Raw genomic sequence first — 144,179 nt, 5'->3', positions numbered from 1 at the left:
GGCCTCTGAAGAACTGCAGGACATGTTGAGGAGCTAATTTAGCCATTTAAATCAGCTGTGTTGGTTCAAGGACACATCTAAAACCTGCAGGACACCAGCCCTCGATGCCTGGAGCTGCCCACCCCTGGCGTACTGATTAGCTATTAAATCATTACCTCTAGCATCACATTTAAACTCTGTTTGGCAATTTCAAATAAAATCTTGAAATTGTAAGTGTTCTTGTCATGTTTTTACAACACATGATGGCGCTGTTTACTCACAGAAGAAAGATTTGTTGTTATCGTGATGGAGACTGTGTCATAAATAAGCAGTAGTTTTGTGCAGTATTTGTCACTATTATTTATTAGAGATGGGAATCACCATACAACTCACGATACGATATTATCACAATACTTAACGCACGATACGATATTATTGCAATTTTTTAAAATATTTTGCGATATTCAGATTCTGTACATAAAGGTAAACTTTATTAATATTTATTTTCTCTAATATCAAAGTCTCACACTCAGTCTTTCTCTCATTTCAGTTTTATTGTTGACAAACTGAACGGTTTGTATTACAGTCTAGTCCAACTTAACTGAATCAACCATCTGGTACAATTATAGCTATTCTGAACTATGCAGTTTATGAAAACTATGCAGCCCCTTCAGCAACTGAAGAATTTGACAGTAAATTAAAACAAAATATAATTTTACATTAAATAAAAAAAGTTTTAAACTTAATTAAAATAAAACATGTCTTAAATTAAAATAAGTCAACTGTCATGTTTATTGCTGGCAAAATAAAGTTAAACACATTTGGACAGTGAAGAAATGTCAGGATTCTTGCTCAGAAAAAGGATCAACATGCTCTGAAGTCAGAGCACAAAAACCTTTTTGTAACAAAATATCGATTTCTGCTGTCCCTGTATCGATACATTATTAGCAAACAAAATATCACCATGCTACACAGTATCCATTTTTTCCCCCACCCCTATTATTTACATACAACAGTTATCTTTTCTTTACAAGAGGTTAAGAAAATATTAAACAGTAACAAATCAACACACAGTGTAAAGATATCTGACTTTCAGTGTTTGAAACAGTCCAGTCTCAAACATCAATTTCAAAAGACCAAAAAGTGTAATGTTTCATTTTGTTAACACTTACAAGGTTACTGTTCATTTATTCTTAAATGAAGCTTTCTGAGATTCATTCTCTGATATTTTATAATCACTTAGTGGGAAAATTTCCTGATTCATTTTTTTGCTTCTGTTTGCTTCAAATTCCACGAGAATCGAATGAAAGCATAAATCAGAGTCCACAATATTCAGATTCTATAGAAAACATGGAAACTGTAGAGTATTTACACTAAACGTGTTCATTGGTTCCCTTCAACAAAAATCAATCAGTTCATCAAATAAAATCTGTTGATTGACTTGATTTGATTGACAGGACAGTTGATTAGAGGTGCAGAGTTTTCACCACCATCACTGAGACAGGGACTGAAGTATGGGTGGAGTTTCTGAATGAAGGAGCAGCCAGTAAAGGAGTAGATAAGAGCTGCAGTATCCACATCATAAAAAGAGACCAGACCCTCGTCATAATCCACAAACACCCCCACCTTCTCAGGACCAGACTGAAGACAGAGACGGACTGACGGGCTAGCAAAAGCTCTGTACTCATTTCTATTTCTCAAGCCTAAACTCCAGAAACCATCCTGAGGAGTCAGCGTGATTTTTCCCTTCCTGTTGACCAACTCGCTGGCCACTCCTAAATCCCAGGCAGTCTTTCCTTTAACCTGAACCTCGAAATAAAATCTGCCTGAAGATAAACTCTGCTTTCCTAAAACATTAGGACATGGAGAGAATCTCTGCGGGATGTCTGGAAGATTCTTCCTCACATCACCACAATGCACCTGTTTTCCATCATCAGATAGGATGAGTCTCGAATTTGCTGTATCAGGATCAAGAGTCACATCCACTGCATGCTGCTGGACCCTCTCCAGCTCGGCCTCAAGCAGCTTCTTCTTCATGCATTTCCTGAGTTTCTCCTCCAGCTGAGCCACAGCTCTAACCACAGTTCCCTCATATGAAGGTGGATGAACTCGGATCTCTGTCCAGTCCTTTGCGGGTAGAACAGTTTTCAGGGATGAGAAGCTTTGGATGACGTGTAGGTGGTCTTCAGAGTGTGAGAGCTGCTCCATCTGAGAGCTTGTCTTCTTCAGCTCAGAGATTTCTTGTTCCAGATCCTTGATGAAGCCTTCAGCCTGTTTCTCTGTTGTCTTCTGTTTGCCTTCGATCTCCTTCATGAGCTTCTTCATCCCTCTCTCAGCAGACTCCTGCAGAGCAGTGAACACCTGAAAACCTTCTGCTTTCTCTCTGTCTGCAGAATCTTTACTCATCTTCACTGACTTTTTGATCTCCTGAATCTTCAGTTGTCTCTTCTGGATCATCAGCTGAATTTCAGCCTCTGTCTTCCACAGCTCTGCCTTCTTTCCCTCATATTCTTCTCTCAGAGGAACAAACTCATGAGTCTTGTGTTTGAAAACAGAACAGAGCGTGCAGATACATGTCTGGTTAGTCTTACAGAACAGCTCCAGAGGTTTATCGTGCTTCATACACATCCTGCCTTCCAGGTTCTCCAAGGGCTCTACCAGATGATGTCTTCTCAGACGTGAAGCTGTCTGATGAGGTTCCAGGTGCGCCTCACAATAGGAGGTCAGACACTCCATGCAGGACTTCAGGGCCTTCAGTTTGCTTCCCGTGCAGACGTCACAGGGAACCTCTCCTGCTACGGCAGCTTGTTGCTCTGAGCTGGCAGACAAACTCTGCAGCAGATCATTCCTGCAGATCCTTTCTAAAACCTTCCTGGTCACCTCCACAGCTCCAGGAAGAGTATAGGTGTGCACCATCAGGTCCACAGTGTCCCGTCTTTTTGCCGTCTGCAGTCGGCTCTTTTTGATGGTTGGTCGACTGGCAAGGACTTCTCCCTGCTGCAGGCGCCACTTAAAGCCTTCAAACTCATCGTCTGTTAAATCTTCCAGGGTGTTTAGGAGCTCCTCTGGTCTCATCGTGGCTTTCTGATGAAGTCAGAAGAATATTTTAGCAAATATACATTTGGGAATATCTCCTGTACACATTAACAACAAATATACTTTTTTCCTTTTTTCTGTGGGTCTTTTATGAATGAATTAAATTGTGTAATTTAAACTTTTTACTCAAAATGTGTTCGATGAAAAGAAAGGCAAGAAATGAAACTGGCAGGGACACAATGGTTGATGATTCAAATCCTGTGTTTTCATGACCTCACTGAGATCAACACATGCAAATAGCTGCATATCCCCTGATGATGCTTGTAGATATACTTGAGTTTTGACTTGTTCTGTCCTTGTGTCACGGTCCCGGGTTTTGGATCCACAGTTTTCAATTACAAACTTTAAATTCTTGTCTTTATTTAACATTCTGGTTTCAGTCTCGTTGTTCATTATTCTTTGAGTATTTGTTTCAGTGTTTGGCTGCTTTCAGCAGGTTCGACTTTTATTTTGTAGTGTCTTGTTGTTTCCTTATTCTTCTGTGTGTCAGTTTTGTATCTTTGACTCTTTTGTCTCCAATAGTTACTTCCTGTTTTATTTTGATAGTCTTTTGTCACTGTGCTTTATTTTGTGTTCTACTTCTCTTGTCTCATCATCCCTGATTTGTTCCTGCTCCACCTGTTTCCTCTTACCTCATTACCTTTTGTGTTTATTGTCTCAGTTTCCCATCATTCCTTGTTGGGCATGTGTTTCCTGGTGTTTACTCCCTAAGTTCCAGTAGTATTATTCCTTAAAGCTCCTGGTTTTGTGTTTTGTTTCTTGTGTTTTTTGGACTGTTTTTTTTCTTGAACTAAACAGTAGTCAGCCCTGCGACAGACTGGCGACCTGTCCAGGGTAGCGCTGTACCTTGCACTATTTTATCAACTGATTCACACTATACCCAGGGTTTGCCTCTTATCTGTATTTGAATTTTATTACAGTACAGTACTCAGTTTTTGGTAATCATTGTCCTTCATGTAAATATGTAAAAATTGTGACTGATTGTTTGTATATGTGTCTTTCTTGCTGCTGTTACACCCAAATTTCCCCTTGTGGGACAATTAAAGGATTATTCTATTCAATCCTACCCTGCTTCTCGCCCTGAGACAGCTGGGATAGGCTCCAGCCCCCCCCTCCCCCCCTGAAAAGGATAAGCCGAAGCAAATGGATGGATGGACTAAACAGTATTAAAGACTCGCTTCATGTTCACCTCCATCTCTTGTGTTCTGTATTTGCATCAGCAGACTACAAACTTCATTCAACAAACCTGATCGTGACAACTTTATGTACTTATTGCCATATTTGGCAGATTTTACAGACTCAGCTAGCGGAAAGAAAATTACTTTATATAAAAACTGTGGTTTGTGACACTGACTTTTGCTACAAATAACAATAAAATGAATAAGCATAAATGAATGGCACTTCCTGTTTGATGAAAGCTGGAAATATTCAGTTAAAACACAATAAATATCAGGTGTACTCACCAATAATCAGATTCAGGTCAGATGCTGGGAAATAAAACATGAACTCAGTTGTGTTTTCTTCAGAGAGAAGCACAGAGATGCGTCTCGACTGCAGCTCTGTCATCCACAAACTTTAAGGTGAATCTCGTCTGTCTCGTCTCGCTCCGCCTCTTACTGCACCTCTGTTTTCAGGTTTGTTTCCTTCTGCAGGTTCAGACACGATCACAGATGCATACATGTGAAACAAGCAGAGTTTAAAATGTTCTCATTTGATTTGAATCTTTTTCGCAGCATAAAAGAGCCAGTGTTGGTGAAAGCGCTTTGGAAGCATGAACCTGTTAAACTGCAAAACTCCTGAGGTAAGAAAATGTAACAAAAAAGAAACATTTCAGATTTTTCTCCAAGTACATTTTTATATTTGTGTTCTATATGATCACTTGGGGAGTAACTTTACAGCAACACTGCAGAAATGACTGACCCGAGAAAAAAAGCCTGAACAGTCTAACTCTGCATGTTTTTTGATCTTCAGTTTTTCACTTTGAACACTTAGTGACTGTTAATAAAGTGACTGCCCATGATTGCCAGATTTTCTATCATTAAAATGAACTGAAATCCCCGACTTGAGGGTTGAAATAAAAGGAAATAAGTCACAATGAAACACTGGAAGTGAGGTGACTGATTAAAGGACTGTTTCATTTATTGTAAAGAGACGTAAAATTCTCAGTTTTCCCTCTCTGATCAATAACATTGTGAGACCTACACTGATGTTGAAATAGTGCTGAACACTGAGACGACAGCTAACCTGTCATAATCTAAATTGTGTTTAAGTAGCAGAAGTAGTAGCAGTACGACACATTTAACAACAGGAGGCGTCATCGTGACAACAACCTGAGACAACAGCAATAATGGAAAAGACAAATTCTTGGAGAAGTCAGAGAGTTAATTTTCTGCTAATTTCTCGTGTAATTGTAAGTAAGATTTGACAAAACAAGTGTTTAAGATTACTAAAATTAAAATGCATTGTGGTAATATGAAGAACAAAATTAGATCAAGGTTGTCCAAATATTTATGGAACTAACTGTAGTTCCAGCTTTATGTAAATATTTCCACCTGCAAATAACTCCACTCGCAAAACTTCAATGATTATGTGTTTTTAAAATTGTGTTCTTTAAATTAGTCTTAATGTTGGCCAACAAAATGGACAAACAGTGAATTTGTTTTTAAATTGAGACTGTTTATTGATTCTGTCTTCAGAGTAAAATCTTTGTCTCACTGAAAATAGAAAATGTAGAACTTAAAAAAGGTTTATATTTGTTACATTTTCGTAAAGGTTTTAAACTGTCTCTTAGCTTTTTTTGTGCTCCCTGTTTTTGTTTTTCTTTTGCGTTCATGGTCCTGAGGGTCACTTAGAAAAATGACTTGTCCACACCTGGTTCAGTGCGGTTCTTCTTTATGATTTGGTCATTTTTTGTTCATATTTTGGATGATATTTCAGTGCTGACAAGATTTGAATGAATGTGGGCAAAAAGTATCCTGGGAGGAATGGTATATTTATCACATACATGTCTATAATAAATGGACGCCTCCATCCTCAGCAGATGGAGGCGTCTTAACTGAAAGCTCCTCAGCAGGTACTGGCTGTATCTCAGGGTGAGATTGTTTCATCAAATGTTTAGATTATTTCAAATAAGACTTCTTGTTTTCTTTGAGTTGTATTGAGTTTAATTTCAAATATGTTAATGAAAGTCTTTTTTGCTTACCTGATTGTTCATATTTAACAAATCATAGATCATATTGATATCATCTAGTATGAAACTGAGGTCAAAGGTCAGGATACACTTTGAAATAAATGTTCCACTTTGCTACCTCTTGACTTTCTCTAAAAACAAAAATAAAAAAGGGGGGAACAGACTTTTCTTTTAATGTATGTGTTCATTTATGATTGTGTGTGTGTGTGTGTGTGTGTGTCCTCAGTGAACTGTATCAGTCTCTGCAGTATCTTCCAGCTGCAGCAGTCACTTCAGTTTCTGTTCAGTCTGACTGAGGGAGGTTTTTGTACGACTGTTTTTCACTGTGTGAACACAGCTTGACTGCTGATCTCATGATAACTCTGACAGTAATAAACTGCTGCATCTTCAGCCTGGACTCCACTGATGGTCAGAGTGAAGTCAGAGTTTGATCCACTGCCTGTAAAACGATCTGGAATCCCTGATTCTCGTCTGCTAGCACCGTAAATGAGCTGTTTAGGAACTCCTCCATCTTTCTGTTGGTACCAGGCTAACAAGCTAGAGCCATAAACATCCTGACTGGTCCTACACTTGATGGTGACTGTGTCTCCCACAGCAGAGCTCACTGCTCCAGGCTGAGTCACTGTGATCTGTCCTCTGGACTCTGAGGACACAGAGACAAAAACATAAAGCAGCTTCATGGTTTTGTGGGCTTCATTTCAGAGGGACAGATGTTGATAGAGGAGAGGAGTTTGATTCTCTGGACTTTACCTGTGAAGCAGCAGCAGAGGAGAGTCCAGATGAGGACGCAGATCAAAGTCATGTTTTTGATGAGGAGGATTTCTGTGGCTTCTGTTGTGATGAAGGACAGCTGTCAGTCATCCAGTGTTCAACTCTCAGGACTATAAACTCTCCCAGAGCACTGGAGCATGGTGCTGCTGATGCAAAGTGCCTCTCTATGGAAATCATCTGACTCACACCAGCACAGACTTGGATCAATCTGATGATGCTTTTCATCAGTGAATCATTCAGTTCATCAAAGTATTGAGCAGAAGCATTTTAAAATAAATTTAGGAAAGATTTAAGTTTGTTCTTCAGAATATATCTCATTTCAAATGATCTTGAGGCGACATTTGTTGTGATTTGGCGCTATATAAATAAAATTGAATTGAAATTGAATTGAATCTTCTGTTATTTGAATGTTTTGTTTTATGGTCCATTGATGGATTCACAAGTTGATCATAATATTTAGTAAGGATATATCTGGATTAATTTTTTAACAGTCTTTAAATATATGAATTAATGTGATCACAACTGTAATGAGTTTCTGCTGTAGAGTAGCTGACCTTAGTCTCATAGAGAGTGAGGAGCTCAGACATGTGGAGGTACAGTAACTGCTCCTTTGCTTCAAAGGAGTTCTTGTAAAACACAAACAGATACAGTCACTATTTTTAAATGACCTGTTATCACTGACAACACTACCTATAAAACCTCTTTCTGTAGCTATATGATCATAATCATGTGACATGTAACAGTGGGGCAGTTCACTGCTGTTGATGTGAAGTTGAGGATGGTTAGTGCATGCGTGTGTGCGTGCGCGAACATTTTTCTGTAAAACAAAGGGGGGCCCAGTGAAAAAAGTTTGGGAACCACTGCCTTAACATATGCATATGTTTCATAATCAGAGTTCATTGTATTTACTAGTTCCCTAAGGAAAGTTTCCCATTGAATGGCTCCATTTAGGTTAAAGCGGAGTGTATTTATGTTAGAAACGTCCCCAAAAGTCATAAGTATATGGTATACTAATGACTATAGTTGGATATGCGTTGTATTTTTAAAAATAGTATCATGTCCCTTTTTCAGTATAAATCTATCCATGAAGTCTGTAAACAATTTATCAATGATCCCCACACTCAAGCAAGGGTTATGTTTAAATTCATTATTTAAGCACAGAATTCTTTATTTCGATGTGCGTGGCTCTTGTGGTCTTCCATAATAAAGAGTAATATGAGCATATTTAGAACTTACCAGAAGGAAAATGTCTGGAGCACACCAACAGATATTTGGAGATGGAAGAGAACTGGATATCAGCTCGTCTCACAGCTGCTATCCAAAATAGACGACTTCTTTTGGTAACATCCGAGACATAAGTTGCCTCATGTTGCTTCCAGGTGGGGAAAGAATGTCATGTCAACAAACGTCTAGAAATTAACTCTAGTGATGTTGGATTCGTGAACGAATCGTTCAATACTCGTGAACGAATCGTTCAATACTCGAGAATCACTTTACTGACTCGTGAATCGTGATTCGCAAGCCCAACTGACTCACTGACTCATCCCTGTTTCTGTTAGCAAACTAATTCGCTTAGTAGAAATATATCTAGCTTATAATTAAAATTGGGGGGGGGGGGGGGGGGGGGACACACAACAGCCAGTTTCTTAACAAAAGCATTTCTGCTCTGAACTGGAAGAAAAAACCCTGAGTAGAAGCTCACATCAAGAAAATAGCTCCTCGGTTCACAGTAGCATCGCTCTGCTAACATGCTAACAGCACATTTGAGCTACTCACCCCCTCCCTTCCTGTGCTGAATTATAGAGCGAACGAATTACTCACTCACTCACTCACTCACTAACCCCCTCCCTCCTGTGCTGAATCATAGAGCGAACGAACGAATCACTCACTCACCCCCTCCCTCCTGGCTCAAAGCTTCTTCTTCTTCTTGGTTGGCAACCAATGTTAAGGTGCATTACCGCCCCCTGGCTCACAGCTCAGTGGACATTTAGATGAGAAAATATATATTTAACACATTTAAGGAAAATACAAATAAAATACAAATAAATACAATAAATGTTTATTAAGCAATTTTGATAGGAAATTGCTTAATTTTAGAAATGTTTTTGCTCTTTTTTGCTCTATAAAATAGTTGTTGTTTTTTTAGAATCATTCATCTTAGCAGTGGGATTTACATGAAAAGAGAAACAAATTAAGTTTGAGTGAAAATGTAAATTTTTTGCACTCTCTGGTCAACTGACTCAGTGAATCAAATGACTCAAAAAACTCGATTCACTTTGGTGAGTGACTCATTAAAACTCGATTCAGTAAAAAGAATCAAATTTACCATCACTAACTAACTCCTCACAGCGCTTCGTTACATTTATTGCCCTGACGGTGCTCGCTGCACTACATAGATAAATGGAAAATGTTTTGCCTTTTTTGTGGCGTTAGCTTCAGTCTCTTTACTCCTTTTTGTGCATCAGGCGTTTAGCTGTTGCTTCTTCTTCTGCCGCTAATTTAAATTTAAAGGTGCTTTGACGCCACCTGCTGGAGTGGAGTGTGGGCCATGACGGTTTTAAGGCCTGGATATTTTCTTGAGAAAATCCCTGTGACATTTAAAAATCTGAATGTCATTATCTCACCCATACTCTTTTGTAAAATCTCTTCAAACATTAACTGAACAATACTTCTCTGAAAAGTCTTCGTTTAGCTGACTACAAATCACTTTTTCTGTACTACAAATGTGGAGTAAGCCTAATTGTTGAGTCACTTCCGGTATTTCAGACAATCCCTTTCCGTCAAGAGCCACTTGTTAATTTGTAGCAGACTTGTTAAAGTGTTTTCTTAAAGGTTATTTTGTTGACATTTTTTTTTTTTTTTTTAATGTAAAAGTGTTTTCGGAAATGTTATTTTGTTGTTGATGTTGTAAATGTGATTTGCACTTCCCAGCCACGGTACTAAAGGCTTCACTTTCAAATATTTGTTGTCTGACCATAAAGACGAGAAAAAACAGAAAAAAAATTCAGGAATGAAATAATTAATTTTTCCATTAAAATTGAATTTATTTATTTAACAGGACACCTGGAGAATCACGCTGACACTGAACTGACTGAGAGCAGTGTTTGCTTTCTTAATTTTAATCATTAAAACTAATCAATCTTTAGAAATTGTTGAGCCTCAGGGTGACTGAGTGTTGAGATCTGTTTCTTTTATTTAATGACAGTGTGTTCTGTGATCCATTATGAAGCTGAGGTCAAAGGTCAAAGTTCCTGAGTTTTGAGTGGGTAGAAAGCAGTTTCCACCATAATAATCATTTAACAGTGAACTTTTGATTTTTTGAGTGATACGATGACAAATTCAGTCCCTTCAAGAAATTGTGTTTGTGCTTATTGAACTGTGTCAGTCTCTGCTGCAGCTGGAAGTTACTGCAGTTTCTGTTCAGTCTGACTGAGGGAGGTTTTTGTACGACTGTTTTTCACTGTGTGAAGAGCTCCCAAGTGCTAGCAAGGAATTCTCCTTTACAGTAATAAACTGCTGCATCTTCAGCCTGGACTCCACTGATGGTCAGAGTGAAGTCAGAGTTTGATCCACTGCCTGTAAAACGATCTGGAATCCCTGATTCTCGAGTGCTAGCACGATAAATGAGCAGTTTAGGAACTCCTCCATCTTTCTGTTGGTACCAGGCTAACCAGTGTTTGTTGTTAGAAACATAAACATCCTGACTGGTCGTACACTTGATGTTCACAGTTCCTCCCACAGCAGAGCTCACTGCTCCAGTCTGAGTCACTGGGACCTGAGGTTTAGACTCTGAGGACACAGAGACAACAACATAAAGCAGCTTCATGGTTTTGTGGGCTTCATTTCAGAGGGACAGATGTTGATAGAGGAGAGGAGTTTGATTCTCTGGACTTTACCTGTGAAGCAGCAGCAGAGGAGAGTCCAGATGAGGACGCAGATCAAAGTCATGTTTTTGATGAGGAGGATTTCTGTGGCTTCTGTTGTGATGAAGGACAGCTGTCAGTCATCCAGTGTTCAACTCTCAGGACTATAAACTCTCCCAGAGCACTGGAGCATGGTGCTGCTGATGCAAAGTGCCTCTCTATGGAAATCATCTGACCAAGTTTAAAGGCACAATGTGAAAAAGTAAAGGTCTGGACATCTCCATTTGTTTTTAAAACATTCTGTACCCCATGTAGATCCTGATGGGTTTGAAGAACTACTAATTGATTATATTTAAAATAAGTTCATTTAACAGTTCCTCTTTGCCAGGATGTAGAGATGTTAGGAATTCACGTTTTTTTCTGAATTCCTTCGTTCATGTTTGTAGCATTAAATATTTCATGGAAAGCATTTAGTCAGTGACTTTAAGATGGTGTACATTGTTGGGTCACACTTACATTTATACAGTTACATTGATTCAAGTAACGTTTTTGAGTAAATTCTACTTGCTGGTGAAGATCATGTGACAGAACTGAAAGCTTCACAGTGGGAATACAATAGACTTTGTGGAGAAACTGTTTTCTAAACCACTTGTGCCACTGTGTTGGTATTTGGAAAGAATGTAATACCACATATTATTTGTATGGATGCAGTTATACTCACTGTATCTATAGTACTATTGAGTGATGTAGCCCATCTGCTTCAAGGTCACATGTTGTGCTTGCAGACATGCTCTTCCTGTTTGTATCAAGTGGTTGATTGAGTTACTGTTGCTTTCCTATAAACTCAAAACTTTCAGGCCATTCTCCTCTGGCCTTTGACATCAACGAGGTATTTTCACCTAGAAAACTACAGCTCACTGGATATTTTCTCTTTCTCAGACCGTTCCCCGTCAACCCTACAAATGGCTGTGTAAAGAAATCCCAGCAGATCAGCCTGTCTGGCATCAACAACCATGACACTTTTAATTATCTTTCTTAATGATGCTTGAATTAACCCTCAGCAGGCTGTGTCCAACATGTCTACCTGTGTAAATGCTATGAGCTGCTGTCATGTGATTGGCTGATATTGATATGATAAACGGACCAAACTTCAGAACAACTGAGATAATCCATCCACAATACGAGGTTAGTCCTTAATATACTGCAACATCATGGGAATAGAGCAGCTGCGAGAGAATTCAGCATTAATGAGTCAATGGTACGGATGTGTAGGAAGCAAGAAGAATGAGGTGAGTAAAGTTTAACTTATCTGACTGTTTTGTTTCGCTTAATGCGCCTTATGGTCCGAAAAATAGGGTAATTCAATATCTAATTTAAGACCAATTTCTTTTTTATGTACTGATACATGAAAATTTGCAACTACAAGACATAATACTTTTTTTGTTGTGACTGTCTGTGCATGAAGTGTGTTGGACAAACAGTGAATTATTTTGTTGAGTTTGTTTGTTTCAGAGTCAGAGAGCCGTGTCTCTCTACAGTCAGAGGTTTTTGTACGGCGCCTCAATGAGTTTGTATCACTGTGGTGGACTTTTGGTGGAGGAACCAGACTGGATGTTGGAAGTAAGTTAATTAAACTGCTTTTATTATGAAATTTGATAAAGGTGGATCTTAAAATTAGTCTTAGAGAGCTTGAAAGATTAATTTTTTACGACAATTTTAATATTTGTTATTCTGCTGTTATATGATGGAAGGTGACTCAGAGCAAATGTTTTTTTGTCTACATTTCTGTCACACAGAAAGGAAATTTTTATCTGGAACCAATATTAAACTTCATTATCCATCGATTAGTTTCTAAACTTTCCAAATAATAACTCTTATTTGAAAAGGGGATTAGAAAATGTGTAAAATCCAAAGTGTTATTGTGTCAGATGGACCTTTGAATCGAAAATGCTTAATGATTGATATCTAATCGTCTATGATTCAGACTTTACATGGTTTTAAAGAAAAACTGGTTTGCACATCTGCTTTTATTTCCAGTGTAGTTTGAAAACATTTCAGGTCAAACTGTGTGATGATTCTCTCTGTGCTGATATGCATGAGAGGTTTCTTAAAGGGAAGTGAAACAATGTGTGAGTGAGTGACTGGTGGAGCAGAAAAAACACCTGACAGAAACTTCTTAAAGGAGACAAACAACTTGTGGTTCCTGTCCTCTAATCTAATTGGTGTTTCCTAGATGACACCCGTCCCACCCTGACAGTGCTGCCCCCCTCCGTTAAGGAGCTGGAGCAGGGGAAGGCCACGCTCACATGTCTGGCCAACAAGGGCTTCCCCTCAGACTGGAGTCTGTCCTGGAAGGTGGATGGAAGAAGCAGCAGTGACGGGGAGGAGAGCAGGAGCCCTGGTGTGCTGCAGAATGACGGCCTGTATAGTTGGAGCAGCACCCTGAAGCTCTCTACATACCAGTGGATGAAGGTGGGCTCTGTGACCTGTGAGGCCACCCAGGGCTCCCAGACTCTGGTCTCAGAGATACTGAGCAGAGATCAGTGTTCACATTTGTGACCTGACTCACTGAGACTCTGCTGCTGCCCTCAGTCTGTTCTCTCTCTGTCTCTGTTTCACTCTGATTTTAAATCTCATGTTTTACTGCTTGTAGTATTGCTAATGATTAAAAAAAAATTAACAATAAAGAAATATTCAAAAGGTGATTTTCATGTGTTTCAATTTAACTGTTGTTCTGTCTGAAAACCATCCTGAGGTTTCAGTAAGGACGTTTCCACAGATCAGCACATCTGTCTCTGACACACATTTATGACACTCACATGTGCTGTTTCACTTCACATCACATTCTTGTTAATTCGGTTATTTATAAAAAGTGACAAATAACAGAGAACAATGAATTGCATCCACCAGCTTCACCCAGGTATGAGTAGTTTCTTTGTTGTAGTTTCCATCATGTATGACTGTGACGGCTTCCTCTGTTGGGTTTAACAGAAACAGTAAAAGATCAGAATGAGTTTCTGTAACCTGTATTTGACTAGTGATGACACACTTCCTCGCTTTCTTCAGTCAAATAAAGACTTTGGAAAAGATGAAACTAAACAGGAGATATAAACAGACTCTCACTAACTCACAGAGTCACCAGTGAGTCACCAGTGAGTGGCTCTGAAAGGCCTGGACAGCCACTGATCAACACTGGCCTCTTAACAGCTGTGAGCAGAGAGGCAGGACACATATGCAAACACACAGAGTCAGTCAGCTGCAGCTGTTTACAGCTCAGTGCTGAGAACATCACAATATTTACATTATTTACAACTTGATATTTTGATTAGATTAACCAATGAGCTCAAGGATTAAGATGAGAGATAAAGATAAAGTCGACTAATTCATCTAATTGTATTTTTATGTGATTGACCTTTGACCTTTGAATTTGTGCATTTATTTTAAACAATGTCAAACGTGAAGTCAGTGTTTGTGTTTTCATCTTTAGTACTGAAACCTTCTGTTGCCATGGTTCAGCAGTGATGCCTGTCTGTTGCCATAGTTACTGAGCTCAGAGTGGGAAATGAAAGATCAGCAGAGTTGAAACTTCTTCTACTGAAATCCACAGCTGGCAGTCCTTCTCTGAGCAGTGGTTGGAGCTGCAGCAGGTGAAGGTCATGCTCGTGTCTGACCAACAAGGTCTTCTCCTCAGACTGGAGTCTGTCCTGGAAGATAGTCGTAGCATCAATGCTAACTTCTAAAGTGTTTCTGTTTGAGTGCAGCTGTTGGTCAGAGTGAAGTCAGTCTCACACTGATTCCCACTGAAATGATCAGAAACTCCAGACTGTTGGTTTGATACATGAAGAGATTAATATATTAATAATAATAAAAAACTACTTCCACTGTAACCCTGTGTGGTCTAAGTCGTCACTGAAGAGTAAAGCTAACCCTAACTCTTCACAGAACAGATGTTAGCAGTTTAATTTAAACCTTGTGTGTGTGTGTGTGTGTGTGTGTGTGTGTGTGTGTGTGTGTGCGTGTGTGTGTGTGTGTGTCCTCAGTGAACTGTATCAGTCTCTGCAGTATCTTCCAGCTGCAGCAGTCACTTCAGTTTCTGTTCAGTCTGACTGAGGGAGGTTTTTGTACGACTGTTTTTCACTGTGTGAACACATACTGACTGTTGATGTAGTGATGACTCTGACAGTAATAAACTGCTGCATCTTCAGCCTGGACTCCACTGATGGTCAGAGTGAAGTCAGAGTTTGATCCACTGCCTGTAAAACGAGCTGGAATCCCTGATTGTCGACTGCTAGCACGATAAATGAGCAGTTTAGGAACTCCTCCATCTTTCTGTTGGTACCAGGCTAAATAGTGAAGTGGCCTGCTATAATAAACATCATGACTGGTCCTACACTTGATGCTCACAGCTGCTCCCACAGCAGAGCTCACTGCTCCAGGCTGAGTCACTGTGATCTGTCCTCTGGACTCTGAGGACACAGAGACAAAAACATAAAGCAGCTTCATGGTTTTGTGGGCTTCATTTCAGAGGGACAGATGTTGATAGAGGAGAGGAGTTTGATTCTCTGGACTTTACCTGTGAAGCAGCAGCAGAGGAGAGTCCAGATGAGGACGCAGATCAAAGTCATGTTTTTGATGAGGAGGATTTCTGTGGCTTCTGTTGTGATGAAGGACAGCTGTCAGTCATCCAGTGTTCAACTTTTTTTTTCCAGTTTTATAAACTACATTGTTTAAATTTTGAGTTATGATAAAATTCGGAAAATTTATTTTTCTGATAGTTTTAATTTTAATTGTAAAACTTAGAAATTGTTCACAGATTACAGACGAGAACATCAGAAGTCAAAGAAACACTTTAATATTTTTATCTTTGGTACTGAAACTCGTCTGTTGCCATGGTTCAGCAGTGAAGCCTGTCTGTTACCATGGTCACCAAGCTCAGAGAGGGAAGTGAAAAAGCTGGAGATCAGTTTCACCCAAACTCCCAGTTTCTCTAACATCTCTCTCTCTGCAGTGGGTCGAGTCCCCCCCTCCCTGAGCGTGCTGGCGCCCTCTAGTGAGGAGCTGCAGCAGGGGAAGGCTACAGTCATGTGTGTGGCCAACAAGGGCTTCCCCTCAGACTGGAGGCTGTCCTGGAAGGTGGATGGCAGTGGCAGCATCAGCTGGGAGGAGAGCAGGAGCCCCGTGGTGCTGCAGAATGACGGCCACTACAGCTGGAGCAGCACCCTGAGGCTCCCTGCAGACCAGTGGGAGAAGGTGGGCTCTGTGACCTGTGAGGCCACCCAGGGCTCCCACACTCCACTCTCAGAGACTCTGATGACAGACCAGTGTTCCCAGTCCTGAGCTGACTCACTGGGACTCTGATACTGGCTTTAGTCTGCAGCTTCTCTCAGTCTGCTCCCTCTGTGTCTGTATTGCTTTGATAGTTTTCATGTTTTCATGCTTGTGGCACTGTTGATGGTTTTAATACTTCAAATAAAAACTGAGGTCTTCAAATAGTGGTTTTTAATGTGTTTCCATTCAGCTGCTCTTCTGTCTGATAATCATCCTTCAGGTTCAGCAGTGATGCTTCCATACACTGAAAATTTAATTTTCACTGTATCACTACACATCAAACTCTAAATGAAAAAATTAAAAGAACTAAAGAAAAAGAAAAGAAGAAAACAATAATAAAAAAACAGACTCACAGCCAGCAGCTGCTCCCTGTTATAAGTAGTTTCAAAGTATTTTGTAGCTACATTGTTTTTCAACATGTGGGATTTTTTTTAATGTTTTCCTATTGGGTGTAGCAGAGGCAGCAAAATATAGTAACAGATTACTGTAACCTGCATGTTCACTGCAGGTTAAAAAGTGTAAAATTCAGAATAATATGTTTTGTGTATATCACTAGCTAGTCAGGATGGATTTCCGCGGATATCAGAGAAATAATGGTGAAATTTATCTGAAGACTGTGTGTGTGTGTGTGTGTGTGTGTGTGTGTGTGTGTTTGTGTGTGTGTGTGTGTGTGTGTGTGTGTGTGTGTGTGTGTGTGTGTGTGTGTCCTCAGTGAACTGTATCAGTCTCTGCAGTATCTTCCAGCTGCAGCAGTCACTTCAGTTTCTGTTCAGTCTGACTGAGGGAGGTTTTTGTACGACTGTTTTTCACTGTGTGAACACCCACTGACTGGTATAGTGAGCACTCTGACAGTAATAAACTCCTGCATCTTCAGTTTGAACTCCACTGATGGTCAAAGTGAAGTCAGTCTGAACTGCTGTTGCCCGAAAACGATCTGGAACTCCAGACTGACGATTTGTAGTATCCTCAATCAGGAGTTTAGGAGCTTTTCCAGATTTCTGAAGGTACCAGTTAATGTCATCACCTATAGATGTACTGGATTTACATCTGATAGAGACAGTCTGTCCTGGAACAACAGACTGAGATTTAGGAGTCTGAGTCAGGACGATTTCTGCTGATGAACCTGAAAACATGAAAAGAAGAGAAGTTCAGAGAAAGATGATCAACATCTAAACATTCGAGGATCATTTCTCTAACATGGAGAACAGATGGAAGAAGGTCAGTGCTGCTTGTTTCAGAGTTTCTCCATCATAGCAGAACATCATTGTGGTGAACCTGGCTGCATGCTGAAGCAAAGACAGAGAGTCTCACCCTGAACAAGGAGCCCCAGGGTGGCCAGCAGTAGAGTCAGTGACATCATCATTGTGCTGCTGGTGTGTGAGTGGCTCTGAAAGGCCTGGACAGCCACTGATCAACACTGGCCTCTTAACAGCTGTGAGCAGAGAGGCAGGACACATATGCAAACTCAGCTGCAGCTGTCCTGAGCTTACAAAGCTTCCCTCAGTGAGACTGAATAATGAAAGAATTCATGACATCTAGTGGAGAGAAATAGTTTTGATTTCTTCTCCTGAGAAAAGCTGATAATTATTCAGAAACATAACGAACAACAGAACAGAAGACACAGTTCTAACATCAATGTATTTGTAACACTTAATATTGAAAAGCATTAGTAAGATATTAGTAAGTGCTAAATTCAGCATTTATAAAACATTACTGAGTATGTAATTTATAAAAATAGATATAAATACAAGAAAAAACAGACTGTGGAAGAGAGACAGAGATTAATAATAACTAATGATTAACTACAGAGAGGTGTTTAAACACATAGTGAGTCAAAGGGGAGCAAAGGTGGGAATCCCCCAGCAGCCTGGTCCAGCCCTAACTATATGCTTTAGCAAAAAGGAAAGTTTGAAGCCTAATCTTAAAAGTAGAGATAGTGTCTGTCTCCTGAATCCAAACTGGAAGCTGATTCCACAGAAGAGGGGCCTGAAAACTGAAGGCTCTGCCTCCCATTCTACTTTTAAATACTGTAGGAACAACAAGTAGGCCTGCAGAGCGGGAGCGAAGTGCTCTGATAGGGTGATATGATGCTATGGGTTCATTCAGATAAGATGGGGCCTGATTATTCCAGACGAATGTGAGGGGAAGGATTTACAGACGTAATTAAACAACCCCAATCCTTTCTAGTTCCTAATCTGCCTCTAATCTAGTTTTCTACCCTCCAACCAGCTCAGACGCACACTTATTGTTTCCCCAATAAGTAATATGAATACATGGTGTGTTTTTAACATCCCATCAATGTCACGGACTGCGATGGCAGACGTGGAGTTGTGGAACAGGAGGACCCAAATGCAGGACTCGGGTGCAGGTGAACAGTGAGCTTTATTTACAGTGAGTGAAAAACCATAATAATGTCCAGAATTCAGCACTGTGGCTCTCGTGTGATTCTCGCTGAATCGCCACACAGTGCAAGTGTCCATAAATGGTGAAAGGTGACAACTCCAAAAAAACCCAATTCCAATCTGGGACTCCGCTCCCGATTCCTGGTGGCGCACAGACAACACAGCTCAGCCGGGAATCCACAGTAGCGAGGTCATTCACACTAGCTTGTCTACAGTTGTACTCGACAGGTTGTTAAGAACCCCACACCGACTGGATCCACACTCTTAAATATCGCACTCCCGACGAGCGTAATCTGCTGCAGCCGGCTGCCGGTAACGAGCGGCAGGTGTGGCTGCCTCCAGCGCGGGAACACTTCTGGGGTCGCGATCCTTCTGGTGACAGAAAACATCCGGGAGTGCAAACAAACATAAACACACAGGAAGACGGAGAAAGAAAGGAGAAAGAGCACAACCAACACTACCAACAGAACATATTACTTTATCAAGACTCCTCAGACCCAGGCTGTGACAATTAAGAAGACTGGATAACACGATGCATTAAAATCTATGATCATATCAAATAACCTTGAAGAATTACTGAACTGATCACCCCAAATTGTTTCAATCTTATAAGAGATGGTCCTTTTTCTTCCTCCGTTGGTGACCTGCTGGAACTGAGGACAGACACTTTTATCTTCTGAAAATTCATTTTTCTGACTTTTCACATCTTTCCATTCATCATTCCTTTCATTGATCCTTGTTTTTTTATTAATAAAAAAGGTTCATTTCTGCATCCATCACTTGTACCTCCAATAATCATGTGTAGTAATACTGAGATCAATGATTCAACTGATAGTTTGGACTAAATAACTTGTGAATGTGACCCACTGCAGAATTAAACTACCAACAGGCCGAGGTTACAGAAAGAACAACCTGTTTTCTAAATATCAAGATCATTTCTTTTAGTGTGAACAGACATTTAATAATTAACATAATTACAATATTAAAGAAATCTCTTATACAAGAATCAGAATTTACAAGTATTTAAGAAACAAATGAATCTGCTGTATTTTGTAACCTCTTGTGGATCCTCAGCCTTCAGTCACACAGGCCTAGTGTCCCCCCCTCAACCTCCAGTCACGAGGGGAAAATAAGTTTCCGTTGACCAGTTGGTGTTGCTGGAGTTTGTGGCTCCTACTGGTTGTAGTCAGAGCCAACAAACTCTTACTGCTGGCTCAAATCGGTTGCAATGAGGGCGGTTTGGTTTCTAGCAGATCACTGCAGTCGCTGACTTGTCTGCAAACACTCGTTAATTCACCATGCAGGGGTAGTGAAACTAGTGCAACGCAAACAGGAAATAGAGAATGGATGACTGCAGCTGAGTAATCTACAAACACGTGCAGGTACTACAGGTTAGTAACATTTACTAAACTTCCCAGTTTTAACATTTTCGGGTGAGATTTTCTGTTAATTTCTTTATCACAGGCCTGACTCACAGTGTGCAGCCTGACAGTGTGAAAGAAGGACAGACTGACACTATGAACATGTGAAACATCCTGCATGGACGTGGACAAGACGTGAACCACCAGTTTCCATCCACTGGAGGATTTTGGGAATGATATTTGTTCTGCTGAAGGACAGAAATGAGGACAAATTGATATTTCTGGATGTTCAGTGAGACATTATGAAACCAAACTGTATCTGTAAAGTTGTTGGTGACTGTAAGTGTTAGTGGTTTTCATTTGTAGTTTGACTGAAGGTAATTTTCCTTGAAGCAAAGTAATTATTAAAAACAACTAAAACAAAGTAAATATGTGGTTTCATGCATTTTTCTGAATCCTGAAGAAAGTTTAAACTCAAAGGTAGAATTGTGTGAACTTGGAAGTCTAAAGAAAACATGACATGAGACTCATTCTGACGTCAACAGAGTGACAGGAATCCTTGTTGATGGGTGCTGCTTGGCTTGAAATGCTACTGATTTAGCATCAGTGTGTGAGCTAATGATAGTGAAGCTGTTTATGAAATGTGTGCCTGAGTTCTTCTGTGGCTGATCTAAATGAACAGAAGGTGTCCTCTTTGCAGAAGGCAGATGAGTTCACACTAATGCACTAAGTGACTTTATTCATCCTGAACTCTGCTCTGATTGGCTGAAAGCTGCTAATGTGCAGGATAAAGGCCTCACTTTCAAATGTTTGTTGTCTGAACATGAAGACGAGAAAAAACTGAAAAACTCTGGTCTCATGAGAGCTGAATGTAAAACTGGATATATTTGACTTTAAACTGATTCAATATAATCTTCAGAAATCGCTGAGCTTCAGGGTGACTGAGTGTTGAGATTTGTTTCTTTTATTTAAAGACAGTGTGTCTGTGATCCATTATGAAGCTGAGGTCAAAGTTCATGATGAAGCATCTTCTAACTTCTCAAAGATTCACAGTAACAACTGTGACAGTTTGAGATTTCCTGAGTTTTGAGTGGGTAGAAAGAAGTTTCCACCATAATGATCATTTAATAGTGAACTTTAAATTTCTGAGTGATATGATGACAAATTCAGTCCCTTCATGAAAATGTGTTTGTGCTCATTGAACTGTGTCAGTCTCTGCTGCAGCTGGAAGTTACTGCAGTTTCTGTTCAGTCTGACTGAGGGAGGTTTTTGTACGACTGTTTTTCACTGTGTGAAGAGCTCCCAAGAGTTGACATCAAATTCTCCTTTACAGTAATAAACTGCTGCATCTTCAGCTTGAATCTGACTGATGGTCAGAGTGAAATCTTTGTTTGATCCACTGCCTGTAAAACGATCTGGAATCCCTGATGCTCGAGTGCTAGACTGATAAATGAGCAGTTTGGGAACTCCTCCATCTTTCTGTTGGTACCAGGATAAACGGTTGGAGCTCCAAACATTCTGTCCAGTTGTACATTTAATGTTCACAGTTCCTCCCACAGCAGAGCTCACTGCTCCAGTCTGAGTCACTGGGACCTGAGGTTTAGACTCTGAGGACACAGAGACAAAAACATAAAGCAGCTTCATGGTTTTGTGGGCTTCATTTCAGAGGGACAGATGTTGATAGAGGAGAGGAGTTTGATTCTCTGGACTTTACCTGTGAAGCAGCAGCAGAGGAGAGTCCAGATGAGGACGCAGATCAAAGTCATGTTTTTGATGAGGAGGATTTCTGTGGCTTCTGTTGTGATGAAGGACAGCTGTCAGTCATCCAGTGTTCAACTCTCAGGACTATAAACTCTCCCAGAGCACTGGAGCATGGTGCTGCTGATGCAAAGTGCCTCTCTATGGAAATCATCTGACCAAGTTTAAAGGCACAATGTGAAAAAGTAAAGGTCTGGACATCTCCATTTGTTTTTAAAACATTCTGTACCCCATGTAGATCCTGATGGGTTTGAAGAACTACTAACTGATTATATTTAAAATAAGTTCATTTAACAGTTGCTCTTTGCCAGGATGTAGAGAAGTAAGAAATTCATATTTTTTCTGAATTCCTTCGTTCATGTTTGTAGCATTAAATATTTCATGGAAAGCATTTAGTCAGTGACTTTATGATGATGTACATTGTTGGGTCACACTTACATTTATACAGTTACATTGATTCAAGTAACGTTTTTGAGTAAATTCTACTTGCTGGTGAAGATCATGTGACAGAACTGAAAGCTTCACAGTGGGAATACAATAGACTTTGTGGAGAAACTGTTTTCTAAACCACTTGTGCCACTGTGTTGGTATTTGGAAAGAATGTAATACCACATATTATTTGTATGGATGCAGTTATACTCACTGTATCTATAGTACTATTAAGTGATGTAGCCCATCTGCTTCAAGGTCACATGTTGTGCTTGCAGACATGCTCTTCCTGTTTGTATCAAGTGGTTGATTGAGTTACTGTTGCCTTCCTATAAACTCAGAACTTTCAGGCCCTTCTCCTCTGGCCTTTGACATCAACGAGGTATTTTCACCTAGAAAACTACAGCTCACTGGATATTTTCTCTTTCTCAGACCGTTCCCCGTCAACCCTACAAATGCTGTGTAAAGAAATCCCAGCAGATCAGCCTGTCTGGCATCAACAACCATGACACTTTTAATTATCTTTCTTAATGATGCTTGAATTAATCCTCAGCGGGCTGTGTCCAACATGTCTACATGTGTAAATGCTATGAGCTGCTGACATGTGATTGGCTGATATTGATATGATAAACGGACCAAACTTCAGAACAACTGAGATAATCCACAATACGAGGTTAGTCCTTAATATACTGCAACATCATGGGAATAGAGCAGCTGCGAGAGAATTCAGCATTAATGAGTCAATGGTACGGATGTGTAGGAAGCAAGAAGAATGAGGTGAGTAAAGTTTAACTTATCTGACTGTTTTGTTTCGCTTAATGCGCCTTATGGTCCGAAAAATAGGGTAATTCAATATCTAATTTAAGACCAATTTATTTTTTATGTACTGATACATGAAAATTTGCAACTACAAGACATAATACTTTTTTTTGTTGTGACTGTCTGTGCATGAAGTGTGTTGGACAAACAGTGAATGATTTTGTTGAGTTTGTTTGTTTCAGAGTCAGAGAGCCGTGTCTCTCTACAGTCAGAGGTTTTTGTACGGCGCCTCAATGAGTTTGTATCACTGTGGTACACGTTCGGTGGAGGAACCAGACTGGATGTTGGAAGTAAGTTTAAAATAAAGCTGATTTATTCACTTTTTCTTTTCATTTTTATTCCTTAATTGAAAATGTTGAATGTTAATGTTTAGCTTTCTTATTAATATTTTTGCTCCAAAAGTCATATTTGGAAATGTATATGTGAAAGGTTATTACAGTGAATAATTGAGAGTGGGGTTGTTCACAGTATCAATTATTATTTCTAGTTTCCATGTAAAGTTTTATTTTGAGGGCTTGTAGGTTTAGTTCAGTCTAACAGAGTCAGAGAGCCGTGTCTCTCTACAGTCAGAGGTTTTTGTACGGCGCCTCAATGAGTTTGTGTCACTGTGGTTCACGTTCGGTGGAGGAACCAGACTGCAAGTTGGAAGTAAGTTAATTAAACTGCTTTTATTATGAAATTTGATAAAGGTGGATCTTAAAATTATTCTTAGAGAGCTTGAAAGATTAATTTTTTACGACAATTTTAATATTTGTTATTCTGCTGTTATATGATGGAAGGTGACTCAGAGCAAATGTTTTTTTGTCTACATTTCTGTCACAGAGAAAGGAAATTTTTATCTGGAACCAATATTAAACTTCATTATCCATCGATTAGTTTCTAAACTTTCCAAATAATAACTCTTATTTGAAAAGGGGATTAGAAAATGTGTAAAATCCAAAGTGTTATTGTGTCAGATGGACCTTTGAATCGAAAATGCTTAATGATTGATATCTAATCGTCTATGATTCAGACTTTATATGGTTTTAAAGAAAAACTTGTTTGCACATCTGCTTTTATTTCCAGTGTAGTTTGAACATATTTCAGCTCAAACTGTGTGATGATTCTCTCTGTGCTGATATGCATGAGAGGTTTCTTAAAGGGAAGTGAAACAATGTGTGAGTGAGTGACTGGTGGAGCAGAAAAAACACCTGACAGAAACTTCTTAAAGGAGACAAACAACTTGTGGTTCCTGTCCTCTAATCTAATTGGTGTTTCCTAGATGACACCCGTCCCACCCTGACAGTGCTGCCCCCCTCCGTTAAGGAGCTGGAGCAGGGGAAGGCCACGCTCACATGTCTGGCCAACAAGGGCTTCCCCTCAGACTGGAGTCTGTCCTGGAAGGTGGATGGAAGAAGCAGCAGTGACGGGGAGGAGAGCAGGAGCCCTGGTGTGCTGCAGAATGACGGCCTGTATAGTTGGAGCAGCACCCTGAAGCTCTCTACATACCAGTGGATGAAGGTGGGCTCTGTGACCTGTGAGGCCACCCAGGGCTCCCAGACTCTGGTCTCAGAGATACTGTGCAGAGATCAGTGTTCACATTTGTGACCTGACTCACTGAGACTCTGCTGCTGCCCTCAGTCTGTTCTCTCTCTGTCTCTGTTTCACTCTGATTTTAAATCTCATGTTTTACTGCTTGTAGTATTGCTAATGATTAAAAAAAATTAACAATAAAGAAATCTTCAAATGGTGATTTTCATGTGTTTCAATTTAACTGTTGTTCTGTCTGAAAACCATCCTGAGGTTTCAGTAAGGACGTTTCCACAGATCAGCACATCTGTCTCTGACACACATTTATGACACTCACATGTGCTGTTTCACTTCACATCACATTCTTGTTAATTCGGTTATTTATAAAAAGTGACAAATAACAGAGAACAATGAATTGCATCCACCAGCTTCACCCAGGTATGAGTAGTTTCTTTGTTGTAGTTTCCATCATGTATGACTGTGACGGCTTCCTCTGTTGGGTTTAACAGAAACAGTAAAAGATCAGAATGAGTTTCTGTAACCTGTATTTGACTAGTGATGACACACTTCCTCGCTTTCTTCAGTCAAATAAAGACTTTGGAAAAGATGAAACTAAACAGGAGATATAAACAGACTCTCACTAACTCACAGAGTCACCAGTGAGTCACCAGTGAGTGGCTCTGAAAGGCCTGGACAGCCACTGATCAACACTGGCCTCTTAACAGCTGTGAGCAGAGAGGCAGGACACATATGCAAACACACAGAGTCAGTCAGCTGCAGCTGTTTACAGCTCAGTGCTGAGAACATCACAATATTTACATTATTTACAACTTGATATTTTGATTAGATTAACCAATGAGCTCAAGGATTAAGATGAGAGATAAAGATAAAGTCGACAAATTCATCTAATTGTATTTTTATGTGATTGACCTTTGACCTTTGAGCATTTATTTTAAACAATGTCAAACGTGAAGTCAGTGTTTGTGTTTTCATCTTTAGTACTGAAACCTTCTGTTGCCATGGTTCAGCAGTGATGCCTGTCTGTTGCCATAGTTACTGAGCTCAGAGTGGAAATGAAAGATCAGCAGAGTTGAAACTTCTTCTACTGAAATCCACAGCTGGCAGTCCTTCTCTGAGCAGTGGTTGGAGCTGCAGCAGGTGAAGGTCATGCTCGTGTCTGACCAACAAGGTCTTCTCCTCAGACTGGAGTCTGTCCTGGAAGATAGTCGTAGCATCAATGCTAACTTCTAAAGTGTTTCTGTTTGAGTGCAGCTGTTGGTCAGAGTGGAGTCAGTCTCACACTGATTCCCACTGAAATGATCAGAACCTCCAGACTGTTGGTTTGATACATGAAGAGATTAATATATTAATAATAAAAAAAACTACTTCCACTGTAACCCTGTGTGGTCTAAGTCGTCACTGAAGAGTAAAGCTAACCCTAACTCTTCACAGAACAGATGTTAGTAGTTTAATTTAAACCTTGTGTGTGTGTGTGTGTGTGTGTGTGTGTGTGTGTGTGTGTGTGTGTGTGTGTGTGTGTCCTCAGTGAACTGTATCAGTCTCTGCAGTATCTTCCAGCTGCAGCAGTCACTTCAGTTTCTGTTCAGTCTGACTGAGGGAGGTTTTTGTACGACTGTTTTTCACTGTGTGAACACAAGCTGACTGTTGATCTCATGATAACTCTGACAGTAATAAACTGCTGCATCTTCAGCCTGGACTCCACTGATGGTCAGAGTGAAGTCAGAGTTTGATCCACTGCCTGTAAAACGAGCTGGAATCCCTGAATGTCGACTGCTAGCACGATAAATGAGTAGTTTAGGAACTCCTCCATCTTTCTGTTGGTACCAGTGTAAATAGTGATATGGCCTGCTATAATCAACATCCTGACTGGTCGTACACTTGATGCTCACAGTTGCTCCCACAGCAGAGCTCACTGCTCCAGGCTGAGTCACTGTGATCTGTCCTCTGGACTCTGAGGACACAGAGACAAAAACATAAAGCAGCTTCATGGTTTTGTGGGCTTCATTTCAGAGGGACAGATGTTGATAGAGGAGAGGAGTTTGATTCTCTGGACTTTACCTGTGAAGCAGCAGCAGAGGAGAGTCCAGATGAGGACGCAGATCAAAGTCATGTTTTTGATGAGGAGGATTTCTGTGGCTTCTGTTGTGATGAAGGACAGCTGTCAGTCATCCAGTGTTCAACTCTCAGGACTATAAACTCTCCCAGAGCACTGGAGCATGGTGCTGCTGATGCAAAGTGCCTCTCTATGGAAATCATCTGACTGACAGAAACAGGTAAGTTAGAATAGAATAGAATAGAATAGAAAGCCTTTTTTTGTCACTATAAAGTTGTACAAAGAGATACAGAGAAAATGAGACAAAGACACAAAGTTGCAGGGGGAGGGGAAGTGCCAGAAACACATTATATTAGATTAATATTTCAAACATGACAAAATGCTAATCTTACAGCAGCAAAATGATTGTATCTCTACAGTTTAAACATTTCTTATGCACAGAGTGGATAGTCAAAAAAACTGAATCATCACAAATACATTATTTTATATTTATTACTTTAATTTTTTAGTCTCATTTTATTTATATTGTAACGGTTTCTGAGGCAAGCTGCATGGTGTTATGAATGAAGGACCCAAGATTCAGGCACAGGCTGTGATGCGAGTGAGCTTTTATTTCAACAGGTGAAAACACACAAAAAAAGTGAGGATGGCAAGGACAGAACTAAGGCTACGTTCACACTGCAGGCGAAAGCGCATCAAATCCGACTTCTTTGACCCTATGCGACCCATATCCCATCATGGTGTGTGTTACGGTCGCTGACCTCTAGTGGCTCTCCCTCTGTAGAAGAGGGGTTTTTTTTCTCCTTTTTATTGTGTTGCAAGTCTGCCTCATGAGCCACAGCTGAGGTGTGTTCCAGCTCGTCAGCCACGGCATATAGTCTGCCATCCTAAACTGCCACACCCCTGCCACTTCCCCCATTTTTGCCAGAGCTGTGAGCTGTAGTGTTTTGGGCAGCGGGCCTTTGTGTGTGTGTGTGTGTGTGTGTGTGTGTGTGTGTGTGTGTGTGTGTGTGTGTGTGTGTGTGTGTGTGTGTGTGTGTGTGTGAGTGAGAGAGTGAGAGAGAGAGAACTTAAACTCTGTGAAACTTTGGTTTTCTTTCTTCTAGCAAAGGTGTGCCCTTACTGTGTTAATTAGTTAATTGTTGTGGAAGCAGGTAGGGGTTCTCTGCCATTTTTGTTTCAACTGTTTTCTCCTGTTTTTGGTTAGACAGGGAGCTCAGCCATTGTATTTTGTTTTGGTTAGAGAGTACTTGGTTTTATTTTATAGCTAAAGGGGGTGTTTTGTTTGTTGTTTTGGCTTTGGAGACCCTGAAGAAAAGAGCTTCCCTGTGTTTATTTTAACTGCAGTAGTTTTGGGCAATAAATCATGTTTAATGCCATCTATTCTCCAGTAGTTCATGTTTTCTCTTTCACTTTGTGTTACCCCTCACCCCAGTCAGCACTTCGTTTTTAAGTGGGGCGTAACATAAGTGGGGGCTCGTCCGGGATTGGTTTTGGATATGGCACAGTTGAGCCTGGGTGATTTTATAGCTAAGCCTGCATTAGACCAGCTTGATGCATGTAGGAAGGAGGATTTATGTGCTATTGCCACGCATTATGAAATCCCTGTGGCTAAGTCCATGAAGAAGAGCGAGTTGAAGTCTCTTGTTGTTAGTGGGTTGGTTGGGAAAGGTGTGTTCCCTTTAGACGTGACTCGGGGGATGCCGCGTCGGTCCTCGAAACCCCTGATCAGCCTGAGGTTTGTGGTGAGGAGGGGGCGGGGACACCTACGGTGGTCAAACCGGGTGGGGGGAAAGCCACCAGCTTCTCTTCCACGGTTTGAGCCCTTCTCTGTCGAATCCAGTAATCCCAGTGTTAGTGCACGCTTAAAGGTACGTTTGGCTCGTCTTAAACTTGAGGCCAAAGAAAGGGAACGTAAGGATGAGCTTGCGTTCAAGCTAAAGTGTCGGCAGCTAGAAGCAGAGACATCTATTAGGTTGCGTCAGCTGGAGTTGCAAGCTAACAAATTGTCCCCTGAGCCTTCTGCTCCACCTTCAGTGAAGGATGAAGATGACGATAGTAATCCTTCAGATAATTCTCCCCCTGCTCCTGCACCTCCGACATTTGATGTGGGCAAAAACATTGCCCTAGTTCCACCATTCAGGGAGACTGACGTGGAGGCCTATTCTAATGCGTTTGAGCGCATTGCCATGGCTTTACATTGGCCCAAGGAGGTTTGGTCCCTTTTGCTTCAGTGCAAATTAATTGGTAAAGCACAGGAAGTATGCGCAGCTCTCACTATCGAGGACAGTCTTGTGTATGACAATGTCAAAAGCGCTATACTCAGAGCCTATGAGTTGGTGCCTGAAGCTTACAGGCAGGGTTTCAGGACCCGAGGAAATCCACTGCTCAAACATTCCTTGAGTTTGCAAGGGAAAAAGGGTTACTATTTGATAGGTGGTGTCAAGCAAGCAAATTTTCAGGGTTTAACGCACTGCGTGAACTGGTATTGCTGGAGGAACTCAAAAACTGTGTTCCTGACCGTACAGCGCTGTACCTGAATGAACAAAAAGTTGCCACTTTGCAGGAGGCAGCTGTCCTGGCAGAAGAATTCGCTTTGACGCACAAAAGCGTGTTTGTGGGTAAATCTGAATCACTCTATCATGAACAAATGAAAAAGGACACAAAGCCGCACCCTCAACAACCTAGGGGTTCTTCGGGTTCCAAGTCTGATAGACAATGTTTTTACTGTCACAAAGTGGGGCATATAGTTTCTGAGTGTTTGGCTCTTAAACGTAAACAAGTGCCCCAGCAATTAAAACAAGCTAAAGGGGTTGGCCTAGTCACGTCGCTGAGCCGACGTTTTGCCAGTCAGTGATGAGTCATCTTGTAACACGAGTACAATAGTGCAAGTTATTGGGATGGCCTACATACCTGCACCATTACATTGTGTTCATGTGCAGTCGAAGTTAGCCTCTGGTTTTTTCAAGGTTGCAGTGAGAAGCTCATTTCCTATTCAGGGTGTTGAGTTTATAATGGGAAATGATATTGCTGGGGACAAGGTACTCCCTGTTCCTGAAGTGGTGGATAAACCCAGCTGTATCCCAGAAGAGGATGAGCTGTTGAAATCCCACCCTGATGTGTTTTCTGTCAGTGTTCTTACCAGGTCGCAAACTCGTAAGCTGGAGGAAGTGAACCTGAGTGAGACTGTTCTTGGATCTGTTCTAGCTGGGGACAGAGAGCCGGCTGCTAGCCCTTCTAAACCAGCACTCGACGAACAGGGTCTGACTACTCTGTCTGAGGTTCTTCCTTTGCCAGTCTCACGTGAGTGTTTGAGCCATGCTCAGGAAAAGGATGAGTCACTCGCTAAGTGTTTTAAAGAGGTAAGCGAGTTAACAAACAATAACGAGGCACACAGGTTTTATCTTGAGGATGGGTTACTGCTACGGAAGTGGGTCTCAAGACCTGCATTACAGCAGGAAAGAGGTGATGAGGGTTGGGGGGGTGGTACGCAAAATAGTCATTCCTAGGGATTACCGGGGTGGCATATTGCAGCTTGCGCATGAACACCCATGGTCAGGTCATTTAGGACTCCTAAATGGACTCCCACTTCGAAGAATCACTGCTCCCACTGTAATTAAGGCTCTACTTAAATTCTTTTCAACATTTGGACTGCCTGGAGTTGTTCAAACCGACCATGGCAGCAATTTTCAGTCAAAACTGTTCAAGCAGACTTTACAATCACTTGGTATCAAACACATCCCTTCCAGCCCTTACCATCCCCAGTCACAAGGTGCACTAGAAAGATGGCACCAGACCATACAGTTGATGATGCGAAAATATTGTCTGGTGACTGACAAGAACTGGGATGAGGGACTGCCATTCCTACTGTTTGCAGCTCGTGAAGCAAAACAGGGGTCCCTTGGTTTCAGCCCTGCTGAATTAGTTTTTGGGCATAGTGTGAGAGGGCCACTAAAAACTCTGAAAGAACAGTTTTTATCTGGTGTGCAGCCACAATCAAATGTGCTTGAGTTTGTCACGCAGTGTCGGGAACGATTGTACCATGCTTGTGCAATGGCTAAGAAGTCTCTGTCAGCAGCCCAAGGGAAGATGAAGCGGCGGTATGACAGGAAGGCAGTGCAGCGTTCTTTTAAACCTGGTGATCAGGTACTCATGTTGGTGCCCACATCTGGTCCATCTCTGTCGGCCCACTTTGCGGGACCATATGTGGTAGAGTGCAAAGTCAATGACACAGACTACATTGTTCGCACTCCGGATAGAAGGCGCAAAACACGGCTCTGCCGTATAAATATGCTGAAACTGTTTCACTCTAGGGAAGACGATCACGAAGGCTCCATCTCACTCATTTCTGTGCCCATAAACCATGATGATGGTTTGGTGAAGGGTAGTGAAGGTCAGCAGAGCGGCAGGCTCGCAAACTCAAGGGTTCTTGGTGCCTTAGACACGTACCTCTCCTATCTTCCTCATGGCGAGAAAGATGACGTGAAAAATCTGATCCAAACGCACCCTAGTCTGTTTGGGGATGTACCATCTAGAACTCCAGTGTTAAAGCACGACATTGACGTGGGTGATGCGTGCCCTATTAAGCAACACGCATACCGGTGCCCCCCACTCAAGAGGGAATTAATGAAAAAAGAGGTACAGTACCTGCTTGAAAATGGTTTGCCGATACCTAGCCATAGCTCTTGGAGCTCTCCATGTCTGCTGACACCAAAGTCAGATGGTTCTCGTTTTTGTACTGATTTTAGGAGGGTAAATGCAGTCACAGTCCCTGACTCATACCCGTTGCCTCGCATGGAAGACTGCATAGACAGTATTGGAGCCCACCACAAGACGGGAGCTCAGGGGCTTCTTGGGTCTAGTGGGCTACTACAGATGTTTCTGCCGGAACTTTTCAACAGTAGTGGCTCCCCTGACTCATCTGTGCAGTCCGAAGGAACCCTTCGTATGGACTGCTGAGTGCCAACATGCATTTGACTGTGCCAAGTCTCTCCTTTGCAGTGCACCTGTACTGGCTGCTCCGGACTTCAGCAAGGCCTTCAAGCTGGAAGTGGATGCAAGCACTACTGGTGCTGGAGCAGTACTGTTACAGGATGGAGTTGATGGCATCAGTCACCCGGTTTCCTACTTCTCAGCTAAGTTCAAGCCTCATCAACTCAACTATTCCACCATTGAGAAGGAAACGCTGGCCATGTTGCTTGCTCTGCAGCATTTCGACGTGTACGTGGGGTCAACCACCACCCCTGTTATGGTTTATACTGACCATAACCCTCTGGTATTCCTAAAACACATGTACAATCACAACCAAAGACTGATGAGATGGGCGTTGCTTGCTCAGGAGTACAACATAGACATCTGACATCAGAGAGGTATGGACAACGTGGTGGCTGATGCACTGTCCAGGACCCAGTATTAACTCCAGTAACGGACTTGGTGACAGTTGTTAAAAGTGTCTGTTTACTGTGTGTGATATTTTATGTGTGTGTGTGTGTGTGTGTGTGTGTGTGTGGGGGGGGGTTACGGTCGCTGACCTCTAGTGGCTCTCCCTCTGTAGAAGAAGTTTTTTTTTTTTTTTTTTCTCCTTTTCTTGTGTTGCAGGTCTGCCTCATGAGCCACAGCTGAGGTGTGTTCCAGCTCGTCAGCCACGGCATATAGTCTGCCATCCTAAACTGCCACACCCCTGCCACTTCCCCCATTTTTGCCAGAGCTGTGAGCTGTAGTGTTTTGGGCAGCGGGCCTTAGTGTGTGTGTGTGTGTGTGTGTGTGTGTGTGAGAGAACTTAAACTCTGTGAAACTTTGGTTTTCTTTATTTTATTGTAAGCAAAGGTGTGCCCTTACTGTGTTAATTAGTTAATTGTTGTGGAAGCAGGTAGGGGTTCTCTGCCATTTTGTTTCAACTGTTTTCTCCTGTTTTTGGTTAGACAGGGAGCCATTGTCAGCCATTGTATTTTGTTTTGGTTAGAGAGTACTTGGTTTGATTTTATAGCTAAAGGGGGTGTTTTGTTTGTTGTTTTGGCTTTGGAGACCCTGAAGAAAAGAGCTTCCCTGTGTTTATTTTAACTGCAGTAGTTTTGGGCAATAAATCATGTTTAATGCCATCTATTCTCCAGTAGTTCATGTTTTCTTTCACTTTGTGTTAACCCTCACCCCAGTCAGCACTTCGTTTTTAAGTGGGGCGTAACAGTGTGACAGTGTGAACGGCACAAATCAGATATTTTCAAATCCGATCTGGGTCGCTTTCGTATGTGGTACTGAATCCGATACATATCAGATGTTTCAGAAAGCGACTGCTGTTTGATGAAGTGCTCAAGTATAAAAACAATAATGGTAAAATGGTAAATGGACTGGTTCTTATATAGCGCTTTTCTACTCATGTGAGTACTCAAAGCGCTTTACACAACTTGTGCATTCACCCATTCGCACCCATTTGCACAAGCACATTTTTCTAAGTGTTTCATAGCTAACATTCACACACATTCATACTCCGATGGATGCATCGGAGAGCAATTTGGGGTTAGTATCTTGCCCAAGGATATTTGGCATGTAGACTAGGGGAAGCCAGGAATCGAACCACCAACTTTTCGATCAGTGGATGACCTGCTTTACCATAATAAACACAATGCTTTGGTTCTATAACATTTTTCTATCATTACTTTATTTTGGATTAGGTGCATGAGCTTTTAAGTATGGATAATTAAATAATAGATTAATGAAATACCAGAGTGTGCCCTGTTCTGAGATGTACAGCAAGTGGAGAGTGACAGATGAGATGAGGAGATGGAAGAGTGACTCACAGGCAGAGCCGAGTTCATTTCCCACAGTTTTGTTGTTTAATGCTTCCGAGCGCTGTCACCAATCTTTGCATTTTATCATCTCATAACACTTCTTTAATCAGCTACCATCTCTGCTGTGGACTTTTTACTGTCTACAGTCTCAAAGCAACACAGACCTCCATCACTATCTGCAGCAGGAGCAGCAGCAACCCCTCAACAGCAACAGTGTTGTTGTTATTCAGCCTGGTTCTGTGTGCCCCTTTTTAACTTTGAGCACCCGTCCCTTCCAGCATCTCTGCACGGCCCTGCTCAGAATCGTCCGTCTGTTTTAGGTTGACATTTTATATGTTTTGTAGAATAACAGGACAAACTGTGAGACTGGAAAGACTTGAGTTTCATGCTCTGTTTTGTGACGTAGTGTGTAATGCTCAGCAGTATTATCATTTTAACTGGTTCTGTGTGCGATCTGAAGACACTAAGTGTTTGTGAGAGAACATAAAACTGTTTTGATGCATTTGTGAGGTTTTACCTGATGACTTTTAAGTTTTGTGATTGTAGCTTGAAAATTAAATGTAATGTTTAGAGTTATGAGAAAGAAGGTGGAAGCATTAAAGTGATGTATCTGAACAGTTGTAAAATGTAAATGACCAAATTGGATTATTGGAATATAGTTTTAATGTGTTTCATTGATTTTTATGTAAAAATTATAATATTAATATGTCATGAAATTGTGATTTAAAGAATTCATATTGTTCAGTTTGTTTGTTTCAGAGTCAGAGAGCCGTGTCTCTCTACAGTCAGAGGTTTTTGTACGGCGCCTCAATGAGTTTGTATCACTATGGTGGACTTTTGGTGGAGGAACCAGACTGGATGTTGGAAGTAAGTTTATACTGTTTTTAAAGAAACATTGTCTAGGTGTGAATGTTAGCTTTATAACATTCCTGTAGAGGTTATATTATATCACCATTATACATAGAGGGTAACTTAATCAGCTTTGCTCAGATTTGATGTCCACATTTCTGACATAAAGACAATGTGATGTGTAAATAAAATGAAATAGAATCATCCTGTGATTTTTTTCTATTTGTAAATTACATTTTTTGTTAGGATAAATTAAATGTTACTGTCCTTAAGGAAAACTGGACAGAGTGAAGATAAAGATCACTGGTGTTTTTACTGTGTCAGAAAAAATGTAGATTTTACGTATCATCATAAAATCATAGAACCACTACAATAAATGATTGAAGCCCGCATGAGGTAAGTAGACAACTAGTGTATTTTACAGAACTGAGGATTTTGTAGCTTAACATCTGTTACAATTGTTGCCACTTCTGCTTATTCTATTTACAAAAGTTAAGGATGAGCATTTGACAATGTGCAACATGTCTGGTGTTTCTATTGTATCAGATATAATTTCAAATGTCATTTAAAATCATATAAGTAGTAAAAAAAATCCACATGAAGCAAGCAGTGCAGTTTGGTTTCTTATCTCTAACACGTTACACAGAACTGATGATTTTGAGGCTAAACTTGTTTTGTAAATGTTTCCACATCTGCTTCTTTTATTTCCAGTGTAGTTTGAACATATTTCAGGTCAAACTGTGTGATGATTCTCTCTGTGCTGATATGCATGAGAGGTTTCTTAAAGGGAAGTGAAACAATGTGTGAGTTAATGACTGGTGGAGCAGAAAAAACACCTGACAGAAACTTCTTAACGGAGAAAATCAAATTGTGGTTCCTGTCCTCTAAGCTGATTGGTGTTTCCTAGGTGACACCCGCCCCACCCTGACGGTTCTGCCCCCCTCCAGTGAGGAGCTGAAACAGGGGAAGGCCACGCTCACGTGTCTGGCCAACAAGGGCTTCCCCTCAGACTGGAGGCTGTCCTGGAAGGTGGATGGCAGTGGCAGCATCAGCTGGGAGGAGAGCAGGAGCCCCGTGGTGCAGGAGAACGACGGCCTCTACAGCTGGAGCAGCACCCTGAGGCTCCCTGCAGACCAGTGGGGGAAGGTGGGCTCTGTGACCTGTGAGGCCACCCAGGGCTCCCACACTCTGGTCTCAGAGCCACTCAGGAGAGACCAGTGTTCCCAGTCCTGACCTGACTGCCTGGGACTGTGTTTTCAGCCTCTTGCTGCTCTTTAAATGCTGTAACTCTCTTTTTCTTCATTTCTGTTTGTTCTCAGATCAAATTTAAAAAATCCATCTCAAATACATTTTTTCCATATAATAAAAATATTTGTGTTGAAATTAAAACTGTTTTCAAGTAGATTATTGTTTTATTATCTATCATGCGTAATTTAAAATATGAAACTATTAAACGTTTTGGGGAGAATAATGTATTAAAACTATCACAGTAAAGCTCCTGTTCAGTAAAGGTAATATGAATATTAGTTTTACAGAGATGAGTAAAAGTCAAAGGACTTTAAAATCCATCCACCACTGGAGCAAAGCATAAGTTAGAAAAATGTTCTTAAAATGTAATGTTGAAGATCATTGGATCATGAAGGCACTGCTTGGCTTTACTGAAAACAATTATAGGATCTGTCTTTTGAACGTTAGTGCTTACAGTTGAACAAACGAAACACCAGGAGAATAACAAAGTGAAAGATGAAACATCAACCAAATCAATTTAACCAAATCAGTTATCATAGCATTGTAATTTGCAACATGCATTATGTTGTTTAGTTTAGCGGTCGGACTGGTTTATGTCCAAAGATATTTTCAGGGACTTGCCTTTAAAGTGTCTTGGATAAATACAACAAAATAAAACCACTGCAGGTACCAAAAAAAAAGATTTATTCATAACACATGGGAAAAGACCCAGGGTAACCAAGTGAACAATAAAAACGTAAAAAAAAAGAATAAAAACCCTGAAAACCATAACTTTAACCCCCGAGCCTCAACTCTCGCGGCCTGGTACCAAACAACTCATGGACTGGTATTGGTCAGAGGGCCGGGGGTTGGGGTCCGCTGATTTAGTTAATGAAGATTCAAAGTAACTCTAAGATGATCACTAATTAGCACTTTCAGCACACATGTAATGTGGGAAACAGATGGATGATTGTGTCATTATATCACACAGATATCCACCATCATAACGTGAATGATGTGAAGGCTTTCAATGCTATGTATAAAATGTTTTTCTAGGACAAAACTTTAAAAAGCAGCATAATAAGTACCATAATATAAATAAACAACACCACAGATCCTATAATCTGATTTCTGTCTTTTGGTTTATTAACCCTTTAAGACCTACCATAGAACCAAGTCCGCCAGAGCTTATCTTTATATGTTTACATGCTGTGGAGCCATTTTTGGGAGCATTTCAAGTTGCTATACATCAATACAACCATTATAGCCCAGATTTTAATAATATGTATGCATTAAGCCCATAGTAACTACATAAATTGCAAAAAAGTGCAATAAACTACAAAAAAATTGAAAATCTTTTTTGTGGGGTTTTTTTTTAACATATATTTCTACTTAGAGAAATTTAAGAGGTTTATCCCTCAAAACTTTAAATACAGAAAAAGTTGCAAACAATAGTTTACAACAACAGGAAATTTATTTTGAGTGTCTTTATAGTTTTATTTTTGAGATACACCAATTTTTATATACTGCAGAAAAAACGAAAAACAATCCCATAATGCAGATTTGCAAAGAAAACAGCATGTGCATCAAAATAAACTATTTAAAGCAATTTGAGTTCATCACTTTCCACCCAAAGCTCTTCATTTCTCTTTTCTCTTTTCCCCAGCAGGGTTGGAAAATAGCTTTTGTTGGATCTTGACCATGTCCTTTTCCACCTGTACTGCTGCAGCAAGCGGAAGTTCAGTCAGTCTTTATATTACAACTGGGCCAGGCTCACACCTGCTCAGCTGTGCTGCATTCTAAATTGGGTCAGCTCCACCTACTAGACACCTGAAAGAGACAGACAACAAGAAAACTAGGCCAGCCTATTGGCTGTCACAAGACCTTTGCTATACAAAGTAGCCAGGTAACACAAAGTAAGTAACTACAAATGTCCTTGTAGTCAAAGTGTCCAACGGTTACTTCCTTTGTCACATGTCACAAAAATTACGTAAAGGGGTAGAAATATGAAAGTCCTAAGTTTTACATCATTTAGTGAACAACAACAAAGAACAACTGATTATAATACCAAATTATTTAGGAGGTATGATTATAGGAACTTCACTGTACCCTCTTGAGATCTTCCATTTGAATCCCTGCTACTGCTGTCTGCATTGAAACCTGTAGATTTGTGTCCTTAAAGGAGACGGCAAAGATTTTATTTGTATTTCCTTTCTGACACTACAGATGGTGTAAAGTTACGATAGTATGATGAGAAAGTTTAGGAAGGCAAAATTATTTTTGGCCAAATCTGACTGTGTGATAATGACTTTTTTATATGGGACTGGAGGTATCGGAAATATGTGTGAAGCAGAAGAGGTGAGGTGAAAGGTCATGAAGTGGATTACTTGTTACACTTTCTCTCAGCTTGTCTTTAGTAAATTGGACAATAATACAAACTCATAAAGAGATAAACTGCTATGAAGATTGTGTGTGTGTGTGTGTGTGTGTGTGTGTGTGTGTGTCCTCAGTGAACTGTATCAGTCTCTGCAGTATCTTCCAGCTGCAGCAGTCACTTCAGTTTCTGTTCAGTCTGACTGAGGGAGGTTTTTGTACGACTGTTTTTCACTGTGTGAACACATTCTGACTGTTGATAACATGAAAACTCTGACAGTAATAAACTGCTGCATCTTCAGCCTGGACTCCACTGATGGTCAGAGTGAAGTCAGAGTTTGATCCACTGCCTGTAAAACGATCTGGAATCCCTGAATATCGATAGCTAGCAGCATAAATGAGCAGTTTAGGAACTCCTCCATCTTTCTGTTGGTACCAGTGTAAGTAGTTATTGCCAAGAACATCTTGGCAATAACTACTTAGTAAGTAAAGTACATTTTGTACTTTAAAAAAAGATCTCTCTGTCTGTCTGTCTGTCTGTCTCTCACTCTCTCTCTCTCTCTCTCTCTCTCTCTCTCTCTCTCTCTCTCTCTCTATATATATATATATATATATATATATATATATATATATATATATATATATATATATGGCAACAAACATCCACGGATACATCAGTAAGATCATAAAGATGGCCCCAACTGACCCCGTGCTCAGCAGTGAATACCTCAGGCAGCAGAAACCCAAGAAAGAAGAGGAAGAGGAGGCACCATCATGGAAGGACAGGCCCCTGCACAGTATGTACCACCGGCAGAGAGAGGAAGTGGCTGATATCCAGAAATCCTACAAGTGGCTGCATAAAATTGGACTGAAAGACAGCACAGAGGCTCTAATCATGGCAGCACAGGAACAAGCTCTGAGCATAAGATCCATAGAGGCTGGGGTCTATCACACCAGGCAAGACCCCAGGTGGAGGCTGTGTAAAGATGCCCCAGATACAATCGAGCACATAACAGCAGGGTGCAAGATGCTAGCAGGCAGGGCACACATGGATCGCCATAACCAAGTGGTGGCATAGTATACAGAAACACCTGTGCCGAGTATGGCCTGGAAGTCCTGAGGTCAAAATGGGAGACGCCCCCAAGAGTGGTGGAGAATGACCGAGCTAAGATCCTGTGGGACTTCCAGATACAGACGGACTTGCAGATGGTTAACCAACCGGACATAGTGGTGGTAGACAAACAGAAGAAGACGGCCGTAGTGATCGATGTAGCGGTTCCCAATGACAGCAACATCAAAAAGAAGAAACATGAGAAGCTCGAGACGTACCAAGGGCTCAGAGAAGAGTTTGGGAAGTTGTGGAGGGTGAAGGTAACGGTGGTCCCCGTGGTAATCGGAGCACTAGGTGCGGTGACTCCCAAGCTAGGCGAGTGGCTCCAGCAGGTCCCGGGAGCAACATCGGAGATCTCTGTCCAGAAGAGCGCAGTCCTGGGAACAGCTAAGATACTGCAGGACCCTCAAGTTCCCAGGCCTCTGGTAGAGGACCCGAGCTTGAAGGATAAACTGCCTGCAGGGGCGTATATATATATATGTGTGTATATATATATATATATATATACGCATATATATATATATATATATATATATATATATATACACACATATATATATATATATATATATATATGTGTGTATATATATATATATATACGCATATATATATATATATATATATATATGCGTATATATATATATATATATATATATATATATATATATATATGCGTATATATATATATATATATATATATATATATATATATATATATATATATATATATATACGCAATCGCTGGGAAAGTGAAAAGCGGCCGGTGGCTTTGCTTTATGTTTTATGTCACTTCAGAGATCATCGCCATAGTCCGGGTGCTTATGTTATCTTTTGTTATATATATATATATATGTACTGTAAATGTTTCCACATCTGCTTCTTTTATTTCCAGTGTACTTTGAACATATTTCAGCTCAAACTGTGTGATGATTCTCTCTGTGCTGATATGCATGAGAGGTTTCTTAAAGGGAAGTGAAACAATGTGTGAGTTAATGACTGGTGGAGCAGAAAAAATGGTAAATGGCCTGTATTTATATAGCGCTTTACATATCCACCCATTCACACACTGGTGATGGCAGCTACATTGTAGCCACCCTGGGGCGCACTGACAGAGGTGAGGCTGCCGGACACTGGCGCCACCAGTAGGCAACGGGTGAAGTGTCTTGCCCAAGGACACAACGACCGAGACTGTCCAAGCCGGGGCTCGAACCAGCAACCTTGCGATTACAAGGCGAACTCCCAACTCTTGAGCCACGATCGCCCTAAAAACTACTCGAGTACTCGAGTTTAACAAATACACCTTAAAATAGAAACATTTAATAAGCCCAACCAAAATAAAAAAAACAAGACTTATATAATTTGAAAAGATTGACTATATTGTTATTTCCACATTTAATATACTTTTAAAGAAATAGGAGCCAAGTTGATGGTATATATTTCCTCTTCATAATTTCTAGTCTTGATACGGTTATTTCACCTGTTTTTTATTACACACACACTCACACAGGTGACATGACATCTTATATATCATCTCCACTTAAGGATGTCATGAGCTGTGTGCAGGCAGGATTGGTGGACCCAATGTGCAGACACACAGAGGCAAAAACATGAACTCAAAACAGCTTTAATGCTGAACTTGAATGTAGGCAGACGGAGAGAACACAACTCAGACCAAAGTAAACACAGGGCTTAAATACACAGAGGGAGCAATCAGGAAATGGGAGACAGGAGGGAAACACAGCTGGGACAAATCAGGGCTAACCAGACAGCAAAACCAGACACATTAACATGAGACACAGACTTTCAAAGTAAAACAGGAAACATAACACAGAGACACAGACTTGACACAGCTGACAGATGAGGCACAGCAACTAACACAGAGACAGAAACCAGAAGACTAGAAATGATCAATAATGGCAAAATCAAAGTTCATCAATAATGTAAAACTCAAAACTCTCACAAAACAGTCTGCATTGGTCTCATTTTATCAGAAGCTTAATATTTGGTGTTATTTTCTATAAACCAGAGATATAGTAGTCATCATTTTTTTAATGGTTTATACCATAATTCACTGAACATTATTGTAGTGTTTTTACCTAAAATATAAAATCTTAAAGTAACTGTTGTTCTGATTTGATGTGATAAAATTGAACATAAAAATATTTAAAATCAAACAACTGCAAATTGTTTAATTGAAGCTATTATTAAATGATGAAATAGTTTATGTCTCTGAGCAGCTGCTCATTCAGATTTTCTTCTTCTCGGTTCCTCTCCAGCTGAGGGAGGTTTTTGTACAGTGTTGTTTCACTGTGTGAGTGGGTAGTTGTGATGCTGCTCACAGTGATAAACTCCTGTATCTTCAGCCTGAACTCCACTGATGGTCAGAGTGAAGTCAGCTCCAGACTGACGGGAGGTAACATCATGAATCAGCAGTTTAGGAGCTTCCCCAGATTTCTTTTATATACTGCGTGTTCATGTTGGTATAGTAGGGTTACTAGTAGTAGGTCACTCATGTTTTGTCTTGTTGTCTTTGGAATTTCCATTAGAAAGACTGTCTTTAATTTTGAGGAGATTCATTCATTCATGGAAATTGTAACAGAGTTTAAAATATTGAAATCATTTCCTGCTTGCTTTAAAGAACATGGAGAATATGGTAAAGTGTGTGTGTGTGTGTGTGTGTGTGTGTGTGTGTCCTCAGTGAACTGTATCAGTCTCTGCAGTATCTTCCAGCTGCAGCAGTCACTTCAGTTTCTGTTCAGTCTGACTGAGGGAGGTTTTTGTACGACTGTTTTTCACTGTGTGAACACACGCTGACTGTTAGGATAGTGAACACTCTGACAGTAATAAACTGCTGCATCTTCAGCCTGGACTCCACTGATGGTCAGAGTGAAGTCAGAGTTTGATCCACTGCCTGTAAAACGAGCTGGAATCCCTGAATATCGACTGCTAGCATAGTAAATGAGCAGTTTAGGAACTCCTCCATCTTTCTGTTGGTACCAGGCTAAATAGTGTTTGTTGTTATAAACATGAACATTCTGACTGGTCCGACATTTGATGTTCACAGATCCTCCCACAGCAGAGCTCACTGCTCCAGGCTGAGTCACTGTGATCTGTCCTCTGGACTCTGAGGACACAGAGACAAAAACATAAAGCAGCTTCATGGTTTTGTGGGCTTCATTTCAGAGGGACAGATGTTGATAGAGGAGAGGAGTTTGATTCTCTGGACTTTACCTGTGAAGCAGCAGCAGAGGAGAGTCCAGATGAGGACGCAGATCAAAGTCATGTTTTTGATGAGGAGGATTTCTGTGGCTTCTGTTGTGATGAAGGACAGCTGTCAGTCATCCAGTGTTCAACTCTCAGGACTATAAACTCTCCCAGAGCACTGGAGCATGGTGCTGCTGATGCAAAGTGCCTCTCTATGGAAATCATCTGAACGACTCCAGCACAGACTTGGATCAATCTGATGATGCTGTTTATCATTAAATCAATCATTTCATGATATTATTGAGAAATACGTCAAAGAATGTTTTGTGGAGCATAATTAAGAAGGTGAAAGCTGATTTGTTTAAATCTGACCTGATTTTAGAGGAGAAATGTTCCTTAAGATCTCACAGTAATTTCATTAGAAAAGAATAAATATTTCTTTCTTCTTGTCCAAATGCAGTAATTTCGCAAAACGTCTTTGAAAATTTAGTCCAAAGTTATAAATCAACATTTTATTAAAATCTTTAGTTAAATGTGAAACATTATATGAAATAATTCACTTCATACAAATCTGAACTATTTGCCTCAAATTATATTTTATAAATTGTGATTTTGGAAAATTGTTTCACAGTTTCTTGTTTCAGTTTTTATATTTATAACTTTATGCAAACAGTGAATGATTTTGTTGAGTTTGTTTGTTTCAGAGTCAGTGAGCCGTGTCTCTCTACAGTCAGAGGTTTTTGTACGGCGCCTCAATTCAATTCAATTCAATTCAATTCAATTTTATTTATATAGCGCCAAATCACAACAAAAGTCGCCTCAAGGCGCTTCATAGATACAGAGAAAAGCCCAACAATCATATGACCCCCTATGAGCAAGCACTTTGGCGACAGTGGGAAGGAAAAACTCCCTTTTAACAGGAAGAAACCTCCAGCAGAACCAGGCTCAGGGAGGGGCGGGGCCATCTGCTGTGATTGGTTGGGGTGAGAGAAGGAAGACAGGATAAAGACATGCTGTGGAAGAGAGACAGAGGTTAATAACAGATATGATTCAATACAGAGAGGTCTGTTAACACATAGTGAGTGAGAAAGGTGACTGAAAAGGAAAACCTCAATGCATCATGGGAATCCCTGGCAGCCTACGTCTATTGCAGCATAACTAAGGGTCACCTGGTCCAGCCCTAACTATATGCTTAAGGAAAAAAGAAAGTTTGAAGCCTAATCTTAAAAGTAGAGATAGTGTCTGTCTCCTGAATCCAAACTGGAAGCTGGTTCCACAGAAGAGGGGCCTGAAAACTGAAGGCTCTGCCTCCCATTCTACTTTTAAATACTCTAGGAACAACAAGTAGGCCTGCAGAGTGAGAGCGAAGTGCCATCGGCTCACCGGGTAAATGCCCGGTATGCGCTTTGGGATCTTTTAAACATCATTAGACGCGTTGCTGCGTGCTGTCAGTCCCGCCTGTGAGTGCAGAACAAGCCCTCACAAAACAGCAGTTCGGGGATGACGTCTCACACATGGGTCCTCTGTCGGAAAACAGGAAAATCCGGACATATTCATCAATCTCAAAAATCCCCTCGGACGCCCCGGACAGAATGTGAAAAGTGGACATGTCCGGGGAAAAGAGGACGGTTGGTCACCCTACATAAAATGCTTCTGTTCGGTCAGATGAGCGACTGCATCATTTTGCAGCAGAGCAGCTAATCTCCACATTTTAACTTTAAAACACCAAACCAACCTCTGGCTCCTTTTTCCATTATAAACTCAGATTTGCGTGAACAACAGTCCCATAATGCATTGTGTCGGTCACGTCAAAATCCAGATCGACACAGCAGTTTACATGTGGTGGTGTGGCTGCTAAAATTAGAAGTGTTAGCGCTTGATCCTTCATGTGTTTAAAGATTGGGATACAAACTTCTCAGTGAATCTGGACAAAAGCTATTTTTAGCACATACATGTCAATAATAAATGGACACTTCAATCTGATCGTGTGTTGTCACTGAAAGCTCCTCAACAGGTACTGACTGTAACTCCAGGTGAGATGGTTTCATCTGAGAGTCTAAAGTGCAGGATGAACTTTGAATATCAGAGTAAGGGTTTTATATATGTGACAAATGTGTCACTGCATATGGTTTGGATGTTATGTATATGTAGTTATGGACACATGTGATTTAATCATGAAAGCAACTCATGACTTCTGTTTTTGAGCCTCAAACCTATGTTTAGATTATTTAAAGTAAAATGTATTTTTTATGTCGAGCTGTATGATATTTAATGATTATATTTTTGTATGTATGTTAAAAGGAAGGTCTTATGTTGCTGATAATTATTCAAATTTAACAAATCATAGATGATATTACGGCGGCTGTAGTATGAAACTGAGGTCAAAGGTCATGATGAAGAGTTTTTACAATAACTGTTTGACTTTGGAACATCGGACTCATTTTTAGTTATATGTAAAGGAAAACGAGAAAGAAACTATTTTTAGATTGAACTCAAATGTGTGCGTGTGTGTGTGTGTGTGTGTGTGTGTGTGTAGGTGTGTGTGTAGGTGTGTGTGTGTGTCCTCAGTGAACTGTATCAGTCTCTGCAGTATCTTCCAGCTGCAGCAGTCACTTCAGTTTCTGTTCAGTCTGACTGAGGGAGGTTTTTGTACGACTGTTTTTCACTGTGTGAACACAGCTTGACTGTTCAGCCAGTGAAAACTCTGACAGTAATAAACTGCTGCATCTTCAGCCTGGACTCCACTGATGGTCAGAGTGAAGTCAGAGTTTGATCCACTGCCTGTAAAACGAGCTGGAATCCCTGAATATCGACTGCTAGCATAGTAAATGAGCAGTTTAGGAACTCCTCCATCTTTCTGTTGGTACCAGGCTAAACGGTGATAGCTGCTATAATAAACATCCTGACTGGTCGTACACTTGATGCTCACAGTTCCTCCCACAGCAGAGCTCACTGCTCCAGGCTGAGTCACTGTGATCTGTCCTCTGGACTCTGAGGACACAGAGACAAAAACATAAAGCAGCTTCATGGTTTTGTGGGCTTCATTTCAGAGGGACAGATGTTGATAGAGGAGAGGAGTTTGATTCTCTGGACTTTACCTGTGAAGCAGCAGCAGAGGAGAGTCCAGATGAGGACGCAGATCAAAGTCATGTTTTTGATGAGGAGGATTTCTGTGGCTTCTGTTGTGATGAAGGACAGCTGTCAGTCATCCAGTGTTCAACTCTCAGGACTATAAACTCTCCCAGAGCACTGGAGCATGGTGCTGCTGATGCAAAGTGCCTCTCTATGGAAATGAACGACTCCAGCACAGACTTGGATCAATCTGATGATGCTGTTTATCAATAAATCAATCATTTCATGATATTATTGAGAAATACGTCAAAGAATGTTTTGTGGAGCATAATTAAGAAGGTGAAAGCTGATTTGTTTAAATCTGACCTGATTTCAGAGGAGAAATGTTCCTTAAGATCTCACAGTAATTTCATTAGAAAAGAATAAATATTTCTTTCTTCTTGTCCAAATGCAGTAATTTTGCAAAATGTCTTTGGAAATTTAGTCCAAAGTTATAAATCAACATTTTATTAAAATCTTTAGTTAAATGTGAAACATTATATGAAATAATTCACTTCATACAAATCTGAACTATTTGCCTCAAATTATATTTTATAAATAGTGATTTTGGAAAATTGTTGCACAGTTTCTTGTTTCAGTTTTTATGCTTATAAAATAATTCAAACAGTGAATGATTTTGTTGAGTTTGTTTGTTTCAGAGTCAGAGAGCCGTGTCTCTCTACAGTCAGAGGTTTTTGTACGGCGCCTCAATGAGTTTGTATCACTGTGGTACACGTTCGGTGGAGGAACCAGACTGGATGTTAACTGTAAGTACATTTGACTCATTTATGAGCTAAATTATATATTTCTAATGTTGATTTTATAATCTTATATAAATGCTTCATTTATGTCATAATTTTGCAGTTAAGAGATAAATTAATAATTATGTATTTATTATGTAATTATGCTTTCACAATAAAATCTTCTTGAGCATTTTGTTTCACTGAAACTCAAATTTTTAAAACTTTTTAAATAGAATTTTAGAATCTTCAGAAACAGTTCATTGATGGCACATTTTTGATTCCATGTTTTAACCTTTTGCTGAAGTAACTGCAAATATTTTTTGATCAATTTTATTTCTCTATTTAAAATGACTACACTGCAATATGATTACCTATGCTGACCGAGGTGGGCTCAGTTTATGACGTGTAATGTGTCGTTAATCTTTTTTTATTGATCCCAAATACAGAAAAAATATGTGGTTTTTTTTCCTGTTTAATATATAAAATGTTGAAATCTTGAGTTTTGATAATATTTTGACAAATTAATTCACTGATTATTTTAATCTAATTATAAAACTAATAAATAATACAAACATAACGCACATGAGTAGATCAGAAGTCAAAGAAAGGCTTTAATATTTTTATCTTTGGTACTGAAACTCGTCTGTTGCCATGGTTCAGCAGTGAAGCCTGTCTGTTACCATGGTTACAAGGCTCAGAGAGGGAAGTGAAACAGCTGGAGATCAGTTTCACCCAAACTCCCAGTTTCTCTAACATCTCTCTCTCTGCAGTGGGTCGAGTCCCCCCCTCCCTGAGCGTGCTAGCGCCCTCTAGTGAGGAGCTGCAGCAGGGGAAGGCTACAGTCATGTGTGTGGCCAACAAGGGCTTCCCCTCAGACTGGAGGCTGTCCTGGAAGGTGGATGGCAGTGGCAGCATCAGCTGGGAGGAGAGCAGGAGCCCCGTGGTGCTGCAGAATGACGGCCACTACAGCTGGAGCAGCACCCTGAGGCTCCCTGCAGACCAGTGGGAGAAGGTGGGCTCTGTGACCTGTGAGGCCACCCAGGGCTCCCACACTCCACTCTCAGAGACTCTGATGACAGACCAGTGTTCCCAGTCCTGAGCTGACTCACTGGGACTCTGATACCGGCTTTAGTCTGCAGCTTCTCTCAGTCTGCTCCCTCTGTGTCTGTATTGCTTTGATAGTTTTCATGTTTTCATGCTTGTGGCACTGTTGATGGTTTTAATACTTCAAATAAAAACTGAGGTCTTCAAATAGTGGTTTTCATGTGTTTCCATTCAGCTGCTCTTCTGTCTGATAATCATCCTTCAGGTTCAGCAGTGATGCTTCCATACACTGAAAATCTCATTTTCACTGTATCACTGCACATCAGGATGTAACCTTAAAAAAAACAATAACATAATCACCAACAGCTGCTTTCTGCTATAAATAGTTTCCAAGTTGTTTGTAGATGCATAATTTTCCATCATGTTGGATTTTGTGATGATATTTGCTGTTGGGTGTAGAAGAAGTAGAAAACATGGTGACAGATTATTGTAACCTGCATGTGACCCATGATGAGACCCGTCCTGGTTTTCTTCAAAGTCAGAATTGATAAAATAACCCAAAGAAAAACTAAACTTTCTTTATCAACATAGGAGACACTAAAAATGTCTCTTTCAGAACATCAGTGCAGGTTAAAAAGTGTAAATGTCAGAATAATTTATGTCACAAAGATGAAGTTAAAGACTTGATGAACTAAACTTTAAATCTTCAGATCAAATCATGTGAAATATTTCTGTGACCAAGAATGTAGCTGAGCAATCTACATACATACATATATCAGTACTGCAGTTTACTAAAATATTCTCATTTAATAACTACTTCCCAGTTTGAATATTTACAGGAGAGTTTCTTCATCACAGATCTGACTCACAGTATCAACTGTTTTGTGTTTCACATGTTCTTCTGTGCTAGCTCGTCAGGATGGACACAAGTCTGATGTTTTGAGTCAAACCCACATAAACATTAGTAATGAAATTTAAATTTGTATTAGGGAAAAAATTGTGCAATTATCAATATAGTAAGAGTCCGAGGTCTGTGTGTGTGTGTGTGTGTGTGTGTGTGCATGAGTGTGTGTGTGTGTGTGTGTGTGTGTGTGTGTCCTCAGTGAACTGTATCAGTCTCTGCAGTATCTTCCAGCTGCAGCAGTCACTTCAGTTTCTGTTCAGTCTGACTGAGGGAGGTTTTTGTACGACTGTTTTTCACTGTGTGAACACCCACTGACTGTTGATAGCATGATAACTCTGACAGTAATAAACTGCTGCATCTTCAGCCTGGACTCCACTGATGGTCAGAGTGAAGTCAGAGTTTGATCCACTGCCTGTAAAACGAGCTGGAATCCCTGATTGTCGACTGCTAACATAGGTAATGAGGAGTTTAGGAACTCCTCCATCTTTCTGTTGGTACCAGGCTAAACAGTTCCCACTAGCTACACGCTGACTGGTCCTACACTTGATGCTCACAGTTGCTCCCACAGCAGAGCTCACTGCTCCAGGCTGAGTCACTGTGATCTGTCCTCTGGACTCTGAGGACACAGAGACAAAAACATAAAGCAGCTTCATGGTTTTGTGGGCTTCATTTCAGAGGGACAGATGTTGATAGAGGAGAGGAGTTTGATTCTCTGGACTTTACCTGTGAAGCAGCAGCAGAGGAGAGTCCAGATGAGGACGCAGATCAAAGTCATGTTTTTGATGAGGAGGATTTCTGTGGCTTCTGTTGTGATGAAGGACAGCTGTCAGTCATCCAGTGTTCAACTCTCAGGACTATAAACTCTCCCAGAGCACTGGAGCATGGTGCTGCTGATGCAAAGTGCCTCTCTATGGAAATCATCTGACTGACTCCAGCAGGGAGTTTGGTTGATCTGATGATGATTGTTCAAAACACATTTAAAGAATTTTAGTGAATACATATACACACATAAAAAAAAGCTGAACCCTCAGGCCATCTGCTGCGACTGGTTGGGGTGAGAGAGGGAAAACAGGATAAAGACATGCTGTGGAAGAGAGACAGAGGTCAATAACAGATATGATTCAATACAGAGAGGTCTGTTAACACATAGTGAGTGAGAAAGGAGACTGCAAAGGAAAACCTCAATGCATCATGGGAATCCCTGGCAGCCTACGTCTATTGCAGCATAACTAAGGGAGGATTCAGGGTCACCTGGTCCAGCCCTAACTATATGCTTTAGCAAAAAGGAAAGTTTGAAGCCTAATCTTGAAAGTAGAGATAGCGTCTGTCTCCTGAATCCAAACTGGAAGCTGGTTCCACAGAAGAGGGGCCTGAAAACTGAAGGCTCTGCCTCCCATTCTACTTTTAAATACTCTGGGAACAACAAGTAGGCCTGCAGAGCGAGAGCGAAGTGCCATCGGCTAACCGGGTTGTGGTGGGGCGTGGTCTGCGGTGCCGTGCGGACACACCTGCACGGCATCCGCAATCACGCCCGCCGTGTTAAAACACAGGGACTCAGGGGTTGGTGTGGGGTTGTGGTGAGATTTAAATAAAGATGGCTCTGAATGACACTCCGTGGTCCCGCCGTGCCTTATTCTCGCCACACGGGTAAATGCCCGGTATGCGCTTTGGGATCTTTTAAACATCATTAGATGCGTTGCTGCGTGCTGTCAGTCCCGTCTGTGAGTGCAGAACAAGCCCTCACAAAACAGCAGTTCGGGGATGACGTCTCACACATGGATCCTCTGTCAGAATACAGGAAAACCCGGACATATTCATCAATCTCAAAAATCCCCTCGGACGTCCCGGACAGAATGTGAAAAGTGGACATGTCCAGGGAAAAGAGGACGGTTGGTCACCCTACATAAAATGCTTTTGTTCGGTCAGATCAGCGACTGCATCATTTTGCAGCAGAGCAGCTAATCTCCACATTTTAACTTTAAAACACCAAACCAACCTCTGGCTCCTTTTTCCATTATAAACTCAGATTTGCGTGAACAACAGTCCCATAATGCATTGTGTCGGTCACGTCAAAATCCAGATCGACACAGCAGTTTACATGTGGTGGTGTGGCTGCTAAAATTAGAAGTGTTAGCGCTTGATCCTTCATGTGTTTAAAGATTGGGATACAAACTTCTCAGTGAATCTGGACAAAAGCTATTTTTAGCACATACATGTCAATAATAAATGGACGCTTCTATCTGATCGTGTGTTGTCACTGAAAGCTCCTCAACAGGTACTGACTGTAACTCCAGGTGAGATGGTTTCATCTGAGAGTCTAAAGTGCAGGATGGACTTTGAATCTCAGAGTAAGGGTTTTATATATGTGACAAATATGTCACTGCATATGATTTGGATGTTATGTATATGTAGTTATGGACACATATGATTTAATCATGAAAGCAGCTCATGACTTCTGTTTTTGAGCCTCAAACCTATGTTTAGATTATTTAAAGTAAAATTTACTTTTTATGTCGAGCTGTATGATATTTAATGATTATATTTTTGTATGTATGTTAAAAGGAAGGTCTTATTTTACTGATAATTATTCAAATTTAGTAAATCATAGATGATATTACGGCGGCTGTAGTATGAAACTGAGGTCAAAGGTCATGATGAAGCGTCTTCTCAATAACTGTTCGACTTTGGAACATCGGACTCATTTTTAGTTATATGTAAAGGAAAACGAGAAAGAAACTATTTTTAGATTGAACTCAAATGTGTGCGTGTGTGTGTGTGTGTGTGTGTGTGTGTGTGTGTGTGTGTAGGTGTGTGTGTGTGTCCTCAGTGAACTGTATCAGTCTCTGCAGTATCTTCCAGCTGCAGCAGTCACTTCAGTTTCTGTTCAGTCTGACTGAGGGAGGTTTTTGTACGACTGTTTTTCACTGTGTGAACACACGCTGACTGTTAACATGAAAACTCTGACAGTAATAAACTGCTGCATCTTCAGCCTGGACTCCACTGATGGTCAGAGTGAAGTCAGAGTTTGATCCACTGCCTGTAAAACGAGCTGGAATCCCTGATTGTCGAGTGGTAGCACGATAAATGAGCAGTTTAGGAACTCCTCCATCTTTCTGTTGGTACCAGGCTAAATAGTGATAGCTGCTATAATAAACATTCTGACTGGTCCTACACTTGATGTTCACAGTTGCTCCCACAGCAGAGCTCACTGCTCCAGGCTGAGTCACTGTGATCTGTCCTCTGGACTCTGAGGACACAGAGACAAAAACATAAAGCAGCTTCATGGTTTTGTGGGCTTCATTTCAGAGGGACAGATGTTGATAGAGGAGAGGAGTTTGATTCTCTGGACTTTACCTGTGAAGCAGCAGCAGAGGAGAGTCCAGATGAGGACGCAGATCAAAGTCATGTTTTTGATGAGGAGGATTTCTGTGGCTTCTGTTGTGATGAAGGACAGCTGTCAGTCATCCAGTGTTCAACTCTCAGGACTATAAACTCTCCCAGAGCACTGGAGCATGGTGCTGCTGATGCAAAGTGCCTCTCTATGGAAATGACTGCAACAGGGAGTGGGATCAATCTGATGATGCTGTTGATGATGTTCACTGTAAATTATTTAAAAAAGAACATTTCTTCCTCCTTCTATGAGACCCAGTGTTTTGTGCTATTTCATTGTTTATTGTATTTTTTGGCCGTTTTCCCTGTTTTATTTTATTTTGTTTTAATTTTGAGTCTTCTGTTCTTTGTTCGTTGTATTAGATTCACTTCTCCTGTCCCGTCATTATGTTAATATCAGTCAGCTGTTTCCCCATGTGTTCCCACTTCCCCGTATCACCTCCTCTATGTATTTAAGTCGTCTGTTTTCTGTATGTCTGTCATGGTCCTGAGTCTGACGACTCTGTGTTTTGTGTGTATTTATATTATTCTATGTTCTTTGTTTATTCTGTTATATCTTTTGTTAAGGTTTACCATTTGTTAGGGTTTTGTTCTGTGCCTGCTCCCACTGCTCCGTGTTCCCTCGGTCTGTCCATGGTGTCCCTGTGTCTGCTTGTGAGTCTGTTAAGTTCAGTGTCTTGTCTGGTTCTGTGTTTGTAAGTTTCCTGTTTTATTCTGAAGGCCTTTGTCTCATGTGTCTTCAGCGTGCCCGACGCCTGCCAAGCCAATGCTATGCAGCTACGCAGAGTGTGTTTAGCCAAGCCACTGGGGGCTTTTCTGCCATGGCCTCACCGACGACGTCACCGCTTTGTGTGCAGTTCGCCACCACAGGCCTCCTGGTTGCCCCCAGAGTTACATCGGTATCAACTGTTAAGCTGTTGACCCCCCACAACCATTTGATCATGGGCTATTGTGTTGCCGACCTGTTTCCATTTCCATACTTAAAGTAAAAAATTTAAGTGTAAATGTAACTGTCATGGTCTGCGGTGGGTGGCTGCGATCTCCATAAGGCTCCTGAACCTACCTGGGATCCGCCCCTGGGCACGGGCCACCTCCTGCAGCTCCTGCACACCTGGAGCCAATTGCAGGCAATCAAGCCAGAGGGATTTAAGCCACACGTTGATGTTCATTCACTGCCAGTTTGTCATCAACCCATGTTGGTAACCGGCTCTTATGCGTCAAGTTTTCTCTGTGATTTATCTTGTTAACAAGACTTTATTGTGCTGCAGTTGCTGGATTCATCTTGGCTCACGCTCTACTACCGGACTCAGGATACCAAGCAATCATTTTGAAAATCACTCTGTGCTTCACCTGCCTGCCCTCCTGCCATCACACTCCATCTGAAAACCCCGGATCTCAGGTCAGCCTTGCCACGCCACTCAGCTCCCCTGGATTCTCGTCACTCCCCTCTCAACACTCTGTGTCCCCTACTGCAATGTGACTGCACAGCTCCACTCTGCATCTCAGGCCCCGTTCCCTCACCACGTCAAACTCTACGTCTTATTGTTTCTTTTTTGTCCTTGCTACATTTGGAGCGCTTAGGCCTAATAAAATATTGTTAAACCATCTGCTGTCTCTGCTCTGGGTTTCTGCGCAGAGTTCAGTTCAGTACAGACTACTCGGTCCCGTGACAGTAACAGCACTGTTTATACTTCTTACTTCAAAGTAAAAAGCTTACAGTTGCTATTAACATTAATGTATTATCCTGTAATCAATAATATTTTTATGCATTTTACACATTAACCCTCTGGGCTCTATCCTGGCCATTTGTGGCCACTTCACTTTTCTTTTGACTGCTACACTGCAGTGGACCAAAAGAATGACGCAGGTTTGATCTTAATGTGGTTATGGCGTTAACGTCATTTTAACAAGATTAACGCTGACAGCACTATTTTAGATTTTTTCAAACTCTAAACTACACAATATATCACAGCCATAACCTTTTGGTTACTGAGGACCAAAACTGTGTCAGAAATTCAGGAACAGAGTTTTGCAAACTCTAAAATAAATGCGAATTGTTTTATTGTGTTTCATTCATTTTTATTTCATAATTATAATAATAATATGTCATGAAATTATGATTTAAAGAATTCATATTGGTGAATTTGTTTGTTTCAGAGTCAGAGAGCCGTGTCTCTCTACAGTCAGAGGTTTTTGTACGGCGCCTCGATGAGTTTGTATCACTGTGGTGGACTTTTGGTGGAGGAACCAGACTGGATGTTGGAAGTAAGTCAAAAACAAAGTTACTTCTATGTCCTTTTTCTCTTTAATGTAATTTTCTTTTTTTTTCTTTAATTTCATTTAATATGAAAGGCTAGGAAACTTTTTGTGTAACTGATTAATTATTTTATTCATAAATTTTGTCCTAAGAAACAAAGTCAGCTTTGGAAATGAATATTCAGACATTCAGGACTATTTCCAATGAAAATCTGGGATGTTTCATAGTATTAATTATTATTTCTAGTTCTGATGATAAAGTTTTATTTTGAGGGCTTGTAGGTTTAGTTCAGTCTGTTAGAGTCAGAGAGCCGTGTCTCTCTACAGTCAGAGGTTTTTGTACGGCGCCTCAATGAGTTTGTATCACTGTGGTGGACTTTTGGTGGAGGAACCAGACTGGATGTTGGAAGTAAGTTAATTAAACTGTGTTTATTATTAAATATTGTATCATTTTATTTAATAATTATTTGTTAGACTGCTTAGATGAGACAAAAGTATTATTTTTTTTTTAAATTTCGTTTTTGATGTTTGTCCTTTTTACTGGACTAATTCAGATGAGCTCTGCGAGTTTCTCTTGTTTAATCTACATTTCTGTCACAGTAAAATATTTGTAGACAAGAGTAAACTTCATCATCTTATGATTAGTTTGTAAATTTCCACCACATCAGCTGCTGTTTGGATGAGTCAAAGTTTGCTTTCTGATGTTTTTATCGTGTCAGATGTTTCAGATTTAGTTTGAAATCATGTGAGCTGTTCAATAACATTTCAAATCTATATGAATGAGTAGCTGCTCTGTGCTTGTGTCCACTCATTTCTTCAGTCGTCCATGATTTAGACTTCTAATCATTTTAAAGCCAAACTGCTGTAAATGTTTCCACATCTGCTTCTTTTATTTCCAGTGTAGTTTGAACATATTTCAGGTCAAACTGTGTGATGATTCTCTCTGTGCTGATATGCATGAGAGGTTTCTTAAAGGGAAGTGAAACAATGTGTGAGTTAATGACTGGTGGAGCAGAAAAAACACCTGACAGAAACTTCTTAACGGAGAAAATCAAATTGTGGTTCCTGTCCTCTAAGCTGATTGGTGTTTCCTAGGTGATACCCGCCCCGCCCTGAAGGTGCTGGGTCCCTCCAGTGCAGAGCTGGACCAGGGGAAGGCCACGCTCATGTGTGTGGCCAACAAGGGCTTCCCCTCAGACTGGAGTCTGTCCTGGAAGACGAGCGACAGCAGTGGCAGCAGCAGCATCAGAGGGGAGGAGAGCAGGACTCCTGGAGTGCTGCAGAACGACGGCCTCTACAGCTGGAGCAGCACCCTGACGCTCACTGCAGACCAGTGGGGGAAGGTGGGGTCTGTGACCTGTGAGGCCACCCAGGGCTCCCAGCCTCTGGTCTCAGAGATACTGAGGAGAGACCAGTGTTCCCAGTCCTGATGTCATTTACTGAGTCTTTCATGCTGTTTTTCTCTCTCTTTGTTTCTTTTTGTTTGCAGATTAAAAAATAAACACATTATTGTCATATTTTCATCTCATAATGACAACAATCATAGCAACAATCTCCTCTAGTTTCATCCTTTTGTGTCTGTTGTAAAGCTGATATTTCAGACTTTTAAAACAATAAAAATGTAACAAGGAAACATGTTCTTTGACTCTGTGAGTTTAATAAATGCACATAAAAATAAAGATTTTGTAATATTTATCAAACCAGACTAAAAGAAAAATGTAAACAGACACATCGAGTGTAATGTGCAGTGAAAATGGTTAAATCTATTAACACACATTTAATATTTTATTTAAGATGTTGAGGTCCAACCATAGATTATCTGTCCTCTTGATAATTTTCAGTCTCAAAGCTGTTTTATGATCTACATTTTAATCTGATAGTGTAGAAAACAATCAGAATAATTGAAATCAAAGAGCAGGGCGTCATCTGTGTTTTTTAGATTTAAGTGAACATCTAAATGAAGATTTGCTGACGTTTGATTAATGAACTATTTGGCAGTGAAACTCTGATGAAGCAACAAAGCAGAGAAGAGTCTAGAAGCTGGTGGTGGCAGAGGTGAAGCAGGTGGAGACTTAGTTGAGGATCCCTAATTGTCAGGATGAGGTGGAGATCAGGAGTCTGAGATTTAAAGCACACAAAACAGAGGCTGAGTAACTCACAGAAGGCAGCGAGACAACAACTGGACTCAAATAATGACGACAGAATTGAGCTTGACAGTGGACATGATGTTAAGAACAGACTAACAGAACAAACACAGGAATGCAGGCAGATGAGAGACCACAGCTCTGCTTTAATCAACTTATATAGAAGTTAATCTCATCTAGTGTTCACAGCAAAATGAGAGAAACTCACTTCACTAAACCTCTTAAAAAAGACAAAGACCACAGTCTGTCAGGATGATCACATCTTATTTTCAGTGGTTTCAGATTTTGGGAGGACTTTATAATAATGTCACACTTTTAAGCATTAGTAAGATATTATTTTAAAGAGACACCTTAAAATTCTTTGTTCTGTCTACATTAATACTTTGGAAACTGACTAAATAACTTTAGGTTTTTACAACAGTAACAGTGATTCGTTTATGTTGGAAATATCCAAATGAGGCTAAATCGTCACTGACATGAGAATGAACACATTCCTACAAACACTGTTATAACAGCCTGCTTGATTTGTTAATCAGCAGAATATTAGAATATTATAGACATTAGTTGTGATGTGCTCTACCTGCACTGTGTACAGTGCTGGCGGAGCGCTGCTGACGTCGACTGAGAAAATTGTCAGGCGGTGGAAGGAATACTTCGAGGACCTCCTTAATCCCACTGACGCGTCTTCCGAGGAGGAAGCAGAGTCTGGGGATGAGGGGAATGACCCGCCAATTTCTGGGGGCGAGGTCACTGAGGCAGTTAAACAACTCCTTGGTGGCAGAGCCCCTGGTGTTGATGAGGTCCGCCCCGAGTTCCTGAAGGCTCTGGATGTTGTAGGGCTGTCTTGGTTGACACGCCTCTGCAATGTTGCGTGGAGATCAGGGGCAGTACCCCTGGACTGGCAGACCGGGGTGGTGGTCCCCATCTTCAAGAAGGGGGACTGGAGGGTGTGTTCCAACTACAGGGGGATCACACTCCTCAGCCTCCCCGGGAAAGTCTATGCCAGGGTGCTGGAAAGGAGAGTTCGTCCGCTAGTCGAACCTCGGATACAGGAGGAACAATGCGGTTTTCGTCCTGGTCGCGGAACACTGGACCAGCTCTTCATCCTCTCGCGGATACTTGAGGGTGCATGGGAGTTTGCCCAACCAGTCTACATGTGTTTTGTGGACTTGGAGAAGGCATTCGACCGTGTCCCTCGGGGTGTCCTGTGGGAGGTGTTGCGGGAGTATGGGGTGTCTGGCCCATTGCTACGGTCATTCGATCTCTATACAACCGTTGCAAGAGCTTGGTTCGCATTGCCGGCAATAAGTCGGACTCGTTCCCGGTGGGTGATGGGCTCCGCCAGGGCTGCCCTTTGTCACCGGTTCTGTTCATAATTTTTATGGACAGGATTTCTAGGCGCAGCCAAGTGGCGAAGGGCTTTCGCTTTGGTGGCCTCAGAATCTCATCTCTGATTTTTGCGGATGATGTGGTTCTGTTGGCTTCATCGGGTGAGGGCCTCCAGCTCGCACTGGAGCGGTTCGCAGCCGAGTGTGAAGCAGCGGGAATGAGGATCAGCACCTCCAAATCTGAGGCCATGGTTCTCAGCCGGAAAAGGGTGGAGTGCCCACTCCGGGTCGGGGATGAGTTCCTGCCCCAAGTGGAGGAGTTCAAGTATCTCGGGGTCTTGTTCGCGAGTGATGGGAGAAGGGAGCCGGAGATCGACAGACGGATTGGGGCTGCAGCTGCAGTAATGCAGACGCTGCACCGGTCCGTCGTGGTGAAGAGGGAGCTGAGTGTAAAAGCGAAGCTCTCAATTTACCGGTCGATCTACGTCCCTACCCTCACCTATGGCCACGAGCTGTGGGTAGTGACCGAAAGAACAAGATCGCGGATACAAGCGGCGGAAATGAGCTTCCTCCGAAGGGTGGCTGGCCTCTCCCTTAGAGATAGGGTGAGAAGTTCGGCCATCCGGGAGGGGCTCAGAGTAGAGCCGCTGCTGCTCCACATTGAAAGGAGCCAGCTGAGGTGGTTCGGGCATCTGACAAGGATGCCTCTTGGGCGCCTCCTGGGTGAGGTGTTCCAGGCATGTCCCACCGGGAGGAGGCCCCGGGGCAGACCCAGGACACGCTGGAGAGATTATATCTCTCGGCTGGCCTGGGAACGCCTTGGTGTTCCCCCGGATAAGCTGGAGGAGGTGGCTGGGGAGAGGGAGGTCTGGGCCTCTTTGCTTAGGCTGCTGCCCCCGCGACCCGGCCTCGGATAAAAGCGGATGAAGATGGATGGATGGATGGATGGATAGTTGTGATGTGACTACAGTGATTTTCTGGACTTGTGTGATGACGGACTGCAGCTGAGCTCCACAGATGGATCAGTTTAATATTTAACAGCTTACAAATAGAAAAGAGCTGCTCATCAGTGCAGAAACACTGACAACAGCATTTGTGTTGCTATCTGATTAATGGACAATAATTATCAGACCTGTATAACATCACTCCTAATAACAGCTTGTTATATTTTACAACTATGATTAATATGCAAATCTTTAATGAGCAAAAACACCATTTTTATTTCTTTGTGGACTTTCCAGCTACGTGTTTTCATCTGAACTCTCAGTTTCTCTAAAGTCTATTTTCTCTCTCTGTAGTAGGTCGAGCCTCTCTCTGGACAGACTGTCCATTGTTATAAATGTAGAAACTAAGAATGAGTCAGACTGATGGACAACAGAGAACATCAGTCAATTAAAAATAATGTTCACATGTTAAAAATCTGAAGCCAGTGTTGTGTCCGTATTCTGTGACTCGTTAAACATCGATGTTTTTATTCGGGGACACCACTTCATGTTTTTTTGTTTTGTATTTTTCATGTTACTAACAACTTTTTCAATAAATTTATGAACGTTAAACTGTGAGTGCACACAAATGAAATTTCACAGTAAATATTAAAGTCATCGTTCCTCCCAGTCTTTTAGTTTGTTCTGCAGCTGTTGCTTCAGATCAGTTCCTCTTCAGCTGAGAGGTTTTTGTACGACAGTTTTTCACTGTGTGAACGGAGAGCTGTAACCCTGCTGACAGTAATAAACTCCTGCATCTTCAGCCTGAACTCCACTGATAGTCAAAGTGAAGTCAGTCCCAGATCCACTTCCACTGAAACGATCAGAAACTCCAGACTGACGGCTTGTTGCATAATAAACAAGCAGTTTAGGAGCTTCTGAGGGTTTCTGAAGATACCAGTGGAGGTAGCTACCCACACTTGAACTGGCTTTACATCTGATAGAGACAGTCTGTCCTGGAACAGCAGACTGAGCTTTAGGAGTCTGAGTCAGGACTTGTTCTCCTGATGAACCTGAAACATAAGAAGAGGAGAAAAGTTATTGAGACAAATCGAGCTCAGAGAAAGATGATCAAACATCCAAACATTAGAGGATCATTTCTCTAACATGGAGAACAGATGGAAGAAGGTCAGTGCTGCTGGTTTCAGAGTTTCTCCATCATAGCAGAACATCATTGTGGTGAACCTGGCTGCATGCTGAAGCAAAGACAGAGAGTCTCACCCTGAACAAGGAGCCCCAGGGTGGCCAGCAGTAGAGTCAGTGACATCATCATTGTGCTGCTGGTGTGTGAGTGGCTCTGAAAGGCCTGGACAGCCACTGATCAACACTGGCCTCTTAACAGCTGTGAGCAGAGAGGCAGGACACATATGCAAACACACAGAGTCAGTCATCTGCAGCTGCTTCCCACTCAGTACTAAAAGCATCTCCAAATTACATTATCACATATTGAGGATATTGAATATTCCGACATGGATTTGTAGTTTGTGAACATTTTTTCCTGGTTTGCAGTTGCTTTGGTCTTTTCACAAGTGATTAGTAACAACAACCATTTTTTGCCATTTTGACACAGGATTTTACAGTGATTTAAATAGAGAAAAATACCACATGAAGGAATGATGAGGTCAGAAGAGATGATAAACTCCAACCATCCATCTTGAACATGTGCAAAAGCTGTAAAAAATGGAACTCATGGGAGTTTCCCAACACAAAAACCTTTGTGAGCTCAGATTTCCTCTGGTTTTTATTGTTATGACTGTAACTCAGCACATGGAGTTTGTAGTATTTCCTATTGATAGATGTGTGTCTCCACCTGTGAGTAAGATCAGGTGTTATGAATGAAAACTGCACCTCAGGTCTTAGTGGTGAGATTGTTCCATCTGTTGTTCCAGTGTAATAAAATGACCTTCAGGTGTTTAACTGGCTTTTGAGCAGAATCTGTAGAAGCTGTAAAAGTTTAATAAAAGTTTTTATTTTTGATTCAAATCTTTGAGAATATTTTCCAGTGTGAACCTGAGGTCAAAGTTGAGTGAGGATTTTCTCATTCTCTGTCTGGCGGCATTCAGTTTTTGGCAAAACAGACAAAAGGTGAGAAATTAAACGAATGTGAAGGATTCATGATCTCTGACAGGGACAGTAATCTTTTTTTCAATACATATTCATTTAATCATCACTAACCGTTGATAAAATGTTAGTGTGTGTGTGTGTGTGTGTGTCCTCAGTGAACTGTATCAGTCTCTGCAGTATCTTCCAGCTGCAGCAGTCACTTCAGTTTCTGTTCAGTCTGACTGAGGGAGGTTTTTGTACGACTGTTTTTCACTGTGTGAACAACCACTGACTGTTGATATAGTGTTCACTCTGACAGTAATAAACTGCTGCATCTTCAGCCTGGACTCCACTGATGGTCAGAGTGAAGTCAGAGTCTGATCCACTGCCTGTAAAACGATCTGGAATCCCTGAATCTAGAGTGCTAGTGTAGTAAATGAGACGTTTAGGAACTCCTCCATCTTTCTGTTGGTACCAGGCTAAAAGATGGTAGTTGCTCACAACACGAACATCCTGACTGGTCCTACACTTGATGTTCACAGTTGCTCCCACAGCAGAGCTCACTGCTCCAGGCTGAGTCACTGTGATCTGTCCTCTGGACTCTGAGGACACAGAGACAAAAACATAAAGCAGCTTCATGGTTTTGTGGGCTTCATTTCAGAGGGACAGATGTTGATAGAGGAGAGGAGTTTGATTCTCTGGACTTTACCTGTGAAGCAGCAGCAGAGGAGAGTCCAGATGAGGACGCAGATCAAAGTCATGTTTTTGATGAGGAGGATTTCTGTGGCTTCTGTTGTGATGAAGGACAGCTGTCAGTCATCCAGTGTTCAACTCTCAGGACTATAAACTCTCCCAGAGCACTGGAGCATGGTGCTGCTGATGCAAAGCGGCTCTCTATGGAAATCATCTGACTGATGCCAGCAGAGACTTGGAACAATGTGATGATTTCTATTAGTGGTTCAGTCTCTTTTCTGATAATATTAACGAAAAGTCTAATAAAAATTAGACATATTTGTGTTGAAATTGTTCCTTTATGAATGTTTGTTATTTAAACCCACCTTCATGGTCCTGAGTCTGAGGACTCGGTGTTTTGTGTTTCTTCATATTCTTCTATATTCTGCCTTGTCTTTTGTTTTGGTTTTCTATGTGTTAGTGTGTTTGTTTCATGCCTGCCTGTGTTCCCTCTGTCTGTCCATGCTTCTCTGTGTCAGTTTCCTGTTTTATTCTGAAAGTTCATGTCTCATGTCAATGTGTTCAGTTTTACCTTTCTCCTGTCTCGTTAGCCTAATTTCTCCCAGCTGTGTCTCCCTCCTGTTGTCCATTTGCTAATTACTCCCCCGTGTATTTAAGCCCCGTGTTTTCCTTTGCTCCCAGTTGTGTCGTACCCTCAACTTGCTGTGTGTTCATGATTTCCAGTCCTCATGCACCTCAGTTTAGAGTTTTGTTTGCTTTTGTGAGTTTTATTTTATGTTGAAGTTTTGTTCCAGCAATAAAGCTGCATTTTCAGTTTGAAACCTCGTTTCCTAAGAGTCCTGCATCTTGGGTCCACCACTCCTGCCTGCCTGCCACACAGCCAACCATGACAGAACGACGCGACCATAACCTGGACCCAGCCGGCTCATCTCGGGAGAGCGATCTCGCCCGCGTCATGGGCCTCATAAAGTGAATTTCCCACATGAAGGATACTAAGGCAATGGCGATCGGATTAAACGCTATCGGAACAATCCTCGAGGGAAATCCACATCTCCGCCAACTTAAGGGATTTATGAGCTTAATGGACGAGCTGCACGAAGCCCAGGAGGTTCTTCACGCTCGGGAGCTAGCAGTCTTTGCTCATTCGCAGTACTCCAGTCCGAGGCCTCCGCAGCAACAGCAGCAGCAGACGGAGCTCGCCGCGAAGCAGTGTGAGCTCCCTGCAACACAGCAGCAGCCGAACACGGAGCTTTCTGCAATACCATAGCGATTGCCGCGGCAGGATATCAACCCCTTGTCGTGTCCACAGAGTGAACTACCGACTCCGGTCTGCTCCGGCTATCGCTCGCCAGCCTCTTTCCTTGCGGCCATATGGTCGCAGGATGAGGAGTCTGCCTCTCCGCCATTGCTGTTCTCCTCTGCAGTCTGTACTCCCACTTCCAGGAGGAAGCGGCACCGGCGCCATCACCATTCCTTGCTACAGCCGCACTCCAGCCCCTCCCCAGAGCAATCAGCAGCTGTGAGTAACCACGACAGTTCTTCCCGCACTATTTCTGGGCATAACAATAAAAAGGACTGTTTCTTCTGCTCCATCTGAGCCTGTTAACCCCGTATCAGCTATCCCTGAATCAGCTAAAGCTGCAGCCTCCACCCCAGAGACAATTAACCTAAGCTCTGAGAAAATTAAGACTGTTTTATTCTCTGAACTGCCACCTCAAGAGACTGTTCAGTGTGCACCCAAATGTTTTGTTTCTTGGACTACTGACACTCATTTAAAGACCTCAAGTTGTAATGTTGCAGATATTGAAACATTCTTCAGGGCCTCCCCAGAGTCTGAATGCCCTCCCTCAGCAGACTCCGGAAGCTTGGCTTGGCTGCCCGGCCGGAAGCTTGGCTTGGCTGCCCGGCCGGAAGCTTGGCTTGGCTGCCCGGCCGGAAGCTTGGCTTGGCTGCCCGGCCGGAAGCTTGGCTTGGCTGCCCGGCCGGAAGCTTGGCTTGGCTGCCTGGCTGTCCCCAGTTCAGACTCCTGCTCCTCAGGCATTCACTCAATCACCAGATTCACGACAACTGCCACTACAAACTGCAGCTCAGATATCAGCTCTCCCACCAGTTCATATTTCAGGACAGCATCAAGTAGCTCAGCTCTCGGTGTCTCCTGTAGCGATTCAGTCCCCTAGTCGGCTACACACTCACTCACCTGGTCCTATGCACACTCACTCACCTGGTAATCTACACATTCAGCCAGGGGTCCCTATACCCTCTGGCTCTACATCAGCTCCCACTGGACACTCTGATGAGTCTATACAGCACTCTGCGGCTCCCACGCCGCCACCTGCCTCATCCGCTGGGGGTTCTGGAGAGCCCGGCTAGCACTTCCCTGTCTCCGCTGGAGGGTTCGAGGGGCCCGTCCAGCCTCCTGTCTCGTCAGCTGGAGGGCCCGAGGAGCCGCTTCAGCCTCCTGTCTCGTCAGCTGGAGGGCCCGAGGAGCCGCTTCAGCCTCCTGTCTCGTCAGCTGGAGGGCCCGAGGAGCCGCTTCAGCCTCCTGTCTCGTCAGCTGGAGGGCGCGAGGAGCCGCTTCAGCCTCCTGTCTCGTCAGCTGGAGGGCGCGAGGAGCCGCTTCAGCCTCTTGCCTTGTCAGCTGGGGGTCCGGGAGGACCAAGCAAGCACGTCCTCATGTCTGCTGACGGTTCTGGCGAGACCGTTCAGCCACCACCATCTCCACCACCTGCAACCTCCACACCGCCGCCGCCAGCAGCAGCTTCACCCACACCGCCGCCGCCAGCAGCAGCTTCACCCACACCGCCGCCGCCAGCAGCAGCTTCACCCACACCGCCGCCGCCAGCAGCAGCTTCACCCACACCGCCGCCGCCAGCAGCAGCTTCACCCACACCGCCGCCTGCAGCAGCAGCTTCACCGCCGCCTGCAGCAGCAGCTTCACCGCCGCCTGCAGCAGCAGCTTCATCCCCGCCTGCAGCAGCTTCACCCCCGCCTGCAGCGCCACCGTCTCCGGCTTCCACGCCACCGCCTGCAGCGCCATCCACAGCCTCATCCACGCCGTCGCCTGGTCCAGCCTCTGCATCAGCTTCGCCGTCGTCTGGTCCAGATTCAGCTTCGCCTGGTCCCGATTCAACTTCATCCACGCCGTCGCCTGGTCCAGCCTCTGCTTCAGCTTTGCTTGTTTCAGCTTCTGCCTCGTCTGGCCCTGTGGTTGCCACGCCACCATCTCTTCCACGCCTAGCACGGCCAGCTTTTCCGTGGTCGTCTCCTCAACATTGCCGGCCACTTTCCAGGCCTTTGGTTGGACGTCATCGCCATCAAGGGCGGCCCCCTGAACGTGGCCGGCCTCCTGACTTGCTCTGTCACCACCGCCATTGCCGTCCGCACGGCCGGTCCCCTGAACTCTTTCTACGTCGTCGCCGCCGTTGCTTTCCGCACGGCTGGCCTCCAGACCAGCTCTGTCACCTGGGTCACCCACTTGGTCGGCCCTCCGACCGTTTGACTTATGAACTTTTGTGCCGGCAACCTCCGGGTCTGCCTCTCGAACTGTTTGATCTGCTTACCATGCTCCAGTGTTTTGGTTACGGTTTTGTCTTCAGTTTCGGTCCCTCCGTCCTGGGGTCCATTCTTCGTACCTCGCTTACTACATCCAAGATCAAATGACACATCCAAGATCAAATCATCGCGCCAACTTTGAGCTCGCTATTCCGGTTCTCCGAACACAACTGTTGTTGACGATTAGTACAGCTGGATGAAGTAATGTGAGATCGCTGGGTGGCTTAAAAGGGGGTACACATCGATAGTAGAAACACTGATCGGCAACTCTTTGATTGGTCGGCGAAAATGTCGAAGGAGCGCACTCAGTATTTTTCGGCAGCAGAGCAAGAACTCTTGATTGAGGGATTTCAGGAGTTTCAGAGTTTAATTAAAACGCAAGGGAACACTGCAAAGGCTGCAAAAGCAAGGAGAGAGGGCTGGCAGAAAGTTGCTGACAAATTAAACTCGTAAGTAATGTATTATATTATATTACATTATATCATATTATATTATATCATATTATATTATATCATATTATATTATATTACATTATATCCTCTTTCACATTAGAGCTACAACAGTACCCACTAGAACATGGGAACACGTAAAAGTGAAATATAAGAATATTCTACAGAATGGTAATATTTATCACTTATATTGCTTTTAGTCTCTTGAAAAGAGACCCTGAAATAATCTGTTTGTTTATAACAGCAACCAAGAAAAGGGCAGAGCAAAAAGACAGGTGGTGGCCCTGCACCCCCTCGTCACACCCCAGCAGAGGAGCTGGCCCTAGGGTTGAATGCTCTCCTTATCAATCTTGCACTTTCCGCAATGGGTTGCTCGCGTACAAACGGACAGGACATGGCTGCGACAGACTTCCCAAATCCACCTTCGCTTTTATAGCCGTGGTCTCTCATCTTGATTACACGAAGTAATTTACTATTACTACTCTAAAATATGAATTACATTTGAAATAATCAAATACATGAAATAGAATGATTAATAGTACATTTCCCTTTTTTTAGGAAATGACCTGTATGTATCTGTATGAAATCAATAAAATAATCAAATACTGCATTATCTTTAGTTACATTGATAATATTTATTTATGGAAAAACAGTGGAAAAATATCGCTGTTGCTTTTGTATAAATGAAGCGGACATACCTGAGTGGCCGCGATCTAATCCTGTTTACATAAAGTAAGCCTGCTCCCAAGCAGGTTTACGCTTACGGATCTATTGCTATGACAGCAAGTCCCGGATGAGCTTCGGAGAACCGAACGATCCAAGATCACGCGAAATCGTCAACAATCAAATCCAGCTAACTTACTTAGCGAGATACGAAGAACGGACCCCTGGACCCCCACCGCCCGGCCTGGTTGGGTTGTTTTCTGTGCTTTGGACAGTTTTGTGTTTCTGTTGGGCTGTCTGGAGCCAGCCCTTGAGGGTGAGGGGGGGGTTCTGTCATGGTCCTGAGTAGTGTTGGGTCGTTCGCGAACGAAATGGCTCTTAGAGCCGACTCTTTGAACTGAACGACGCGAGCCGGCTCCTCATTGGGAGCCGTGAGGTTTTTTTTTTTTTTCTTTCTCTCGCCCTCTCTCTCGCCCTTTTTTCCGCAGAACTCCGCACGCGCGGCCTGTACTTTGCGCTGGGCAGAGGGGGGAGGGGCGTTAGTTACACTCGCAGCAGCACAGGAACAGAGCCAGAGAGAAAGAGAGCGAGGGACAACAACATCACATTAGAAAGGTATAGTAATCATCCACTATTTTCAGTTGCAGATGATAAAGGATTCAGAAATCACGCAGGCCCATATGACAGAGAATGCGAATCTTCTTTTTGTTTTAATATTTTAATTTATATTTAATTGTGTTGTGGTTTGCAGTGTTTTGTATTGTTTCACGTTAAATTTGTTTAGAAGGAAAAAGCTGAAAATTTAAATACTTAAAAGTTTAAAATGTAAATAGTTGTTTTTTGTATTATATGATTTATTTATTACATTTTATGTGGAGTGAATAAATAAAGTATACTTATGGTGGCCCTTAGAGACAAAGCACGTAAAAACTCCAAAACGCGTAAAAACTCCAAAACGCGTAAAAACTCCAAAACGCGTAAAAACTCCAAAACGCGTAAAAACTCAGACGCACTTACAAACTCCAAAACACGTAAAAACTCAGAAGCACGTACAAACTCCAAAACGCGTAAAAACTCAGACGCACTTACAAACTCAGAAGCACTTACAAACTCCAAAACACGTAAAAACTCAGAAGCACGTACAAACTCAGAATCACGTACAAAAGACAACAGAAGTGGTCCAGGATGCTAGGGCGCAGTGTTGAGCTTTTGTTACCTAGTGGTTACACAAGCCAGGAAGTATCAACAACCGGATTTGGTGTGTGGTAATAACAGGTAAATTAATTTTTTTTTTTAATTATTTGAATAAATATGAGTGCTTGTCTATAAATACACAAACAATACACACATGTTTTCAATTGTGTAATTTAAGTGATCTGGGTAGCTCTGTTTTGGAAGTTCAGTAAACGCTAGAAATGTGTTTTGGAGTTTGTACGTGCTTTTTGGAGTTTGTATATGCTTTAGAGTTTGTACGTGCTTTGTCTCTAGGGGCCATATATAAACATATATAAATAAAACCACTTTTTTTACATTAGTAATTCCTTTTCTGCATAATTTTATATTATTGTTAATGATTAAATAATTAAAGCAACAAAACAACCTGAAGAGCCGGTTCGGAGCCGAAAGAGCCGGCTCTTTTTAGTGATCCGAGCCGAAAGAGCCGGATCTCTAAAAAGAGTCGGAAATCCCATCACTAGTCCTGAGTCTGAGGACTCAGTGTTTTGTGTTTCTTTATATTCTTGTTTCTTCTGCCTTGTCTTTTGTTTAGGTTTGCTATGTGTTAGTGTTTGTTTCATGCCTGCCTGTGTTCCCTCTGTCTGTCCATGCTTCTCTGTGTCTGTTAGTTTCCTGTTTTATTCTGAAAGTTCATGTCTCATGTCAATGTGTTCAGTTTTACCTTTCTCCTGTCTTGTTAGCCTAATTTCTCCCAGCTGTGTCTCCCTCCTATTGTCCATTCCCTCATTATTACCCTGTGTATATAAGCCCTGTGTTTTCCTGTGCTCGGTGTCGCGTTGTACCCTCAGATCCTGCCTGTGTGGTCCAGTTAGTGGTTTCATGTTTGCTTTCTGTTTTGTTGGTGGCAGCAATACAGCTGAGGTTTTCAGTTATATTTCCGTCTCAGAGTCCGGCACTTGGATCCACATCTCCACCTGCCCGCACACAGAGCCCTGACACATTCCCTCAGCTGTTAGATTCCTGAACGCTGACAGGAGTCGTTTAGATGAACGTTTCTGTGATTGTTCATTTTGAGACATTTACCCTTCATAATCTGTTTATTTATTTTGAACATTTGTGTTCATTTTGATGTATTTATTGTGTTTTTCCTTGACCTCATTGCTTGTTTATCTCTGCCTTGATGTGCAACAGTGCTTGTGATTATTGTTTAAAGACTGTCGGCTGTGTGAGTTTGACCATGTGAGCAGGTAGTGTGGGAAAGCTGCAAACACATTTTGGAATTAATAAAATTATCTGAACTGTGAATCTAATTTTAAAAATGCAACTTATAAAAACATGTTGCACTGTTTCTTTTTTCAGTTTTTATTTTTATAACATTATGCAAACAGTGAATGATTTTGTTGAGTTTGTTTGTTTCAGAGTCAGAGAGCCGTGTCTCTCTACAGTCAGAGGTTTTTGTACGGCGCCTCAATGAGTTTGTATCACTGTGGTACACGTTCGGTGGAGGAACCAGACTGGATGTTAACTGTAAGTACATTTGACTCATTTATGAAGCTCAAACTTGTATCATTAAGGTTCATTTCATTTCCTTCTACATAAATACTTCATGTTTCTCATAAATATAAAATCTAATATCAGAGTAAATTTTGAATTCAGACTAAAATCGTCTTGTGCATTTATTTTTACTGGAAATTAAACTTTTAAAAGGTTTTTTTTCTTGTATGAAAGTAGAAGAAGTTTTTATATTTTACATTTCATGAACGTTTTGTCTTCAGCCTTTTGCTGCAAATAATGTGACATCCATCTAAAATTAATAGTTCTTAAAGATTTAACATTATTAACGACACATTAACAGTTTGCTGTCTGAGGTTTGCTGATTTTACGGATTTTAATGTGTAGGTACAGTTATCTTTATTGTTCCCAAATAGACCAAAAAAAGGTCTATGCTTTTTTCTGTTTTACATACAATTGTTTATGACAAAAATCTGACATGTTAATTTCTGTTTGTTTTCTAATTATAAAACTAATAAATAATACAAACATAACGCACATGAGAACATCAGAAGTCAAAGAAACACTTTAATATTTTTATCTTTGGTACTGAAACTCGTCTGGTGCCATGGTTCAGCAGTGAAGCCTGTCTGTTTCTATGGTTACCAATCTCAGATAGAGAAGTGAAACAGCTGGAGATCAGTTTCAACTCCCAGTTTCTCTAACATCTCTCTCTCTCTCTCTCTCTGCAGTGGGTCGAGTCCCCCCCTCCCTGACCGTGCTGGCGCCCTCTAGTGAGGAGCTGCAGCAGGGGAAGGCTACAGTCATGTGTGTGGCCAACAAGGGCTTCCCCTCAGACTGGAGGCTGTCCTGGAAGGTGGATGGCAGTGGCAGCATCAGCTGGGAGGAGAGCAGGAGCCCCGTGGTGCTGCAGAATGACGGCCACTACAGCTGGAGCAGCACCCTGAGGCTCCCTGCAGACCAGTGGGAGAAGGTGGGCTCTGTGACCTGTGAGGCCACCCAGGGCTCCCACACTCCACTCTCAGAGACTCTGATGACAGACCAGTGTTCCCAGTCCTGAGCTGACTCACTGGGACTCTGATACTGGCTTTAGTCTGCAGCTTCTCTCAGTCTGCTCCCTCTGTGTCTGTATTGCTTTGATAGTTTTCATGTTTTCATGCTTGTGGCACTGTTGATGGTTTTAATACTTCAAATAAAAACTGAGGTCTTCAAATAGTGGTTTTCATGTGTTTCCATTCAGCTGCTCTTCTGTCTGATAATCATCCTTCAGGTTCAGCAGTGATGCTTCCATACACTGAAAATCTCATTTTTACTGTATCACTACACATGAGGATGTAACCTTAAACAAAAAACAATAACATAATCACCACCAGCTGCTTTCTGCTATAAATAGTTTCCAAGTTGTTTGTAGATGCATAATTTTCCATCATGTTGGATTTTGTGCTGAAATTTGCTGTTGGGTGTAGCAGAGGCAGCAAAACATGGTGACAGATTATTGTAACCTGCATGTGACCCATGATGAGACCCGTCCTGGTTTTCTTCAAAGTCAGAATTGATAAAATAACCCAAAGAAAAACTAAACTTTCTTTATCAACATAGGAGACACTAAAAAATGTCTCTTTCAGAACATCAGTGCAGGTTAAAAAGTGTAAATGTCAGAATAATTTATGTCACAAAGATGAAGTTAAAGACTTGATGAACTAAACTTTAAATCTTCAGATCAAATCATGTGAAATATTTCTGTGACCAAGAATGTAGCTGAGCAATCTACATACATACATATATCAGTACTGCAGTTTACTAAAATATTCTCATTTAATAACTACTTCCCAGTTTGAATATTTACAGGAGAGTTTCTTCATCACAGATCGGACTCACAGTATCAACTGTTTTGTGTTTCACATGTTCTTCTGTGCTAGCTCGACAGGATGGACACAAGTCTGATGTTATGAGTCAAACCCACATAAACATTAGTTATGAAAGTTAGAGTTTTATCAAGGCCTAAGAAATGATTTTGCAATTATTTTAGAAAGACTGTGAAGTGTGTGTGTGTGTGTGTGTGTGTGTGTGTGTGTCCTCAGTGAACTGTATCAGTCTCTGCAGTATCTTCCAGCTGCAGCAGTCACTTCAGTTTCTGTTCAGTCTGACTGAGGGAGGTTTTTGTACGACTGTTTTTCACTGTGTGAACACATCCTGACTGTTAATATGGTGACAACTCTGACAGTAATAAACTGCTGCATCTTCAGCCTGGACTCCACTGATGGTCAGAGTGAAGTCAGAGTTTGATCCACTGCCTGTAAAACGAGCTGGAATCCCTGATTGTCGTCTGCTAGCATAGTAAATGAGCAGTTTAGGAACTCCTCCATCTTTCTGTTGGTACCAAAACATATGGTTGTTGCCATGAACATTCTGACTGGTCCTACACTTGATGCTCACAGTTCGTCCCACAGCAGAGCTCACTGCTCCAGGCTGAGTCACTGTATATTGTCCTCTGGACTCTGAGGACACAGAGACAAAAACATAAAGCAGCTTCATGGTTTTGTGGGCTTCATTTCAGAGGGACAGATGTTGATAGAGGAGAGGAGTTTGATTCTCTGGACTTTACCTGTGAAGCAGCAGCAGAGGAGAGTCCAGATGAGGACGCAGATCAAAGTCATGTTTTTGATGAGGAGGATTTCTGTGGCTTCTGTTGTGATGAAGGACAGCTGTCAGTCATCCAGTGTTCAACTCTCAGGACTATAAACTCTCCCAGAGCACTGGAGCATGGTGCTGCTGATGCAAAGTGCCTCTCTATGGAAATGACTGCAACAGGGAGTGGGATCGATCTGATGATGCTGTTGATGATGTTCACTGTAAATTATTTCAAAAAGAACATTTCTTCCTCTTTCTATGAGACAAAGTGTTTTGTGTGTTTTGTTGTTTATTGTATTTTTGGCCGTGTTCCCTGTTTTATTTTATTTTATTTTAATTTTGAGTCTTGTGTTCTTTGTTCGTTGTATTAGGTTCACTTCCACTGTCCCATCATTATGTTAATGTCAGTCAGCTGTTTCCCCATGTGTTCCCACTTCCCCGTATCACCTCCTGTATGTATTTAAGTCGTCTGTTTTCTGTATGTCTGTCATGGTCCTGAGTCTGACGACTCTGTGTTTTGTGTGTATTTATATTATTCTATGTTCTTTGTTTATTCTGTTATATCTTTTGTTAAGGTTTACCATTTGTTAGGGTTTTGTTCTGTGCCTGCTCCCACTGCTCCGTGTTCCCTCGGTCTGTCCATGGTGTCACTGTGTCTGCTTGTGAGTCTGTTAAGTTCAGTGTCTTGTCTGGTTCTGTGTCTGTAAGTTTCCTGTTTTATTCTGAAGGTCTTTGTCTCATGTGAGTGTGTTCAGGTTACCTTTCCCCTGTCTCGTCAGCTCTGATTTCTCCCAGGTGTGTTCCCCTCCTCTCTCCCATCCCGGGATACAGTTGTGTGTATTTAAGCCCTGTGTGTTCTCCTGCCTGTTGCTGGTTCGTCTGTGTTTCTCCCTGCGTGTTTCTGTGTTTCTCTGGGTCTCCAGTTAGCGCTTCAGGTTTGTTTTCTTAGTTTTTTCCAGTTTAGGTTTTGTTTAGTTTCCTCCACTCCTCTGCCGTTTCTGTTTGCACCTCCACCTTCTCTATAAAAACTCCCCTGCATCTCAGCTGCCTGCATCTTTGTCCTCATTAAATTCCACACGGCTCATCCCACGAGCCCTGACAATGTCACTGTCAGGTCGTCTGTTATACCCACCACAATTGTCACCGTTGTCACAGTTCTCATAGTTTTTTCATAGTTTTCATTTTTGGTTCAGCCCTCGACCCAAATAAAGTCTTGTTTTTTGCTGAAACCTGCAACTCCTCTGTCATCATCTGCTTTTGGGTCCTGTGTCAAAAAAGCACAGGCACACCCTGCTGTGACAGAACGATCTGACGCAAGATGGACCCAGTGGATGCTGTTCGTGAGGAGGGTGTCACCGTCTCAGGAACCTGTGAGCATAACACCACAAATCTCTCTTAGCGAGTTAACGCAGATCGCCCCGTGCGTTGGCTGCACGGCGTCAACGCATTAGCGCAGTTAGATCGTTAACGTGTTAGCGGCGTGCAGCCCCATGCACAGAGAAGGGCTGCAGCCACTGGGGAACGCCATATTGCGACCTCCACAGTAACCGGAAACACGTGATCTCTACAGTAGGTGGAAATACATTCCTGCATGGATCATCGACTGTGGAAACCTTGCAAGTGGATCGTAAAGGTTGTTACAGAGTCTTTCATGTATAAATTTGCTGTTAATAATTATATAATTCTAGCAATCATCTAGTTTGCTTACACTGATTATGTTGGCACTTTGTTAGCGTTACAACAACGGTCAGACCCCCGAGGTATCTAAACTTTAGTAATGTGTGTACTTTTGACACCTCTGGTTAGCTTTTAGTGGTCAGTTTCAAACGTATTAGATTTTTGCTGTAACATCAATGCACTTTGTTCCCTTTACTGCATATTGCACTTTATTTATGTCTCTCATTCCACCTGCATCAACATTGTAACGTTTGTCACAAAGAGATTTATACATTTATAAATACTAATAGTCTCTCTTCCATTCTGCTCTGTTTTTTATTGCCCAGATGTTAGTTAGCCTTTGTAACATCCTCCTCTGCTTCTTGATGCTCTCTGGTTCATCCATCCATTCGCTTCCGCTTATCCTTTTCAGGGTCGCGGGGGGCGCTGGAGCCTATCCCAGCTGTCATAGGGCGAGAGGCGGGGTACACCCTGGACAGGTCGCCAGTCTGTCGCAGGGCCAACACACAGGGACAGACAACCATTCGCACTCACATTCACACCTAGTGACAATTTGGATTATCCAATTAACCTATCCCCACAAGCTGCATGTCTTTGGACGGTGGGAGGAAGCCGGAGTACCCGGAGGGAACCCACGCAAACACGGGGAGAACATGCAAACTCCACACAGAAAGACCCCAGCCTGATGTTGGAATTGAACTCAGGACCTTCTTGCTGTGCGGCAACAGTGCTAACCACCGTGCTGCCCCATGCTCTCTGGTTGCTATGCTAATGCGTAAATAGTTCTTTCAAAATAAGACACACGACTACAACACGGGTAAAGACCCAGGGAAACTGACTCAACAATAAAAACCCTGAAAACCATACATTTCACACCCGAGCCTCAACTCTCGCAGCCCGGTACCAAACGACTCACGGACCGGTACTGGTCAGTGACCCGGGTGTTGGGGACCGCTGCTGTACAGGAGACACGGCACTAGATTTATTGACAATGTTCTACAGCAATCAGAACGCACAACACGAAGTGCTGTAAAAAAAAAAAAAAAAAATCTGCGAAACAGCAAAAGGTGAACCGCGTTATAGCGAGGGACCCCTGTACAATAATTTCCAGTAGCTGCTGATATATGAAATGGTGGGTTTTGAGGTTGTCTTCAAACAAGTGCATTATACTAGAAAAGGGTGTTTGAAGGATTAAAAATGTAAAAAGTAATGACTATTTTATATTTATGAAAATACCTTTATGCAGAAAAAGTAGCAAAGGAAACAAAAACATAACACATGGACACTTTTGGCCACGGACAAGCTGAAGGGATGGTGATGAAGTGTTAAAAACACTTAGAACCAAATTCATTTATCTGCAGCATCAATAGTAAGAAAAACGCGTTTTAGTTTTACTGGTTACTGTGGAGGTCACAATATAGCGCCCCCCAGTGGCTGCAGCTAGGGGCTCTTGCATGCACAGGGCAATACGCATTAACTCGCTAACAGAGATTTGCAGCGTTAATGTGGTTATGGCGTTAACGTCATTTTAACAAGATTAACGCTGACAGCACTATTTTAGATTTTTTCAAACTCTAAAATACACAATATATCACAGCCATAACCTTTTGGTTACTGAGCACCAAAACTGTGTCAGAAACTCAGGAACAGAGTTTTGCAAATTGTTTTATTGTGTTTCATTCATTTGTATTTCATAATTATAATAATAATATGTCATGAAATTATGATTTAAAGAATTCATATTGTTGAGTTTGTTTGTTTCAGAGTCAGAGAGCCGTGTCTCTCTACAGTCAGAGGTTTTTGTACGGCGCCTCAATGAGTTTGTATCACTGTGGTACACGTTCGGTGGAGGAACCAGACTGGATGTTGGAAGTAAGTCAGCCTTAAACCTCTTTTACTTTAGCAGATTTCTTTCTTGTGGTTATCTTGACTTTTCTGTTCAGTGTGCCAGAAAAAAACTCAGTAAAATAATTTTTACGTAAATTTTCATGAAGAAACAAAGTTAGCTTCAGAATAAATGTTAAAATGAATATTAACAAATGATATAAAACATCAGAGTGGACTTGAGGATATTTTACATTTACATACATCTGGTTAAGTCTTGAGAGCTTTTAGTTTTAATCCAGTCTGTTGGAGTCAGAGAGCCGTGTCTCTCTACAGTCAGAGGTTTTTGTACGGCGCCTCAGTGAGTTTGTATCACTGTGGTGGACTTTTGGTGGAGGAACCAGACTGCAAGTTGGAAGTAAGTTAATTAAACTGTGTTTATTATTAAATGTTTTATCATTTTATTTAATAATTATTTGTTAGGCTGCTTAGATGAAACAAAAGTATTTTTTTTATTTAAAATAATTTCGTTTTTGATGTTTGTCCTTTTTACTGGACTAATTCAGATGAGCTCTGCGAGTTTCTCTTGTTTAATCTACATTTCTGTCACAGTAAAATATTTGTAGACAAGAGTAAACTTCATCATCTTATGATTAGTTTGTAAATTTCCACCACATCAGCTGCTGTTTGGATGAGTCAAAGTTTGCTTTCTGATGTTTTTATCGTGTCAGATGTTTCAGATTTAGTTTGAAATCATGTGAGCTGTTCAATAACATTTCAAATCTACATGAATGAGTAGCTGCTCTGTGCTTGTGTCCACTCATTTCTTCAGTCGTCCATGATTTAGACTTCTAATCATTTTAAAGCCAAACTGCTGTAAATGTTTCCACATCTGCTTCTTTTATTTCCAGTGTAGTTTGAACATATTTCAGCTCAAACTGTGTGATGATTCTCTCTGTGCTGATATGCATGAGAGGTTTCTTAAAGGGAAGTGAAACAATGTGTGAGTTAATGACTGGTGGAGCAGAAAAAACACCTGACAGAAACTTCTTAACGGAGAAAATCAAATTGTGGTTCCTGTCCTCTAAGCTGATTGGTGTTTCCTAGGTGATACCCGCCCCGCCCTGAAGGTGCTGGGTCCCTCCAGTGCAGAGCTGGACCAGGGGAAGGCCACGCTCATGTGTCTGGCCAACAAGGGCTTCCCCTCAGACTGGAGTCTGTCCTGGAAGACGAGCGACAGCAGTGGCAGCAGCAGCATCAGAGGGGAGGAGAGCAGGACTCCTGGAGTGCTGCAGAACGACGGCCTCTACAGCTGGAGCAGCACCCTGACGCTCACTGCAGACCAGTGGGGGAAGGTGGGCTCTGTGACCTGTGAGGCCACCCAGGGCTCCCAGCCTCTGGTCTCAGAGATACTGAGGAGAGACCAGTGTTCCCAGTCCTGATGTCAATCACTGAGTCTTTCATGCTGTTTTTCTTCTGTCTCTTTGTTTCTTTTTGTTTGCAGATTTCAAAAATAAACCTATCAAACAGTCATGTTTCCATCTCATAATGACAACAATCATAGCAACAATCTCCTCTAGTTTCATCCTTTTGTGTCTGTTGTAAAGCTGATATTTCAACCTTTTAAAACAATAAAAATGTAACGAGGAAACATGTTCTTTGAATCTGAGTTTAATAAATTCACATAAAAATAAAGATTTTGTAACATTTATTAAACCAGATCAAAATAAAAATGTCTACAGACACACCAAGTGTAATGTGCAGTCAACATGGTTAAATATATTCTTATACACACATTTAGTGTTTTCTATAAGATGTTGAGGTCCAACCATAGATTGTCTCAAAGCTGTTTGTTGACCTGCATTTTATTCTGACAATATAAATAAAAAAATATCCTAATAATTGAAATTAAAGAGCAGGGTGTCATCTGTATGTTTAAACAGAGTTTATTTAAATGAAGATTTACTGACGTTTGATTAATGAACTATTTGGCAGTGGAACAGTGAAGCAACAGAGCAGAGAAGAGTCTAGAAGCTGGTGGTGGCAGAGATGAAGCAGGTGGAGACTTAGTTGAGGATAATTGTCCAGGATGAGGTGGAGATCAGGAGTCTGAGAGTTAAAGCACTCCTGTCCAGAAACAGGTGTGAACAAAGTACGTGTTCAGGATTATCAATTAATCTAGTGATGTTTTCTAAGTGCTATGTATTGTATTTGGTCGTCTCTTAATTTGTAGCAATATACTCAATGTACATGCTTGTGTGTGTGTGTCCTCAGTGAACTGTATCAGTCTCTGCAGTAGCTGCATTTGAGTCCTTTCCTGCCTGCTCAGCTGTTTCATGACACCACTTATTGCAGTGGTTCCCAAACTTTTTTTGCTGGGCCCCCCTTGTTTTACAAGAAAAATGTTTGCGCCCCTCCTCGCGCGCGCGCGCACGCACGCAAGAACACATCCTCCAACCACACACACCCATATTCTGCTCCATTGCGGTTTATTTCACACCTCAAACATTTAGTAAACAATTAAGCAAATACAAGTAATCTGCAATAAATTACAGGTAGTAAGAAAATAAACTAATAAAGTCTTTTACGCTACGTCTGCACCTACACGGGTATTTTTGAAAACGCAGCTGTTTCGTCCACGTAAACGGCGTTTCGAATCACAGAGAATGGAGATTTTTTAAAAACTCCTTTTTTGTGTTTACGTGTGGACGAGGAATATAGAGTTTGTCACGCAACATCAAAGGTATGTGCCTTTTTCACGTAACGCTGTGTGCACGTTATTGTTTACATGAGATGAATTGCAGAATGGCAGATAGAGACAAAATACTGTTAATCTGACTATCTGCAGGTTTTACACGCTTACATATACACGCAGTTACTGTCCCTCCATTTACAAAGGCAGAGGCGTCACGCTGTGATTATTTTACATGTAGTTGTTTTTTTTTCCTGTGTAATAATATTCAACATTGCTATCAATACATTTTTCAAAAAATCCCTCTGCAAAATGGGTTCAAAAACATAAACAGCTGTGGGATCCTGTTTGTCCGTGATTTGAACCAGGGGAACAAATCATGGCAGGATCAGCCTGATGTTATTTGTATCCCGCTGTAACTTTAATGTATAAAGAGCAAACATCTCCAAAATGTCAGGAGTAGTTAGTCATTACAACAAGTGTTTGTGAACTATAAATCAAGAATGTGGGATACTCTTTGTCCGTGATTTAAACAGCCCAGCGCTGCTCCCGACGAAGGGAAAACCAATCCTGCAGGGAGACCTACCTCGGCACTTGTGCAGGTGAAGCCAAAGGGAAGATTTGCTTCACCATATTTTCTAGTCTTTGGCTTAGAATGAAGTTGGTTTGGAAACATATTCAGCGATGCTTCATCTCCTGCTTTGCTTTCGTGTGGGCGCCCGTGCTAGCAGTGTCCAAGCGTTGTTGTTTTTTTTTTTCCCCTTTTCATGCTGCGCCCCCCCTGCAATGGCTCTGCGCCCCCCCTAGGGGGCGGGCCCCACACTTTGGGAACGTCTGACTTATTGTTTGACATAAATCATATAAAGTGTCCTTCAAGTCCTTAAGACTTTAAGACTGCTGAACATCTGTGTGTGAACTTGGATCGATGTGTTAGAGTTGAAAGAGTCAAAATTTGGTAAATAAAGCTTGAGAGAAACAACGACACATGTCATATTAGACTCTGTCATTATTTATTCACCAAGGTCTAATGGACTTACACTCTTCAGTTTAATTTGAAACACATTACTTGATAGAAATGTGAAATTTTCGACCCATAACAGAGACACCATTAGTGAGGAGCTGCAGCAGGGGAAGGCTACAGTCATGTGCAGTGTTGGTCAAGTTACTTGAAAAATGTAATCAGTAACTAATTACTGATTACTTCCCCAAAAAAGTAATCCTGTTACTTTACTGATTACTTATTTTCAAAAGTAATTAATTACTTAGTTACTTAGTTACTTTTTAAAAACACGATTTACAACCTGAATAGGTGATAAAGTGATAGATCTTTCAGCCCAATTCTACTTTTTCTGCATAATCCATCATACAAAATGTAATCAAATGGAAAAGTCTCTTTTTAAACTTGTTTTATTAGTTTTAATCTTTTAATTTTATGCATCAAGTAAAAATTAAATTATCTGCAACATTCTCTGACTGGAAGAAATTTGTTTAATATTTAAACCTATTTTCTGCACATTCCAGCACATAAAATAAAATATTTTTTGTGTTTACACTCAGTCTTTCAAATAGATGCAAGTAAAACACAGCAGAAAATAAATAAAATCAAATCATACTTCCACAGTTTAAACGCTGCACGCTCATACTCTCTCTGCACTCAATATATGATCCATTGTTGATCTGCACACAGCTGTTGTCACGAACGTCGCACTCGCTTACGTCACTGTCATGAGACATTCTCACAAAAAAAATCACGGTTTTAGTAACGCAGTAACGCAGCGTTCCTACAGGAAAGTAACGGTAATCTAATTACCGTTTTTGCGATAGTAATCCCTTACTGAACTCGTTACTTTTAAAAAGTAATCAGATTACAGTAACGCGTTACGGCCCATCTCTGGTCATGTGTGGCCAACAAGGGCTTCCCCTCAGACTGGAGGCTGTCCTGGAAGGTGGATGGAAGAAGCAGCAGTGGAGAGGAGAGCAGGAGCCCCATGGTGCTGCAGAATGACGGCAACTACAGCTGGAGCAGCACCCTGAGGCTCCCTGCAGACCAGTGTTGGGGAGTAACGGAATACATGTACCGCTGTTACGTATTTATATACAAAATATGAGTAACTGTATTCCGTTACAGTTACCGTTTAAAAAGGTGGCATTCAGAATACAGTTACTTTGTTGAAATAAAGGGTTTACACGTCGGTCTTTTCCTGTTTCATATGTTAGGCTGTGCTTTCTCTATTTTTGGTAATTCCAGGCGGGTGGAAACACAAACAAAACACATCAAGAGCCTCTAATTTCTGTGTCTCAGTCTCACGGCCCATTTCACCTCTACTTGTGGCCCGCATAATGACGTGAAGAAATATTTATAAAAAAGACGATTACATGGTAACCATAAATATTTGTGTTTCTGTAGAACTTAAAGCAGGATGAATTAGTCATTGGTCTTTTGGGTTTGAGATAATTGATTCGAGCTTTCATAATCCAAAGATAAAATATTTCATTGATTGCTTTCACTCGTTGCTCGTATCGATATTCTCTGTTTTACAGATAATTAATTGTAGCAATAATATTCTATTTATAGGATAAATAACTTCTGGCTTAAAAATAAAAATAATAAAAATATTCACAAAATGATGATATTAACATTTTTATAACATGTATTTATAAAAAAATATAAAACTATTTTATACAGATTAAATAATGTGTGTTTCTGAGCAGCTGTCAGTTCAGATTTTCTTTTTTCTCAGTTCCTCTCCAGCCGTGTGAGGTTTTTGTACGGCGTTGTATCACTGTGTGAACGGGAAGCTGTTACACTGCTGACAGTAATAAACTCCTGCATCTTCAGCCTGAACTCTGCTGATAGTCAGAGTGTAGTCAGTCCCAGATCCACTTCCACTGAAACGATCAGAAACTCCAGACTGACGGCTGGTAGCAGAAGAAATTAAGAGTTTGGGAGATTCTCCGTCCTTTTGAAGGTACCAGTGGAGGCAGCCGCCAACACTTGAACTGGCTTTACATCTGACAGAGACAGTCTGTCCTGGAACAACAGACTGAGCTGTAGGAGTCTGAGTCAGGACTTTTTCTCCTGATGAACCTGAAAACATGAAAATAAGCAAAAAAAGATGATCAACATCCAAACATTAGAGGATCATTTCTCTAACATGGAGAACAGATGGAAGAAGGTCAGTGCTGCTGGTTTCAGAGTTTCTCCATCATAGCAGAACATCATTGTGGTGAACCTGGCTGCATGCTGAAGCAAAGACAGAGAGTCTCACCCTGAACAAGGAGCCCCAGGGTGGCCAGCAGTAGAGTCAGTGACATCATCATTGTGCTGCTGGTGTGTGAGTGGCTCTGAAAGGCCTGGACAGCCACTGATCAACACTGGCCTCTTAACAGCTGTGAGCAGAGAGGCAGGACACATATGCAAACACACAGAGTCAGCTGCAGCTGTCCTCAACATAAAAGGCTGATTTACTCTTAGTGAGCAGTGAATAATTAAATAATTTATGATATCGAGTGGAGAGAAACAAGTCTGATTTTAAAAAGGGATGATGATTAAAACTGTGTAGTTATTATAAAGTATTGTGTCATTGTTATAGGATAGTACAGTAGCACTTAAGCTGGTACAGTAGGAACTGGTGTGAAACGATGACAAGCAAGAGCAGTGACTATTGTGCTACATTTTTACCTTTTATGATTCCGTTTACATTTTTTTGCTATGACCAAAGCTCGTTGATTTTACATTGAGACCTCAAAGGATAACGGTGACTTTTAGTCAGATATTTAAAGTGATGTCTTTTTATTTGTGTGTTCTTCAAGTGAGTCTAAGTTGTATGTGTGCTCTATCATAGTTTATTAAGAAGAATGTAAATTATTTATGCTGGCGTTAGGTATTTTCTGTCCTGCAGTTTGCCCTCTAGTGGTTGTTTTTGTGTATTTTTACTCTGCAAGATCTAGCCAGAGGCAGTTTCACCTCTGTTAATCTGTTGACATCCATGCCATCACAAGTTGATAAACGGCATCATCTGTAAGTAATATTGTTTGTTATCACTGAGACGACTTGTGTGCATTATTATTTGTTGTGAAGGTTTGATATAGTTTGTAGTTTGAATTTAATTTGAATGCATGTATAACCTAAGCTAGTAAGGTTAAGCTAGCTCATATGCCAAGTGGTTTCTTTAACATTTTGATCATGAGCGTGATTTCATTTGATGTTTTATTCGGGCACTCACTGAGCAGATAAATATTTTGCTCATATTTTTGAATATGTGACTTACTGGTGTGTTTGTTATATTGTATATTGATGCAACATCTTTATTGGTTTATTTCTGGTTTTGTCAACAGTTTCACACTTTTTCCTTATTAAATCATCCAACTCAACACATCGGCCTGTTCCTTGGATTTTGATTAAGAGAGTGTTTATCTGTCTGTATAGCTGAGTCTATGTTCACGAGGTGTGTGTGTGTGTGTGTGTGTGTGTGTGTGTGTGTGTGTGTGTGTGTCCTCAGTGAACTGTATCAGTCTCTGCAGTATCTTCCAGCTGCAGCAGTCACTTCAGTTTCTGTTCAGTCTGACTGAGGGAGGTTTTTGTACGACTGTTTTTCACTGTGTGAACGAATACTGACTGTTAACATTGAATTCACCCAGACAGTAATAAACTGCTGCATCTTCAGCCTGGACTCCACTGATGGTCAGAGTGAAGTCAGTGTTTGATCCACTGCTTGTGAAACGGTCTGGAATCCCTGAGACTTTGCGATTTCCATAGCTAGTGAGCAGTTTAGGACGTTCTCCATCTCTTTGTTGGTACCAGAATTGATCTTCTCCATCATCTACTCTGTGACTCGTTTTGCAGTTGATGTTCACAGTTGCTCCCACAGCAGAGCTCACTGCTCCAGGCTGAGTCACTGTGATCTGTCCTCTGGACTCTGAGGACACAGAGACAAAAACATAAAGCAGCTTCATGGTTTTGTGGGCTTCATTTCAGAGGGACAGATGTTGATAGAGGAGAGGAGTTTGATTCTCTGGACTTTACCTGTGAAGCAGCAGCAGAGGAGAGTCCAGATGAGGACGCAGATCAAAGTCATGTTTTTGATGAGGAGGATTTCTGTGGCTTCTGTTGTGATGAAGGACAGCTGTCAGTCATCCAGTGTTCAACTCTCAGGACTATAAACTCTCCCAGAGCACTGGAGCATGGTGCTGCTGATGCAAAGTGCCTCTCTATGGAAATCATCTGACTGACTCACACAGTCAATGGATTTTTTGGTTTGTTTGTTTGTTTTTATGCTGTTGTTTTTCACAGTGTTTCAAGTTTGTAATTATGTGCATTAGAAATACAAATATGCAGTTAATACCAAATGGCTTTTTCTGTCATCTTATTTTTTTGAATCTGTTCATTTCATTCTTTCTGACAGTACTTCCATTCTGCATATCTCTAGATCCTTCCTCAGGTTAGTTTGTACCAGTATGTGATTTTCAGGAGCGGGACCAAGGCTCTAAACATCCTCCCTCCGGTTCTTATAAGTTCCCCCAGTTCTACAAGTTGTTTGTTCTCTTTTATGTGTAAAGAAAGTTCGTTCTCAGCGAATACCTTATCTGCCAGCACATCAGACAAAGAACACCCAGCTCTTCTTCATCGTTGTTCCCTCCGGCAATCCAAGAAATTCAAACATACTCAATGTCATGGTGGCGCTTCCGAGAGACTGAAGCCCGACTGAAGTCCCGGAAAACTTTCTAGCAATTTTCTCGCCACCCAACATACGATCCATCCAGTCATCTTCTCTCTGCTAAATCCAGTTATGAAGTAACTCCGGCCGCTTGCAACTGCCAGGAAATTCAGCGGGGTCGCCCACTAGCAGAACTCACAGCTCCACTCATGTTGCTCTGAAACAGGCCCACTGTCAGGGGCTGAGTCTGTGATCCAGCATTTTTTACTCTTTATTTGTAGTTTACCAATTATTATACATAGCATTATTATTATTTTACAGATAACCACAAAACAACAATCCTTACAAATGATAAAGACAGATAATATCAAGACAGGAAAAGGGAAACAAACAAACAAAAAAACCCAAAACACACACACACAAACACAAAAATAAAATAAATTGTTTTTACAGAACTGTTCTAGGGCGAACAAAGACATTCAAGGTTCCAGTTCCAGACCAGGTAGATTGTTTATGTTGTGTGTTAACAGAGGGTCCCATGTTGTGTTCTTCTTTGTGTGTGTGTCCCGTTTGGATCTTTAGCCATCAGAATTGTTGTCTTAAGGCCAAGAAAGATGCCAAGCGCCTATATTTTACCAAGTGGATAATCATGGCCTTGCCATATTGGTCCATTTGATTGACCTTTATTATAATTATGTATTTATTTTACAAACGGGACAGACATGACTGGTGGATAGGACCGGGAGAAAGAATGTTGTGTTTGCCGATGGATCCGTTGAGAGTACATCAGCGAGTGACTGTCGGAGCAGATAAAAACATTTAAAAAACACCTGACAGAAACTTCTGGAGTCCCAGTGTGCTGCAGAAAGTTCACTGAATTCAATGTAAACCTGCGGATGAAGGTGGGCTCTGTGAGGTCAACAAAGGCCTCCTCACACTAGAGTTATTGAGGAGAGACCAGTGTTCCCAGTTCCCAGTTGAAGTATTGTTTTACACTCCTGTTTTCAGTCTGCAGTTTCTAACACTGTCACGCCCCAGATTCATCCATAATGTCGATGTAGATGGCTGCTGTAAGACTTTGAAATAATAAATATCTTTCATATGTGCAAAACTTTTGATTTTATGTACAATAGTAACAGTGGTTAAATTATTAGTTCTAAAGGAAAAATTCAGTCATCACAGGTCATTTTTTATGTTTTAAGGACTGTTTACAAACTTCTCACATCCACTTTTATTTTATTTTCATTCAGATTATTTCCTCATGTTCCTCTCTGAATATTTGAATTTAAAAAGTCCAAACAATAAAGATACTTTAGTCTTGGTATCAAAGAGCAGGGCATCGCCTTTATGAAGGGATTTAGAAAAAACAGCTGCTGTTAATATTTAATAAATCAACTGTGGTCGTGCATATTTCATTTGAAGTCATAACTTTAGTCATGTGTTTTGACACAAAAATGTAAAGTAGAAATATTTAAGCAAAGGCTAGTGATGATTCATTTATATCATTTAAAAAATGCTTTATATTTGACTCTGTACTGAATTATTAAATATTGGATACATTGATGAAAACTTAAATTTAAAAAAAATGTTTTTGTCAAAACACAGAGTAGGAAAGAGTTGGAAAGTTTAAAAAAAAGCATTTGATAAAAATGTTTGAAAGATATAAAATAAAAATAATAAATAAAAATAAAAATAAAAATAAAATAAAATTTAGTTCAGCTGGATTTAATATACCAAATGTGAAATATATGGAAAAAAACAAATATTTCAAAATGTTATTTTTGTTAACCCATCTGATCAGATTGTTATGACATTTTATTTAAGATTGGATATTTCATGGTCTATTGTGTAACTACAGCTGTTGATCAGTTCCTCTTCAGCTGTTTGAGGTTTTTGTACGGCGTTGTATCACTGTGTGAACGGGAAGCTGTTGTGCTGCTGACAGTAATAAACTCCTGCATCTTCAGTTTGAACTCCACTGATGATCAGAGTGAAGTCAGTCTGAACTGCTGTTGCCCGAAAACGATCTGGAACTCCAGACTGACGAGCTGTAGTATCATAGATCAGGAGTTTAGGAGCTTTTCCAGATTTCTGAAGGTACCAGTCAATGTCATCACCTATAGATGTACTTGATTTACATCTGATAGAGACAGTCTGTCCTGGAACAACAGACTGAGCTTTAGGAGTCTGAGTCAGGATGATTTCTGCTGATGAACCTGAAAACATGAAAAGAAGAGAAGTTTAGAGAAAGATGATCAAACATTCGAGGATCATTTCTCTAACACGGAGAACAGATGGAAGAAGGTCAGTGCTGCTGGTTCCAGAGTTTCTCCATCATAGCAGAACATCATTGTGGTGAACCTGGCTGCATGCTGAAGCAAAGACAGAGAGTCTCACCCTGAACAAGGAGCCCCAGGGTGGCCAGCAGTAGAGTCAGTGACATCATCATTGTGCTGCTGGTGTGTGAGTGGCTCTGAAAGGCCTGGACAGCCACTGATCAACACTGGCCTCTTAACAGCTGTGAGCAGAGAGGCAGGACACATATGCAAACACACAGAGTCAGTCATCTTTCCTCATCATGTCATCCTGTGTCAGGTGACACGTTCAGCATCCTTCAGTCAATACAGTGCCCTTCCCCCATGATAACACATGGAACAATATAATATACATACGAAACAGATTTTTACAAGGCAGGAGAACGAACAATAGTCTTTTTTAAGGCTGCTGCAGATGGAAATATTCCCCGCTAGCTCACCCAAGCTTGCTCTCTGGCACAGCTACAAGCCATGTGAGCTAGTAACCCCTCCTGCTAGGTTGCACTACCCCAGTCGACTGTCGTAAAGCAACTGTAAATCATCCATCCTGTTACGCAGAGAGGTGTGAAGCAGCGGGAATGAGGATCAGCACCTCCAAATCTGAGGCCATGGTTCTCAGCCGGAAAAGGGTGGAATGCCCACTCCGGGTCAGGGATGAGTTCAAGTCCCAAGTGGAGGAGTTCAAGTACCTCGGGGTCTTGTTCGCAACCACAATTCAATATCAATGAAAGAAAAGCTCAAAATCATTGAAGAACAATTTATAACCGAACACCCAATGTAGATACATACATGTATACTAAATATCACACAATATCAGATAACCAAATTAACACTGGGTTACAATGTTACACGGGAAGTAAAACAAAACACTATGAACATGGAAATACTAGACTCTTCAAAGTAAAACAGGAAACTTGGAGAGACATAGACATGATAACATATGATAGACTAACAAAGAAGACAGGAAAAGACTCACAAACAAGGAGACTTAGGTGGTAACACAACTAGGCTACACTTCAATTAAACCCTAACTAAGAATAACACCACAAGAACGAAACATATTTTAATATAACCTAAGAAATCAAAAATACTAAATAACCTTAAAACACAGGGTCTCAGCCCCTGACACTAGGGATCAGTTAATGCTTGAATGAGGATGGAAATTATGTGAAATTATGTTTTTACAATCATTAGAGCTTAATCTAAATGTCGAGGAGATTTTGGGCCGATGTGTTAGACAGAGCTCTCCGTCTGCATGATTTGGGAGAAAGGGCTTCATCCCTCCAGACGAGTTCAAAGTCTTTGAGAATCAGTGCCAAGGAGCACTGAAGATGTTCCTTTCAGTGGCAACTAGACACTAGAATATTTTTAAATGTATATATCTTTCAGTTTATTGGAGGCAAATATGTCTTTATGTATTTTTCAGTATTTATGGATTTATCACAATTAACCTACACTGTATGTCATGTGAAAAATGAAAAAAAAAAGGTCTCAGTTTATACTGACACATATTAAATCAAGTTTTATCAATTTTAAATCAATCAAGTTTAAATTGATGATTTCATTATTGATTGATTTGATATCATCAGAGAAAGAAGTCCCATTTTCAAAACTGAAAAGGAAGGAGTGAATGATTTAGTTGAGTTTGTTTGTTTCAGAGTCAGAGAGCCGTGTCTCTCTACAGTCAGAGGTTTTTGTACGGCGCCTCAATGAGTTTGTATCACTGTGGTGGACTTTTGGTGGAGGAACCAGACTGGAATTTGGAAGTAAGTCAAAAACAAAGTTACTTCTATGTCCTTTTTCTCGTTTTTTGTAGAAAATATATATATCCTCACTAATGTCCATGTTATGATTAGCGTTTTTATTTTTTTCTGGTTTGGTTTTGTTGGGCTGAGAAACAAAGTCTGTTTTATAAAAATAAACATGTAAAATTATTTAAATTTGGAAAAAAAAGTTTATTCAAGACAATTATTTGCTTTAACTGGTTGAGCCTGTAGGTTTAGTTCAGTCTGACAGTCAGAGAGCCGTGTCTCTCTACAGTCAGAGGTTTTTGTACGGCGCCTCAATGAGTTTGTATCACTGTGGTTGACTTTTGGTGGAGGAACCAGACTGGATGTTGGAAGTAAGTTAATTAACTGTGTTTATTATTAAATGTTTTATCATTTTATTTAATAATTATTTGTTAGGCTGCTTAGATGAGACAAAAGTATTTTTTTTATTTAAAATAATTTCGTTTTTGATGTTTGTCCTTTTTACTGGACTAATTCAGATGAGCTCTGCGAGTTTCTCTTGTTTAATCTACATTTCTGTCACAGTAAAATATTTGTAGACAAGAGTAAACTTCATCTTATGATTAGTTTGTAAATTTCCACCACATCAGCTGCTGTTTGGATGAGTCAAAGTTTGCTTTCTGATGTTTTTATCGTGTCAGATGTTTCAGATTTAGTTTGAAATCATGTGAGCTGTTCAATAACATTTCAAATCTATATGAATGAGTAGCTGCTCTGTGCTTGTGTCCACTCATTTCTTCAGTCGTCCATGATTTAGACTTCTAATCATTTTAAAGCCAAACTTCTGCTGTAAATGTTTCCACATCTGCTTCTTTTATTTCCAGTGTAGTTTGAACATATTTCAGCTCAAACTGTGTGATGATTCTCTCTGTGCTGATATGCATGAGAGGTTTCTTAAAGGGAAGTGAAACAATGTGTGAGTTAATGACTGGTGGAGCAGAAAAAACACCTGACAGAAACTTCTTAACGGAGAAAATCAAATTGTGGTTCGTGTCCTCTAAGCCGATTGGTGTTTCCTAGGTGATACCCGCCCCGCCCTGAAGGTGCTGCCCCCTCCAGTGAGGAGCTGAAACAGGGGAAGGCCACGCTCATGTGTGTGGCCAACAAGGGCTTCCCCTCAGACTGGAGTCTGTCCTGGAAGACGAGCGACAGCAGTGGCAGCAGCAGCATCAGAGGGGAGGAGAGCAGGACTCCTGGAGTGCTGCAGAACGACGGCCTCTACAGCTGGAGCAGCACCCTGACGCTCACTGCAGACCAGTGGGGGAAGGTGGGCTCTGTGACCTGTGAGGCCACCCAGGGCTCCCAGCCTCTGGTCTCAGAGCCACTCAGGAGAGACCAGTGTTCCCAGTCCTGATGTCAATCACTGAGTCTTTCATGCTGTTTTTCTTCTGTCTCTTTGTTTCTCTTTCTTTGCAGATTAAAAAATAAACACATTATTGTCAATATTGTCATATTTTCATCTCATAATTGCAACAATCATAGCAACAATCTCCTCTAGTTTCATCCTTTTGTGTCTGTTGTAAAGCTGATATTTCAGACTTTTAAAACAATAAAAATGTAACGAGGAAACATGTTCTTTGGCTCTGTGAGTTTAACAAATGCACATAAAAATAAAGATTTTGTAATATTTATTAAACCAGACTAAAATAAAAATGTAAACAGACACATTGAGTGTAATGTGCAGTGAAAATGTTTAAATATATTAACACACATTTAATATTTTATTTAAGATGTTGAGGTCCAACCATAGATTATCTGTGTCCTCTTGATAATTTTCAGTCTCAAAGCTGTTTTATGATCTACATTTTAATCTGATAGTGTAGAAAACAATCAGAATAATTGAAATTAAAGAGCAGGGCGTCATCTGTGTTTTTTAGATTTAAGTGAACATTTAAATGAAGATTTACTGACGTTTGATTAATGAACTATTTGGCAGTGAAACTCTGGTGAAGCAACAAAGCAGAGAAGAGTCTAGAAGCTGGTGGTGGCAGAGGTGAAGCAGGTGGAGACTTAGTTGGAGACTAATTGTCAGGATGAGGTGGAGATCAGGAGTCTGAGATTTAAAGCACACAAAACAGAGGCTGAGTAACTCACAGAAGGCAGAGAGACAACAACTGGACTCAAATAATGACGACAGAATTGAGCTCGACAGTGGACATGATGTTAAGAACAGACTAACAGAACAAACACAGGAATGCAGGCAGATGAGAGACCACAGCTCTGCTTTAATCAACTTATATAGAAGTTAATCTCATCTAGTGTTCACAGCAAAATGAGAGAAACTCACTTCACTAAACCTCTTAAAAAAAGACAAAGACCACAGTCTGTCAGGATGATCACATCTTATTTTCATTGGTTTCAGATTTTGGTAATACTTTATAATAATGTCACACTTTTAAGCATTAGTAAGATATTATTTTAAAGAGACACCTTAAAATTCTTTGTTCTGTCTACATTAATACTTTGGAAACTGACTAAATAACTTTAGTTTTTTACAACAGTAACAGTGATTCGTTTATGTTGGAAATATCCAAATGAGGCTAAATCATCACTGACATGAGAATGAACACATTCCCTACAAACACTGTTATAACAGCCTGCTTGATTTGTTAACCAGCAGAATATTAGAATATTATAGACACTAGTTGTGATGTGACTACAGTGATTTTCTGGACTTGTGTGATGAAGGACTGCAGCTGAGCTCCACAGATGGATCAGTTTAATATTTAACAGCTTACAAATAGAAAAAACACTGACAACAGCATTTGTGTTGCTATCTGATTAATGGACAATAATTATCAGACCTGTATAACATCACTCCTAATAACAGCTTGTTATATTTTACAACTTGGATTAATATGCAAATCTTTAATGAGCAAAAACACCATTTTTATTTCTTTGTGGACTTTCCAGCTACGTGTTTTCATCTGAACTCTCAGTTTCTCTAAAGTCTATTTTCTCTCTCTGTAGTAGGTCGAGCCTCTCTCTGGACAGACTGTCCATTGTTATAAATGTAGAAACTAAGAATGAGTCAGACTGATGGACGACAGAGAACATCAGTCATCTAAAAATAATGTTCACGTGTTAAAAATCTGGAGCCAGTGTTGTGTCCGTATTCTGTGACTCATTAAACATCGATGTTTTTATTCGGGGACACCACTTCATGTTTTTTTGTTTTGTATTTTTCATGTTACTAACAACTTTTTCAATAAATTTATGAACGTTAAACTGTGAGTGCACACAAATGAAATTTCACAGTAAATATTAAAGTCATCGTTCCTCCCAGTCTTTTAGTTTGTTCTGCAGCTGTTGCTTCAGATCAGTTCCTCTTCAGCTGAGAGGTTTTTGTACGACAGTTTTTCACTGTGTGAACGGAGTGCTGTAACCCTGCTGACAGTAATAAACTCCTGCATCTTCAGCCTGAACTCCACTGATAGTCAAAGTGAAGTCAGTCCCAGATCCACTTCCACTGAAACGATCAGAAACTCCAGACTGACGGCTTGTTGCATAATAAACAAGCAGTTTAGGAGCTTCTGAGGGTTTCTGAAGATACCAGTGGAGGTAGCTACCCATACTTGAACTGGCTTTACATCTGATAGAGACAGTCTGTCCTGGAACAACAGACTGAGCTTTAGGAGTCTGAGTCAGGATGATTTCTGCTGATGAACCTGAAAACATGAAAAGAAGAGAAGTTTAGATAAAGATGATCAAACATTCGAGGATCATTTCTCTAACACGGAGAACAGATGGAAGAAGGTCAGTGCTGCTGGTTTCAGAGTTTCTCCATCATAGCAGAACATCATTGTGGTGAACCTGGCTGCATGCTGAAGCAAAGACAGAGAGTCTCACCCTGAACAAGGAGCCCCAGGGTGGCCAGCAGTAGAGTCAGTGACATCATCATTGTGCTGCTGGTGTGTGAGTGGCTCTGAAAGGCCTGGACAGCCACTGATCAACACTGGCCTCTTAACAGCTGTGAGCAGAGAGGCAGGACACATATGCAAACACACAGAGTCAGTCAGCTGCAGCTGCTTCCCACTCAGTACTAAAAGCATCTCCAAATTATATTATCACATATTGAGGATATTGAATATTCCGACATGGAATTGTAGTTTGTGAACATTTTTTCCTGGTTTGCAGTTGCTTTGGTCTTTTCACAAGTGATTAGTAACAACAACCATTTTTTGCCATTTTGACACAGGTTTTTACAGTGATTTAAATAGAGAAACATACCACATGAAGGAATGATGAGGTCAGAAGAGATGATAAACTCCAACCATCCGTCTTGAAGATGTGCAAAAGCTGTAAAAAATGGAACTCATGGGAGTTTCCCAACACAAAAACCTTTGTGAGCTCAGATGTCCTCTGGTTTTTATTGTTATGACTGTAACTCAGCACATGGAGTTTGTAGTATTTCCTATTGATAGATGTGTGTCTCCACCTGTGAGTAAGATCAGGTGTTATGAATGAAAACTGCACCTCAGGTCTTAGTGGTGAGATTGTTCCATCTGTTGTTCCAGTGTAATAAAATGACCTTCAGGTGTTTAACTGGCTTTTGAGCAGAATCTGTAGAAGCTGTAGAAGTTTAATAAAAGTTTTTATTTTTGATTCAAATCTTTGAGAATATTTTCCAGTGTGAACCTGAGGTCAAAGTTGAGTGAGGATTTTCTCATTCTCTGTCCGGCGGCTTTCAGGTTTTGGCAAAACAGACAAAAGGTGAGAAATTAAACGAATGTGAAGGATTCATGATCTCTGACAGGGACAGTAATCTTTTTTTCAATACATATTCATTTAATCATCACTAACCGTTGATAAAATGTTAGTGTGTGTGTGTGTGTGTGTGTGTGTGTGTGTGTCCTCAGTGAACTGTATCAGTCTCTGCAGTATCTTCCAGCTGCAGCAGTCACTTCAGTTTCTGTTCAGTCTGACTGAGGGAGGTTTTTGTACGACTGTTTTTCACTGTGTGAACAACCACTGACTGTTGATATAGTGTTCACTCTGACAGTAATAAACTGCTGCATCTTCAGCCTGGACTCCACTGATGGTCAGAGTGAAGTCAGAGTTTGATCCACTGCCTGTAAAACGATCTGGAATCCCTGAATCTAGAGTGCTAGTGTAGTAAATGAGACGTTTAGGAACTCCTCCATCTTTCTGTTGGTACCAGGCTAAAAGATGGTAGTTGCTCACAACACGAACATCCTGACTGGTCGTACATTGATGTTCACAGATCCTCCTACAGCAGAGCTCACTGCTCCAGGCTGAGTCACTGTGATCTGTCCTCTGGACTCTGAGGACACAGAGACAAAAACATAAAGCAGCTTCATGGTTTTGTGGGCTTCATTTCAGAGGGACAGATGTTGATAGAGGAGAGGAGTTTGATTCTCTGGACTTTACCTGTGAAGCAGCAGCAGAGGAGAGTCCAGATGAGGACGCAGATCAAAGTCATGTTTTTGATGAGGAGGATTTCTGTGGCTTCTGTTGTGATGAAGGACAGCTGTCAGTCATCCAGTGTTCAACTCTCAGGACTATAAACTCTCCCAGAGCACTGGAGCATGGTGCTGCTGATGCAAAGCGGCTCTCTATGGAAATCATCTGACTGATGCCAGCAGAGACTTGGAACAATGTGATGATTTCTATTAGTGGTTCAGTCTCTTTTCTGATAATATTAACGAAAAGTCTAATAAAAATTAGACATATTTGTGTTGAAATTGTTCCTTTATGAATGTTTGTTATTTAAACCCACCTTCATGGTCCTGAGTCTGAGGACTCGGTGTTTTGTGTTTCTTCATATTCTTCTATATTCTGCCTTGTCTTTTGTTTTGGTTTTCTATGTGTTAGTGTGTTTGTTTCATGCCTGCCTGTGTTCCCTCTGTCTGTCCATGCTTCTCTGTGTCAGTTTCCTGTTTTATTCTGAAAGTTCATGTCTCATGTCAATGTGTTCAGTTTTACCTTTCTCCTGTCTCGTTAGCCTAATTTCTCCCAGCTGTGTCTCCCTCCTGTTGTCCATTTGCTAATTACTCCCCTGTGTATTTAAGCCCTGTGTTTTCCTTTGCTCCCAGTTGTGTCGTACCCTCAACTTGCTGTGTGTTCATGATTTCCAGTCCTCATGCACCTCAGTTTAGAGTTTTGTTTGCTTTTGTGAGTTTTATTTTATGTTGAAGTTTTGTTCCAGCAATAAAGCTGCATTTTCAGTTTGAAACCTCGTTTCCTAAGAGTCCTGCATCTTGGGTCCACCACTCCTGCCTGCCTGCCACACAGCCAACCATGACAGAACGACGCGACCATAACCTGGACCCAGCCGGCTCATCTCGGGAGAGCGATCTCGCCCGCGTCATGGGCCTCATAAAGTGAATTTCCCACATGAAGGATACTAAGGCAATGGCGATCGGATTAAACGCTATCGGAACAATCCTCGAGGGAAATCCACATCTCCGCCAACTTAAGGGATTTATGAGCTTAATGGACGAGCTGCACGAAGCCCAGGAGGTTCTTCACGCTCGGGAGCTAGCAGTCTTTGCTCATTCGCAGTACTCCAGTCCGAGGCCTCCGCAGCAACAGCAGCAGCAGACGGAGCTCGCCGCGAAGCAGTGTGAGCTCCCTGCAACACAGCAGCAGCCGAACACGGAGCTTTCTGCAATACCATAGCGATCGCCGCGGCAGGATATCAACCCCTTGTCGTGTCCACAGAGTGAACTACCGACTCCGGTCTGCTCCGGCTATCGCTCGCCAGCCTCTTTCCTTGCGGCCATATGGTCGCAGGATGAGGAGTCTGCCTCTCCGCCATTGCTGTTCTCCTCTGCAGTCTGTACTCCCACTTCCAGGAGGAAGCGGCACCGGCGCCATCACCATTCCTTGCTACAGCCGCACTCCAGCCCCTCCCCAGAGCAATCAGCAGCTGTGAGTAACCACGACAGTTCTTCCCGCACTCTTTCTGGGCATAACAATAAAAAGGACTGTTTCTTCTGCTCCATCTGAGCCTGTTAACCCCGTATCAGCTATCCCTGAATCAGCTAAAGCTGCAGCCTCCACCCCAGAGACAATTAACCTAAGCTCTGAGAAAATTAAGACTGTTTTATTATCTGAACTGCCACCTCAAGAGACTGTTCAGTGTGCACCCAAATGTTTTGTTTCTTGGACTACTGACACTCATTTAAAGACCTCAAGTTGTAATGTTGCAGATATTGAAACATTCTTCAGGGCCTCCCCAGAGTCTGAATGCCCTCCCTCAGCAGACTCCGGAAGCTTGGCTTGGCTGCCCGGCCGGAAGCTTGGCTTGGCTGCCCGGCCGGAAGCTTGGCTTGGCTGCCCGGCCGGAAGCTTGGCTTGGCTGCCCGGCCGGAAGCTTGGCTTGGCTGCCCGGCCGGAAGCTTGGCTTGGCTGCCTGGCTGTCCCCAGTTCAGACTCCTGCTCCTCAGGCATTCACTCAATCACCAGATTCACGACAACTGCCACTACAAACTGCAGCTCAGATATCAGCTCTCCCACCAGTTCATATTTCAGGACAGCATCAAGTAGCTCAGCTCTCGGTGTCTCCTGTAGCGATTCAGTCCCCTAGTCGGCTACACACTCACTCACCTGGTCCTATGCACACTCACTCACCTGGTAATCTACACATTCAGCCAGGGGTCCCTATACCCTCTGGCTCTACATCAGCTCCCACTGGACACTCTGATGAGTCTATACAGCACTCTGCGGCTCCCACGCCGCCACCTGCCTCATCCGCTGGGGGTTCTGGAGAGCCCGGCTAGCACTTCCCTGTCTCCGCTGGAGGGTTCGAGGGGCCCGTCCAGCCTCCATTCTCGTCAGCTGGAGGGCCCGAGGAGCCGCTTCAGCCTCCTGTCTCGTCAGCTGGAGGGCCCGAGGAGCCGCTTCAGCCTCCTGTCTCGTCAGCTGGAGGGCCCGAGGAGCCGCTTCAGCCTCCTGTCTCGTCAGCTGGAGGGCGCGAGGAGCCGCTTCAGCCTCCTGTCTCGTCAGCTGGAGGGCCCGAGGAGCCGCTTCAGCCTCTTGCCTTGTCAGCTGGGGGTCCGGGAGGACCAAGCAAGCACGTCCTCATGTCTGCTGACGGTTCTGGCGAGACCGTTCAGCCACCACCATCTCCACCACCTGCAACCTCCACACCGCCGCCGCCAGCAGCAGCTTCACCCACACCGCCGCCGCCAGCAGCAGCTTCACCCACACCGCCGCCGCCAGCAGCAGCTTCACCCACACCGCCGCCTGCAGCAGCAGCTTCACCCACACCGCCGCCTGCAGCAGCAGCTTCACCCACACCGCCGCCTGCAGCAGCAGCTTCACCCACACCGCCGCCTGCAGCAGCAGCTTCACCCACACCGCCGCCTGCAGCAGCAGCTTCACCGCCGCCTGCAGCAGCAGCTTCACCGCCGCCTGCAGCAGCAGCTTCATCCCCGCCTGCAGCAGCTTCACCCCCGCCTGCAGCGCCACCGTCTCCGGCTTCCACGCCACCGCCTGCAGCGCCATCCACAGCCTCATCCACGCCGTCGCCTGGTCCAGCCTCTGCATCAGCTTCGCCGTCGTCTGGTCCAGATTCAGCTTCGCCTGGTCCCGATTCAACTTCATCCACGCCGTCGCCTGGTCCAGCCTCTGCTTCAGCTTTGCTTGTTTCAGCTTCTGCCTCGTCTGGCCCTGTGGTTGCCACGCCACCATCTCTTCCACGCCTAGCACGGCCGGCTTTTCCGTGGTCGTCTCCTCAACATTGCCGGCCACTTTCCAGGCCTTTGGTTGGACGTCATCGCCATCAAGGGCGGCCCCCTGAACGTGGCCGGCCTCCTGACTTGCTCTGTCACCACCGCCATTGCCGTCCGCACGGCCGGTCCCCTGAACTCTTTCTACGTCGTCGCCGCCGTTGCTTTCCGCACGGCTGGCCTCCAGACCAGCTCTGTCACCTGGGTCACCCACTTGGTCGGCCCTCCGACCGTTTGACTTATGAACTTTTGTGCCGGCAACCTCCGGGTCTGCCTCTCGAACTGTTTGATCTGCTTACCATGCTCCAGTGTTTTGGTTACGGTTTTGTCTTCAGTTTCGGTCCCTCCGTCCTGGGGTCCATTCTTCGTACCTCGCTTACTACATCCAAGATCAAATGACACATCCAAGATCAAATCATCGCGCCAACTTTGAGCTCGCTATTCCGGTTCTCCGAACACAACTGTTGTTGACGATTAGTACAGCTGGATGAAGTAATGTGAGATCGCTGGGTGGCTTAAAAGGGGGTACACATCGATAGTAGAAACATTGATCGGCAACTCTTTGATTGGTCGGCGAAAATGTCGAAGGAGCGCACTCAGTATTTTTCGGCAGCAGAGCAAGAACTCTTGATTGAGGGATTTCAGGAGTTTCAGAGTTTAATTAAAACGCAAGGGAACACTGCAAAGGCTGCAAAAGCAAGGAGAGAGGGCTGGCAGAAAGTTGCTGACAAATTAAACTCGTAAGTAATGTATTATATTATATTACATTATATCATATTATATTATATTATATCATATTATATTATATTACATTATATCCTCTTTCACATTAGAGCCACAACAGTACCCACTAGAACATGGGAACACGTAAAAGTGAAATATAAGAATATTCTACAGAATGGTAATATTTATCACTTATATTGCTTTTAGTCTCTTGAAAAGAGACCCTGAAATAATCTGTTTGTTTGTTTATAACAGCAACCAAGAAAAGGGCAGAGCAAAAAGACAGGTGGTGGTCCTGCACCCCCTCGTCACACCCCAGCAGAGGAGCTGGCCCTAGGGTTGAATGCTCTCCTTATCAATCTTGCACTTTCCGCAATGGGTTGCTCGCGTACAAACGGACAGGACATGGCTGCGACAGACTTCCCAAATCCACCTTCGCTTTTATAGCCGTGGTCTCTCATCTTGATTACACGAAGTAATTTACTATTACTACTCTAAAATATGAATTACATTTGAAATAATCAAATACATGAAATAGAATGATTAATAGTACATTTCCCTTTTTTTAGGAAATGACCTGTATGTATCTGTATGAAATCAATAAAAGAATCAAATACTGCATTATCTTTAGTTACATTGATAATATTTATTTATGGAAAAACAGTGGAAAAATATCGCTGTTGCTTTTGTATAAATGAAGCGGACATACCTGAGTGGCCGCGATCTAATCCTGTTTACATAAAGTAAGCCTGCTCCCAAGCAGGTTTACGCTTACGGATCTATTGCTATGACAGCAAGTCCCGGATGAGCTTCGGAGAACCGAACGATCCAAGATCACGCGAAATCGTCAACAATCAAATCCAGCTAACTTACTTAGCGAGATACGAAGAACGGACCCCTGGACCCCCACCGCCCGGCCTGGTTGGGTTGTTTTCTGTGCTTTGGACAGTTTTGTGTTTCTGTTGGGCTGTCTGGAGCCAGCCCTTGAGGGTGAGGGGGGGGTTCTGTCATGGTCCTGAGTAGTGTTGGGTCGTTCGCGAACGAAATGGCTCTTAGAGCCGACTCTTTGAACTGAACGACGCGAGCCGGCTCCTCATTGGGAGCCGTGAGGTTTTTTTTTTTTTTCTTTCTCTCGCCCTCTCTCTCGCCCTTTTTTCCGCAGAACTCCGCACGCGCGGCCTGTACTTTGCGCTGGGCAGAGGGGGGAGGGGCGTTAGTTACACTCGCAGCAGCACAGGAACAGAGCCAGAGAGAAAGAGAGCGAGGGACAACAACATCACATTAGAAAGGTATAGTAATCATCCACTATTTTCAGTTGCAGATGATAAAGGATTCAGAAATCACGCAGGCCCATATGACAGAGAATGCGAATCTTCTTTTTGTTTTAATATTTTAATTTATATTTAATTGTGTTGTGGTTTGCAGTGTTTTGTATTGTTTCACGTTAAATTTGTTTAGAAGGAAAAAGCTGAAAATTTAAATACTTAAAAGTTTAAAATGTAAATAGTTGTTTTTTGTATTATATGATTTATTTATTACATTTTATGTGGAGTGAATAAATAAAGTATACTTATGGTGGCCCTTAGAGACAAAGCACGTAAAAACTCCAAAACGCGTAAAAACTCCAAAACGCGTAAAAACTCAGACGCACTTACAAACTCAGAAGCACGTACAAACTCCAAAACACGTAAAAACTCAGAAGCACGTACAAACTCCAAAACACGTAAAAACTCAGAAGCACGTACAAACTCAGAATCACGTACAAAAGACAACAGAAGTGGTCCAGGATGCTAGGGCGCAGTGTTGAGCTTTTGTTACCTAGTGGTTACACAAGCCAGGAAGTATCAACAACCGGATTTGGTGTGTGGTAATAACAGGTAAATTAATTTTTTTTTTTAATTATTTGAATAAATATGAGTGCTTGTCTATAAATACACAAACAATACACACATGTTTTCAATTGTGTAATTTAAGTGATCTGGGTAGCTCTGTTTTGGAAGTTCAGTAAACGCTAGAAATGTGTTTTGGAGTTTGTATATGCTTTAGAGTTTGTACGTGCTTTGTCTCTAGGGGCCATATATAAACATATATAAATAAAACCACTTTTTTTACATTAGTAATTCCTTTTCTGCATAATTTTATATTATTGTTAATGATTAAATAATTAAAGCAACAAAACAACCTGAAGAGCCGGTTCGGAGCCGAAAGAGCCGGCTCTTTTTAGTGATCCGAGCCGAAAGAGCCGGATCTCTAAAAAGAGCCGGAAATCCCATCACTAGTCCTGAGTCTGAGGACTCAGTGTTTTGTGTTTCTTTATATTCTTGTTTCTTCTGCCTTGTCTTTTGTTTAGGTTTGCTATGTGTTAGTGTTTGTTTCATGCCTGCCTGTGTTCCCTCTGTCTGTCCATGCTTCTCTGTGTCTGTTAGTTTCCTGTTTTATTCTGAAAGTTCATGTCTCATGTCAATGTGTTCAGTTTTACCTTTCTCCTGTCTTGTTAGCCTAATTTCTCCCAGCTGTGTCTCCCTCCTGTTGTCCATTCCCTCATTATTACCCTGTGTATATAAGCCCTGTGTTTTCCTGTGCTCGGTGTCGCGTTGTACCCTCAGATCCTGCCTGTGTGGTCCAGTTAGTGGTTTCATGTTTGCTTTCTGTTTTGTTGGTGGCAGCAATAAAGCTGAGGTTTTCAGTTATATTTCCGTCTCAGAGTCCGGCACTTGGATCCACATCTCCACCTGCCCGCACACAGAGCCCTGACACATTCCCTCAGCTGTTAGATTCCTGAACGCTGACAGGAGTCGTTTAGATGAACGTTTCTGTGATTGTTCATTTTGAGACATTTACCCTTCATAATCTGTTTATTTATTTTGAACATTTGTGTTCATTTTGATGTATTTATTGACTTTTTCCTTGACCTCATTGCTTGTTTATCTCTGCCTTGATGTGCAACAGTGCTTGTGATTATTGTTTAAAGACTGTAGGCTGTGTGAGTTTGACCATGTGAGCAGGTAGTGTGGGAAAGCTGCAAACAAATTTTGGAATTAATAAAATTATCTGAACTGTGAATCTAATTTTAAAAATGCAACTTATAAAAACATGTTGCACTGTTTCTTTTTTCAGTTTTTATTTTTATAACATTATGCAAACAGTGAATGATTTTTTTGAGTTTGTTTGTTTCAGAGTCAGAGAGCCGTGTCTCTCTACAGTCAGAGGTTTTTGTACGGCGCCTCAATGAGTTTGTATCACTGTGGTTCACGTTCGGTGGAGGAACCAGACTGGATGTTAACTGTAAGTACATTTGACTCATTTATGAAGCTCAAACTTGTATCATTAAGGTTCATTTCATTTCCTTCTACATAAATACTTCATGTTTCTCATAAATATAAAATCTAATATCAGAGTAAATTTTGAATTCAGACTAAAATCGTCTTGTGCATTTATTTTTACTGGAAATTAAACTTTTAAAAGGTTTTTTTTCTTGTATGAAAGTAGAAGAAGTTTTTATATTTTACATTTCATGAACGTTTTGTCTTCAGCCTTTTGCTGCAAATAATGTGACATCCATCTAAAATTAATAGTTCTTAAAGATTTAACATTATTAACGACACATTAACAGTTTGCTGTCTGAGGTTTGATCATTTTATGGATTTTAATGTGTGAGTAAGTACAGTTATCTTTATTGTTCCCAAATAGACCAAAAAAAGGTCTATGCTTTTTTTCTGTTTTACATACAATTGTTTATGACAAAAATCTGACATGTTCATTTCTGTTTGTTTTCTAATTATAAAACTAATAAATAATACAAACATAACGCACATGAGAACATCAGAAGTCAAAGAAACACTTTAATATTTTTATCTTTGGTACTGAAACTCGTCTGTTGCCATGGTTCAGCAGTGAAGCCTGTCTGTTTCTATGGTTACCAATCTCAGATAGAGAAGTGAAACAGCTGGAGATCAGTTTCAACTCCCAGTTTCTCTAACATCTCTCTCTCTCTCTCTCTCTGCAGTGGGTCGAGTCCCCCCCTCCCTGAGCGTGCTGGCGCCCTCTAGTGAGGAGCTGCAGCAGGGGAAGGCTACAGTCATGTGTGTGGCCAACAAGGGCTTCCCCTCAGACTGGAGGCTGTCCTGGAAGGTGGATGGCAGTGGCAGCATCAGCTGGGAGGAGAGCAGGAGCCCCGTGGTGCTGCAGAATGACGGCCACTACAGCTGGAGCAGCACCCTGAGGCTCCCTGCAGACCAGTGGGAGAAGGTGGGCTCTGTGACCTGTGAGGCCACCCAGGGCTCCCACACTCCACTCTCAGAGACTCTGATGACAGACCAGTGTTCCCAGTCCTGAGCTGACTCACTGGGACTCTGATACTGGCTTTAGTCTGCAGCTTCTCTCAGTCTGCTCCCTCTGTGTCTGTATTGCTTTGATAGTTTTCATGTTTTCATGCTTGTGGCACTGTTGATGGTTTTAATACTTCAAATAAAAACTGAGGTCTTCAAATAGTGGTTTTCATGTGTTTCCATTCAGCTGCTCTTCTGTCTGATAATCATCCTTCAGGTTCAGCAGTGATGCTTACATACACTGAAAATCTCATTTTTACTGTATCACTACACATGAGGATGTAACCTTAAACAAAAAACAATAACATAATCACCACCAGCTGCTTTCTGCTATAAATAGTTTCCAAGTTGTTTGTAGATGCATAATTTTCCATCATGTTGGATTTTGTGCTGAAATTTGCTGTTGGGTGTAGAAGAAGTAGAAAACATGGTGACAGATTATTGTAACCTGCATGTGACCCATGATGAGACCCGTCCTGGTTTTCTTCAAAGTCAGAATTGATAAAATAACCCAAAGAAAAACTAAACTTTCTTTATCAACATAGGAGACACTAAAAATGTCTCTTTCAGAACATCAGTGCAGGTTAAAAAGTGTAAATGTCAGAATAATTTATGTCACAAAGATGAAGTTAAAGACTTGATGAACGAAACTTTAAATCTTCAGATCAAATCATGTGAAATATTTCTGTGACCAAGAATGTAGCTGAGCAATCTACATACATACATATATCAGTACTGCAGTTTACTAAAATATTCTCATTTAATAACTACTTCCCAGTTTGAATATTTACAGGAGAGTTTCTTCATCACAGATCGGACTCACAGTATCAACTGTTTTGTGTTTCACATGTTCTTCTGTGCTAGCTCGTCAGGATGGACACAAGTCTGATGTTTTGAGTCAAACCCACATAAACATTAGTTATGAAAGTTAGAGTTTTATCAAGGCCTAAGAAATGATTGTGAAATTATTTTAGAAAGACTGTGAGGTGTGTGTGTGTGTGTGTGTGTGTCCTCAGTGAACTGTATCAGTCTCTGCAGTATCTTCCAGCTGCAGCAGTCACTTCAGTTTCTGTTCAGTCTGACTGAGGGAGGTTTTTGTACGACTGTTTTTCACTGTGTGAACGGGAAGCTGTTGTCCTGCTGACAGTAATAAACTCCTGCATCTTCAGCCTGAACTCTGCTGATGGTCAAAGTGAAGTCAGTTCCAGACTGACTCCCACTGAAACGCTCAGAAACTCCAGAGTACCGACTGTCTGCGTTGTAAATGAGGGGTTTAGGAGATTCTCCAGATTTCTGAAGATACCACTGCAAATCAAAACTAACACTTGAACTGGCTTTACATCTGACAGAGACAGTCTGTCCTGGAACAACAGACTGAGCTTTAGGAGTCTGAGTCAGGACGATTTCTGCTGATGAACCTGAAAACATGAAAATAGGAGACGTTCAGAGAAAGATGATCAACATCCAAACATTAGAGGATCATTTCTCTAACATGGAGAACAGATGGAAGAAGGTCAGTGCTGCTGGTTCCAGAGTTTCTCCATCATAGCAGAACATCATTGTGGTGAACCTGGCTGCATGCTGAAGCAAAGACAGAGAGTCTCACCCTGAACAAGGAGCCCCAGGGTGGCCAGCAGTAGAGTCAGTGACATCATCATTGTGCTGCTGGTGTGTGAGTGGCTCTGAAAGGCCTGGACAGCCACTGATCAACACTGGCCTCTTAACAGCTGTGAGCACAGAGGCAGGACACATATGCAAACACACAGAGTCAGTCAGCTGCAGCTGTCCTCTGCTGAATAATTAAATCATTCATGACATCTAGTGGAGAGATAAATTAGAATAAAAAAAAATCAAATGGAAAATGTGAAATAATTCAAATATGAATTCTAATACAAACAAATATAGACATGCATGGATTTAAGACGGGCCTTAAGTTTGAACAAAGACAGAGACTCAACAATGTTAAATCAAAAGCTGTAAGATGGACTGGAAGAGTTCATGGAGTCAGGGGCAATCTTTTGAGACAGACTCAGATTTCTGAACATTTTGCCTTGAACATCCTGTTTTTGCTGGTTAAAATTTCTGCAACAAAAAGGCAGTTTGCTTGTGTTTGAGATTTATACCAAGACATACCAAGGGCTCAGAGAAGAGCTCGAGAAGATGTGGAGGGTGAAGGTAACGGTGGTCCCCGTGGTAATCGGAGCACTAGGTGCGGTGACTCCCAAGCTAGGCGAGTGGCTCCAGCAGGTCCCGGGAACAACATCGGAGATCTCTGTCCAGAAGAGCGCAGTCCTGGGAACAGCTAAGATACTGTGCAGGACCCTCAAGTTCCCAGGCCTCTGGTAGAGGACCCGAGCTTGAAGGATAAACCGCCCGCGGGGGTGTGCTGGGTGTTTAGTTTTTTCTTTATATATATGTATGTATGTTTGTATATATCATCCATAACTCAGACTTGTAGTCATTTTAAAGCTACTGTAAATGTTTCGACTTCTGCTTCTTTTATTTCCAGTGTAGTTTGAACATATTTCAGGTCAAACTGTGTGATGATTCTCTCTGTGCTGATATGCATGAGAGGTTTCTTAAAGGGAAGTGAAACAATGTGTGAGTTAATGACTGGTGGAGCAGAAAAAATGGTAAATGGCCTGTATTTATATAGCGCTTTACTAGTCCCTAAGGACCACAAAGCGCTTTACATATCCAGTCATCCACACATTCACACACTGGTGATGGCAGCTACATTGTAGCCACCCTGGGGCGCACTGACAGAGGTGAGGCTGCCGGACACTGGCGCCACCAGAAGGCAACGGGTGAAGTGTCTTGCCCAAGGACACAACGACCGAGACTGTCCAAGCCGGGGCTCGAACCAGCAATCTTCCGATTACAAGGCGAACTCCCAACTCTTGAGCCGCGATCGCCCTAAAAACTACTCGAGTACTCGAGTTTAACAAATACACCTTAAAATAGAAACATTTAATAAGCCCAACCAAAATAAAAAAAAACAAGAGTTATATAATTTGAAAAGATTGACTATATTGTTATTTCCACATTTAATATACTTTTAAAGAAATAGGAGCCAAGTTGATGGTATATATTTCCTCTTCATATTTTCTAGTCTTGATACAGTTATTTCACCTGTTTTTTATTACACACACACTCACACACAGATGACATGACATCTTATATGTCATCTCCACTTAAGTATGTCATGAGCTGTGTGCAGGCAGGATTGGTGGACCCAATGTGCAGACACACAGAGGCAAAAACATGAACTCAAAACAGCTTTAATGCTGAACTTGAATGTAGGCAGACGGAGAGAACACAACTCAGACCAAAGTAAACACAGAGCCTTAAATACACAGAGGGAGCAATCAGGAAATGGGAGACAGGAGGGAAACACAGCTGGGACAAATCAGGGCTAACCAGACAGAAAAACCAGACACATTAACATGAGACACAGACTTTCAAAGTAAAACAGGAAACATAACACAGAGACACAGACTTGACACAGCTGACAGATGAGGCACAGCAACTAACACAGAGACCGAAACCAGAAGACTAGAAATGATAAATAATGGCAAAATCAAAGTTCATCAATAATGTAAAACTCAAAACTCTCGCAAAACAGTCTGCATTGGTCTCATTTTATCTGAAGCTTAATATTTGGTGTTATTTTCTATAAACCAGAGATATAGTAGTCATCATTTTTTTTAATGGTTTATACCATAATTCACTGAACATTATTGTAGTGTCTTTACCTAAAATATAAAAATCTTAAAGTAACTGTTGTTCTGATTTGATGTGATAAAATTGAACATAAAAATATTTAAAATCAAATAACTGCAAATTGTTTAATTGAAGCTATTATTAATAGAGATGGACTGATCCGATATTACGTATCGGTATCGGTCCGATACTGACCCAAATTCCTGGATCGGATATCGGAGAGAAATAAAAAATGTAATCCGATCCATTAAATATCAAAAAAGCACCTCACAAAACTTGCTACACGGCGTAACCCGGCTCATTGCCGCAGTGTGCGTCACGTGATAGAGCGGCTGTGTGCTACCAAACCAGCATTTCATCTCCAAGGAAGTTTTCCCAGAGAGAAGTAAAGCTAGTAAGTTCATATCTGAATGTTTGTAAAGCATTCCAGCGTTAAGCTTAACAACCGATATATGGAGCAACTGCCTCTCTCTCTCTCTCTCCCTCTCCTGCTCCTACTTCAAAGTGAAACTGATCAATGATCAGCTGATCGGCTTTTCTGTCGTGAGTCCTTCTCTCTTGTTTGTTTTTGGCCCACTTTGCACCAGAAAGAGGAAACCAGCGGCTGAACAACAGCTGCACTATTAAGCTTGATAAGCTGTTGTTAGAATTTATTTAATATTACTTTCTACACCAGGATCTTTTTCTACGTAGCTGACGGCTGGTAACTGTGCAGGGGCTGATCTAGCAAAGTTTAGCCAGGGGGGCCGATAGGGCATGAACAGGGAAAAGGGGGCACAAAGACATACTTTTCTTTCTTATTCTCATTTAAAATGTCTAGCTTTTAATAAATAATTATCTGACTCTTACACCCAAAGTTTTAATCTGATGTAAAATATATAGAAGTCCATTACTGTATATAATAACTGTTAAGTCTAATATACCCTAGTAAGCTATAGTACTTTTTCCTTTGGGAAGGTACCATCTGTGCAGTCTGCAATTCTGTTGAAGAAAGATGTTGAATCTGTTTAATTATTCTTGAAAAATAATTTATTTCTGTGCATTTTTTCTTCACCGTGCATCAAATTAAAGTTGATTACATCGATTAAGCATCATGAGATGGAGGGTGGTTCCCTATTTTTTTTGCTGGGAATTTGCAACCCTATTAGTTAGGTTGCTTAATATTTCTGCTAAGTACTCTTTAAAATACCAGAATAGGAAGGATGGAGCAGGTTTAAGTTTATTAGATTAGTATTGCTGAACTATGAAATATTTTGGGCGCAGTGTATTTTTTACATACAGGTATAACAGAATAGCTTTAGTGTTGTTATTTATTTAAACTTGAGTATGAACTTATACAAAATGCAGCAAGATATTAAAAAAACGTTTTATTGATTAAAAAACACTATATCGGATTCATATCGGTATCGGTAGATATCCAGATTTCTGATATCGGTATCGGACATAGAAAAGTGGTATCGTGCCATCTCTAATTATTAAATGATGAAATAGTTTATGTCTCTGAGCAGCTGCTCATTCAGATTTTCTTCTTCTCGGTTCCTCTCCAGCTGAGGGAGGTTTTTGTACAGTGTTGTTTCACTGTGTGAGTGGGTAGTTGTGATGCTGCTCACAGTGATAAACTCCTCTATCTTCAGCCTGAACTCCACTGATGGTCAGAGTGAAGTCAGCTCCAGACTGACGGGAGGTAACATCATGAATCAGCAGTTTAGGAGCTTCCCCAGATTTCTTTTATATACTGCGTGTTCATGTTGGTATAGTAGGGTTACTAGTAGTAGGTCACTCATGTTCTGTCTCGTTGTCTTTGGAATTTCCATTAGAAAGACTGTCTTTAATTTTGTGGAGATTCATTCATTCATGGAAATTTTAACAGAGTTTAAAATATTGAAATCATTTCATGGTTGCTTTAAAGAACATGTGTGTGTGTGTGTGTCCTCAGTGAACTGTATCAGTCTCTGCAGTATCTTCCAGCTGCAGCAGTCACTTCAGTTTCTGTTCAGTCTGACTGAGGGAGGTTTTTGTACGACTGTTTTTCACTGTGTGAACACATACTGACTGTTAGGATAGTGAAGACTCTGACAGTAATAAACTGCTGCATCTTCAGCCTGGACTCCACTGATGGTCAGAGTGAAGTCAGAGTTTGATCCACTGCCTGTAAAACGAGCTGGAATCCCTGAATATCGACTGCTAGCAAGGTAAATGAGCAGTTTAGGAACTCCTCCATCTTTCTGTTGGTACCAGGCTAAATAGTTGTTGCCATGAACATCCTGACTGGTCGTACACTTCATGCTCACAGTTGCTCCCACAGCAGAGCTCACTGCTCCAGGCTGAGTCACTGTGATCTGTCCTCTGGACTCTGAGGACACAGAGACAAAAACATAAAGCAGCTTCATGGCTTTGTGGGCTTCATTTCAGAGGGACAGATGTTGATAGAGGAGAGGAGTTTGATTCTCTGGACTTTACCTGTGAAGCAGCAGCAGAGGAGAGTCCAGATGAGGACGCAGATCAAAGTCATGTTTTGATGAGGAGGATTTCTGTGGCTTCTGTTGTGATGAAGGACAGCTGTCAGTCATCCAGTGTTCAACTCTCAGGACTATAAACTCTCCCAGAGCACTGGAGCATGGTGCTGCTGATGCAAAGTGCCTCTCTATGGAAATCATCTGACTGACAGAAACAGGTAAGTTAGAATAGAATAGAAAGCCTTTTTTTGTCACTATAAAGTTGTACAAAGAGATACAGAGAAAATGAGACAAAGACACAAAGTTGCAGGGGGAGGGGAAGTGCCAGAAACACATTATATTAGATTAATATTTCAAACATGACAAAATGCTAATCTTACAGCAGCAAAATGATTGTATCTCTACAGTTTAAACATTTCTTATGCACAGAGTGGATAGTCAAAAAAAATGAATCATCACAAATACATTATTTTATATTTATTACTTTTACTATTACTTACTTTTTAGTCTCATTTTGTTCTTATTGTCACGGTTTCTGAGGCAAGCTGCATGGTGTTATGAAGGAAGGACCCAAGATTCAGGCACAGGTTGTGATGCGAGTGAGCTTTTATTCCAACAGGTGAAAACACACAAAAAAGTGAGGATGGCAAGGACAGAACTAAGGCTACGTTCACACTGCAGGGGAAAGCACATCAAACTTTGACTTCTTTGACCCTATGCGACCCATATCCCATCATGGTGTGACAGTGTGAACGGCACAAATCCGATATTTTCAAATCCGATCTGGGTCACTTTCATATGTGGTTCTGAATCCAATACATATCTGATGTTTTAGAAAGCGACTGCTGTTTGAACGGTCAAGTCGCATTAAATCCGTCTTTTACGTCACCGACACAAGACAGACGCCATTTATCAGCGCCGGAGAAGACATCGCGAACGCTTCCTGGCCATCCAGTGTAGATGTCAGTGAAACTGTTGGGAAGACAACGTTGGAGACACGTGAACATTTTATTTGTACTGTATAATCTGCAGATTCTGACAGAAATCTGCAACTATCCTTTGAAGCACCGCTCCTCTAAAACAGCAATAAGGATCCTTATTAGGTTATTTACATTATTATGTAAATAACAAAATAACTTAAAACACTTAAAGTCCAAAGTCTTTATATTAACAATACCGCCTGTACCAGTTGTTGTATAGCAGAAGTGCTCAAGTATAAAAACAATAATGGTAAATGGACTGGTTCTTATATAGCGCTTTTCTACTCATGTGAGCACTCAAAGCGCTTTACACAACTTGTGCATTCACCCATTCACACAAGCACATTTTTCTAAGTGTTTCATATGTAACACCCGTCCCACGTTCTATTGAGAGGGGCCCTGGGTTCCTGTTGTTACTTTCCTATTGATACTCCCTTTTTAATGCTTATGGTATAAAATATGCAACAAAACTACACTATATGGAAACAAACCACACACAAGCAGGTCAATTATAAAGTTAACTCCACTTTAGTGAATGCTTAATTAACAACACAAAAGAAAATAAGTAAAATCAATAAAGTTTGTTAAACAATGGTAAGGTATCTACCTCAACAGAAACAAAATAATCAAATAATATTGTGGGCCCACACGCACTCTCACCAAACACACACACACCTCAAGTGCTACAGTCTTTCTGCTAGCAAACCCCTCGTTGCAGGCCTGAGTCGTGGCTCGGGTGCGTTGGGACCTAAAACAATATGGTCGCTTCACTTGTTGCCAAGCAGTAAAAATAAAAAGCACATGCAAACAACAGTACTCACACCTCCAGGCAGTTCAAGGGGATAGCGGGGAAACTGGGTCACGGCTACCAGCAGGCCGCGGCAGCAGCACTCACAGTCGTCCTTTCCACGTGCTCCCACGTGAACACATAACTTCAGCACACCAGCAGAAGGGACCTCTCTGACACGCCAGCAAGACGTCCGTCTCCTCCTACTGAATCACACAACCCCACTAAATGCCAGTTCACATGCGATAACATTCAATCTTAGCATTAATAAATAAAACAGAGCAGAACAAGAGCTTAGCGAATATGCTAGGCTACGCTAGCGGCTATGTTAGCAGTTATGCTAGCGGCTAATGGCGGTTAGCAGTTAGCCCGTTTTACACAATAACATTGGGTACAAGTGTCAGACAAAATTCACATTTACCTCACAGTAGGGTACAACAGTTCTCGACTCAGTTAACTATTCGTCAACCCGAAAATACGTCTGTCGCCTTCTATGAACTCAGCATTCACTCGACACTGTTCAGCTCTCGTCTCTCTCGCTTCCTGCTAGTGATGGGTCATTCGCGAACGAAATGGCTCTTAGAGCCGACTCTTTGAACTGAACGACGCGAGCCGGCTCCTTATTGGGATCCGTGAGGGGTTTTTTTTGTCTTTCTCTCACCCTCTCTCTCGCCCTTTTTTCCGCTAAACTCCGCACGCGCGGCCTGTACTTTGCGTTGGGCAGAGGGGGGAGGGGCGTTAGTTACACTCGCAGTAGCACAGGAAAAGAGCCAGAGAGAAAGAGAGCGAGGGACAACAACGTCACATTAGAAAGGTATAGTAATCATCCACTATTTTTAGTTGCAGATGATAAAGGATTCAGAAATCATACAGGCCCATATGACAGAGAATGTGCATCTTCTTTTTGTTTTAATATTTTAATTTATATTTAATTGTGTTGTGGTTTGCAGTGTTTTGTGTTGTTTCACGTTAAAATTTGTTTAAAAGGAAAAAGCTGAAAATTTAAATAGTTAAAAGTTTAAAATGTAAATAGTTGTTCTTTGTATTATATGATTTATTTATTACATTTTATGTGGAGTGAATAAATAAAGTATATTTATGGTGGCCCTTAGAGACAAAGGAGTACAAACTCCAAAACATGTACAAACTCCAAAACACGTAAAAACTCAGACGCACTTACAAACCCCGAAGCATGTACAAACTCAAAAACACGTAAAATACAAATAAAAAGGTTGTGCATTTAACTGACACACATCACATACTTTGCAGGCATTTGTATACATTCTTGAACACATTAAACATTTGCAATTAACTATCAATATTAATGAACAAATTTAAATAATGAGCTACTTATATAGCCAGGGCTACACATAGCTAACATTCACACACATTCATACTCCGATGGATGCATCGGAGAGCAATTTGGGGTTAGTATCTTGCCCAAGGATATTTGGCATGTAGACTAGGGGAAGCCAGGAATCGAACCACCAACTTTTCGATCAGTGGATGACCTGCTCTACCATAATAAACACAATGCTTTGGTTCTATAACATTTTTCTATCATTACTTTATTTTGGATTAGGTGCATGAGCTTTTAAGCATGGATAATTAAATAATAGATTAATGAAATACCAGAGTGTGCCCTGTTCTGAGATGTACAGCAGGTGGAGAGTGACAGATGAGATGAGGAGATGGAAGAGTGACTCACAGGCAGAGCCGAGTTCATTTCCCACAGTTTTGTTGTTTAATGCTTCCGAGCGCTGTCACCAATCTTTGCATTTCATTATCATCTCATAACACTTCTTTAATCAGCTACCATCTCTGCTGTGGACTTTTTACTGTCTACAGTCTCAAAGCAACACAGACCTCCATCACTATCTGCAGCAGGAGCAGCAGCAACCCCTCAACAGCAACAGTGTTGTTGTTATTCAGCCTGGTTCTGTGTGCCCCTTTTTAACTTTGAGCACCCGTCCCTTCCAGCATCTCTGCACGGCCCTGCTCAGAATCGTCCGTCTGTTTTAGGTTGACATTTTATATGTTTTGTAGAATAACAGGACAAACTGTGAGACTGGAAAGACTTGAGTTTCATGCTCTGTTTTGTGACGTAGTGTGTAATGCTCAGCAGTATTATCATTTTAACTGGTTCTGTGCGCGATCTGAAGACACTAAGTGTTTGTGAGAGAACATAAAACTGTTTTGATGCATTTGTGAGGTTTTACCTGATGACTTTTAAGTTTTGTGATTGTAGCTTGAAAATTAAATTTAAATTTTAGAGTTATGAGAAAGAAGGTGGAAACATTAAAGTGATGTATCTGAACAGTTGTAAAATGTAAATGACCAAATTGGATTATTGGAATATAGTTTTATTGTGTTTTGTTGATTTTTATGTAAAAATTATAATATTAATATGTTGTGAAATTATGATTTAAAGAATTCATATTGTTGAGTTTGTTTGTTTCAGAGTCAGAGAGCCGTGTCTCTCTACAGTCAGAGGTTTTTGTACGGCGCCTCAATGAGTTTGTATCACTGTGGTACACGTTCGGTGGAGGAACCAGACTGGAATTTGGAAGTAAGTCAAACTTAAACCTCATTTACTTTAGCAAATTTCTTTCTTGTGGTTATCTTGACTTTTCTGTTCAATGTGCCAAAAATAACCTCAGGAAAATAGTTTTTAGATAAATTTTCATGAAGAAACAAAGTTAGCTTCAGAATAAATGTTAAAATGAATATTAACAAATGATATAAAACATCAGAGTGGACTTGAGGATATTTTACATATACATACATCTGGTTAAGTCTTGAGAGCTTTTAGTTTTAATTCAGTCTGTTAGAGTCAGAGAGCCGTGTCTCTCTACAGTCAGAGGTTTTTGTACGGCGGCTCAATGAGTTTGTATCACTGTGGTGGACTTTTGGTGGATGTTGGAAGTAAGTTTATTCTGTTTTTAAAGAAGCTTTATCTATTTAGCTTTACTACAATTATATCATGGAGGCTGACTCCATCAGCTTAGCTCAGATTTTATGTTGATATTTCTGACATAAAGACAATGTGATGTGTAGATAATATAAACTGTCATCATCCTGTGATTATTTTCTTGGTTTACATCACCGTTAATGTTTCTAGGATGAATTAAATGTTACTGTCCTCAAGTTAAACTGCACAGAGTGAAGATAAAGATCTCTGGTGTTCTTATTGTATCATATCATTTAAAACAATGTAAGCAATAAAAAACAAACACATGAGGTAAGTAGTGGTATTGAGTTTCTTATCCAGAACAAGCTGTTTATTATGAAGAACTGATGATGTTGAAGCTTAACATCTTTTAAAATTGTTGACACATCTTTGTTTTGTTTTTTTATTTCCAGTGTAGTTTGAACATATTTCAGGTCAAACTGTGTGATGATTCTCTCTGTGCTGATATGCATGAGAGGTTTCTTAAAGGGAAGTGAAACAATGTGTGAGTTAATGACTGGTGGAGCAGAAAAAACACCTGACAGAAACTTCTTAACGGAGAAATTCAAATTGTGGTTCGTGTCCTCTAAGCTGATTGGTGTTTCCTAGGTGATACCCGCCCCACCCTGAAGGTGCTGGGTCCCTCCAGTGAGGAGCTGAAACAGGGGAAGGCCACGCTCATGTGTCTGGCCAACAAGGGCTTCCCCTCAGACTGGAGTCTGTCCTGGAAGGTGGATGGCAGTGGCAGCATCAGCTGGGAGGAGAGCAGGAGCCCCGTGGTGCAGGAGAACGACGGCCTCTACAGCTGGAGCAGCACCCTGAGGCTCCCTGCAGACCACTGGATGAAGGTGGGCTCTGTGACCTGTGAGGCCACCCAGGGCTCCCACACTCTGGTCTCAGAGCCACTGAGGAGAGACCAGTGTTCCCAGTCCTGATGTCAATCACTGAGTCTTTGATGCAGTTTTTCTTGTGGTACTGATCTCTGCTTGTGTGTCGTATCATCCTTTATCTCTTTGTTACTTTTACTTTTCATAGTAAAAAAAAAACAATAGAAAAATTTCCATTTCATAATTAAAATAATTATAACAAATACCTCTGCATTCATCCTCTTGTGTCTAGTGTCTGTTCTAAAAAGAATAAATGTTAATGAGTAAACATGTTCTTTGAGTACTCGACTTTAACAAATACACCTTAAAATATAAACATTTAATAAACAAAACCAAAATAACAATGAGTGTTATAAAATTTGAAATTGTTGACTATATAGTGAATCCCATATGTAATGTATATTTGCTTATTTTTAGTCGTGATGCAGTTATTTCACCCATATTTTATTACACACACACAGACAGCATGGCATCTTATATGTCATCTCCACTTAGGTAGCCAATCTGTATTTCTACAATTAAATCATAGCAGCCTTGTATATTCTCCACCAATCACAGGGAGGCAGCGTGTTTGGAGGCGTGGTCCCGCTCCTGAAATTCCAATACTTAATCTCCAATAGAAAGATTGCGTCACGGCTGCGGCGGCAGTCGTGTGGTGTGTGGGAGAAAAGAACCCAAAACGAACTGGCTTGATGTGAGTCAGCGTTTTATTTACGATGGGTGAACTACAAACAGAAACTAGGGTGGATAACACTACGACACAAACCTGAACTGTGGGCTATGGTGGCTCAAGAGTTGGCAGTTCGAGCCCCGACTCGGACAATCTCGGTTGTTGTGTCCTTGGGCAAGACACTTCACCCGTTGCCTACTGGTGGTGGTCAGAGGGGCCGATGGCGCGATATGGCAGCCTGGCTTCTGTCAGTCTGCCCCAGGACAGCTGTGGCTACACCTGTAGCTGCCTCCACCAGTGTGTGAATGTGAGAGTGAATGAATACTGGAATTGTAAAGCCTTGAAAAGCGCTATATAAATATATCTGTTGTGATTTCATAGCAGCTCCCATCTCCTTTAAAACACATGAGCTAAACATGGACTATAGTACACTACACTGACTGAGTTGAACTCATGAACACAAATTGTATGAATCATTTTGTTATTTTACACGGTGGTTTTGCACTTGGGTTTGTACTCCACTAGCTGAAAGCTGAAAAATGTTTTTTTCCTCATCTTTAAAATAAAGACCAGTTTAGAAATCAATCTCCACTGTCATCCTCGTTCAGGTTTGAGAGAACGATGTCTTGCCCCCAAAGACATTTTGTAGGTTTGGTGGCTCCTTAGAGTATGAGGACCTGGATGACTGAGAACCTTCACAGATCTATTTTCAAGCTGAGCTCAAAGGTCATAGCCAAGCTTTTTTCAATGCACTGCTCAGCTTTCTTTATCATAATCGTACACATCATGGTTTTGTCAGCTTTGTTTCAGAGAAATAATTTTTTGCAAGATGAGAGATTGTTTCTCGAGACTTTCTCCAACTTTTCCTTGCTATGCAAAAAATGATGGTATTATACAGTGTGTGTGTGTGTGTGTGTGTGTGTGTGTGTGTGTGTGTGTGTGTGTGTGTGTGTCCTCAGTGAACTGTATCAGTCTCTGCAGTATCTTCCAGCTGCAGCAGTCACTTCAGTTTCTGTTCAGTCTGACTGAGGGAGGTTTTTGTATGACTGTTTTTCACTGTGTGCACACCCACTGACTGTTAGGATAGTGCCGACTCTGACAGTAATAAACTGCTGCATCTTCAGCCTGGACTCCACTGATGGTCAGAGTGAAGTCAGAGTTTGATCCACTGCCTGTAAAACGAGCTGGAATCCCTGATTGTCGACTGCTAGCATAGTAAATGAGCAGTTTAGGAACTCCTCCATCTTTCTGTTGGTACCAAAATAAAAGATGGGAACTGCCAGAAGCATAAACATTCTGACTGGTCCTACACTTGATGCTCACAGTTGCTCCCACAGCAGAGCTCACTGCTCCAGGCTGAGTCACTGTGATCTGTCCTCTGGACTCTGAGGACACAGAGACAAAAACATAAAGCAGCTTCATGGTTTTGTGGGCTTCATTTCAGAGGGACAGATGTTGATAGAGGAGAGGAGTTTGATTCTCTGGACTTTACCTGTGAAGCAGCAGCAGAGGAGAGTCCAGATGAGGACGCAGATCAAAGTCATGTTTTTGATGAGGAGGATTTCTGTGGCTTCTGTTGTGATGAAGGACAGCTGTCAGTTATCCAGTGTTCAACTCTCAGGACTATAAACTCTCCCAGAGCACTGGAGCATGGTGCTGCTGATGCAAAGTGCCTCTCTATGGAAATCACTGAATACAACAAGTAGTTGGATCAAATAGTCGATGCTGTTTATCAATTAATCAGTCAGTTTTTCACAATGTTCACTGTAAATTATTTTTAAAAAACTGATTATTTGGAAATGATATTTCCTTTTTCTTCTTTGAATAGTTAAGTTCTCTTTATCTTGATCAGGTCATGAATCAATTAAAAAAATAATTGGTTTGAAATGTTGTTTATATTTTGTATAGAAATACTTTTGAGTATGAAATGTTTTCTTTCTTGTGTTTTAGGATTTTTAAATTTGGGTATTTTCTGCAATCTTTTACAAAAACATGTCCATTGACTGAGAAAAGCAAGAAAATGTTTCATGATCAAACCAGAGCAGTACTTTGTGATATAACCCCAAGTGTTGCCAAATGCCAACAAAACATGCAAACAATGTCAGAAGATAAAGACACAGACATTCGTCCTTGTAAGACAAAATCTGATTTCCTCTTGTTCACTTAAAAAAGAAGAAAAGAAATGTTGTACTTGTCTACTCAAACACATGAACAGAGTTTCAGAGAATCTTCACCCTGAAAGAAGTTTTAGAAACTTACCTGTCAGCAAATCAAAGAACCGCTTACATGTAAGCAACAGGACAGAACAGAAAAGTTTCCCCCAAAAAAACAACCTGCACATTTGAACATGGCGTCAAAAATGAAAGACATTAAAAAAATCAGAGGAAAGGTACAATTTGCAAAACCTAATTTAGAGTTTTGTAAAAGTCAGTACAAAAAAACTTGCAGTGATTCACATTGATGCATGATGCTGACCACATGATGCAAAAGTTAAACATGACCACAGCTCAGAATCATTCATCTGTTTTCATTTTATATTTTTATAACAGAACGACCTGTGAGACTGAAAGATTTCGGTTTCATGCCCTGGACATGTCACTTTCTGTTTCGTGATGTAGTGTCTGCAGTGTTGGGAAGCTCCAAAAGTTGATTCTGTTCATCTGGACGTAGCGTTTTCTGGGAGAAACGTTTCGTTACTCATCCAAGTGACTTCTTCAGTCTCAGCTGACTGCAGGTTTCCCCAAACTTATAAACAGTAATTAATTATGATTAAGGAACTGGCCTCACAGCCCATTGTTCCTTCAGTGGGCTGGTTTCAGTCATTATGCAAATGTACTGTTTATAAGTACCAGAGTGACCGAGCCCCAGGCCGAGAGGCCGAGGGCACCCCACCCCCGAAGTGGCCCGAGCGAGCCCCAGGCTCCAGGCCCCGACAAGCAGCCACCAAGGAGTGACAAAACACAACAACAAACACACAGAACCTGTGATGTCCAACTCCAGGCCTCGAGGGCCGGTGTCCGGCAGGTTTTAGATAACACCCTGGGTCAGCACACGTGAATCAGGCCTGGTAATGAACTAATCATTTGATTCACGTGTGCTGACCCAGGGTGTTATCTAAAACCTGCAGGACACCGGCCCTCGAGGTCTGGAGTTGGAGACCCCTGCCATAGACTTGCACTTGGTGAAATCTGGAAGTAGTAACTGCTGTTCTTTATGATGCTGCCACCTTGTGGTGGAGGTTGGTAACATCAGGAAAATGTGCCTTACCTTAATTAAGAACATTCAACAAAACACAGATTCAAAAGAAAGAGACAAGAGAACATGTTTACGGGCAGCCTAACATCCTGAGAGAAAACTTACTTAGTCCAGATGTACAACTGTGACGTGATGGGATGTTCAGTTGATTGATTCTGATTCTGTCTCCAGTCCAGGTCGGCTGTAATCAACACTAGGTTTTTTTTAAAGTCAAAACACAATTATAGTATCACTGAAACAAGACTAGAAAAGTGAAGATTTAATTAATTTACTGGTTTGAACACAATATTTTAGTTGGAAGCTGAGAAAGGTACTGTCATAGGGATTTATTGTACTGAGTCACTGACAATGCTGTGTGTGTGTGTGTGTGTGTGTGTGTGTGTGTGTGTGTGTGTGTGTGTGTGTGTGTGTGTGTGTGTGTGTGTCCTCAGTGAACTGTATCAGTCTGACTGAGGGAGGTTTTTGTACGACTGTTTTTCACTGTGTGAACACAAGCTGACTGTTGATAATATGAAAACTCTGACAGTAATAAACTGCTGCATCTTCAGCCTGGACTCCACTGATGGTCAGAGTGAAGTCAGAGTTTGAGCCACTGCCTGTAAAACGATCTGAGGTCCCTGAATCTCGACTGCTAGCATAGTAAATGAGACGTTTAGGAATTCCTCCATCTTTCTGTTGGTACCAGGCTAAATAGTTGGAGCTATGAACATTCTGACTGGTCGTACACTTGATGCTCACAGTTCCTCCCACAGCAGAGCTCACTGCTCCAGGCTGAGTCACTGTGATCTGTCCTCTGGACTCTGAGGACACAGAGACAAAAACATAAAGCAGCTTCATGGTTTTGTGGGCTTCATTTCAGAGGGACAGATGTTGATAGAGGAGAGGAGTTTGATTCTCTGGACTTTACCTGTGAAGCAGCAGCAGAGGAGAGTCCAGATGAGGACGCAGATCAAAGTCATGTTTTTGATGAGGAGGATTTCTGTGGCTTCTGTTGTGATGAAGGACAGCTGTCAGTCATCCAGTGTTCAACTCTCAGGACTATAAACTCTCCCAGAGCACTGGAGCATGGTGCTGCTGATGCAAAGTGCCTCTCTATGGAAATCATCTGACTGAATACAACAGCTACTCGGCTCAAATTGTTGATGCTGTTTATCAGTTAATCAGTTTTTCACAATGTCCACTGTAATTTATTTCAAAAGAACGATTTTTTTGGAAAGGAGATTTCCTCACCCCAATCCAAGTGTTGGCCAATCAGGACTGTGCAGGGTGCCAGTTTAGCTCAGTGGGTCATGGGAGGGGGCAGCAGCCTGGATTTGAGTCTAACCTGTGGCCCTTTAATGTGTGTCTTTCCCACTTTCCTGTCTGTCTTCACTGTTTTACTATCCAATGATGGGAAAAATGCTGAAAAAAAAACATGCTAACTATAAGACAGTGTTGCCTGAAGATAAAAGCACACATTTGTCCTTGTAAGACACAATCTGATTTTATTCACATAAAAAAAAAAAGAAATACTGTACTTATCTACTCACAAACACATGAACAGAGTTTCTGAGAATCTTCACCCTGAAAGAAGTTAGAAAATGACCTGTCAACAAATTAAAGTGCTGTTCACATGTAAAAAAATAGACCAGAATAAATAGAAAAGTCAATGTTTTTCAAACTACACCTGTGCATGTAAACATGGCCTCAAAAGTGAAAGACATTTCAAAAAATTAAAGAAAAGGAACAATTTGTAAAAGTTATTTTAGAGTTTTGAAAAACTCCCTCAGTACAAAAAACCTTGCAGTGATTCACATTGATGCATGATGCTGACCACAGGTTGGAAAGTTAAACATGACCACAGCGCTGTTACGCTGATGGTAAAAACACAACCCTTTTCCATGACACCGCGATCCTAGCCACTATTGACGAGTTGGAGGCCCCCGGGAGAATCGGTGGGGGCGCAGGGGAGTCGGGAATTATTGTCTGGATGCCAAAGCTCCTGGTAGCCAGGAGAATGTGATCCACTTCTTCTGCAAGTGACTGGGAATCCTTCGCATCCAGCAGCGGGGAGTTGTCAAGGCCAGCTCAAGGAAGACGTGAGTGAAGAGGAATCCGCCGTCATCCGTTCCTAGCAAGGACAGCGTGCTCTCCATGAGCTCGAGAGCGGTACCATCACCCAGGCCAGAGAGAGAGAGGAGTTTCTCAGGAGTGTTCTCAAAACACCTCAGCACAAAGCACATGAAAAAACTCTTAATACACCAAAGAAACACATGACAAGCAACAGGGGTGGGTAAAGGGTGACAGCCAGTGTAGACAGCACATCTGGGCCTGCAGCATAAGCGCTGGTCCTTGATCTACCGTCAGGATCGGAGGGAAATAAGCGTCGAAGGCGTTTGGAGGGGGGATGAGTGTACATCTGCATGTGTATATATGTCTGTGTGTCCAGAGATCAGCTGAGACAGTGTCCTTCGCCCTGCCAGGCTAAGTAAACAGTCTTCCAGCCAACCCAGGTGGCCTTGCATGGAATGGGAAGAACAGACTAAACACAGTCGTTATCAGGGTGTTGTTGTTCAGCTCCAGCCTTGAGGCCGCAGCTGGCGCCAAAGGGATATCCACATGAAGTGATGGTGGTTTTTACTTTAGTGCGAACAGCTCATATGAATTTCAAAGCTGTTCTAACAGTCCAACACTGGTGTCTCAATCTCCCGTTGGAGAGCAGTGAGCTTCTCCATGATGTTATCAACCTTACGCTCTGTGATGTTTTCATTCTTGTGCTCAAAGAGCAGATTCTGAGAACTCACGACCGCAGTGAGCTGCTCCAAGATGTGATCCAGTTTGTGCTCAGAACTTATTCTGAGTGTTCACGGCAGCTGTAAGCTTCTCCAAGATCTTATCCATGCTGCACTCAATGAGCCCATTTTGAGAAACTCACGCCTCGTACCATCATTTCAATCCCAGCGGGAAGCCTTGTGGGGGTTTGAACAGCCGGTTCCGCTTTCTTAATTCTTCGATAAGTCACCAGAGCCCAGACTTCTCGTTGAGAAAGGGTGTCAATTGCATTCAGGGACCAGTTGATCAAATCCATAATTCCTCTTTTAGGTTTTAGAGAACAGACATGTTAAAAACACAACAGCTTTAAAAAATGCAGATTAGTTTGGATCCAGAAGCAGGGTTCATACGTCATCACTTAAAGATTGGATATCCCACCTGCTGTGAATGTTTTAATGCAGTACAGTTGTTATTATTATCATTTGTCACATCCTGTTTGTGACAGTTAAAATAAATAACATTCATATGAGAAATAAAATTGTCTCGTGTAAACTGTGTGGTGTTACAGTGGCTTTTCCACATGTTGTCACATTACAGCCACAAACATGAATCAATTTCACTGGAATTCCACGTGAAAGACCAACACAAAGTGGTGTACACGTGAGAAGTGGAACAAAAATCATACATGATTCCAAACATTTTTTACAAATAAATAACTGCAAAGTGGGGTGTGCGTAATTATTCAGCCCCCTTTGGTCTGAGTGCAGTCAGTTGCCCATAGACGTTGCCTGATGAGAGCTAATGACTAAATAGAGTGCACCTGTGTGTAATCTAATGTCAGTACAAATACAGCTGCTCTGTGACAGCCTCAGAGGTTGTCTAAGAGAATAGTGGGAGCAACAACACCATGAAGTACAAAGAACACACCAGACAGGTCAGGGACGAAGTTATTGAGAAATTTAAAGCAGGCTTAGGCTACAAAAAGATTTCCCAAGCCTTGAACATCCCACGGAGCACTGTTCAAGCCATCATTCAGAAATGGAAGGAGTATGGCACAACTGTAAACCTACCAAGACAAGGCCGTCCACCTAAACAGGCCGAACAAGGAGAGATCAGAAATGCAGCCAAGAGGCCCATGGTGACTCTGGACGAGCTGCAGAGATCTACAGCTCAGGTGGGGGAATCTGTCCATAGGACAACTATTAGTCGTGCACTGCACAAAATTGGCCTTTATGGAAGAGTGGCAAGAAGAAAGCCATTGTTAACAGAAAACCATAAGAAGTCCCGTTTGCAGTTTGCCACAAGCCATGTGGGGGACACACCAAACATGTGGAAGAAGGTGCTCTGGTCAGATGAGACCAAAATGGAACTTTTTGGCCAAAATGCAAAACGCTGCACATCACTCTGAACACACCATCCCCACTGTCAGATATGGTGGTGGCAGCATCATGCTCTGGGGGTGCTTCTCTTCAGCAGGGACAGGGAAGCTGGTCAGAGTTGATGGGAAGATGGATGGAGCCAAATACAGGGCAATCTTGGAAGAAAAGCTCTTGGAGTCTGCAAAAGACTTGAGACTGGGGCGGAGGTTCAGCTTCCAGCAGGACAACGACCCTAAACATAAAGCCAGGGCAACGATGGAACGGTTTAAAACAAAACATACCCATGTGTTAGAATGGCCCAGTCAAAGTCCAGATGCAAAGAAGAATGTGCAAAGATTTCAGTCTGTAGATGTGCAAAGCTGGTAGAGACAGACCCTAAAAGACTGGCAGCTTGAATTGCAGCAAAAGGTGGTTCTACAAAGTATTGACTCAGGGGGCTGAATAATTACGCACACCCCACTTTGCAGTTATTTATTCGTAAAAAATGTTTGGAATCATGAATGATTTTCGTTCCACTTCTCACGTGTTCACCACTTTGTGTTGGTCTTTCATGTGGAATTCCAATGAAATTGATCCATGTTTGTGGCTGTAATGTGACAACATGTGGAAAAGTCCAAGGGGGCCGAATACTTTTGCAAGCCACTGTAAATAGGCCTATACTACTGTACTTTAATGTCGGTCATAAGGGTGTTACTTCAAGAGACATATTTTATGAGGTGGTCCTCACTGTGAAAAGTTTGAGAACCACTGATCTAAAGACACCGAGTGTTTGTGAGAACACGTAAAACTGTTTTGATGTATTTGTGCAGTTTGAGGTTTTGTGAATGAAGATTGAAAATTCAATTTAATGTTTAGAGTTCTGAGAAAGAAGGTGGAAGTGTCGTGGTCCAGAGTCTGTGGACGCCATGTTTATGTTTTAGGTTAATTAATGTTCTGTGGTTTTGTTTATTTTGGGTTATTTGTGATTGTTCAGAGTTTGTTCTCTGTTCCTCCCTTGTGTTTTGCTTAGTATTTTTGGTTCAATGGTAATGTTTTCAGGTTACATCCTCCCAGTCTCGTGTAATTAGAATCAACTGTCTTTCTCCTGTCTGCCATTTCCTCATTTCCTTGTGTGTGTATATTAGTGTGTGTTTGCTCTTTGTTGGAGCATCTGCGTCTCACTGGTGTTTCATCCCCATCTCGTTTCCTGCTGGCCATCCCCTGTGTTGTCTCAGTCTCCTCACGTTTCAGGTTTGGTTTGTAGTTCTCCCCAAGTTTTGTTCACGCCATACCCGTTCCTGTTATGTGCTTCACTTACGCTAAATAAAACTCACTCCCTGAATCTGAGTCCGTGTTTGGGTCCTTCCAATAAAACCGGCAGCTGTGACAGGGAGCTTTTGTAGTGATGTATCTTAACAACTATAAGATGTAAATTCTCAAATTATATTTTTGGAACTTTATTTTATTGTGTTTATTTTAATTTTAAAATTATATCATTAATATGTTATAAAGCTATGATAAAAACAATTCATATCGTTGAGTTTGTTTGTTTCAGAGTCAGAGAGCCGTGTCTCTCTACAGTCAGAGGTTTTTGTACGGCGCCTCAATGAGTTTGTATCACTGTGGTGGACTTTTGGTGGAGGAACCAGACTGCAAGTTGGAAGTAAGTCGAACTTAAACCTCTTTTATTTTATCAGATTTCTTTCTTGTGGTTATCTTGACTTTCCTGTTCAGTGTGCCAGAAAACAAAAATAGTTTTTAGATCAATTTTCATGAAGACACAAAGTAAGCTTCAGAATAAATGTTAAAATCAATATTAACAAATGATGTAAAACATCAGAGTTGACTTGAGGATTATTGAGATATATGTCTGGTTAACTCTTGAGAGCTTTTGGTTTTAATTTAGTCTGTTAGAGAGCCGTGTCTCTCTACAGTCAGAGGTTTTTGTACGGCGCCTCAATGAGTTTGTATCACTGTGGTGGACTTTTGGTGGAGGAACCAGACTGCAAGTTGGAAGTAAGTTTATAATGTTTTTAAAGAAGATTTATCTATTTAGCGTTACTACAATTATATCATGGAGGCTGACTCCATCAGCTTTCCTCAGATTTTATGTCGACATTTCTGACATAAAGACAATGCATTGTGTAAATAATATAAACTGTCATCAGCCTGTGATTATTTTCTAGTTTTAAATCACAGTCACTGTTTCTAAGATGAATTAAATGTAACTGTCCTCAAGTTAAACAGAGTGAAGATAAAGATTTCTGGTCTTTTACTTAGTCAGTAAAAATATAGAATTTACTTAGAAATCATAAAAGCACTACAATAAATGACTGAAATTCACATGAGGTAAGTAGGAAACTTGTGTATTATACAGAACGGAGGCTTTTGAAGCTTAACATCTTGTATAATTGTTGCCAAATCTGCTTATTTTATTTCCAGAAGTTAAAGATGGGCATTTGACAGTGTGCAGCACGTCTGGTGTTTCTGTTGTAGCAGATATCATTTCAAATGTCATTAAAATCATGTAAGCAGTAAAAAAAATTAATCCACATCATTCAAGTAGTGCTATTAAGTTTCTTATCTCTAACAAGTGATGTGTTGTAGATAACTGATGATTTTGAAGCTAAACTTGTTTTGTAAATGTTTCCACATCTGCTTGTCAGGCGTTGTGGAGTGGAGGCGAGGAAGAAGGAACCCAAACGCAGGACTCGCAGGTAGGTGAAGCTGGGTGATTTATTGATGACGGAATGAACACACAGAACAGAGGAAGGACATGGCTGGCTGGACGACTGACTGAATGAATGAACGAACGAAGGAGGACTGACTGACTGGCTGGCTGACCGAATACTGGCGGAAACAACAACATAACCTAAACATCATCAATGACACGACCAAGAACGAATAGAAACAGAAGACTTAAATACACAGACTGATGAGGATGATAATGAGAGACCGGTGAGTACACAGCTGAACATAATCTGGCTAACGGCACGAGACGAGCTAACACAGGAACAAACAGGAAGTGACGAAATAAACTGAACGTGAACAAAACGGAAAGCACTGGGTCACCGACCCAGGAACCCTGACAGTACCCCCCCCTTCAAAGGACGGCACCCGACGGCCAAAAGAGAAAAAGACCAGAACAGGGCGGGCGGAGGGGGCCCAGGACGGAGGGACGGAGTCCACAGAGAGACAAACAGTTCAGGCGGGCGGCCACGTGGCCGGCGGCCGAGGCGAGACAGTTCAGGCGGGCGGCCGCGTGGCCGACGGCGGCGGTCGCTGAGCAGGTCCGGTGGGCGGCCGCGAGGAAGGCGGCGGCGGCCGCTGAGCAGGTCCGGTGGGCGGCCGCGAGGAAGGCGGCGACGGCCGCTGAGCTGGTGCGGTGGGCGGCCGCGCCGGCGATGACGGCCAGAACGTGGCTGGGGCGACGGTGCGGCAGCCGCAGGACCAGGCGAAGCAGAGGCTGGCGACGCGGCAGCCGCCGGACCAGGCAAAGCAGAGGCTGGCGACGCGGCAGCCGCCGGACCAGGCGAAGCTGAAGCTGGCGACGAGGCTGAGACCGGACCAGGCGAAGCTGAAGCTGGCGACGAGGCTGAGTCCGGACCAGGCGAAGCAGAAGCTGAAGCTGAAGCTGAGTCCGGACCAGGCGAAGCAGAAGCTGAAGCTGAAGCTGAGTCCGGACCAGGCGAAGCAGAAGCTGAAGCTGAAGCTGGGTCCGGACCAGGCGAAGCAGAAGCTGAAGCTGAAGCTGGGTCCGGACCAGGCGAAGCAGAAGCTGAAGCTGAAGCTGGGTCCGGACCAGGCGAAGCAGAAGCTGAAGCTGAGTCCGGACCAGGCGAAGCAGAAGCTGAAGCTGAGTCCGGACCAGGCGAAGCAGAAGCTGAAGCTGAAGCTGAGTCCGGACCAGGCGAAGCAGAAGCTGAAGCTGAGTCCGGACCAGGCGAAGCAGAAGCTGAAGCTGAAGCTGAGTCCGGACCAGGCGAAGCAGAAGCTGAAGCTGAGTCCGGACCAGGCGAAGCAGAAGCTGAAGCTGAGTCCGAGTCTGAGGCTGGACCAGGCGAAGCAGAAGCTGAAGCTGAGTCCGAGTCTGAGGCTGGACCAGGCGAAGCAGACGCTGAAGCTGAGTCCGAGTCTGAGGCTGGACCAGGCGAAGCAGACGCTGAAGCTGAGTCCGAGTCTGAGGCTGGCCCAGGCGAAGCAGACGCTGGCACTGAGTCCGAGTCTGAGGCTGGCCCAGGCGAAGCAGACGCTGGCGCTGAGGCTGGACCAGGTGACGGCACGGGAGTCGGGGGTGACGGAGCCACAGCTTTAGGGCCAGCGGGCGCGGAAGCCCCTGGCTGGAGACAGGCAGGGCCAGCGGGCGCGGAGGCCCCTGGCTGGAGACAGGCAGGGCCAGCGGGCGCGGAGGCCCCTGGCTGGAGACAGGCAGGGCCAGCGGGCGCGGAGGCCCCTGGCTGGAGACAGGCCGGGCCAGCGGGCGCGGAGGCCCCTGGCGGGAGAGCGGCCGGGCCAGCGGGCGCGGAGGCCCCTGGCGGGAGAGCGGCCGGGCCAGCGGGCGCGGAGGCCCCTGGCTGGCAAGCAGGAGGGCTCACAGCTGGCTCTGGGTGCTGTGGCTGCAGGTCCGGGAACTGAACTGACTGGACGGGAGGCGACTGGACTGACTGGACTACAGACTGGACAGACTGGAGGACGGGAGGCGACTGGACTACAGGGGACTGGAGGACGGGAGGAGACTGGACTACAGGGGACTGGAGGACGGGAGGAGACTGGACTACAGGGGACTGGAGGACGGGAGGAGACTGGACTACAGGGGACTGGAGGACGGGAGGAGACTGGACTACAGGGGACTGGAGTGGAAGCTGAACAGCAGGTGAGTGAACTGACTGGAGTGGAAGCTGAACAGCAGGTGAGTGAACTGACTGGAGTGGGGAAGCTAAGGGATGAACAGAGGTTGGCGATGCTAATGGCTGAGCTAATGACAGAGTTACCGAGGGGGATAAGATTGCGGCCTGGGCTAATAAGGCTGGTGCCTGAGCAGGGGACACTTCAGCTAGCCTAACCAGGGACAGTGCGAGGGCGTGAAAGGTAGGATCAGGAGGTGGATGAAGAGGTGAAGTAGTAGGTGGGCCGGTTAGCTCTTCCAAGCCTCCAGGGAGGTCAGGCTGGGTTGAGGCTGCCCTCAGCCTGGGCGCTGGGACAGGCACGGGAGGTGGCTGGACACCAGTCACCCCCACCCGGGAAACAAGAGTGGATGTGGAGGTAGACTGCGTCGCAGCTGCCTTCCTCCTGGGAGCTGGCACCGGGGTGGGTGTAGGCCGGGCCCTAGACATCTGAGGGGGTGAAATGGCTGAAGAAGAAGGCCAAATCTGGGCTGCCGTGCTGGTGGGGAATGGCTGAGTGACGGGTGTGGAAATGGTGACCGGGTGTGTGCTACAGGCAGGTTTATCAGAGTTCGGTCTGTTTCTTCTGCCACCACGATTTACAGTCTTTGCGGGAGCACAGCAGAAAAACACTTCCCAGTCTACATCATCCAGGAGGGAATCTCCCCATGAATCGGAGCTGAGTCCCTTAGTTAATCTGGGTGAAGTGTCAAATGAGGAGGGTGGAAAACAATTACCGGAACTCACCACCGGGAGTTGTTGACAATAGTCCGTGTTATGGCGGCGTGTGCGCCGCTTTCTCCGGGAAGAGGAAGCGGCCGGGGTGAACAGCTGAGCCTCTGGCGCGGTAGCCTCCATTGAGCCGAGGTGGGAGGCGTAGCCGCGGTGTCGTGGCGAAGGTGGAGGTCCGGCGAATGAGGCGGCGGGTGTGTGAACGAGGAGCGGAGCGGCGAGAGAGGGAGCGGCCGAAACGCGGCATGAAACGTCCGCTCTCCGCGGCAAATGCTCCGGGGCAGGTGTGGCAGCAGGTGGGGGAACGCGGCGTCTCCGAGGCCCGCCCAGACCAGGCAAGTCCCCTCGAAGACGTGCTCTCGCTCCGCGAAGAGCCGCTGTTTTCCCCTGACCAACTCTGCCCAACGGTAAAGCGCTGCCACCTACCGCTCGTTGAGGTCCGAGTCCGCTGGGTCCCAATCGTGTCTTCGTGGCACGGGTCGTGTCATTCTGTCAGGCGTTGTGGAGTGGAGGCGAGGAAGAAGGAACCCAAACGCAGGACTCGCAGGTAGGTGAAGCTGGGTGATTTATTGATGACGGAATGAACACACAGAACAGAGGAAGGACATGGCTGGCTGGACGACTGACTGAATGAATGAACGAACGAAGGAGGACTGACTGACTGGCTGGCTGACCGAATACTGGCGGAAACAACAACATAACCTAAACATCATCAATGACACGACCAAGAACGAATAGAAACAGAAGACTTAAATACACAGACTGATGAGGATGATAATGAGAGACCGGTGAGTACACAGCTGAACATAATCTGGCTAACGGCACGAGACGAGCTAACACAGGAACAAACAGGAAGTGACGAAATAAACTGAACGTGAACAAAACGGAAAGCACTGGGTCACCGACCCAGGAACCCTGACACTGCTTCTTTTATTTCCAGTGCAGTTTGAACATATTTCAGCTCAAACTGTGTGATGATTCTCTCTGTGCTGATATGCATGAGAGGTTTCTTAAAGGGAAGTGAAACAATGTGTGAGTTAATGACTGGTGGAGCAGAAAAAACACCTGACAGAAACTTCTTAACGGAGAAAATCAAATTGTGGTTCCTGTCCTCTAAGCTGATTGGTGTTTCCTAGGTGATACCCGCCCCGCCCTGAAGGTGCTGGGTCCCTCCAGTGAGGAGCTGAAACAGGGGAAGGCCACGCTCATGTGTCTGGCCAACAAGGGCTTCCCCTCAGACTGGAGGCTGTCCTGGAAGGTGGATGGCAGTGGCAGCATCAGCTGGGAGGAGAGCAGGAGCCCCGTGGTGCAGGAGAACGACGGCCTCTACACCTGGAGCAGCACCCTGAGGCTCCCTGCAGACCACTGGATGAAGGTGGGCTCTGTGACCTGTGAGGCCACCCAGGGCTCCCACACTCTGGTCTCAGAGCCAGTCAGGAGAGACCAGTGTTCCCAGTCCTGAACTATATGTGACTTTTATGCTGGTCTTACTTTCACACTGCATTCTGTAGCTTTTTTTCCCCAATTTCTTCTCTCATTTTTCATTGCTTTGTTTAAAGTTTGTTTAAAGTTTTAAAGAATAAAAAAAAATCTACATTAAATAAGAATCGAGTGTTTGTCTTACTTTTGTGGTGATGTCAATATTAAACTCTAAATAATGATTTCCAGGATTCTTATTGGAAACCAGTGTGCTATCTGTAGAAAGTCAATATGAGTCAGTAGAATTAAGTCACCTTGAATACAGGAAGTTAAGCGAAGTTTATGTTAAAGAATAAGTGCGAAGGGGAATTGATAAGAACTTAGAGATTATGATTTTATTACTGAGAATATTGAGCGACACCGCCGTTATTCATGCAAAGTCATTGCATGCTGTTTAATGAATGTTTCAGCATGTTGTAGCTTGTTATATAAAGCAATTTGAGTTCTCAGGTGGAGTAGAAAAGCACAATATAAGAATAAGTCAAATGCCATGATCAGTGTTGAGGTAGGTATCTTAAAGTATTCTATTATGCAGAGTACTTTTTTAAAGTAATGCAGTACATTATTTTGGAGTTTTTCTGTAAAATCACCTGAAACACACCATCTCATAACTATCATTTAACAATAAGAACTTATAGGCTACAGTCCCTCACACCAATATAAATCCCTATCCTAATTAGGACACACATACAGTGGCTTGCAAAAGTATTCGGCCCCCTTGAACTTTCCCACATTTTGTCACATTACAGCCACAAACATGAATCAATTTTATTGGAATTGCAAGACAAAGTTATCAGACTAGTATTGAACAGCAGAAAAGAAAAAAATCTACAAACCTGAGAAAATTGGACTTAAAGTTTCTATTGGAAGTATTTATATAACCCTCTACTGCATGACTTTTTAATTTTGGGGAAAAAAATATTTCTCCCTATTTTGGGGGAGCTTTAGGGTCCCTAATAATATATCAATGATAAAATTTGACACCCTGCCCCCCCCAAACAGATAGTGGTTTGTTGCTTCAAGGCAACACTGTGCAACAAGGGTAGTAAAATGCCAAGTTATTCTATAATAAGTTGTACTAGTACAACAAGGATGAACAAATAAATAAACAACAAATAAACAATGTAAACATTTCACAAAACAATAAAACACCAAAATACATCCAACATTTGACCCTAATCCCATGCACGTGCGCACGCACACGCACACACACGCACACACACACGTTGTGTTTCCATCACTTTTGGGGACATTACATTAACTTACATTCATTTCCTGGAGACTTATCCTGACTCTACCCATCACAAGTCCCTGCCTGAACCTTACCCTAACCCTGACTCAAGCCTTGCAATTTGTCCCCATAAAGTAGGCGAGACCTCACAACATGAGTGTGTAAACAAATTTGTGTCCCCACAACAATAAGTACATTGACCACACACACTGACACCCACACAGCAATATTGTTATGGCAGAGATCAGGCACACACAATGTGCTTACACATGGCCCACATACCGCAAAGAATGATGGCCCTTTGGTGGCCCAGACCTGGTTTGCCAGAGGTGGCCCACACATGGGTCAGCACAAGGCCAGTTTCAGACACCCTGGTCGTCCTGTGCTGGCCCATGTGTGGGCCACCTCTGGCAAACCTGATCTGGGCCACCAAAGGGCCGTTATTCATTGCGGTATGTGGGCCATCTGTAGGTGATGTGCAGCCACGGGCCAGTTGTAGACACACTGCTGGCCCTGTGCTGGCCCAGAACAGTTTCAGCTCTGGCCCCAGATGTCAGCATAATGTGTACCTTAATCAAGTCATGCAATAACAACATGTGCCGGAACATGCAAAACAGTGCAAAAGTAACATGACAAAACTCTGTTCAGACAGTGAATGGACTGATTTTTATGTAGCGCTTTTCTACTCTCCCAGATTACTCAAAGTGCCGGCTTGATACCAGATCCTGGCCAGACCTGCTTGCTATGTGGGCACTAACACACACACAGACACAGTTAGTTTACCAACTGACCCCTGACCCCTGAGCTCCTAAGTGTCCCTCAAACCTCACTCAGGGATCCACTCCTCTACTTCACTGTCACTCCCTGAAAGCTCACTGTCCTCACTTTCTGAGGACAGAAAGTGCACATTCCCTTGGTTTCCTTGCATAAAAGGTTTTTACATCTATGTCCTGTAATTATGAGTAGATTGTAAAGTAAAAACATTGACTATGATCATATAAATGCACACAAACACATCTCTACACACATATCCAAATGCATTATATTGCCTGAAAAAAATTGGGCTAACTGCGCAGTCTCGCCTTGAGGCAACGAATGAAAAGGAACAGTTTCACAGTATAAATAAATTTTAAAAAGTAGAACAAACAATCAAATATGCTTCATAGCATATTCATTCACATACAGTATTTTTTAAAGTATATTAAAAAATACTTGTATGTGCATGCCCCCCCCCCCCCCCCCAAATGAAAGTCACACCACCTTCAACTCATCATTCTATTGGAAAGAGATGTGCCTGGTAGCATTGTTTGAAAAAAAAAAAGTTCTTTTTTTTTGAAGGGTGTAACAACCCTTTTGGGTTATAGCACCACTAGGGGGGGTTGCCCAACTATTGTAGTAGCTATGGGGGTCTCCTAGTGGGTGTGTGTTGTTAGCGGCAGCCATTCCATGCTGCTCATGTTCCATTCTCCAAGAAAACACCTTACTGTTGTAACAAGCCGGCACTGGCGATACCAATCCCCGCGCATGTATGCTCGGACGAGTACAGCCGAGGAGACCTGGCATTATGAAGTGTAATGTTGCTGACGGCGAATAAAGGTCTGTTATTGGATTTAACCGACTGGCTTTGGGTTATTCAGCTAACCCCCACACCACACGCTCGCTGGACCTGCTAGCCGCTCCTTCCTCGCCAGACCGCTGTTACAAGGGCCACCGTAAGGCATGAAAATGTGGTTTGTTGCCTCAGGGCAACGCTATGCAGTAGAGGGATAAGTTATTCAGACAATTGTGACTCACTGATTTTGGTGATTTACTTGTGTTTTTTTCTCTTTCCTTAAGAAATGTTTTCATAATGAGCAATATTCAGGAATTGGTTCACATGTATTTGAGCTGCTATGAAGCAGAGGTCAAAGGTCAAAATTTGATTGACTGAGATACAGATTTCCAACTTCTTTTTTGTTTAGCAACAATAACATTTTCACTCTATCACTGTGTGTGTGTGTGTGTGTGTGTGTGTGTGTCCTCAGTGAACTGTATCAGTCTCTGCAGTATCTTCCAGCTGCAGCAGTCACTTCAGTTTCTGTTCAGTCTGACTGAGGGAGGTTTTTGTACGACTGTTTTTCACTGTGTGAACAGATGCTGACTGTTGATATAATGCTGACCCTGACAGTAATAAACTGCTGCATCTTCAGCCTGGACTCCACTGATGGTCAGAGTGAAGTCAGAGTTTGATCCACTGCCTGTAAAACGAGCTGGAATCCCTGAATATCGATTGCTAGCAACATAAATGAGCAGTTTAGGAACTCCTCCATCTTTCTGTTGGTACCAGTATAAGCAGTTGTTGCCAAGAACATTCTGACTGGTCCTACACTTGATGCTCACAGTTCCTCCCACAGCAGAGCTCACTGCTCCAGGCTGAGTCACTGTGATCTGTCCTCTGGACTCTGAGGACACAGAGACAAAAACATAAAGCAGCTTCATGGTTTTGTGGGCTTCATTTCAGAGGGACAGATGTTGATAGAGGAGAGGAGTTTGATTCTCTGGACTTTACCTGTGAAGCAGCAGCAGAGGAGAGTCCAGATGAGGACGCAGATCAAAGTCATGTTTTTGATGAGGAGGATTTCTGTGGCTTCTGTTGTGATGAAGGACAGCTGTCAGTCATCCAGTGTTCAACTCTCAGGACTATAAACTCTCCCAGAGCACTGGAGCATGGTGCTGCTGATGCAAAGTGCCTCTCTATGGAAATCATCTGACTGACACAATGAAATCCTTCGTGCTTTTTCTGTCTGAATTAATGATGTCTTTTCTTATTTTGCTTAGTTTCCTATTAATTGATATTAAAAATTACTCAAAATTTAATTTGCAGTTTCCATATGGATTACAGTTAATGTGTAACCTGCCCCTAACCTGGGACAGCTGGGTAAAGCTCCAGCGTCTCCAGAATCCTGTCACATAAGATCACAGATTGAAATAGAAAATGTGTCACCATCAATATTTTTTATAACTTTGATTTTATTTTTTTATATATAAATTTGTTGACCCAACAGCTAATTTAGGAAATTATATAGGTGACTCATAACTGAAGCTGTCAGTCATTCAGTGTTTAACAGAATGGCTTATTTATTTATTAATGTCAATAGTAAATGATCAACTGTAGTGAATATTATCCGTAGTGTCCATCTTAACACAAGCTCACTCTTCTAAAAAGAAAAACAAATTATCATCAAGAGAACTAAAACCATGAATAACAATAATCAAGAAATATAAATTAAACACAGAACACTTGGTCACAGACGCAGGGCCGTGAAAACTATTTTGATTGAAAACATATATTATGTTGTTTAATTTATAATGACGCAGAGTTGGTAAAAGAGGAAGAATTTATAGATTATCTGGGATGAAGAATAGTTGAGTTCTTTAAAATAAATAACACAAAAACATCTGCCTTCATTGAATGAAAGCATTGAATAAATAAAAATATTTATATTTTTATTGAGATTCATAAAAAGCTTTATTACTTAAAGAAGTACAACAAATCAGACTGCTTATGTAATGGAGTTATTTCTAGGAAAACGTCTGTCAGAAGATTGATCCACAGAGGGAAAAATAGCTGCTATGAGATGATAAATTAATGACGTTTGAAGCAAATGCTTAAATTTACAACACGTGTTCTTTGGTCAGAGTGCTGTAACCCAGTGTTAAAACAGGATTAAAAGTATAAATATTCATACTCTCACAATGGGAATAAATATTGATAAAAACAAAGTTAATTAGAATAAATACTGATAAAAAGCATGTAAACATAAGTTTAATTAATATGTATATGTAATATATAAATGGTGTGGGGGCAGGACTTAGTCCTGTAGAGTGTGTTTGGTTAGATCCACTGAGCCACCAATCATTGGCCGGTCTGACCCTCCCCCAGTCTGTGCGCTGCTCAGACACCTGTGTGTGCCTTCGTGTGCTAGTCAGATACGCCAGAGACACAGACGGTGAAAGATCAGTTTACCCGTGCGGCAAAGAAGCTAGCTGGATAGTGAAAGTCCTTTTTTCGGCAAGAATAATAAGAGTGATACTGTATTCCAGAGGCCGTGAGCTAGCATGAGCACTGTGAACCCCCGTGTAACATTTGTGGCTTCACATGGTAAGTCCCTGGCAGCGCATGTGCGCTAGCATAGCATGCTACTTGCCGCTAGCTCCGATGCTAACTTCCGTTAGCCATTTTGCAATGAAAGTGCCTTTTCCGAGGCTAAAACAATTAGCACTGAGTCTGCTGCACTTTATACGAGATGTTCTTTAAAGGTTTATGTCACATTACTGTGGTATTGATGTATAATGTATGGTTTTGTGCGAAGTTGTTATGTTAGCACATGTTCACTTTTCTCATGGTGCTAATTATAGTTCTGCACACTAAGTATTAGCAACGTGAAACTAAGTGCCTTCACCTGCACTTTACTTAGCTGAAACTTGATAAGTCTCAAGCCAATGTGTATTTTTAATGCACTGCTGAGCTATTTTGTATTATTTTAAATGTGTGTTTCCTATGCACTTTTTCCCTTTGAAATTAGAATAATTTGTTGTACAACATAGAATATTTTGAAAGAAATTTAGAAACACTACAAGCAACCAGTAGTAATAATAAGTTACAGACATGATAGCTTAAATGTTGAACTACTGTGTTCTGGCCTGGTCCCCAGGTCAGGTTTTTTCCCTTTGCTTATTTGGATTGGATTGGTTTTGAGGACCTGAGAAGAATCGAGGATCCCTTTTCCAGTACTGGATGGCGAGCCCAGCCCAAAGAGCCGGATGAACTGGTAGATTGTAACCCGACTGGTTACAAACACACTGAGTGACTAGTGAACATTGAAAGACTGAAATTGACTTTAAAAAAGACACAAAAGACAATATATCCTTGGGTCGGCCATTTGTGGGGTTTATTTTATTTTATTTTGTTTTCAAAAAGCGCGCTCTACTTTTGTTAAATGTGGACAACTTTAATAATTGCTAATAAATGCAATTGTGTTTTCTCCACCTACTGTGTACAAGTCCTCTGTTGTCATACACCCTTGGCTCTTACAAATCTAGAACCTGTCTGATCTGGTCCATATTTCCCTTCTGCCCTCGTACTGTGATTAAAGGTAACTATACTGCCTGTACTACAGGCAAAGAAGGCAAGAAGTAGCACTAACAGGTCTTACATGCCCATTACTAGTATTGCACCACCAGTGTTACATAAGTAAAAAAGTGGCGAGCCAGCCAGGAGCCTAGAGTGTTGTGTGACAACATTGGAATCCTGTTTGACCTTTGATCAGATGCTCACATTCTGCAAAAATGGATTTTGTCGAGAAGTATGCCGTTAAAGTACCAAATACCATTATTGTTAGCGGTGTTACAGATAGAGAGAAAGACAAAGAGGTATTTGAGTTTCTGGAGCAGCATGGTACTATTCGTAGAGTACTCGCTGTCGATGATGACTCTTCTGCATTCCACAAAAGTCATATTGTAGAGTTCGAGTTCGGTGCAGCCGTTGAAATATTAGCACCTAAGCTGCCTTACCTCTTACAGTCCACTGACAATCCAGATGTCAGTTACCGCATTCAAGCCTTAACTGACGTCTATACTAAGACCGTAGGGGGCAGTGTTACTGAGGCTTACATTAGCAACCTGAAGGGTTTAGCCAAGTTAAGTGGGAAGGATTTCGAAGAAGTGTTGCGGGAGGCCCTGTCCACAATAGGGAAGACCATTGAAGCTGCTGAAACATCTGAGATAAACCCCGAAAATGATACTGCTGATCAGACTTGCCCTGTGGTAGGATCCACACAACTTGGAATCTCACCTTCAGTCTTAACTGAACTGCCTCACTCTCCTGAACCCATTCAGGGCGCATTCCAACGCCCCATGAGACCAAACTTGACACCTCAAATATTGAACCCAACTGACCTCAACCCACCAGAGGTTCAGAAAGTAGTAGTCGAGCATGTTGTCAAGAGTGTTGAAAAGACATCACATGCTCACTCTACATTAAGACTCAGAGCTTTCTCTGGCAAGATGCCCAGACCTTACAGCGAAGCTGACTATGAAACATGGCGTTCTCATGTTGACTTGTTGATGGAAGATGCTTCTTTGTCCAAGTTGGAAAAAACTCGTAAGATTCTTGAAAGTCTCCTTGCTCCCGCTTCTGATGTCATCCGCCCTATTGGGCCAGAAGCCACTCCTGCAGACTATCTTAAACTTCTGGATTCAGCTTTTGGCACCGTCGAAGATGGGGAGGAACTGTTTGTACGCTTCATGAACACCCTCCAAGATCACGGTGAAAAGCCTTCTGCTTATCTGCTTCGTTTGCAGGTGGCAATCAGTCACACCGTGCGCAGAGGTGGGCTTGAACCACATGAAGTAAATAAGCAGCTTCTTAAACAGTTTTACAGAGGCTGCTGGGATGATAACTTGCTAACGGAGTTACAATTTGAACTAAAGCATAAGGAGCCACCCACTTATGCGGAGCTATTGCTTCTCCTGCGTACTGCAGAAAACCGACAAGAAGTTAAAAGCACGCGACTGAAGAAACACTTTAGCGCCACAAAACCAAAAGCAGTGTCTCATGAACAGACGGTCACTGAAACAAATGCAGATGTTCGTCAAGCAGAGTCAGATAGTCTAGAAGAGCTGAAAAAACAAGTTGCCGATCTAAAAAGCCAATTAGCTGCCGTCGTGAAGCCAAAGAAACAAGCAACACTGAAGACAGTTCGAACAAGGAAACCTGAAAATAAAAAACCTGACCATGCCAAACCTGAAAACTCACCTCCACCCAGCCGCCCCAGTACTAGGCCCAAGCCCTGGTATTGCTTCCGCTGTGGGGAAGATGGACATATAGTAGCCACTTGTGAATCAGAGCCCAATCCTGCCCTTGTAGTTGCAAAACGAAAGGAACTAAGAGTGAGAAGGCAGATATGGGACAGGCAGAATGACCAGCTTTCTTTAAACTAAATTCTGCCTCCGTTGCGGGACAAATGGAGGCTGATGCTTTGTTAACCCGTCCCACCCAGGTTAAACAAAAAGGTTCACCTAAAAAGCGTGCCAGCCTAAAGTCACACACAAGAACAGATTCCTTCGACTTTCCTAAAGGTCTAATTGGTACAAAGAGTACTGCACAAGTGAAAGTTAATGGTCACACAGTGTTTTGTTTGCTAGATACTGGTTCCCAGGTGACTACAGTCCCCGAGTCCTACTATCGTCAGCATTTGTCCTCTTATGAGATTAAGCCATTGTTTGAACTTTTAGAAGTTGAGGGTGCCAACGGTCAGTCTGTGCCTTACTTAGGCTACATTGAACTTCATGTCACTTTCCCAAAAGACTTCCTTGGCATTGAAGCTGAAGTGCCGACACTTGCCTTAGTTGTCCCCGATGTGCGCACAGCTTCTCAGTCCTTAGTGCTAATTGGGACAAACACATTAGATGTACATTATGGGCTGTACTCTGACACATGCCAGGAACTGCAGCTGAACCTGCCATATGGCTATAGGGCAGTTCTAAAAGTTCTTGAGTCACGACACAAACAGTCCAAAGACAGTAGTCTTGGTTTAGTGACGATGCACAACAAAGAGCCACAGTTGATTCTAGCAGGCCAAACTGTTGCTCTAGATGGTGCTGTAGCTGTGTCAGCCGGTAACGGTGAAAAGTCTGTCTTGTTAGAGTATCCACGAATGTCAGCCTTACCTGGTGACATCCTTGTGAAACCTTGTCTCATAGACCTACCTGAACGAGCACCTTACCTTGTTCCAGTTATACTTACCAATGAATCCGAACATGATGTGACAATCCCTCTAAATTGTGTCATTGGAGAAGTCGGTGCATATCAAAGAGTTCTATCTCACGAACACTCAGTGAGAACTCCAAGATCCAGAACTGAGCCGAAGTCAAATGTAACATATAACTTTGACTCTTCCCCTATTAGCACTGAATGGAAGGAGCGCATAACCAAAAAGCTAAGCCAAATGCCCGAAGTGTTTGCACAGAATGATCTTGACTTTGGAAAGACGGATCAAGTGAAACACACAATCAGATTGTCAGATGAAACACCGTTCAAGCATACAGCGCCTCCCATACATCCGAACGACCTGGAGGCAGTCCATAAGCACCTCAAAGAACTGCAAGAAGCTGGCGTGATCAGGGAATCTACCTCCCCTTTCTCTTCACTTCATTGTAGTCGTGCGGAAGAAAAATGGTGAAGTCCGCCTCTGTATCGACTACAGAAAGCTTAACGTGCAGACTATAAAAGATGCTTACGCTCTCCCCAATTTGGAGGAAACGTTTTCCACCTTGATCGGGTCGCAATGGTTCTCTGTCCTGCATTTAAAATCTGGGTACTACCAAATTTAGATGGAGGAGCTGGACAAACCAAAGACGGCTTTCGTATGTCCCATCGGCTTTTGGGAATTTAATAGAATGCCCCAAGACATTACAAACGCCCCCAGCACATTCCAGCGGCTCATGGAGAAATGTATGGGCGACATGAACCTGCGCGAAGTGATCGTGTTTCTTGATGACATTGTATTCTCCAAGACACTTGAAGAACATGAGGCACGCTTAATGAAAGTTCTTGATCGCCTGAAAGAATATGGGCTCAAACTCTCACCCGAAAAATGCAAATTTTTCCAAACTTCTGTCAGATATCTTGGGCATATTGTGTCCAGCAAGGGAGTGGAGACTGACCCTGAAAAGATGGAAGCCTTAAGTACCTGGCCTGTGCCCCGTGATCTTAAACAGCTCCGGTCATTTTTAGGCTTTTCAGGGTACTACAGGCGGTTCATTAAGAACTATTCGAGTATCGTTAAGCCCCTCACTGACTTAACATCAGGCTACCCTCCTTTGCGCAAAAGCACAAAGCCTAAAGCTAAGTCTGTCCAGTACCATGACCCCAAGACACCTTTCGGCGAGCGATGGACTCCCTCTTGTGACCTTGCTTTCAAAACCATCATTGAAAAGCTCAGTACTGTGCCTGTATTGGGTTTTGCTGACCCTAAACTGCCATATACGCTCCATACGGACGCCAGCACTACAGGGCTTGGCGCCGCGCTCTATCAAGAGCAGAATGGCCAGACCAGGGTGAGAGCTTATGCAAGCCGTGGGTTGTCTAGGAGTCAATCTCGTTATCCTGCCCATAAGTTAGAGTTCTTAGCCTTGAAGTGGGCAGTAACGGAAAAGTTTGCAGATTACTTATATGGAAATCAGTTTACTGTTGTAACAGACAATAATCCTCTGACGTACATATTAACTACTGCTAAGATGGATGCCATGAGTTACAGATGGCTAGCTGCCCTGTCAACATTTAGCTTTAAACTCCAGTACAGAGCAGGCAAGCTTAACTCAGATGCAGATGGCCTTTCTGGACAGCCACATGCCGAGTTGCTTAATGACGCAGTGTCCCAAAAAGAGCTCGACCGCATACAGCAGTTCACACAGACTCACCTGTCCCTACCTGACAGCAGTTTAAGTCCTAACGTAGTGTCTGCTATTTGTGAGAAACACCTTGTATGCAGCTCTCAAAATGACACCATCCCTTTGGTTCACTCGCTAGCCATTTCTGCAGCTGCCATTCCAGGTGACTTTGTCAATGAAAATGACTGTGGTGATCTTCCTGTTATACCCCATATGTCCCCTGAACAGATCACAAATGAACAAAGAACAGACCCTTGTCTGAGGGAAGTTATTGCACAAATTGAAACTGGAGAAAAGGTCCCCCACCAACTGTGCGAGCTGAACTTCCTGACATCAACCTTCTACTCTGAGAGTTCAATCGATTGGAGATGCACAATAACATCCTGTACCAAACGCGCCAAGATGGAGGAGATGTTACTTACCAGCTTGTCTTACCTGAACAGCTCCGTGACTCAGTCTTCCAAAGCCTCCACTGTGACATGGGCCACTTAGGCCCTGAACGTACCTTAGATCTTGCCCGAACAAGGTTCTATTGGCCTCGCATGGCAGCATATATAAAACATAAGATCAAAACATGCAACCGCTGTGTAAGACGTAAAACTCCTCCAGAAAAAGCAGCTCCACTTGTGAATATCAAATCCACCAGACCCCTCGAATTAGTCTCCATGGACTTCCTGTCCATTGAGCCTGATCAAAGTAATGTAAAGGATGTGCTTGTATTAACCGATCATTTCACGAAATATTCATTAGCCATCCCTACCAGCAATCAGAAAGCTCAGACCGTTGCAAAAGCCCTTTGGGACAACTTCATAGTCCACTACGGGATACCCGAACAATTGCATAGCGATCAAGGTCCCGACTTCGAGTCCCACATTATCCAAGAGCTTTGCAAGATCATGGGCATTCGCAAAATCCGGACAACACCCTATCACCCCAGAGGGAACCCGGTAGAACGTTTCAATAGAACGTTACTAAGTATGCTAGGTACTCTTGAGGAAAAGGACAAAACTCAGTGGCACAACTATGTCAAACCACTCGTTCATGCATACAATTGTACAAAAAACGATAGAACTGGTTTTGCCCCATATGAGTTAATGTTTGGCCGTCAGCCAAGATTGCCAGTCGATCTAGCATTTTGGCTGCCCTTTAACAACAAAAGTTTCAAGTCGCATTCTCAGTACATAACAAAACTAAAGGCAACTCTACAAGAGACCTACAAACTAGCAACAGACCATGCTAACAGAATGGCAGAAAGAAACAAAACAAGATTTGATATGCGAGTGAAACCCTCAAAACTAGAGCCAGGTGACAGAGTTTTGGTGCGTGCAGTCCGTCTCAGAGGCAAGCACAAGCTAGCCGACAAGTGGGAGACTGATATTCACGTTGTGGTGAACCAAGCAGGTGACTTGCCCGTCTACAGTATAAAACCCCTAACAAAAGAGGGCCCAGTCCGCACAGTCCACCGCGATCTCTTGCTCCCTTGTGGTTTTCTTGCCCCTGTTGAGGAGAAACCTGTCCAACCAACTCATGTACGCAAACCAAAAACAAGGCAATCACCTAAACGACATGAGGAATGTGGTCATTCAGAACTGGAAGATGAGGATGTCTGTTGGTTCAGAGAGGAACCTCTTCAAGAGCCCATAAAGGTCACTCGAGTCTATGAGATTCCCCAGCCAAAGACACACCGTAATGATCACGATCATGCTGAAACTCATTTGCCCGGGGGAGACAACTTACATGAACATGACAACTTGCCTGGAGGAGACAATTTAACCGGATGTGACAACTTACCTGAATGTGGAAATCCACTTGGATGTGGAAGCCTAGAGGAGAGTGAAACCATGGTGGAACACTCAAACACTGACAATGAAAGCGAGAGTGACGCTAACTTACCCGATGGATCTACCTGTGATGGGCCAGGGGAAGAAGACAACTCAAATGATAATCAAGCAAACTCAAGTCAGTCAAATACTGAGAGTGAAGCCACAGTGACTGTAAGGCGCTCAGAGAGAACAAGAACCCAACCGGAACGACTGCAATATAGTCAGTTGGGAAATCCTCTCATTTCCATTGCCCAGTCCCTGTTTCAAGGTCTAAGCCTGGCTTTTACCAGTGCCTTGACAGAACAAGATTCTGTGGTCATCCCCATGAATGCTGGTTCCCCTGTCATTACCGTTTAGCTATCCCATGCAAAAGGACTTGCATGATTCTAAGGGGGGATAGTGTAACGAGCTCACTGCTCCAGGCTGAGTCACTGTGATCTGTCCTCTGGACTCTGAGGACACAGAGACAAAAACATAAAGCAGCTTCATGGTTTTGTGGGCTTCATTTCAGAGGGACAGATGTTGATAGAGGAGAGGAGTTTGATTCTCTGGACTTTACCTGTGAAGCAGCAGCAGAGGAGAGTCCAGATGAGGACGCAGATCAAAGTCATGTTTTTGATGAGGAGGATTTCTGTGGCTTCTGTTGTGATGAAGGACAGCTGTCAGTCATCCAGTGTTCAACTCTCAGGACTATAAACTCTCCCAGAGCACTGGAGCATGGTGCTGCTGATGCAAAGTGCCTCTCTATGGAAATCATCTGACTGTAAGACAGATTCAGTTGATCTGAAGAATCATTTATAAGTGGATCTATCAGTTTATCACAGTTATTTTTAGGAATGTTTCAAGCTTTTTTCTTTCCTTTCTTTTTTGTTTTGGTTTAATTTTTTTGGTGGGGGGTATCTTAACCCAAGTAATCACCTTTCTACCACAGGAAAGAAGTTTGAAGAAGCTGCTGTAATTAAAATGTAATTAAATTAAAATTAAAATATGCTCTTATGTTCTTTGGAAGACTACAGGGAGACTTCACTTCCATGTCATAAATACTGTGTTTTTCCAGTTTGTGTTTTATCGAGTATTATGCTAACCTGCAGTGAGGTAGTTTATTTTATTTAAGACATGACAGCAAAGCTTAGGAAAAATCATTGTGTGATTCTCATTATAGCTTTAACACTTATTGCTTTAACAGCAGGATGGTCCTGGGTTCATCCAGGCTGGGGACTTTCTTTGTGGAGGTTGCAGGTTCCTCCAGTGTTTCTGTGGGCTCTCTCCGGTTTCCTTCCACATCCAAAGACGTGCAGATACTGTGGTTAGGTTAACTGGTGACTCTAAATTGATCAAACGTGAAAATGTGAGTATGAATGGTTGTCCATCTCTTTATCTATCCTGGGTGTATCCTGTCTCTTTTCCCAATAGCATCTGGGAGAGGCTCCAGTATCCTCTTCACTTAGTCCTGAATCTGCATGGACCCACATGCTCCTGGTCCTAAATTATTCTGATATTTTAATAGAACAGAGCAGAACTTAACTAAACTTCATGCAAGAGGGAAAATGTCAGGATAAGACACATTACTTGACTCATGAAGTCAACTTTTGCATGAAATGAAACTTGAGAAAACTGATAATTAAAAGTCAAAGGCATTTTGAAGCAGCTCAAACTATAAACATTAATGTGATTCAGGCACTGTTGGAAATCTCTAAATCATAATTGTGTCATAATCCATCAGTATTTCAAAGTGTATGCTCTCCTGCTCCCTTTAAGTCACTGTAATCCACTTTTTCAACAAACTCAGTTCCTGGGTGTTTTCAAAGTAAAAGCTTTCTACCATCTTACTGGTCAGAAACACTTTATTTCTACAGGTTTTCCTCGTGAAACAGTTGTGGGAACTAAAAAATATTCAGTTCAGTCCAATTCAGTTTTATTTATGTAACATCAACTCACAACAGTCACTATTGTAACATAAAAAAGACTTACAAGAATACAGAACCCCAACAATCAGAGAGCCCCCTATGAGCAAATATTTTCCAGGATGGTCTTTGACGACGATACTAAAAGCATGAGACATCACTTCATTTAAAATTCTAAATGTTTCATGCATTTCCAACAACGTCGGCTGTTAAAGTAATTCTGTGAATATGATTGTCCTTATCAATCATAACTATTCAAACACATTAAAGTCCTCAATTTTAAATCACTACATTATTTTTAGAGTTCACACTAAATATTTGAGCATATTATTCTCAATGAAGAATAAAAGCCTCAATGTGCTCATTCTAGTGACATTTTTTATGACTTGTTATTTATTCACTTCCTGAATGTGACACTGCAGATAGTAAAGGTATGGATGGATGTTTTGATGCTAATTTATTCTTAAAGCAGAAATATTTCAGCAATATAAAATGTATGTGTGTGTGTGTGTGTGTGTATGCGTGTGTGTGTGTGTGTGTGTGTGTGTATGTGTGTGTGTGTGTGTCCTCAGTGAACTGTATCAGTCTCTGCAGTATCTTCCAGCTGCAGCAGTCACTTCAGTTTCTGTTCAGTCTGACTGAGGGAGGTTTTTGTACGACTGTTTTTCACTGTGTGAACACATACTGACTGTTAGGGTAGTGACCACTCTGACAGTAATAAACTGCTGCATCTTCAGCCTGGACTCCACTGATGGTCAGAGTGAAGTCAGAGTTTGATCCACTGCCTGTAAAACGAGCTGGAATCCCTGATTGTCGATTGCTAATATAGTAAATGAGCAGTTTAGGAACTCCTCCATCTTTCTGTTGGTACCAGTATAACCAAGTACTATAAATATTCTGACTGGTCCTACACTTGATGCTCACAGTTCCTCCCACAGCAGAGCTCACTGCTCCAGGCTGAGTCACTGTATATTGTCCTCTGGACTCTGAGGACACAGAGACAAAAACATAAAGCAGCTTCATGGTTTTGTGGGCTTCATTTCAGAGGGACAGATGTTGATAGAGGAGAGGAGTTTGATTCTCTGGACTTTACCTGTGAAGCAGCAGCAGAGGAGAGTCCAGATGAGGACGCAGATCAAAGTCATGTTTTTGATGAGGAGGATTTCTGTGGCTTCTGTTGTGATGAAGGACAGCTGTCAGTCATCCAGTGTTCAACTCTCAGGACTATAAACTCTCCCAGAGCACTGGAGCATGGTGCTGCTGATGCAAAGTGCCTCTCTATGGAAATCATCTGACTGACTCCAGCAGGGATGTTGTTTGTCGATGAATCAACCACTTCATGATATATTGACAAAAACAAAGGTGCTCATTTCAGTATCCAGTTAGACTTATTTAAGTGGAAATTATTTTTCTGAATGTCTCTTTTTATTTAACCTTTGTGCCCTCATCAAATTTTCCACCATGTCGACACCTTCATATACAAAAATGTACATGCAAAAAATTTGCCATAAAGTCCTCATATGGCAATATTTTTTCTCATTTTTTTTCAAAAATAAATTGAGCCCTTTTCCAGTTTAAATAATTTTCACAATTTTAACCATTTAAATGCCACTTTAAACAGTTTAATCTTTATTGAATAAACTCTCAAAAACTAAGTATTTTCCATATAATAAATAGGATGGGACATTGGTGTTTGTTAGTGTCTTGGACACGTCAAAGTTGAGCAACAAAACTGATTTGATTGCATAATTATTAAGTTATTTATGAAAAACAAAAAAAGCTGAAAAAATATTGTTGTATGAGGATTTAATGCCAGATTCTGTTCTTGTACATTTTTGTCCACAAAGGTGTCGACAGGGTGCAAAATGCATCAACAGAGTACGGATGACACGTAAAAGTAAAAGACACCAGATTTCAAAAAACTCGACCAAAAAGAAGATTTCCTGCAAAAATCCACGTCACAAGTTATAAAACAGCCAAAATGATCACAACATTTAAAAAAGTATAAAAAAGGCTTTAAAATGTGAACATCTGTTGATCCTGTTACAGTCGCTAAATTTATGGCTCAAAGAATGAGAGGATGAGATGAGATGCCACAAGGCTGCTGCTGGTCTTTTAATAAAGCTTTTAATAAAGGGGATGTAGCTCCTCCCAAAAGGACAGACGGAAGCACAAAGAGGAAGAAAACCATGAAAAGTTCCAACAGGGCAGATTGTTAAACATCAGGTGTAGTAAAAAGGTTGAATGTGTTCTTATGTCCACATCTAATGTGAGTCGAGCTGCTTGGGTCACGTCAGCGGTCGATAAACCAGCTGCTCTTCATAGTTTCTCATCCTGAAGCAGTTCTTTGTCCTTTGATTCTGATCATCACATTAAAACTATATTAATAGAGAGATTCAGTGACATAATTAAAGTACATGGTATCA

The 144,179-nt window shown here is 42.1% G+C and overlaps 2 protein-coding genes, 1 long non-coding RNA gene, 3 pseudogenes and 11 gene segments (V, D, J or C); 8 read left to right on the top strand and 9 right to left on the bottom strand.

Moving 5' to 3' along the window:
- Window positions 1–769: 769 nt before the first annotated feature.
- LOC146492652 (E3 ubiquitin-protein ligase TRIM21-like) lies at window positions 770–4,232 on the bottom strand. Its single transcript, XM_085147507.1, has one exon. It carries the CDS (start codon window positions 3,052–3,054, stop codon window positions 1,390–1,392), a length of 1,665 nt encoding a protein of 554 aa, XP_085003633.1. The 5' UTR covers window positions 3,055–4,232; the 3' UTR covers window positions 770–1,389.
- A 12,801-nt stretch (window positions 4,233–17,033) lies between these two features.
- LOC146492651 (Ig kappa chain V region GOM pseudogene) lies at window positions 17,034–17,584 on the bottom strand (annotated as a pseudogene).
- A 5,945-nt stretch (window positions 17,585–23,529) lies between these two features.
- On the top strand, window positions 23,530–36,757 carry LOC146492649 (Ig kappa-b4 chain C region pseudogene; annotated as a pseudogene). Its single transcript, XR_014872074.1, has 2 exons — window positions 23,530–23,644; window positions 35,121–36,757. The product of XR_014872074.1 is annotated as an Ig kappa-b4 chain C region pseudogene (transcript).
- LOC146492650 (uncharacterized) lies at window positions 27,407–29,119 on the top strand. Its single transcript, XM_085149348.1, has one exon. It carries the CDS (start codon window positions 28,079–28,081, stop codon window positions 29,117–29,119), a length of 1,041 nt encoding a protein of 346 aa, XP_085005474.1. The 5' UTR covers window positions 27,407–28,078.
- A 9,098-nt stretch (window positions 36,758–45,855) lies between the features above and the next one.
- On the top strand, window positions 45,856–47,236 carry LOC146492648 (Ig kappa-b4 chain C region-like). The segment is given in 2 exon segments: window positions 45,856–46,006; window positions 46,753–47,236. Coding segments are annotated over 2 exon segments (465 nt in total).
- Window positions 47,237–53,864: 6,628 nt separating this feature from the next.
- Window positions 53,865–55,212, top strand: LOC146492647 (Ig kappa-b4 chain C region pseudogene; annotated as a pseudogene). Its single transcript, XR_014871971.1, has 2 exons — window positions 53,865–53,985; window positions 54,672–55,212. The product of XR_014871971.1 is annotated as an Ig kappa-b4 chain C region pseudogene (transcript).
- Window positions 55,213–58,051: 2,839 nt separating this feature from the next.
- On the bottom strand, window positions 58,052–59,441 carry LOC146492646 (immunoglobulin kappa variable 6D-21-like). The segment is given in 2 exon segments: window positions 58,052–59,044; window positions 59,253–59,441. Coding segments are annotated over 2 exon segments (360 nt in total).
- Window positions 59,442–67,983: 8,542 nt separating this feature from the next.
- On the top strand, window positions 67,984–69,334 carry LOC146492645 (Ig kappa-b4 chain C region-like). The segment is given in 2 exon segments: window positions 67,984–68,134; window positions 68,851–69,334. Coding segments are annotated over 2 exon segments (465 nt in total).
- Window positions 69,335–74,201: 4,867 nt separating this feature from the next.
- Window positions 74,202–75,902, top strand: LOC146492644 (Ig kappa-b4 chain C region-like). The segment is given in 2 exon segments: window positions 74,202–74,299; window positions 75,359–75,902. A coding segment is annotated over 1 exon segment (264 nt).
- Window positions 75,903–78,974: 3,072 nt separating this feature from the next.
- LOC146492643 (immunoglobulin kappa variable 6D-21-like) lies at window positions 78,975–80,385 on the bottom strand. The segment is given in 2 exon segments: window positions 78,975–80,031; window positions 80,213–80,385. Coding segments are annotated over 2 exon segments (360 nt in total).
- A 4,041-nt stretch (window positions 80,386–84,426) lies between these two features.
- On the bottom strand, window positions 84,427–85,228 carry LOC146492642 (immunoglobulin kappa variable 2-40-like). The segment is given in 2 exon segments: window positions 84,427–84,816; window positions 84,998–85,228. Coding segments are annotated over 2 exon segments (360 nt in total).
- Window positions 85,229–89,470: 4,242 nt separating this feature from the next.
- Window positions 89,471–90,746, bottom strand: LOC146492641 (immunoglobulin kappa variable 2-29-like). The segment is given in 2 exon segments: window positions 89,471–90,373; window positions 90,555–90,746. Coding segments are annotated over 2 exon segments (360 nt in total).
- An 8,512-nt stretch (window positions 90,747–99,258) lies between these two features.
- On the top strand, window positions 99,259–100,614 carry LOC146492640 (Ig kappa-b4 chain C region-like). The segment is given in 2 exon segments: window positions 99,259–99,409; window positions 100,131–100,614. Coding segments are annotated over 2 exon segments (465 nt in total).
- Window positions 100,615–101,281: 667 nt separating this feature from the next.
- LOC146492639 (immunoglobulin kappa variable 2-29-like) lies at window positions 101,282–104,544 on the bottom strand. The segment is given in 2 exon segments: window positions 101,282–101,870; window positions 102,059–104,544. Coding segments are annotated over 2 exon segments (360 nt in total).
- A 3,765-nt stretch (window positions 104,545–108,309) lies between these two features.
- LOC146492638 (uncharacterized) lies at window positions 108,310–109,610 on the bottom strand. The gene is made up of 2 exons (XR_014872024.1): window positions 108,820–109,610; window positions 108,310–108,604 (listed from the first exon to the last, which is right to left on the bottom strand). It is a non-coding gene; the product is annotated as an uncharacterized LOC146492638 (long non-coding RNA).
- A 1,212-nt stretch (window positions 109,611–110,822) lies between these two features.
- Window positions 110,823–127,822, top strand: LOC146492636 (Ig kappa-b4 chain C region-like). The segment is given in 2 exon segments: window positions 110,823–110,967; window positions 127,021–127,822. A coding segment is annotated over 1 exon segment (255 nt).
- On the bottom strand, window positions 113,520–114,504 carry LOC146492637 (Ig kappa chain V region BS-5-like). The segment is given in 2 exon segments: window positions 113,520–114,290; window positions 114,398–114,504. Coding segments are annotated over 2 exon segments (384 nt in total).
- Window positions 127,823–144,179: the final 16,357 nt, after the last annotated feature.

Source organism: Neolamprologus multifasciatus, chromosome 22, assembly GCF_963576455.1.
Source record: "Neolamprologus multifasciatus chromosome 22, fNeoMul1.2, whole genome shotgun sequence".
Classification (NCBI taxonomy): Eukaryota; Metazoa; Chordata; class Actinopteri; order Cichliformes; family Cichlidae; genus Neolamprologus; species Neolamprologus multifasciatus.
The sequence above is the reverse complement of the archived record's forward strand: the minus strand, read 5'-3'. Positions and strand labels throughout refer to the sequence as shown.

What these genes read in the sequence shown, in the direction of transcription:
- LOC146492652 (XM_085147507.1), bottom strand. Translation starts at nt 3,054, where the DNA reads ATGAGACCAGAGGAGCTCCTAAACACCCTGGAAGATTTAACAGACGAT.
- LOC146492650 (XM_085149348.1), top strand. Translation starts at nt 28,079, where the DNA reads ATGGCACAGTTGAGCCTGGGTGATTTTATAGCTAAGCCTGCATTAGAC.